Source organism: Acinonyx jubatus, chromosome D2, assembly GCF_027475565.1.
Source record: "Acinonyx jubatus isolate Ajub_Pintada_27869175 chromosome D2, VMU_Ajub_asm_v1.0, whole genome shotgun sequence".
NCBI classification, from domain to species: domain Eukaryota; kingdom Metazoa; phylum Chordata; class Mammalia; order Carnivora; family Felidae; genus Acinonyx; species Acinonyx jubatus.
This window is the reverse complement of record NC_069393.1, coordinates 17048589-17192767: the sequence shown is the minus strand read 5'-3', so window position 1 is coordinate 17192767 and position 144179 is coordinate 17048589.

Below are 144179 nucleotides of genomic sequence, written 5' to 3'. Positions count from 1 at the left end.
GAGTTCAAGCCCGCATCAGGCTCTGTGCTAGCACAGAGCCTGCTTTGGATCCTCTGTCCCCACATCTGTCTGTACCTCTCCCGTTCATGTGATCAATTGATCTCTCTCTCTCTCTCTCTCTCAAAAATAAAAATAAATATTAAAAAAAAGGTTGAGGTTATGGCAAAAAAAAGCAAATAAGCTTGAAATTAAAAATAATAAAAGATATTTATAAACCACTGTTGTAGGGGCATCTGGGTGACTTAGTCGGTTAAGTGTTCGACTTGGGCTCAGGTCATGATCTTGCGGTTCATGGCTTTGAGCCCCGCATCGGGCTCTGTGCTGACAGCTCAGAGCCTGGAGCCTGCTTCAGATTCTTTGTCTCCCTCTCTCTCTGTCCCTCGCCTGCTCATGCTCTCTGTCTCTCAGAATAAATAAACTTAAAAAAAAAAAAAAGAAACCATTGTTATAAATGAAGGCAATTTAGGAAGAAATGTGTACAATAAAATAGTTTTATTTTAAAGTATTCACAAACTCACAAAATAGTTGCATATATAGAACAAAGTTTTTTTTCTATACTATTTGTGTGTTGTTGACCAGATGCTATGACCAGAAATACTTTACTACATATTTAGTACAAAGAAGGATAATCTACTTGATCTCAATAAAGCCATCAAATGTGACAACAAACCTTGATGGACTGCTTCTGTACAACATTCGGAGTCCGTTACACTTTTCCCAATAATGCCCTTTATGGCCAAACAGCTCTGCTCAGAGGCATGTGTTGCACGGAGTTTTCAAGTCTCTTTGGTCTCCTCCATCCTGTAACAATTCTTTATCCCTTAAGTTTACGACCTTGGCATGTTCGAAGATGCCGCCGAGCTCGGTTTTGTGTGATGTTTCTTCATGATACCGCCCAGGTTCAGACACCGTGGCGGGAGCTTCCCTGAGTCGGTGCCCTGTTCTTCCAAACGTGTCTGATGAGGTGCTGCACACTTCAGATTTCTCTGTTAGTGGTGAGGGTCGCGTTGCTCACTGGAATGAGGTTTGATCACCCAGACTTGATCACCCAGAAATGTTAGGTTTTTCCTGTGAGGTGGATACACATTTTTGTAGGAGTTACTTTGAAACTCTAACAGTCTTGTCTCTCATGAAACTCCAAGTTATTTATTTATATCACTTTGGATTCATGTTTTCCTGCTTTATTTGGTGTTATAACCCATTATTTATTGTTGCTGTTGTTGTTGTCACTTTAATGGTCAAGTTTCTCCACTTAGCCAATAGGAATGTCTTTGGCTTCTGTGTGTTTTTGACATACTTGCATCTCTGAGCATTTCTGGCCATCTGGCAGAAGTTATTCACGGATCGTCGTCCCCTTTTATATGCCTTTATCCCGTATCAGGACGCTTGGTGCATTTCAGAGAAGGATGGTAGTTAGAAGCCAAAATGTGAATCTCTGTAATGTTCGTTGCCATTGGGGGCTGCTGCTCCCAGCTCTCGCAGTGAACGAGCTGTAAAATGTGTACTTGTTCACATTTCCACCTGAGTTATGCTTCGATCTGTTTCTCTGTGTCTCATCAAAAATCTTGAGTGCACATAGATACAGCCAAATCCAGTCTCACATCCCAGGGTGCATTCTTATTTTCTTTCTTTCCATATTTGTAATTGCCTTCTCTAACATTGAGGAAATGGCTCCATTTGGCTTTTATGCATTCATTTATTAGATAAAAAGTCCTCCGCGTTTTCACCTCCCCGTGTGGATGCCACCCTCACACCACTCAGGCTCCGCATGCTCGTGTGCCCTCCCCGCACTCCTGATGGTCTTCGTACCTGCTTATGTTCCCGTCAGCTTTAGATGGTCACCTCCTGTCTGCTGTTGGACTGAGTGCACATGAGATGGATGGACAGTTAAGGCAAGGAGGAGGCGGAGGAGGAGAGCAGACAAGGAGAAGGCACCATGGTGTGTCTGAATCTGTCCCTTTCTCCATCCTCCCCGGTGTTACCTATTCTAATGCTAGTTTCTAATATGATAGGCTCACTCCACCAATAGTGTCTCAGACCCCCAGGCACACTTCCCGCCTTCTCGTCTGTCTGTGCTGTGTTCTGTGTGGTTCTTCTGTTCTCCAGGGTGCCAGTTCTGTATTCTGCTGATCATAAGCTACTCCTTAATTCTGGATTGAGTTGCCAGCTTCACATACTGTGTGTGTGTGTGTGTGTGTGTGTGTGTGTGTGTGTGTGTGTGTGTATCTTTGCATTTTTAACCTCTGGAAAACTCTTTCCTTTACAAATATTCCTGGATATTTTGACAGTCTTTCTTCATGCATAACATTTCAATACCTTACTTTGTATCTTGAAATACACTGATATGTTTTCATTCTGGTTCTGGAAATTCCAGTGTATGCGGTATGATCTGCAGTTTGGTGGGTCTCCTACCTCTCACTCATGATGGATTATTTCCTCATGTATTTTTGTGAACTTTAACGGTGGGACCGTGACAGTTGCACTTTATTGGTGGGAATTTGTTGAAAGTTTAACTGCATTTCTCCAGAAAGTATAGTTGCTTCTGGCAGGTCCCTCAAGGACTTCCAAATCTAGGACAATCATTATTTTTATTTTTGCCTGTGCATTGTTAGATGGGTACACGTGTTATGAATGTAAGCTCTAATACTATGTGATACTCAGCCTGTGGTTAGGGATTGCTAGGGCAGAATCTTCTGATTTTGTCTCCCTTTAAGGAGCGTTTCTGCTTTTCATGCTTAGTTTGTCCATTGTAAGCGCTGGTTTTTAGGAGACCCAGCTTTATTGGGGGGGGATCATTGCCTCACCCTTTCACAGTGGGGTCCTTAGATTATGTCTCTGTAAGATCCATTAAAATCTAAGGTCTGGGCTAGAAGTTCCTAGAGCAAAGGTTGATTCAAGGCAACCTCTGACCTCCTTGTATTCCCAATTTCATGTTATTTATGGCATTCTAAGGTTTCCTTACCTTATTACTAACACAACTGTCATCATGCGGATACATATTTTTAATTTTATTCAGTGTTTTGGTTGATTCCTGTAAGCAAATCCCCCAAGTTTCTCTGGTCACCCTGCCTCTCATACTGTCAGAACCCCAAATAAACAATGGATTTAAATCAATTTAAATAATCTTGAGATAATGTAGTAAATAGAATTACATATGTTATGATAGAAACTGACACTATTTACAATTGATAATATTATAGCTCTTTTGTTTCACTGTCCTTTGTTTCTGATCAAAACACTCATCAAAATCAGTATTTTAAAAAATGAAAGCAAAGGTTGATTGTTTCCCTCAATAACAATTTTTAAAATAAATTTACATGGTCAGATGACACCAGAATCTTAATGAAGAAAACTTTTTCTGTTTTTGAAAGAACATATTATTATCATACTCATAAATTACATTTTGTGGTGATAATTTAGAGATTTTATATTCTTTCAAAGAAAGTTTATAGGATGTAAGGTATCTCCTTTAGGCTAAAATTCCATATGACAGAATTCTGTATCTGGAGTGAGCTCTTGGAAAATTATGTTAATTTCTGCTCATCCAGTTTTGAATTTTCAGTGGGTAAGAAAGCATCTTTTTTCCAGCGTTGAAACTTTTCAGTTTTTTTTCAAACTCTTTTCTTAACAAGACTTCTGCTTTGATGGATATGTTGACATTTTCTAAAAATGTATTGTTAATAACTGTTAAAACTATGTAGCTGAGCAGTCAAAGGTCCAAGCCTCTTTTCCACTGAGTGACTTTGGCAATAATCACTGTAAATTTGGGCTGAAGAGACAGGTGACAGGGTTTCTTGCAGAAATCGTTTCCTATATCTGTCAGCTCACTGCTAGGATGCATAGCAGTTCTGTTTTTTGGCAGTTTAGGTCTGTTACTGGTTAAATCAGCTGACAAGAAAATTGGGCTAATGAAGCCAGAAAATGAGTTTAAATTCTCAATTTGGTCAATTAACATTTTTTGACCCAAGGCCACTAATGGCCCCCCTGTAGCCAATCTGAACTTTCTCTTATTGACTAGGGGGAAAAAAAACCCCAACATTGTGAAGCATTTTACACAATTCAGAGAATGTTATTATTTATAATAATTTGCTTTATTTTTATCACAGTGCTAAAATATAATGATATACCAACTTAGAGATGAAATTAGGGGTTTTGGGCAAGCTTTTTTTTGGCTTACCTTAGAGTGCCTGACTCAAGGGGAGTAATACCTAACACAGAACTTTTTTTTTTTTAAATTACTGGCGCAGAGAGAGAGAGAGAGAGAGAGAGAGGGTGCGTGCATACACACACACACACACACACCAAATTCACATAATTTGTGAGTTGGTTGAGTGAGAATTTAAGTCCAGAGATCTTACACTGTTGACTCCAGGCCCTTGGCTCTTACTGTGAAAGCGCACTTCCTGCCATACTTCCTGAGCGTTGTCCGAGCTGCGCACTGCTATACTCACGCATACCTGTAGATACAAATGAATCTTTTATTTTCATGAAGTTTTATGGCCTTGTGAAACTCAAGAAAATTGTACTGATGTCTGAAGTCATTTTCTTCAAACACGAAGCATTAGGACATAAGAGAAGGGCCTTCATCTTCATGCCAACTTGTTCCATCTGAGAAAATTTTCCAACATGTATTTTAGCTTTTGTCTAACAGTGTATCTTTGCACAAGCCTTCAGGGTACGTTGACTTATAAGGAACATATCAGTAATCCGTGGGGAAGTGTTAGAGTCCGTTAGAACTTCTGCTGGTGGATTGTGAGCTTGGGGAATAGTGTCTACACTCCAGGGATCAATGGTCATTTGAAAACTCTTCAGAGCTTGGAGCTGAGAACTGCAGCGCCCTCTACAGTTAGCACCCAGTAACCTGCTTGCCCCCACCCTGCTGCTCTGCTCTGTGTAACGTGAAATTTGAAATTTAATTCTTCTTAGAGCTTCAGAGATAGAATCTGTTCATAACATAATCATAGGATGTTTAGGGTAAGAACATGCAAATCTTAAAGCCACATAGCATATTTCCATTATTTAATAACCTTTATTTAAAAAAATTTTTTAACGTTTATTCATTTTTGAGAGACAGAGACAGAGCATGAGCAGGGAAGAGGCACGAGGGAGACACATAGAATCTGAAACAGGCTCCAGGCTCTGAGCTGTCAGCACAGTGTCCGAAGTGGGGCTCGAACTCACAAACTGCGAGATCCTGACCTGAGCCTGTGGGATGCTCAACTGACTGAGCCACCCAGGTGCCCCTTTAATAACCTTTTAATTATAAAATACTCCAGGATTTGAGGCAAAGTTGGTGTCAATATTCCGTTGAATATCTACACTTGTACCACAACTCGGCAAACTCTGCAGAATTAGTGAAAAAAATATAAGATCTTTATGGAAGATATTAGCAATGAGAACATTAGCCTTGAATGGCCTTCCATTTTTTATTTGAAAATGCACTGATAACCTCGGCATATGATATATACATATGCAACCAAAATATACAACAATGTTTACAAGATAAAATTAATTATTTTTATGGATGACACGGATTTTCCCTCAAGCACAGCCAAGGCTAAACTCTCTTTGGAAAAGTCACAGGACAGTGACCTTAAACACCATGCTTAAATTTCTAAGTGGAGATTGTGAGTTTACAGCCTGTACCTCTGTGTAGGGGCATATCTATTTTAAGGAAATGTTAATCATAGGGACTGTTCATTTACTCAAATATCAGAGAAATAAATTCTCCTAGGAAAGCCTTTACACTAAGTCAAACTAATCCAAACACAGCTTCTATAAAATTCACACAATATATTAACCATTTTAGATACAGTTTTATATTTCTAATGTTTATTTTTGAGAAAGAAAGAGAGACAATGTGAGCGAGGGAGGAGGAGAGAGAGAGGGAGACACAGAATCCCAAGCAGGCTCCAGGCTCTGAACTGTCAGCACAGAGCCCGACGTGGGGCTTGAACTCACTAACTGCAAGATCATGATCTGAGCTGAAGTCGGACGCTTAACCGACTGAACCACCCAGGCACCCTACAGTTTTATATTTCTGATTGTCCTACAATAAATGGGTGATAAAGCATAGCTGGAAATTTGGCTATGAATATTTCAATATGTTTCCTCTGCTAATTTTCTCTTTTCTGTGTTTGGTATGAATGGTACGATAACAGTGGAGTCTGGTCGGTTAGACTCTTGTAAGACCCTTCATCTGTCTTGACGATCGTGCTTCCTTTTCCTAACCTGCTCGTCGTCGCCTACATCATCTCCTGACCCTCACCTTCAATGACAACTCTGCTGCCTGGTGCATGTGGGGTCCTGTCTTCACTGTTTGTAGCTCTGAGGGAGGAATCTTACTCTTGGTACTGCTGATGCAAACCATTACAAGTACTGGATGTCACAAATTACAAGGTAGCTCACACAGAACCAAGTGCCTTTGGATTTTCCAGCATTATTTCAGGGCTGGACATTCCTCTGCCACGGCTGCTGGTCTACACGGTGTATCAGCTGTCCTCACCATCGCCAGTGATTTCTGCCTGCACAGGGTCTGACGAGAGGGCCTCAGTAAATGCTCCAGGGGGACAGGGGGGATATACTGTTACTTACCTGTGTGTTACTACCAACCGACCAATTGCTTTTTATCACCTTTCTTCCTGCTTCTCAGTTATGTTAATTACAGTTAGCTCTTCTTTCCATACAATGATCCTTAGCCCTTCCCCAGGATGTGGCCCTGGAAATATCCAACAATATCCAGCATGGCACTGTGCACAAAATCATATGGTAAATACATATCATTGAATGAACTTACCCAGGAGAAAAGTTCAAAAATCACGTGTATGTACATGAGCAGATACATGTGCATATACAGTAGAACATGTGAATTTCAGGAGCTTTCCTGTTTCCCATTAAATTTATTCCATGCTTCTTAAAATTACTGAACCCAGCATTATATTGAAGGAAATCTCTCACTTTGCACTGTTTGCATATATATTAATAGCTTTTTAATTGTAAAATACATTTTTTATTAATTGCTAAGTCTTTTTACAAGTCTAGGAACTTAACATAAAAGTATTTCGTGTGTTAATTCATCCTTTAAGCATTGCTAGATAAAGTGACCACAGTGATACATGGCATACTGATACTGTCACCACAGTAGAGTTCCAGGAGAGTACTTGGCTAGTTTTTATTTTTTCAAATGTAAGCAAATTGCTGGTATACCATTCTTCACAGTTTACCTAGGGAATAAAATTAAGACTTCCAATTACTTCATTAGTATATTAGGTTCTAAATCTCATCCTAGACAGAAGAATTGTGAAGGGTGGTAGGCATAACTGTGGAGGGCATTTATCAAGCTAAGTAGGCAAGTGCTTCTCCATGCATGTCATTTTAATTTATACATATATTTAGATGCTTTTAGAGAAAGCTGGTTCACATGTAACGTGTGCTTGCTTCTATCCAACCGATGAAAGAGTGCAGGCTAACCTTGGCAAGGCCATTACTGCATCCAGTAGTGATTTGGTCACAGGTACACGCACATAAACATGTACCCAGGGAGAGAAAGGAAGAGAGAGAGAATAGGACATAATGGAATTTGGCGTCAAGAACACAATGAAGTGACGCATAAGTTAGGAGAAATCATTTTGCATTTGGAAAGCAAAGGGGAAAGATTGATTGCCCGGTCCAACAATTTCATTCATTACAGTTGAGAAAGATGAATCCTAAACATCTTTCAGTGTTCTACCCAAATAATGGAACAGGTGGGTCAGCCTGGAATAGATTTTGGTTCTTCTGAACCAGTTCAGTCTTCCTTTGAGTCACTGATGTGGAAAAGATGGCTAAGACAATTCCTTGCATGAATTTAAAATCTCAAATATAGGATATGCATTCATATAACATCCTAATAACAACTGTTCAGGCTATAAGTTATTATACTGATTTGTTTGGGGGAAGTCTCTGAGCCTCAAATTGAATACGTCAAGCAAATATCTTCCACCTGGTAAGAGGAAGAATTTCTAAATATTTATCAAACTACAAAGCTCCCCGTTTTTCCAAAAGTCATAGAGTAAATGAGGAGAAGGATCAAGCTTTGCTCTCAGATACTTAACTATGGATTCAACGTTCTTTCCAACTCTCCCAACAGTCAAGAGTTGAAGTAAGAGTAATGTTTTCATTTGGACAGGACTGATTTGATGGATGGGCACATCTATTTATAAAAGTAACTCCTAAGTTTTAAATACATGAAACTCATTCAGTCTGTGCCTACCTTTGCATCTGTGTGTGTGTGTGTGTGTATGCATGCACGCACGCATGCTCTATTTTAGTGGAATCAAATGCTATTTCTTTCTAAAACTTGTTTATCATCTCACAGGAAAACCTCTCTGGAGAGAATGAATGTGAGTTCTGTGTGCGGGTAAATACACCAGCTAAAATAGAAATCGATGTCTTCTACTCCCCAGACTTGTCTCTATTTCAGTTTGCATTTGTGGGCAGAATAAAGATCTCACTAAACTTTAGTGTCCATTATCTCTTACAAACTGGATTAAAACTTGAGCAGAATGAAGTAGCTAATTCCTTCTGTTTCTGAATTTATAATTGAATAATTACAAAAACAAGAGACTCTACCATGGGGTGTGACTTGTCTGATTCTGGGCAGGAGACTATTTTGATCACACAGGCAATTATGAAAACAAGGGGTGAGTCTTCTGATTCTCTTAGAAGTATTGGAAAATCACACAGCTTCATCAAGGGTATTCACACAAATAGCTTACACAAATTGAAATGAAGCAAAAAATGTACCCGGGTTTTTTTTTTTTTTAATGGACTTAATTTTTCAGAGCAGCTTTAGGTTACAGAAAGCTGAGTGGGATATACAGAGGTTTCCCAGATAGCCGTTGCCCACACACATGCACCATCCACCAGCCCAGACTTGTCCTACCACAGTGCTTGGGTTGTCACCACTGAGGGACCTAAAGGAGCACATCGTTGTCACCTCAAGTAGGTAGGTGAGCTTAGGGCTCACCCCTGCTGTTGTGCCGTCTGTGGGTTTGACACATGTATGCTGACAGGTATCCACAACTGTAGTACAATCCGAATAGTTTCAGTGCCCCCGACTTCTTCTGTGCTCTAGCTTTCCCGCACCCAATCTCTGGCAACCGCTGGTGTTTATACTGTATCTCTAATTTTGTATTTTCCAGAATGTCATATAGTCAGAATTATATGCTTTATCTCACAGCTTTATAGCTCTCTGTGTTTAGTGCTGAATAACGTTCCATTGTCCGGATGCCCCACAGTGTATGTATCCATCACCTACTAAAGAACGTCTCAGTTGAGTCCAGGTTGTTGGCAATTAGGAATACAGCTGCCATGAGCAGGTTCTGTGGAGACATAAGTTTTCAGTTCACCTGTGTAAAATGTTAGGAACACGATCGCTGGGTCTTATGGTGGATGTATGTTTAGATTTGGGAGAAACCGGCCAGCCGTCTTCCAAAGTGGAGGAACTGTTTGCTCTTCCACCAGCAACAGATGAGGGCTCCTCCTCCTTCACACCCTCACGTGCAGTGGGTGCCCTGGTGGTTTGGAATTTGGTCCTTCTAACAGGTGTGTAGGATTATCTCATTGTTGCTTTCACTTGTAATTCCCGAGTGCCCTTGGACGTGGCTCTTCTTTCCACATGCTTATTTGCTGTCAGTAGACCTTGTTTGGTGAGACGCCTGGTAAGGTCTTTTGCCCACTTTTATCTGTTAAGGTCATTTGTTCATTTTCCTCTTATTCATTCTTAAGAGCTCTTTGTATATTTTAGATACCAGTCCTTTGTCGGATAGCCTTTGCAGATATTTTCACCCAGTGTGTGATATGATTGTGTGCTGAAGGATGTGATTTAGTAGAAAATGTTTGGAGACATAGATGAGAAAAAAAAAAAGGCAAAAGATGAAATCAAATCCATGGGGCCTGGGTGGCAAATACTGGTACATCTGTGGGAGATGGAAAAGCAAAAACAAAGTGAAATGATAGGCTTTGAAAATGCAGAAGGAGTGGGAAAGAAAGATAAATAGCACTTTTAAAATGATCTATCACTTGGAAGGGCCCCTGGGTGGCTCAGTGGATGGAGTGTCTGATTCTTGATTTCAGCTCAGGTCATGATCTCACAGTTAATGGGTTCAAGCCCTGCATAGGGCTCTGTGCTGATAGCAGGGAGCCTGCTTGAGATTCTCTCTCTCCCTCTCTCTGTCCCTTCCCCACTGGTGCTCTCGCTCTCTCTCTCTCTCTCTCTCTGCCCCTCCTACTCATCCTTTCTCCCTCTCTCTCTAATTATAATAAATAAATTTAAAAAATAAAAAAGAATCCAGGGACACTTGAGTGGCTCAGTCTGTTAAGCACCCAAATTCGGCTCAGATCATGATCTCACAGCTCATGAGTTCGAGCCCTGCATCAGGCTCTGTGCTAACAGCTCAGAGCCTGGAGCCTGCTTTGGATTCTGTGTCTCCCTCTCTCTCTGCCCCTCCCCTGCTCACACTGTCTCTCTCTCTCTCTCTCAAAAATAAATAAACATTAAAAACCATTTAAAAAATCCATTACTTGAGAAATATTTTCTCTTGAATCTGAATGTCTCATAAATATATGAAAATTACAGTGTATGAATATAAGATCTAGTTAAGTTAAATATCTTGCCCAGCTACTATGTGTTAGACCTGAGTTTCAGGTCTTACTGGGGCTGTAGCATAAGTCACCATGGATGAGTCTGTGTGTCTGTGTGAACACAGGCACACGATGTGTGACCTGCGTGTACAAGCATGTACGTGCATCTCTTTGGTCAGCATTTATCTGACTTTTATCTCAGCTGTATGCTCTCACATTCTTACACATTCCTACGTAATATTGCCAAGCAGCAATTTAGAACCCATTTTCCACTATTTTGTTATGTCTAATGCTAAGAACAACCGTGGTATAGCATATGTTAAAAGTGTAATAAAGTACATTGTGTTGAAGTGTAAGGAGTGATTAGGATATGCAGAATTTATAGATGTCATAATGAAAACAGATTACTCCCAGTACCATTCTCATAGCAAACTGAATTAATCAAATTGTACATCCATTTTCATTTTCCAACACTCATTGCTTTAATAGCTAATAGGTCATTAAAAATGTGTTTACTTTCAAGCTGTAGTTATGTGCCTTTGGTTATTGAAATACATGGAAGGAGAATTCAAGGTTCTTTGGCACAATGAGAAAGCTGTTAACACAGTGTGATGCAGAACCTGCCTGAGAAAATGCAGATATAAGCAGCCGTTGGTGTAAAATTTAAAAGGGCAAACGCTGGTGATGTTCGGCTATAATAAAGTCCATAAAATGTTTTTATTAATCTCTGAGCATAGAATGTGTTAGAGCAAAGCAAATGCGTAATATATCTGCTGTATGCCAGATTACTCCTCAGCAGAATGGACCGAGCCCAACAGACTAGGTGATGACTCCTCCATAGAAAAGACTGGTCGATCGGAGTGACTTGGGCAGTGCTCTGGGACTCCTTCCCTGTCAATTACGAGATCAATCTGTCTAAAGTCTGAGGGCTAGTAAATCACACAATATCAAGGGTAGGTGTCGAACATCAAAACTTATGTATTTTTTACAAACATCTTATTGAGGGTTTGATTAGGATGCAAATGCAAATGCAAAAAAAAAAAAAAAAGGAAATGTATAAACAAGGCTTAAAAGTGACCCCAGTACACTTGCATGTCTGTGTTCTGAAACCAGGGCAGATCGAGGCTGATGTGGCCTCCAGATGAAACTAACAACACGAGCCCAGAAGCTTTGGAATATCATCCAAGTCAGTGCTGGTCTCTTCTGAGGACCCGGCAGGAGGTAAGTTGCGACAAGTTTCTGTGCAATTTTCTAAAATGCTCTGTAATGATCGTTCTGGTGTCCTGGCCCTCCTTACTCCCCTCGTTCCAGGATCATCCTTCCCTTCAGGTCATCACTCCGTGGTTTTTCCTACGTAAATTTCGTTTTTGCTCGTTTCTGCCGCTCTCTGTGTGGCCCAGCCCGGCACACTCAAGTCCTTAGGACCCAATCTGGCAGCACAGCTGGGGCAGAGCAGGGAGGATCCCTCTGTACTGATCCCACGTGATTTCTCCTGGGTCACAGTGTTGTGAACACGCTGGTTCTAGATCTCCAGACTGTGTGGCAGGGAAGGAAAAGTTCTCTGTCCTCGTGGTCTTCCAGCTGAAAAGAGTTAAATTTGCATGAGGCAGTTGAAAAGGAGAAGCAACCAGTTTTATTACGTTGGGACCCTAAAGGAGCGACCTAGGCACAGGGTTTATGCTTTTCAGACAGAGAGACGATACACTTGTGAGGGACTGTTGGGACCAAGAGAAGTCAACGTTGGGGGATTCAGTTGGTAAAGAATTCTAAGCAGAATTTGGGCCAATGTAGTAACTTAGTGAGAAATAACCTGGGTTGTTTAAGCAGCCTTCTCGGCTCTAAATTTCCTGTCTCTGGTGATGAGGACTCTCTTCACCTCCTGGGACGGGGAGGGGGCTTTCACATGGGAGACGGATTACCTGCTTTCAGGACGGTCTCAGCGTCGTAGTGTCTCTACAGTAACTTTCTTTACAATACTATTCCAAAGTGGCGCATTCAGGGGCAGGCTGTCATCGGCCCCGACAGTGTTAATCCTGTAAAAGTCTTCATTAGATATAAAAGTATATCTAAATACTATTTCATTTCTAATTCTGATACTTAAAGAGACTTTTAGAAGAATTGAGAATAACCATAAACTTTAAGGCATTTGTTATGTATATATTTCAAAACACTGAATATGAATAAATTGAACGCGTATATACAATCCTGTCAACTTATGTGAGTATAATATATAATAAATCTCATCAAAGGCTATGGAGTTATTAATGCTAAAAATGATTTTGGAAAACATTTTGTTAAAATGAAAGTCAACTTTAGCAAAGAAAACTACCAATAATATTTCATCTAAGCTATGCATGAAATCTATGATAATTTTAAGGCAAACATCGAGCTGAGAAAATATTTGGATTAATGTACTAAATAACTAAGTATAAAAGCGCTCAGACTTAGTAAGAGACACATTAACACACCAAATAAAAATATAAATTTTAGATACTAAAAATTTTTTAGCAAGGACATATAAGTGCTATAAATATTTTCAAGTCATGAATCGAAAAGTTGATGTTTTAATATATCAAATTATCAAAAGCTTTTAAATTGTTAGATTATGGAATATCCACTAGGTAGGAGTTTTATTTTTCCACTATTGCACATTCTGAACCACAGGGTTGTGGCAGTGAGAATGCCCCTTGCTGCAGGGACGGTTGGGCATGACCAGGTCAGCACTGCCCTTGTACCCCAGCAGCTGGGGCCCCACCACTCAGATCTGGTTCCAGACACCCCATACTTTGGGTTGCTTTTCTAAAGATTTGCTCAGTTCTCTGCCGATAGAACGGGGAGACCTCATGCACCAGCCCCAGTCTGGAATTCAGTCCACATTTTCCTCTCAGGGAGCTCGAATCTTGCAGCAAACCAGATGCCCTGGGGAGCTGGGAGGAGGGGAAATTATGCTTCTGTCCTCTTCCTGGTACCTCCTTGTCTAGCCTTCCTTCCACAGAGAGGTCTGGTGACCCCCTGGCCTGGGATGGAGTCACCAGAATAGTGCTGACGCCCTCATTTGGATGATTCTCATTCATGTCAGATGCAGGTTATGTTCAGGGCTCTGCCTACTGGTCTGTCACTTTCAAGAGTGAGCCACATTACGGGCGTATGTATGGACTCTTCTTCCTATTACCACCCTCAAAGATTCGGAGCATAATTCCCATTCCTTAAATGTCATCTGCACATGTACCACGTGAAAAGTGGAGGAAAAAAGATTACCTTTACATTCTACAAGGGGTTAATATCCAAATATATAGAAAACTTATACAACTGAATATCAAGAAAAGAAACAACTTGACTAAAAAATGGGCAAACGACATGAACAGAAATTTCTCCGAGGAGAACGTACAGGTATTCAATAGACCCATGAAAAGCTGCTCCATGTCAGTCATGATCAGGGAAATGCAAATCAAAACCACAATAAAGTATCACCTCACACCCATTAAACTGGCTGTTATCAACACACACACACACAAATAGCAAGTGTGGGTGTGGAGGTGGAGAAGTGGGAGCCCTCATACACTCTCAGTGGGGGTATAAATTGGTGCAGCCACTATAGAAGGTGATGTATAGGTTCCTCAATAAATTAAAAGTGAACTACCACACCATCCAGCAATTTTAGTTCTGAGTATTTAGCTGAAGACAACGAACGACAGCAATTCAGAGATACACACACCCCGGTTTATTGCAGCTTCGTTTACAGTAGCCAAGGTATGGAGTGGATAAAGAAGAGGTGGTGCATACACACAGTGGAATATTACTCAGCCACAAACAAGAATGAAATGTTGCCATTTGCCATGGCATGGATGGATCTAGAGGGTATCATGCAAAGTGAAGTGAGTCAGTTGGAGAAAGACATATATTGTATGATTGCACTCATATGTAGAATCTAAAAGGCAAAAGAAACAAAATGACACAGTAAGAGACTCAGAGAAACAGGAAACAAAGTTACCAGAGCGGAGAGGGGTTGGGGTAGCTGAAGGGGATTCAGAGGTACAAGTTTCCGGGTATAAAATAAGGCACGGGGATGCAACGTTCCGCATGGGGGCATAGTCAGTAGTGTTGTAATGACTTTGTATGGTGACAGATGACAACTAGACCTATCTTGGGGATCATTTAGTAATGTATAAAAATACCGAGTGACAGGTACACCTGAAACTAATAGGACGTTTGAGGTCAATTCTTCTTCAATTTAAAAGGAGGAAAAAACTGAAATATTGAAAACAAAATTGCCTTTCATTGGAGAGACGTGAGACAAACTACCAATGTTCACAGGCACAGCTATCATGCTAACCCCATATGCCCTTTGATGTGCCCTTGGATGAAAGCTAGACTTCCTTTCCACGGCCCCCCTCCACCCCGTCGAATAGTATCACAAACGCCAGACAAATCCAAATGGAGGGGACATCCTACAAAATACTTGCTCCGCAGTCCTGATCCCCAGGGTTATTTGAGGACTTTCAAGATCACGAAGAACCATGGGAGTCTGAGAAACTGTCACAGCCAAGAGACGCCCAGGGAGATGTGACAGTTAGGTGCAGTGTGGTGTCCTGGATGGGATCCTGGAACAGAAGAAGGATATTATGCAGAAACGAAGTAAACCTGAGAAAAGTAGGCTTCATTTAATAGTAATAACTATTGATTGATTAACTGTGACAAATGCACCATACTGAAAGTGATGGTTAATTTTCTGTGTCAGTTTGTCTGGGTCGGATGGTGCCCAGATAGCCGGTTAAACATTATTGCCGGCTGTGTCTGGGGGGTGTTTCTGGAGGAGGTAAGGATTTGAATGGGACCAGGGAAGCAGATGGATTTGCAGTAGAGTATGTATCCAGAACTGTTGATACTATCTCCATAAACTTTCTATGAACTGAAAACTATTCTAAAACAAAAGTTATTTTGGGCGCTTGGTGGCTCAGTCAGTTGAGTGTCCAACTCTAGGTTTTGGTTCTGGTCGTGATGTCACAGCTTTGTGGGTTTGCACAGTGTCTGTCTCTCTCAAAATAAATAAACTTAAAAGAAAAAATATTTTTAAGAAACATTTACAAATTTTATAAAGTGAAACACTATAAATTGAAGATAACGAAAATCACATCTGCTACTTCTTAGTTTCTTCATAAGGGAATTAAAGACCTCATCAGCTGTATGCGCACGAAGAGATTTTTGTGCAATATAGAAAGAGTGCTACATACGAAATAACAGGAAGCTGTGAGCACAGTTTATGTGTCACATGTCACACGAGGAGTCTGTGGTGGTATGGGAAGACTTCGGGGATTATAGATAAAAATTCGGATTCAAATCCCAACTCTCCTGCAGATTCTTGGCTTGATTGCTTCTCTTCCTCTGCTTCACTTTCCACCCTGTAAAATGGGGCTACTTTCATGTACCCCAGAGAGGAAATGTGCAAGGTGTTGAACACGAAACATGTGTTTAGGACATGGTAGCCTGGGTCCTTACTTTGTGGCAAGCCAGCACCACGTGTGGAGCCCACGGTAAAGTAGTTAATAGTAATGACCTACAGGGTCCCTTTATTCACGATCCAGGTCATTTTCTAAAGGTCCCAGGTACACGTGTTTGAATACAGTAGATTTTTAGTAATCCTGAGTAAATGTCGATGCCTGCGGATGCTGAAGATATGCTGAAGTCCTTTTTGGTATCCTCTGTTTTTTAAAACGAATCAGCAACTGAAGAATTTAAATACAAGCAATGCTTGGGCTATAGCGGTGTGTGTGTGGACAAATAAATACCCTAACGTTCTTCCTGAAACATGCTGTACGTAACATACATTTATCACAACCTTAATGCCACCTTGATTTTGAAGGCATGACTCTTTTGGTTTTCATAATAACACTTTCCATTAGGAATAGTTGAATAAAAATGTAAAAATACAATGTTACCAGATATAAATGGATAGTTTATAATGTCTTTGATAATCACTATAAATCCTTTCAACCTGCTATGTTTAATTTTAGGGTTATCAGGTTATTAAAATGTTTCCTTAGTAATCTCTCCCTCACCACATTCCATGTGTAATTAGAATTTCACTGGCTCAGCAATAGTGTCTGTCCATATGTAGGCACCCTCGCTGATCCCCCACCTGGCCGCACTTAAACTCCTAACAAAGTGTCCGCTTGAGCAGGATTCGCATAGCTAGTAGCTATTACTTTTTTCTGTCTACACATGTCCGTGGAGGCCACATAAGCATCACTGAGGTTCAGCACTAATACCAAGTTAAAGAGCATTTGTACCAAGGGATGGGGTGGGTGTACAACTGGCAGAGAACATGAGGTGTGTCACAGAGAACGCAGTGAGTAGAGCACCAGCTGTGAGCCTGGTTATAGGAGGGGCTTGGAGGGCTGTCCCCGTGGTGAGGTCCAGCAGTGGGGACTCTCTGGTGGGGACCAGCAGTGGGGACTCTCTGGTGGGGACCAGCAGTGGGGACTCTCTGGTGGGGACCAGCAGTGGGGACCGGCAGCACCTGGCCTGGTAGAGGAAGGGAAAGGACCTGTTTGGTTAGGTGTCATTAGGGACCACACAAGGGAGTCTTTTAAAATTAATCCTGCACAGGGGCGCCTGGGTGTCTCAGTTAAGTGTCTAACTTCAGCTCAGGTCATGATCTCACGGGTCGTGGGTTTGAGCCCCGCGTCAGGCTGTGTCCACCTCGGAGCCTGGAGCCTGCTTCTGATTCTGTGTCTCCTTCTCTCTCTGCGCCTCCCCTGCTTGCACTCTCTCCCTCTTTGTAAAATAAATAAACATTAAATGATGTTTTAAATTAATTCTGTGCAGTATTTCTATATGCTGCACAACCCACAAGAACTATAAAGTTTCTGAGTATCTGAGACTCAGGTAGTGATGAGGAGTTAGCAGCATGATGGCGGGATCAACTCTGGGACTTTTGAAATCCAAGCAGAGTCCTTGTTTTTCGGCTTGTGTTCTGGGCGCCCCACCAGGGGGGTGCCTGCCCCTTGTAGACCTTGGGACACGGCGTGTGTGGGGTCGGGTGCAGGAGCCATGAACAGGTAGGGGGCTGTGGGTGCCTACACTACCTGGACCAGTGCTCGGGGTAAAACTCACAGCCTTTGAGAACGTTGGTCCCTGAAGCTGCTCTTGAGCAGAAGCCAGTAACGTGTATGCCCAAAGGGATCAGGATTTGGTAAGGTTGACTCCCAGCCCAAAAGCCTAAGTGCAGAAGGGGGACTGCGGTGGCTAGAGGCAGGAGAAAACTACACAATGAGGGAGAGTCTGTGTACCATGAACCTAAGAGTAGGTTTTGGATGTGTAAGTGTCTTTTCTGTTGGAATTACCCTTTATTCACTCCATACTGTTTTTCTGTAGCTGCTAATGGTAAGGAAACTATTAGAAGCACTGCCTAATTTCAGGAGCAGTGTGAGGACTCCGAACTGGTAACCCTCCACGGAGGTGTCTGGGTGTATGTAAGCCAACAGAGGAAAAGTGGTCACAGCACCGTTGGGGGAGCCAGGTGCTGGGACTCTGTGCTGAATGGAAAGGGTAGAAGTGGAGCCCAGGAGCCGGGTTGCGTGGAAAGCTCAGGGCCGCCTCTGGCCCTTGTGGGGGTTTTTTAGGACTAGGACACACTCCCGGTGTTGGCGTTGGAGTCGTGTCACCCAAAATCCGCGGGAGTCTCAGGCATGGCGGGGTAGGAACCTCAGAGGCCAGGCTGTCACATTCCGGAGCGCTTTGCCTGTGCCGTCTGTGATTTACAGCATCCACACCGAACACGCATGTTACCCTGACAACGCACGACCACAGGCAACCTCGTTCCTGACCCCGTGTTCTTAGTTCTCGATGTTTGCTTTGACCTACATGTGATCAGCTGTTCCTTTTCCCACGCAGCTTTTCAGCTCTGATTTACTCGTAGTGTTGTGAATATACTCTAGGCTGATGGAATGTGGATTTATAAAAGCTGGGTCATGAGGTATACACAGTATTTAGAATTCATGTAATATATGACCTACATGTAACATAGATTATAACAAGTGATATATATCATTTATAGTGTAATCTATGTGTTTTGTGTATACAGTGCATTATATACTCCATATAATTTTATTAGTAGCCAAAAATTGAAAATGCTTTCAAATTCTAGCTTTGTTTTATGCAGGGAAGTTTACACTCTTTTTAAAAAAATATATTTATTTATTAATTAATCTCTATACCCAACATGGGGCTTGAACTCATGACCCCAAGGTCAAGAGTCGCGGGCTCTTCTGACTGAGCACGCCAGGTGTCCCAGACAAGTTTACATTCTTAAAAATTTCTGTTTTTATTTGATTGGAAGAGAGTGCACATGAAAATAATAAATTCCCCTTTCAACTTACATTTGCATTGACACCAAATGCATTGTACTTAGTATAAGAGATGAGCCTCTCTTCTCTGTGTTCCTTTCTGCTTGAAACTCGATTCCATCACCGTCTAATGATTAATTTATTCATATTCAATCTTGTTGCTGGTATACAATGACATCTCAGTTATTAATATCAAAATCAGAACTTCTTCAGCATTAGATATGTGGTTTATCATGACTTTTGTAATGCATGTGACTAGTTTGCTTTTTATCCAGAGGAAATCTATCTTGCTTTAGCATTTTCTTTGATTTTGTCTTCCAAATTTTTTGACTCCTCTGAAGTTTATATATGTATACACACACACAGATGCATGCGCGTACACACACACACACACACACACACACACACACACACCTCTAGTATATTACTACTTTGGTGCAATTGAACTTTTTCTTCTCATTCTGTTAAAGAAATGTATCCATTCCCGCTATTCGCCTGCTCTGTGGACTCTGCCCAATCCGTCTCCCCCAGCACGCATCTCTTGTGCTTAATTTGCTCTTGTCAACGTGGCATCAGTACCGTCCAGGATAGGTCCTTCTGCATCATGAAGACAAGCCATGCTCTGCTTTTCCCGAAACCCATTTCCTCATGTTTCTGGACTTGATTATGTCAGCGATAGCCCTTTTTTAGACCCAGAAAACTAATGCAAAGGAGAAATTATTACTGCAACATTTATCCTAGGTGTTCCCAGGCAGACACGTGTGCAGATGGGAGATATGTGTTTTCTTGTTCAGTCACTGCTTATTTTAGTCTTTGCTATACATTTCAATATCTTGTTTTCTCACAAGTTGCAAAATGACTCTATACAAAGTTCCCATCATTTATTTTGTTTCATGTGCCATTTTTCTCTGATTTAATATGGAAAATATTTTCTGATCTCATGTAGTAAGAAACTTGACTTTCCCATTTTCCCTTCCTTTGAGATCTTCTACCTGTGCTATTCATTAAGTAAGACGTGTTTTAGGGGCTTCTGGGTGGCTCAGTCAGTGAAGTGTCCGACCTCAGCTCAGGTCTTGATCTCGCAGTTTGTGGGTTTGAACCCTGAGTCAGGCTCTGTGTTGACAGCTCAGAGCCTGCTTGGGATTCTCTCTCTCCCACTCTCTCTCTGCCCATCCCCTATGCCCCCCCCCCCAAAATAAATCAACAAAAAAATTTAATAAATAAATAAATGTGTAAAAAATTAGCTCTTAGGGTGCCTGGGTGGCTCAGTTGGTTAGGTGTCCAACTTCAGCTCAGGTCATGATCCCACAGTCTGTGGGTTACCAACCTTGCATTGGGCTCTGTGCTGACAGCTCAGAGCCTGGAGCTGCTTCGGATTCTATGTCTCCCTCTCTCTCTGCCCCTCCCCTGCCCATTCTCTCTCTAAATAAATAAATAAACAAACAACCTTTTTCTTAAAAAAAATAGACATGTTCTACCAGCATTTCCTGAGTGTCTTTGTATTGCCACAGATATGGATGGATGGATAGATAGATAGATAGATAGATAGATAGATAGATAGATGAATCAGATTAAAAGTGATTCTATCCTCAAATATATGACAGGTGAAGAAGGAGAGATATAATGAGTGGTAGTCCAGACAGGGGTAGGGGCGGGGGCAGGTGGAAATGAAGGGTGCCTGTGGGTGGGAGTGATCCGTGGGGGACAGGAGCTTTTTATCATCTCATTGTGTACGATTCCTGGTGCATGGTAATAATAAAAACCAGAATGAAATTTAGTCCGGTTGATTGCATTTTAAAATTATCTACAGCCGCTGCACTTGTCTTATCATCTGCATCTTGTGGATAGCTCCTTCGCTATGTTATCACGACACTGGATAGAATATATAAATGTACTTGTAAGTCTTAATGTGTCACGATAGTGGCGTGAACCAACAATAGAAATAGAGTAGCAAAGGAAAAGGACATCCTGCTGCTAGAGGCAAAGAGAACCTCATAGAGGAGCTGATGTTTCGTGAGTGGCACCTAGGAGGTAACAGATGCTCAGTCACCCTTTCTCAGGAAGGAAGCACGGTTAGATCTCATCGTTCCAAAATGGAAGGGCTCCCGCTTCGCTGTTCTAGGAGATCCACAGTTGAGTTTACTCAGCCAGTCCTCTACGTATCCCTGCTCTCTCTGCAGCGATAACGCACAGCTTGCTCGTATCTGGTACTGCTGTTATCTGGGGTCGTGTTCCCGTATGGTGTTGAGGTCGCCCTGGAGGCTTTCTCCCTACAGAAAGAAGCTGCTTCTGCAAGTTAATTTCCTAGATGTGGAGCTATCTCCGAGGGAAACCAGAGTAATTTTCCATTTAATTTGGCATTTTCTGGAAGAGTGACTCCAAAATTCAAGGCTTTTCTGATTAAATTCAGTTGCATTTATGGGGTTGGTTTTCTGCCTCAGGGCTGAGCTGTGAAGCTGCCTGGACCGAATGAGGGACCCGAGCCCGCAGGCGCGCCATGCACCTGCAGCCTCCCAGCTGCAGAGAGCCTCCCGGCTGCAGCAGGGAGCCCGGTGTCGCACCTAGAAAACATACTCTGACGAGACTCTCAGTGTAGACAGAGCCGTTTGTCACAGAGTTTCATCCGTTCTGGGCCATAGAAAATGGGCTGGTCACACAGGAGATAAGCAGTATCTACGATATCTCTTGACAATATTAAAAAAGCTGTTCACTTTTGTGAGGATTTTATTCAATTTTATTTTTTATCATAATTCTCTTGTGCCTTGAAAACCCACACATGGAATTCTTTAATCAATTCAAAAATTATACTTAGTGGAAGGGTTGCCAGCCTCCCAGTGAGCACACCTGCTCACTGTGCTTTTCTGCTTCCGTGTTAAAGGGTAAATTGTAGACAAGGGGAGAAGAATGTGTGGTTCTTCCCCCAAATAATCAATAATAACTGTGCAAAGAAACAATTCCGTGATGCGTTTTCATTCCCCTTTTTGTTTGTTTGTACTTACTATGCCGTGAGAAGGACAAGATTTTAAGAAATTACTAAAAAAAAAAGAAAATGAGTCTTTAAATTAATCAAAGTAGAAGCGCCTGGTGGCTTAGTTGGTTAAGCGTCTGTTGATTTCAGCTCAGGTCATGATGCCCGGGGTCGTGGGATCAAGCCCCGCATCGGGCTCTGTGCTGACAGCATGGAGCCTGCTTGGGATTCTCTCTCTCTCTCTGTCTCTCTCTTTCTTTCTCTCTCTCTTTCTCTCTCTCTCTCTCTCTCTCCCCCTCCTCCTCTTATGTGCATGTACACTCTCTCAAAGAAGTAAACACACTTAAAAATTAATTAATCAAAGTGACTAAACATGTAGAAAATATGATATGTAATGTAAAATTGAGAATAATTTTTATGTGTGAAGTTGACAAGTGATGTGAATATTAAATCAAAAAAGTGGAAAACGTTCAGTACCCATAAAGTTTGTGAATCATGCTTTTGTAAGGTGCTGGTATAAATATAAATTGGTACGATCTTCTAAACAACTTCTTTTCTGTAGTATTTTGTAAGCTTTCTAAGTTAATTGCCTCCTGTATCCTGTAATTAATTGTCCTTTTGGGAAATCATACTAATTAGAGATATACAAAAAGATGTACTTTACAATAATTAACACCAAAGCATTATTTATGATAAATATGAAAGTAATCTATGTACAATTAAGGGGAGCAATTTGCATTTAAGCAAAAGAGTAGCATACAATCGTCAAGAATAATCTTTGAAAACTATTAACGTATTTAATGTGGAAGGTGTTTGTGGTATTCTGTTAACTCAAAGTAAAGGTCCCAAATGCATATATGATATACGCATTTACATGTATTCTATACGTATAGGGGAAAAAACCCAGAAGACAAGTTACCGAAAAATTAACAATGCTTTTCCTGAGTAGGAGGGCTGCTGATGGTACCTGTTTGAGTTATTTGTGCTCTGCTTAGTTTTGTGTAGGCCTGTAGGCAGGTGATACCTGTGGGACCCAGAAGTGGTGACGTTTACACCTGTGAACAAAATAACACCCATTAATCAATCAAATGGCAAAGCCAGCATTTTATTTTCGGAAGGGAGACTAAAGGAAAGAAGGAGACGCCCTCATCCGGGCCTTGCACACAGTATGCTTTTGGTCAGTGTCTCTCCAAGCGTATGGCCTCTTCTTGAAAGCAGATACTCTTTCTTCCATGTCTTGGGAAAGCACCAGTGACCGAGCTCCTCAAAGGTGGTGAATGTAATTCTTAGGTGAAAACAGATAGGAATGTAATGAGACATCAACTGTTAAGGTGCAATTCACTAGTGTGTGGGCTTCCCCAAGTGATTTCCCTGGAAACTAAATCCCATAATGGGCCATATGATCTTTACTTTCTTAGTTCTTATTGTTAAGAATGGTCTAAAAAAACAATGGCCAAAAAGTTACAAATAAACAAGGATTTAAATATCCTGCCCCTGCATTGTTCTCCAGACCCTCTTTGTCTGTGTTGTCCATCGTGGGGCGGGACGGGCTGCACACTGTCCAGATCTTGGTCTGCAGGTTGATGCAGAGTGACATCAGGCAAAACGCAGACACATGGTTTGCTTATTAGTAAAACAAATAGTGTGGGCTCCACTACCATAACCAGGTGATTATGAAGTATCAGTAAAGTAATTGATATAAAAAGCATAAATATATGCATACTATGTACTGTTTCCCTCACTATTTACTTAATATTGTCATCTTTGCCTTACTTGTCTGCTCTCATTAGGGCAAAACAAGTACCACAAGAAAGAAAGTAAAGTACCACAAGAAAGAAAGTAAAATAAATTAAAAGTAACAACAGGGGCACCTGGATGGCTCAGTCGCTTAAGAAGAGTCTGGTTTTGTCTTTGGCTCAGGTCATGATGTCAGGGATCATGGGTCGAGCCCTGTGTCGGGCTCTGTGCTGACAGAGTGCAACCTGCTTGGGATTCTCTCCCCATCTCTCTCTGCCCATCCCCCCTCTCAAAAATAATAACTAACTAACTAACTAACTAACAGGAAGTACTGTGCCACAGGACCTACCCAGACCATCTCAGTTTCAGAAGAAAATAATGGGTTCTTGTAGAATGTGAGGATGTTATAAAATCTGAGTAAGATTATTCTCCAGGCGCCCGGGAGGCTCAGTTGGTTAAGTGTCCAACTCTTGGTTTCAGCTCAGGTCATTATCTCACAGTTCATGAGACAGAACCTTGCATCAGGCTCTGCACTGACACTGAGGAGTGTGCTTGGGATTCTCTCTCTCCTTCTCTCTGCCCCTCCCTTGTTCTCACATGCTCTCGATCTCAAAATAAATAAGTAAACAAACAACAAAAATATAATGATATATCAATTCCTCCTTCTCCAAAAAGATGAGGCAGAAAACCCATCACTTTTGGATTTCTTTTTTTTAAACCAAATCTTCTAATTTTATGCACCTTACTAGTAAAAGTTCCAGAATGAAGCTAGAAAACCACTCAGAATATGGTTCAAAATGCATCTGAGCCTGTGTGGGTATGTGTGTTTATGTATCTGTGTGTGTGTGTGTGTATGCATGTGTGTACGTGTGTGCATGTGTGTGTGTGTGTGTGTGTGTGCATTTTGGAGTTGGGGGTAGGGTGTTATATGTGTGTAAATCCAAGTTTGATTAGAAAAAAAAAATTCTCATACAAGTCATGGAGAACTCAAACAAGTGTAATTTCCTATGAAACGTTACATAGCCAGCACATAGGTTTTACTCACAGGCTTGAGGTTGAAATGCTACTTTTCTTACTACTTTTTCTAGCAAAAACACCCTGCTTCACTCTAAGACTGAATTGTTTGTAAATCTTCTGAAACTGTGTAACAGTTCTATTTTTCTTAGGTTACTCTGCAGTAGCACTGTGTAATAAAAATGTAAACTGAGCCATATACATAACTTTAAAATGTATAGTGTTCACATAAAAAAGAAGGGAAATATATGTGCAAAATAGTATCTCAACATTTAATCCAGTTCAGACTTATGACTGAGGTATTTCACATTAATTTTTTATTCTCACTATTCAAATTCTGGCACGGATGGTCACAGCACATCTCAATTTGAATCCTGTATTTTCAGTGGTTTTGATGAAGTGTAGTCCTACCAAGACAATAAAAAGGTACTTAACAGAAAAATACTTTACCCTGCTTCAGTTTTTAAATTTTTTTTTAAATTTTTTTAACGTTTATTTATTTTTGAGACAGAGACAGAGCATGAACGGGGGAGGGGCAGAGAGAGAGGGAGACATAGAATCGGAAGCAGGCTCCAGGTTCTGAGTCGTCAGCCCAGAGCCCGACGCGGGGCTCGAACTCATGGACCGTGAGGTCGTGACCTGAGCTGAAGTCGGGCGCTTAACCGACTGAACCACCCAGGTGACCCTAAATTTATTTTTATTAAAGTATTGTAAATTAAAAATTCAACCTAGCCCCATACCAAGTGCTCAGCGGCTGCCTGTGACAGCTGTAGTTAACAGTCCTGGTATGAAAACCAGGGCAGCATTAAACTCATAAAGCCAGAACAATGTAAATATGGCCACCGGCTTTCAGCTTTTTTGAGGAAGTACTTGAAATATCCCACTGAGCCTTTATTAAAAAATCATTATTCAGCATAAAACAGAGGAGTAACACTTGCTTACAAATTTGATATCCATATTGCATTTTCTTTTCTGTTTTCCTCATTGTATGTTTTAAGTGAAATGTGTCTTGACAGACACTTTTCTTCTTTTATTGTGATAATGTTTATATTAAAAAGTTGAAGCTGAAGTCGCTATTCTAATCAAGAAGCCTCAAGCCAATTAACTAAGTGCTCTACTTAAGAAAATTCAGCTTGGCTCCCAGAGCTGAACTCACAAGGGAAAATAATGTTATGAGAAAAGGAAGCATAAAGGGTTACATTATATGGTCGTATGTAAACTACATCATTTTTCCAGTGATTTCTAATGGGAATCCTGGAGGAATATACCTGATTAGACTAACTAGTGATAGTACCTAGTGTGTTAGAGGTGCACTCCTGGAAGTATTACCTAAACTTGCTTTAATGCTAAGATTTCAGTTTTATGTCAAAATTGTATTAAATGTCCAGGATGTGAAAGGAAACACTGTGATTCTGGCATTTATTACAAACGGCATGTTGACATGTTGTAAGGTGTGAGTGTAACGTGACTATGAAGGTCAAGGCAAATATCAAGCATAAATGTCTGCCTCATTATCAAGAGTGGCTGTCTACATCACTCATTTACCAGATAACTATTCCATTCTCACTTCTCTTCTCTATAAGAACACATCCTTATGTCTTCTCTTCCTTCCATGATGGGAGAATCCTAATGTCATCTGTCACCATATTTTAAATCACACCTACAGTATTTTTAACCAATGGTATTGTTAGGGGCTGAATTGTATCCCCCTCGAAAACACACATTGAAGCCCTGGCTCTCATTCTTCAGAATGGGACCTAATTTTGGAATAGGGTCATTGTGGATGTAATTGGTGAAGTTAAAGTGAGGTCATACAGAAGCTGTATTGGCCCTTAGTCCAATCTGACTGGTGTCCTCCTGAGAAGAGACGCAGACCCAGGGACAAGAAGGAAATACAACCACGTGGAGACAGAAGGGATTGGAGGTATGCAGCCCAAAGCAAAGGACACCTGGAATCTCTAGAAGCTGAAGACCTGGGGGTGGGGGGTGGGATCCACTCCTAGAGGCTCTCGCGGGAGCATGACCCCTTCCAGCCTCCAGAGCCATGAGGGGACACTTTTCCGTTGTGTTTAGCCGCTCAGTTTGTGGTACCTGGTTATATAGTCCTAGGAACTAATGTGGGCAGTGAAATTAAGAAATTATGTCTTGTCCTATTGAAAAAGTAATTCACTGTATTGTTGTTACAGTGGTCTTTGTATTAATTTGATAGTCTTTAGTGACCACCAACTATGTCAGAATCAGAACAGGCAATGATCATCAATTCATGTTCCCTACCCTTCATCTAGTAAGTTGCTGAGTAAACAGCTTCCATAAATAAAAGGTGCCAAAATTGCGCTCATGCTTTTCAAGGAAGCTATTTTAGCAATATAGATGTCAAGACCTAGAGTAACTGCTCTTTGTTCTTTTAATACAGAATTCATGAAAATTAAATGAAGACTATGATGCACAAGTAAAGGATGAGAATTACTTTACATGGCTTTTCTGTGGTTGGGGTTGATGGACTGCTTGATAAGACTTGAAAATCTTAAGGGTACCTGGGAGGTCAGTCCGCTAAGCATCCGACTTCGGTTCAGGTCATGGTCTCATGGTTTGTGAGTTCAAGCCTCACGTTGGGCTCTGTGCTGACAGCTTGGGGCCGGGAGCCTGCTTCAGATTCTCCCTGTCTCTCTGCCCCTCCCCTACTCCTGTGCGTGCACTTTGTCTTTCTGTCTGTCTGTCTCTCTCAAAAACAAATAAACATTAAAAAAAGACTTGAAACTCTTAAAATTACAAGATTTGGAAAGATCTTAGAATTCCAGGAAGTGGGGACACACACACAAGTGTTGTTTACCTGCTGAAAGATAATTACTGGGTTGACCTGGAACCTCCAAATCTGCCTCTCCCCAGCTCTGTCCAGAAGACAGCAGCTCTCTGCTGCCAGATCTCATAATCCAGCGCACCTTGAGTTTCAGGAGATCTGGAGAAGTTGAAATCTGGTACGGGTTACGTTGATGTGCAAACACATCGTTATGTCGTTCTTTAAAAATGAAGAAAAAACCGAATTATCAATAATGAATGGTTAAGGCCTCAAGTTTCTCAAAAGTTTTATTTTGGCTCCATTTTGCTCACCTTTTAAAGCCCTGTTGAAAGAGACCATTAAAACCACGGCAACATCGATGTCATAAGGCCTCTTCACTCCTGAACCCTTACTGCCACAATTGCTCCGATTGCTTATCTACGTGAAGAAAGCATTTTGAACTTGTTTCCTATCATTTCTTTCATGAAACTATAAGGTGAGGACTGTAAAAAGCCATCCCAAAATCCGGTCGGATGTGATGGTTTCGTGAAGTGAGGACCGAATTTAAATTCCAAGAAGAGACTTTATCAAACTTCATCACAAAGGAAGTGTGAGTCTCCCATACGACACAGTCACTGAAGAAAAACACTCCTTTTGTTTTTTGTTGGAAGGTCTTTTGTTGGAAGATCTACCCACTTGCACTGTCTGTGCCGAAATCTTCCTCTTGCACCGTGCTCTGAATTCCCCTCAGTAGAACATGGCTGATGTCAACAAAAGCGCGCGTAATACTTACTATTAACCGTCGGCACAGACATTTACGATGCACTTGGGACCGCTGTCTGTGTGTGTTGTGTGAAGCGGCGTTCTTTGGACATCTACCCTTCGGCAGCTCGCGGGCCGACTCTGTCATAGAAAGTCCACCATGACATTTCCTCGCAGCAGTCACGCCCCTTGCCTTCCCAGACGAATCGGTGTGATTTGTCAACTATGCTGGCTGCCAGACATCGTCGTCCAGTCAGAGCCGTGAGAATTTTTGAAAATAATTTATAAAATTGCTAGGTAGAGATTAAAAAAAAATGGGAGACATCACTTTGCAGTCCCCTAATTAAGTCTCATCAAGCACTTTCTCTTCTTCCCGTAAGATTCCAGTCGAACAATTGGGGCCGCTTCTGAAGTTGCACTGTTCCAGCAGAGAGAACCAGACTCAGACGCCCTGAAACACGGGATCCTTAGAAGTCAAGTTCAGCCTTCAAAAGATGATGGCGTAGGCTTTTTCTGCATGGCTTCTGGTAACCTTGTCTTTCAAATCATCCACGTAGCTAACTTTCTCTGATAAGCAATGCTACTCCACTGAATCTTTAACAAAATGCTGTGGATTTGTGCTAGTTCAGGTAAAGAAACAGAGTACCCCCTCCATGTGGTCAGGTCTTCTGTAAGCCTTCAAAATGTATGGATTCCTTGTGTTCATGACAGTGCTGTCATGACTCCCAAGAAATTCTTCCAAAAGGAGCACCGAAGCTTCCATTCTGGGTGTTTCACGTGGCAGCTTTGAATTCAAGGGACGAGTATTTAGTTCAGGAGATGGCACTCTGTGATTTTGCACACTGTGACACTTCTATCTCCCCCGGACAGCCGCCATGAGAAGGCATCACAGCTGTGGAAGTTTCCATGGGAATAGGGATGTGCATTTGATGTTCCCTCAAAACATTTTTGCACTTCTGTAGAATCCAAGGCATAATTCTTTACAATAAAGCCAAGACAAATTTTTATAAACTTCAAGGAAGCTATGAAAGTAAGGCTATGGAGTGTTTGAGTTCCTGGATGAACTATTTGTAGGGAATAAATATCGGCAATAAGCAAAGTACCTATTATGTATTTCTTTCATGATGAAAGTAAATGTTCTTAAAGCTTTTAAACGTGTAGCCTGGGAAGAAAGTACATTACAGAAGTGTTAATGGCTTTTAAAAAAATAGTTGAGTAAACAACATAGGTAATTATTCTGTAGGGAAATGCTGCTTAATTAAAACACAGAGCCATTCTATTAGCATACACACCTGCTGTTCATATGGCTCATTTCTTCCTAAAATGACTTAATTCCCGAATAGGGTTCTGTCTCCACTTCCTTGGGAAGAGTCCACTTTGAATTCCTGCTTCCTTTTGTCTGTTGCCTCCAAATCCTTCGTGTGTGTGAGAGCATGTGCACGTGTCTATGTGGGCTCCACGTATATATCTCAGGGAAGACAGGGATGTATAATGACAATGGGGCCTATGGGCTCTACGGTCCTGTATTTTCTCAAAGTGTTCAGCATCCAGTCATGATAGACTGCAGGTCACGGTACATCTTTGTGCGGAAGTCACAGGCAAAGCTACCGTCTCTCCTGAAACAAGACAGTTGGTACCCACGCAGGCGTCTATCTGGCACGATCTTGCTTCAGACTTTCCTTCAAAGACATTGGAAAGGCCAGCTCATCTTTGAAATCTTCTCCGAGGAGAGACAAGGTTTATTTTCTGTAAATATATCCAGTGCTCTGCCCTGCCCACCCCTTCTTCCCAAAGCAGTATAAACACCGTACTGTGTCTTTTGATAGCAACAACCACGAAGGTACCCACTAAATAGCACGATGTTCCCAGCACCGCACAGAATCACCATAGTTCATTCATTATCCAGCTTCGTGTTTGGTTAGGTCGTGTGTGTATCTCTCTCTGTGCTTTATGTGCATATCGCCTTAGGTTATGTCCCAGCGTGTCAACATTTCTTACCCACTTTCGACTACTTCTCGCAAAGTCCTCTCACTATGCTTAACGCTTTCATCCTTTCATTATTTGAAAAATGGGTTATTTATTCTCTTATTTGTAGAATAAAGTGAACTGTGGATAAGAAAATACAATTTTCCTCCCAGGTAACATTTTGTAAATCAAATAATAATAATAGTAAAAATAGTACATACACACATGTGAGTGTGGAAGCGAGTGTGTTTATCCACATTGCACTTAATGTGACACAATGAAAAGTGGGGATGTCTCTTCCTAATTTCTTAATCTCGAGGAATCGTTAAATGTTTTTGTACCTGTGGAGGAAACAATAAGCGTGCGTGTGCACAGGCGCTAACATTTTTATAATTTGGGGTAACCGATGAAATATTTTCTGTTCATAAACGATACCTTACTAATTTCTGACTTGTCTATTTTTTTTTCATAAATCTGGCTTTCATGAGCAGTTCTGTCTTGAGCAGTTGCTTTCACACTATGTCCTTTGTTGTGTATGTACGTGTATTCACATTGACAATTCTCAGTAGCAATAGCCCACACTTACCCAGTGCTTATGAATGCAGTCAGGTTTGTTGTCATCGCTTTCAGTATATTAACTAATGTAATCCTCATAGCACATCTTTAAAATAGGAAGCATTAGCATTGCCATTTTACAGAGGTGAAACCATGGCATGGAAACAGTGCATTGCCCTAGGTCTGGAGCCAGCAGACCAATTAAGCTGGCTCTGGAGCCCATGTCTTGGCCGCTGCCTTGGATGCTACTATCTAGTAGGCGAGAGTGGACTTGACTTGGTGTTCTTAATGTCCAGCATTGAAGATGAGCCCAGAGGGTTTTTATAAATCCCAAGGTTATTTCTAAGAACAGCATGCACTTATTAATCAGATAAATATCACAAGCCTTGTGGTGACCTAAAAAGATTGGAGAGAAAATATGTAACATTTGTGAAGTCTAGAATTGGAAACACATATGCTTATGGAAAATATTTTTTTAAAGGGGAAGTGGTATGGATTGGCTACTTTGAATAATTTGGTGAGTCCGGGGCACAGGGGCCGGCCCCTGGGGTGATTAGGGTGGGTCCCAGGGAGCCTGGGACATGAGGACATGATGATGGGGGTGGTCCATGTGTGAACTGAATCAGATGCTCAACAGGGGACCCAGAGTTGGCTCTAGAGAACACAGCACAAATACTTACTGTTGAAAGTCATACTGATTCACAGTTTCCACAAACATTTGCTTAGTGCCTTTAGGTACACACTCAGTTAGGTATTTGGGAGATAGAAATGAATAAGCCCTGTATGTTCTCAGCTTTTGTATATTGTAGACACTTGATAATCTCATGAATACATTGCAATTGAGAGTGATTACTCAGGCAGCAGAATGAAACTTGGATAAAGACCTTCAAACTTAGAGACATAAATAAAATAATGTTAATTTTCCCTCACAGTACAACCTAGAGTTAATTTGCCCAGAACTGTCATGGGGTCTGCTTTCCATGTGGTCACCTGAGATCCCATTTCCTTCTATTTTGCTTTGCCATGGAGTTCTGGCTTCTCCATCGGGGTGGAGCTGGTTGACCAGGAACACATCCTCACTTCAGGAGGAAATCTCAGAGGAACTCAAACTGAGAACCATTTTACAAAATAACTGACCTGGAACTCATCAAAATAGGAAACCAAAGAAACACCGATGATGTGTTCTAGATTAAGGAAGACTGTAGTGTGTGACAAATAAATTCAGCATGTGATTCAGAGCAGTATCCTAAAGCCAAAAAAGCAATGGCAATAAATGATGTATTGGGACAAGTGATACAATTTGATCAAAACTGGAAATTAGGTAATAGTCATGTATTAGTGTTCAGTTTCCATATTTCTATAATCGATGGTTACACAGAGATTATCTTTGTTCTCAGGAAATACATTCAGAAGTAATTAGGATAGGGGCACCTGGGTGCTCAGTCGGTTAAGTGTCCGACTTCCCCTCAGGTCATGATCTCGAGGTTTGTGGGTTTGAGCCCCGCGTCGAGCTCTGTGCTGACAGCTGGGAGCCTGGAGCCTGCTTTGGATTCTGTGTCTCCCTCTCTATCTGCCCCTCCCCCCCAGCACTCTGTCCCTCTCTGTCTTAAAAATAAACATGAAAAAAAAGTAATTAGTATAAAAGGACAGCTCAAACACTGAGAAAAAGCATATACATACACACATATATGCTATATGTGGATGTAATATATGTGATGTGACTTCATATATAAATATGTGTACATATGTACATATGTGCGTCTCTCTATATAAATATGGGGGGAATTAAAATGGAGCAAAATTGTTGAGGAGTACCTGAGAGTCGCTTGAATTGGTCTGGCAACTTTTCTGTAAATTTGAGGTTGTGCAAATGATTTAGAGAAATTTCTATAAGGCATAAAATGAGACCAACTGACTGTGGGAAAAGGGGGGGCCACGGGGAGAAGAATCCAGCGGCGGCGGTGACTTGGAGACTGTGGAAGGCTTCTCAAACGGAAGCCCCTGCAGGTGCAGAGCGGCCGGGCAGGTGCAGGAGGAGAGGGGCAGTTCCAACAGGCATGCCCCATCCAATGCCACATTCTCCATCTGCTAAGGCGACAGCCCAGCCGCAATCCCCAGGCCAGCAGGTCAGCCTCACTTGGAGCCGCCTTCCGTGAAAGAGCCTCTTCTTTATTTCCTTCTTGAAAAAAAAAAAAATGAGAAGGAACTTGCATGTGTAGGTCAAGTACGAACAGAAAGAAGAAGAAAATCTCATTAAATGAGATGCAAACGAAATTGAATTTAGGCAGCATCTTGGAATTGGGACCAGAAGTAAAACCCCAAGAACTTGCAGATGTTAATTCAAGGTGTTGACTTCCTGTGCCACTGTGGAAAGCTTACTCTTGGTCATTTTATTTAATTGTCCAGGAGCAGCAGAGCCTCTCCTGATGTCTGAATTCTGCAAATATTTAAGAAGTGGACCACAAAAAGTAATCTAAAATGGAGGCTGGCGGGGGGGGGGGGGGTCACAGTCCAAAAATAGAAACCCAAGGAAGACGGAGCCAGAAAAGCCGAGGGAGGCGCATAGTTTTCCAAGTGAGCAAAGAGTGGAGATGAGACCCGAGAAGAGAGGTCGCTCTGCTGACCCGTGCAGCGACCTTGTGAAGAGCCATTTCCCGGGTGGAATGGCAAGAATGCTGGGTTCCAGCACAAGTTGAATTTGTGAGTCCGGGAAACGCTGGGTGAATTTTCCAGGCCCTGGTGCTGCAGGGGTTGCTCTGTGCGCCTCATGGAGCTGGCGGGCGGGCCCGGGTCCTCTCCTGCCCGCACAGTGCGCCCCGCGGAGGTCCAGCGCCTCCCCCCCACTCCACATCAGCTCCGAGATCCTACAGGTGGCAGGAGCCCCCCCGCCATCCCCCCCCCCCCCCCCCGCACCAGGCGGCTACTGGGCTGCGCGTTTCTGCCTCCAAATCCTTGAGCACCTGGGGCATGTTTGTGGCCCACTGTATAGATCTTGAGCTGTTCTGGTCGGAACCGCTGTGAAAATCCACCTTCGGAAGGAGGGGAGTATGTCCTGTCTCCAGCAGAAATGAAGGCACGAGCGCGCGTGGCCAGGACTGAGGGCAGACCCGCCGTGTGCACCTTGACCTGGAAGAAGAGACACCTGCCCGTGTCTGCGGCTGCGCGCTCCACACTTTCCCACGGAGATCCGGGAAGTGGATGCTTCCCAGGCTCGCCTGCGCCACCAGCTCAGGTAGGAACTCCACACGCCTGGGAAACTAAACCTTACCGGTGACTGTCTCCGGGACTCTGCCCAAGTGTGCAGATTGTCACCTGTTCCAAGGCCCCGATCTGAAGGCCAGTGCTTTGTGTTTTAATACACCAAATTTATGAAAATGTTCTAAGAATTCTAGAATTTCCCACACGGGCGATTTCCATGTTGACAGGGCAAGAATCGGATTCCCCGCCCCTCCCGTCTGTGTTTGCAACCCCCCCACCGGGACCCGCCTGTGCCCAGGTGTGCCCGCAGCCGTGCAGCAGCCTTTCACCGGACCCTCGGGTGCCCCGTCAATGCTCCACGGGGGAGGAAACTGGGCTTTAGGGACTTTTGACGCGTTATTTTAGGGCTTCAGAGCAGAAAGGGAAATGAGTCCAGCCCAGGCAATGAGATATCTGGCCTATATTTAAACCCTGTGTCTTTTCAGGTGGATAAAGAACTTAAATATTCTACTACTCTTGACTGACTGGGCCAAATTATGGTAGCATGATATTAGATTGCAATGCTTGACCCATTCCCTTCTAGAAAAGAAATAGCAATGACCTAGATGAAGCAGAGGGGAGATTTCCATGTGATATAGTCCAATGGTTCTCAAAGTGCTGTTCCCACACCAACAGCCTCTGTGTCTTATGCAAACCTGTTGGAAATGCAGATCCGTTTGTCTCACCCTGGAACCAATAGTGAATCAGGAACTCTAGAGAAGAGCCTATCTGTGTTTGTACAAACCCTCTGGCGAATCCTTTAATTATTGAAATGTTAGAACCACTGCTATAGGCAGGGGTGAGCTTATAACCCCACACAGCCCGGTTCTGCCCCCACTTACTGGCTTGCTTTTAAATTTTATTGTGGGAAAAAATATGTATCGATAATATAAAATGTCATTCTAAACATTTTCAAATGTACAATTCAGTGGCATAACCTTATTCAAAACATGTAACTATTACAACCATCTATTTCCAAAATTCTTCCATTACCCCAAGCGACATTTCCAGACTCATTAAGCAATAACATCTCTTTACTCCTCCCCGTAGCCCTTGGGAACCTCTAACATATTTTGGCATAATGTTCTGGAGGGTTATCTTGTGGTAGCATGTATCAGAATTTCTTTTGTTTTTATGGCTGAATAATAGTTCTCTCTGTTGACGTACCGCGTTTGTTTCCTCCAGACATCTGTCAGGGTCACTGGGTTTGTCCCCCCTTGAACTCTCGTGAATAATGCCACCGTGAACGTTGGTGTACAACCATCTGTTTGATTCGCTGTCCCCCCTTCTTTTAAGTAGATGCCAGGGAGTGGAGTCACTGGAATTTGAGTATAAATTCTCTGTTTAGCTTTTTGAGAAGAGGCAGACAGTTTCCACAGTGGCTGCTCCATTGAACATTCCCACCAGCAATGTGAGAGTGCTCCCACCTGTCCACATCTTAGCCAACACTTAGGCGGTTCCTTTTTCTTCTTTTCTAGCCTTCGTAAGAGATGTGGAGCGGCATCTCATTGGGGTTTTGATTTGTGTTTCCTGAGTTGCTAATGATGTTAGATATTAACCATTTTTTTAAATGCACTTCTTGGTCATCTGTATATCTTCTCTGATATGTTTGTATACCTTGCGCATCTATATATATCTTGTCTATGCTGGTCTTTTGTCCACTTTTAAATTGGGTTGTTTGTCTTTTTGCTGAGTGGTAGGTGTTCTTTATATACATTGGATATTAAATCCTTATCAGATATATGACTCACAAGACATTTCTTTCATCCTGTAGGTTGTCTTTCACTGTCTTGATGACATCCTGTGTTGAACAAAAAGTTTTATATTGGGATGAAATCTCACTTAACCTGTTTTTTCGTTTGTCGCCCACTCGGTCAATGTCCTATCTAAGATTCAGTTACCACCTCCCAGGTAATGAAGTTCAACCAGTATGTTTTCTTCTAAGATGTGCATAGTTTTAGCTCTCAAATGTTTGGGTCATTGAGTCATTTTTTGAGTCATTTTTTTTAACACAATGGGAAGTAGGGTTTCAAATTCATTCTTTTGCATGTAGAAATCCAGATGTCCCAGCATAATTTGTAGAAAACTGTTCTTTCTCCATTGAATGGATTTGGTCATGTTGGAAAACAATTGGCCATAAGTGGATAGGTTTATCTCTGGACCCGGTTCTGTTTAGTTGATAAATACATCTATTCTTAATACCACAGTTTTATGACTGTCACTTTTTAGTAGCTTGGAAATAGTGAAGTGTGTGGACTCCAACATTGTTCTTTTTCTTCAAGAATGTTCTGGCTATTTGAAGCCCTTTGTGATTCTTTACGAGTTGGAGGATTTGCATTTCCATTCCTGCAAATGATTGTTGGGATTTTGATAGAGAATGTGTTGAATCTTTTGTTAGCTTTGGGTGTTGCTTCCTTATTACAACATTAAGTTTTCTGATTCATAATCGCAGGATGTCTTGTCATTTATTTAAGTTTCTTCAGTTTCTTTCAGCAGTACTTATTGTTTCTAGCGTGTCAGTTTTCACATCCTTCATTAAATTTATTCCTAGTTTTTTTGTTCTTTTAGATACTACTGTAAATGGAATTATTTTCTTAATTTCCTTTTTGGATTGTTCATTGCTGGTGTGTAGAAACAGGACTGACTTTTGTCTGATGACCTTGTAACATGCAGTTATGCAGAATTTGTCCATTAGCTCAAGTAGCTTTCTGATGAATTCTTTCACATTTTTTCCTCCATGGTGGATCTTGTTATCTGCCAAGAGAGATAGTTTTACTTCTTCCTTTCCACTCTGAATGCCTCTTGTTTGTTTTCCTTATCTAACTGTTCTGTAAGAACTTCCAGTGCAATGTTGACTAGCAGTGATGAAACCAAGTACTCTTTTCTTTTCCTGGTAGGGGACAGCTTTCAGCCTTGTATCATTGCATGTGATGGTAGCTGTGGATATTGTATAAATGCCCTACATAGTGTGGAAGAAATCCCCTTTTATATCTAGTTCCCTGAGTGTTTTTATCGTGAAAAGGTGTTGCATTTTGTCAAATGTCTTTTCTGTGTCAAAAGTTGATCGTCTGCTTCTGTTTCTCCTCTTTCTCCTTCTGCTTCTTCGATTAATGTGCTGTATTACGCTGACTGGTTTTCTTATGTTGAATTGTCTTCGCATTCCAGCGATAAATCCCTGTTGGTCAGGATGCAAAATCCTTTTACGGGATTTGGTTTGATAGTATTTTGGTGAATATGTTTGCATCTACGTTCACTGAGGATATTTGTTCATAACTTTATTTTTTTGTGATATCTTTATTTTTTGTGCTCTCTTTATCTACATTTGTAATAAATGTAATGCTGGCCTCATAGAATGAGTTAAGAAGTATTCTCTTCATTTCTCTTTTTGGAAGAGTTTGAAAAGAATTAGTATTAATTATTCTTTAAATGTTTGGTAGAATTCACCAGTGAAACCATCTGGTTTTGGACTTTCTCTTCTTTGGAAGATTTTTTACTATAGCTTTAATCTCCTTACTTGTTATTCCTACATTGAAATTTTTAAAATTTCATCTTGAATCCGTTTAGGTAATTTGTGTGTTTCTAGGAAGTTTGTCAATTTCATCTAGTGGTCAATTTTTGTCATACCTTTGTTCATATTATTCTTTAATAATCATTTTAATTTCTGTAAGGTTAGTAGTAATTACCCCAATTTTGTTTTCCTATTGTAGTTTTTTGCTTATTTTCTCTCTTTTTTTTTTTTTCTGTGTTAGTCTGGCTAAAGTTTTGTCTATTTTGTTGATCTTTTCATAGACACAGCTTTTGCTTTCATTATTTCTGCTTTTTTCTATTTTCTATATCATTTATCCCCTTCTAATCTTTATTACTTAATTTTGCTAATTTTGAGATTAGTTTCTTTGTCTTTAATTGTTCATAAAGTCCTAAAGTTGTTATTGACTGGAGATATTCCTCTTTTTCCCTTTACAGCTATAAATTTGTCTCTGACCACTGCTTTTGCTTCATCTTACAAATTGTGTATATTGTTTTGTAGTTGTTGTTTTTATTTGTCTCAAGGTATTTCCTTATTTCCCTTCTTTGACCCACTGGCTAAGAATGTGTTGTTTAGTCTTCACTTATTTGTGTATTTTTCAGCTTTTTTTTTTTTTTTCTGTTGTTGATTTCAAACTTAGTTCCTTTGCGGTGGAAGAAGATACTTTGGATGATTTTAATTTTTTAAAATTTGCCATGACTAGTTTTGTGGTTTAATATATGGCCTGCAGAATACGCATTCTACTGTTGCTCGGTGGAATGTTCCATACAGGTCTGATGGATATAGTTACTTTATAGGGTTTTTTAATTCCACTGTTTCCTTATCAGTCTTTATCCAGATGCTCTATCCACTGTAAAATGTGGCACAGCTCAGGCTCTAACTCTTATTGTAGAGCTGTCTGATTGTCCCCTCAATTCTGTCACTGTGTGCTCTGTTGTTTGGTGCATATATGTTTGTAATTGTTATATATTCTGGATGAACTGATCCTTTTATCAGTATACAATGCACTTCTTTGTCTCTTGTAATAGTTTTGACAAGGTCAGTTTATCTGATACTAGTAGAGCCACCCCTGTTCTCTTTTGGTGACTATTTCATTACTATTTTAGATTTTGTTTCCATCTCTCAATTTATTTGTGACTTAGACCTACAGTGAGTCTTTTGTGAACAGTATAGTTGGATTTTTAAAAATCCATTACACCAATTTCTGCTTTTTTATTGGAAAGTTTAATCCATTTTCATTTACATAGATTACTGATAAGGAAGACTGACCTGTGCCATTTTGCTATTTGTTTTGTGTGTGTATCATATATTTTGTCTGTCATTTGTTTCCTTACTGCCTTCTTTTTTGTATTCAGTTCATATTTTTTGTAGCAACATGTTTTAGTTTTTTTTCTTCTCTTTGTGTGTGTATTTTAAAAATATTATCTTTATGTTGCCATGGGGATTATATCTCAAATACACCTTTAAAACCACCGCTTTTAATGAATGTCAACATAACTTCAATAGCATCAAACATTGTTTTATACAGTTTTGCTCTCCTGTTTGTGTTGTTTCACAAAATACATCCATATACATCCTATGTCAAATCATATAGATTCCTAATTATTTTAAAGCATTTTTCTTTTAAATCCTGTAGGAAATACAGGTGTAGTTATACACCAAAAAGATAATAATAGTGAATTTTATAATTGCCTTTGTAGTTACCCTTTCTGGAATTGTTTATTTCTTCATTTGCCATCACGTTGCTGTCAAATGTCTTGTTTCACCCTGCTGGACTTCTGCAGGCATTTCTCACAGGGAGAGGGTACTAGTTATGACCCCTTCGGGTTTTGTGTGTCTGAAAATGTATTAACTTCTCCCTCATTTGTGAAAGAGAGTTTTGCCAGATATAGAATTCTTGGTGGACAGGTGTTTTTTCTTTATTTCAGTACTCAATATATCATTCTTCTGCCTCCACCTCTGTGGTTTATGATGAGAAGTTCGTCCTTAATCTTACTTAGGAGGCTTGTACTTGATGAGTTGGTTTCCCGTTCTGCTTTCACGATTGTCTAAGAATCTGACAATAATGTCTCAGTGTGGGTCTGACTTTATCCTGTCTGGATTTGTTGAGTTTCTTGAGTTTGTATATTCATATATTTCATCAAATTCGTGGAGTTTACAGCCATTATTTTTTCACACATTCTTTCTACCCCTTGTTCCCTCCTTTCATCCTGGGACTCCCATGATGTGTATGTGGATCTGCTTGATGGTGTGTCACAAGTTCCTTGTGATTGGTTCCCATTTCTGTGTTCATTTTCTCTTTCTGCTCCCCACGCTGAATAATTTCTGTTGTCCTATATTCAGTTTGCTGTTTCTGTCTTCAGGTTGCTCAAATTTTCTGTGAACTCCTCACTTGAATATTTTTGTCAGTTTTTGTACATTACAGGTTCAGAATTTTTGTTGTTCCTTTATAATCTTTATCCTTTCTTGATATTTCATTTTATTTATACCTTATTTTCCTGATTTCCTTTAGTTGTTGGTCCATATTTTTCTTTAGCCATTTAAGTAAATTTCAGATCATTTTTAAAGTCTTTCTAGGAAATCCTGTGTCTGGCCTTCCTCATGGATGGTATTTGTCAGTTTATTTTGTTCTATTAAATGGGCCTTAATTTCTTTTTCTTTGTATGCCTTATGATTTGTTGTTGTTGGTACTGGAAATATATCATAGTGTTGCTACTGTGGAAATTAGATTTTTTTAAAATTTCCCTTTCCTAGGATTTGTTGTTTTTTGTTTTTTGTTTTTCGTTTTAATTTTTGAAAGATGTTTGTCTAGTGACTTTTCCCAACTATTTTCATGGAGAATGTATTCAATATCATGTGTTTCAGCAAAGTCTCTGCTACTTAGCTTTTGTTCAGCTACTGTTTTTACAGAGTTTTCATTGAATACAAGGAGCTAAAACAACAACCACACACCTCTTCCTGTCTCCGCTGTTCCACTCTTGCCGAGTCTCTCTGCAAACACACACGCTTGTAGCCAGGCCAGCGCCCGAGTTAGAGATCAGCCTCCGGTGAGAGTGTAAAGTGTTCTCAGGTCTTTTCTGGATGTGCACCTTGCCCTTGGCAGGTGTGAGACTTTTTGAATCGTTCCTAATTCACAGTGATTTTGATTACCCAGATTTGCCAAACAAAACCACCGCCTGATATCACCACCTGTGTCTATGGCTCTTCTCCCCAGGCCTGGGGATCTGTGAGCTGTCACCTGGCCTCAGGCATCTGCAGGTCAGTGTGCCAGTTCTCCACTGTTCTGGAACGGTTCCCACCACTTTTTAGTCCTGGAACGTGTGGAAGAACCCCCACAGTGCTCCTGAGTAGGGCTGGCTGTGCTCCCCTGGGAGGCAGACCAGGGCCCCACACGGGGAATACAGGAGCTGTCTTCAAAACTGCTCCCCAGCTCGGGAGACACAGGACAAGGGCAAGTGAAAGTTTTCTTGTTACTTTTAGTTGGTTTTTTTCTTGATTGACATTGGTTTTGTGCTATAAACCTTCGACTGTTTTCCAGATTTCTGGCAATGTTTTTTTTTCTGAGAGTTCCTGCTTGCTTTTAATGTTTCTTTGGAGGGTGAGAAGCATGGAGCTGCCTGATCCAACATTTTACTGACATCACTAATCCCCACCTGCACTAAAAAGTAAAGTTTTATAGGAATACCACCATTCCCATTTTTTTACATATCGTCTCTGGCTGCTTTTATGCTACAGTTAATTGAATTGTTGCAACAAAGACCAGAGATTCTAGAAAGCTAGAATATTTACTGTCTGGCACGTTGCAGAAAAGTTTGCCGACCTCAGCTATGGGCTGTCGAAGGCCAGAATTAGTAAACCCCAAATAGTGAACCGCCTGGGCGGCCTCCTTTTTTCTTTATTTGCACCTTCAAATTTACTGAGTCGACATTTGTTGAGTAATTAGCATGCACCAAATATTTTTCATCTCTTTCTGGAAATTTTACTTCAGTTTTATGGTTAAAAACGCTGAAATTCAGAATATTCCAGAACTGCTCCAGCCCAGCAAGCCAGTGAATCTTAGAGATGCCCCCAGGTGTGCTGGCCTCAGGGCCAAAGCTGTCCTCAGCTCACCCAGATAGTTGCATAGAAACATCCCTCTCTCTAACAAAGGGACTGGGTTTACACCTGACTTGTAAATCTGTATAGGATATTAGGTGTATGACTATGCCGATTTGTGTCAGACAAGCTTGCGTGCTCACACATCATCCTGAGTGTCAGTCAGAACCTGACTGAGCCTGTGATGTCATTACTCCCGGTAATGTCATGCCCCCCGGCTGAGCACACCAAGCTCTCCAGTGGCCAATTTATTTTCCTGCTCTTTATTAACCCGGGCAGCCCAAGCCTGCAGTTAGATTTAATCATATTAATGAGCCTCCTTTTTATAGTAGCATCGATGGAGGTTAAGGTGTGTGTTTGTGAAATCGCCGATGATATATGCAGAATGAGTGTATTATTTTAGATTGTATTACATCATGTCAAGGTACAGAATTGAGCAAAGTGAATGCAATACTCCGTGCTAGTTGGACCGCATTCAGAAATACTATTATTTCCTTTATCCCTGTCAAAGGTAGAACGAGTTGTCAAAGAATCCCCAAAGTAGCTCTCACTGCAGTGGATGGCACTCCTAAGATCATCAGTGACTTTCATAAAGATTTTTATGACATTATTCTTTGATAGTAAGCTGTGAATTTGATTAGTTTTCTGTTTTGTGTCTTTATTAATTACAGATATCTCCTAGCAATTTTGAGAAAAAAAATACAAAAAGGAAAAATGAGTGAGAAGAATTAACATTACACATGTTCCATTTCTGCTAACCTCCACTGTCTCTAAAAAGAAATTTCAGTAGAAGCAGCATAACTGGTGAGAGGATCATTGAATCCATGGCGGCGTCCAGTCCTACTCACAGCCTGGTGATCGTGAACTTGCTATGTAGTGAACAGTGTGCTCTGCGTTCTTCAATGACAGAATCTCTGCATTAGGCGTTGTCTCTTCCTCATTACAGTGCGGGCCATATGTGACTGCTCGGGGTGTGGGAATCCCCTCTGAGTTTAAGGAGGCCCCTAATTCCTGTGTGCCCCCTGCAGGTCCGTTCTGTACCTAACCCTGTTACCTGACCTCCAAACCTACAGTGTAACTGTCCACTCGTCTGAGGTCCCTCGTTAGAAACTTTTCCTCAAGGCGTGAGTAGTTTTTGAATACCGTTTTTCTCAATTGCCTTTGCTTAATATCTGGCATATCGCAGGCCATTTTCAAATACCTGTTCAGGAAAGAATGTAGTCTCTAGTGCTCATTCCACTCTGAAACACATGCACGCACACACGCGTGCGCGCACACAGACACACACACACACACACACACACACAGATAGGTGATAGATAGTTAAGTAGATAGATAAGATAGGTAACACAGGTTCATGGCTTCTGGTTGTATCAAAGTGTTTATCGCTGTTGTTGACTTTGTTTGGAGTTAACAGGCACGATTGATCTCATTGACACTAGCATCTGTATATCTGATGTCATTATCCCTGACACGTGTCAGCTAGTTTTTATGATTGCCTCCCATCACCACTTCCCACCTCAGTGATCCTTAGTGTTCTATTTACTCACCAAAATCAAAAGTAATTTCCCCAATGCAAGTCTATTATGAATTTGTAAAAGATGGTTTCTCCCAGAAGATAACTTGTATTTTAAATAGTCATTGAGCCTATTTAAAGACAGCTTTGTATCACAAGCAAGTCTTGTTGTACAGCCAGTGGACCTAACAAAGCAAAGCATCAGGCTTCCAGTATTATCGTAACCCTAGGTTCCCTCCCTGAGTAAGGTATCGGTGCGCACACAAGAGATACATTGCACGTGCTGGGCTGTCGGTCACTTTCTGCTTCACATCTCTTCTCCTTTCTACCTTTGCTCAGGTGGGCGGTCCTGAGGGTGGTAGAGTGGCCGTGGGCCTGGTTCCATCCCCTTCCCTGGGCACGAGTTGCACCCGGACGGTTCAGAGCCTGCCTCCCAATATCCTCTCTTTTTCCTCTAAGGTGGAGCAGACGTGCTCCCTCTGCCTACTCTTATGCATTTAGGAAACGGCACAAATTTCCCTGCCAAGTGGGAGAGGCCAGGTGAGGGTGATGAAGTTCACATATAGATTTTTCTAGTCATGAACTAGTGATATTTATTTTCTTCTAAATCTCAAATCATGGTTGCTGGAGCACTTCTGAAGCCTACTTCTTAAGACAAACAAGCACCCGTGAATCAAAGTGTGTAGGTGGTTTTAGGTAAAAAAGTGAATATACTGGCTTTGACATCTGTGCTCTGTGGGTTCCAGTCTCCAAATTGTCTAGCTTGTGGTGTTTATGAGGTAGTGTATGTGAAGAGTTCACACCTAATTTATGTGAGTTCAGTCATCTGTCATAGAATGTGCTGGTGAACCATAGGATGCACAGTCTATAGTCATACACACATAGAAAGATGACAGAGGGATGACAGAGACTACAGAAAGCAATTTCTGTATCTCTTCCATCTCTGTTCTCATTTAGCTATACGACTCCCGTGGGAAGAGACAAAGGTATTCTAAATGTGATTTTCTACCGCCGTGTGTACACAGATGAATCCCAGAGAAATGCTTTTTCTCAGAAATAGTACTTGTAAACAAAATCTTAAAATTAGACAAACAGCAGTACACTGTGGAACAATTTTGGTTTTTTGTTTTATCTTTTTTTCGTAATCAGTGAGCAAAGATGATTCATTCAATCAGTGAGTCTTTTCAAAGAGTATTAATATCAAAATTATTAAAGAGTTTGATTTGTTCAAATTCAGTTCCTACAAAAATTAATGCTAAAGTCGTGACGATTCTGAATATCAGAAATTTACAACCAAATATATATGCTATTCCTCTGTTTCCACAACAGAGCTGATTTGGGGGAAAATGAAATGTAAAATTTTATAAATCAGATGTGGTTCATAATCATTTCTGTAAGAGAAAGATCCTCTCGTGACTTCTAGAAATAAATATCACAAACATAAAATAACTAAATAACTGCCAGACCAGAAAAATTTGTATTCTCTTTCCCTTTTTTTTTTTTACAACTAAGGAAGGAAATAGTTAGAACTAGCCTAATTGGATGGCAAAATATCCATTGAAATAATGTTTCATAAAGTGAATGATTTAAAATGAAGCAAATGGATGCAGTTTTTAGATGTGTAAGTGTAAAAGATGGCCACTGTGGATGCCTCATGGCTTCCTTGATAAAGCCACAGCTGGTCACCCTGACAAGTGGAATATATGTAATTCTTTTTTTTTTTTCTTTTTCAAGTTTGTATTAAATTTCAGTTAGCGTTCAGGGTAATATAGTTTTAGGTGTGGAATTTAGTGATTCGGCACTTCCATACATCACCCAGGGCTCTCATAGCACGTGCTCTCCTTAACACCCCATCACCTGTTTCCCCCCACCCCCCATCCTCCCCATCAACCCTCAGCTTCCCCTCTGTAGTTGAGTCTGTTTTCTGGTTTGTACTGGAATATGTGTAATTCTAAACTGAGGGTGGTCAGAACTCCTTCCTGAGCTTACATTATGGATGGGTTCATTTCCCATTTGGAAACATCTTTTTGTTTGGGGAACTGAAGTGTCTCTTTTCTGAGCTTACATCACATTGTGTGAAGGACCGCATGTAAGTAATGTCAACATTGACCGGGGTATCATTCTGTCTGTGGCTGACATGGCGGGAAATATCTGGGACTTGTCAGGCACATTCGCAAACCTGCTAAGCGGGCTGGTCTCCAGTAGTCAAGTGAGTATGGCTGAATTTGTTTTAGTCCTGAAAAATGAAGCTTCCGTTTGAGTTACCCAATCCAAAGACAGTCAACTCTCTACTCTGAGTACTTGAAGCAATTTACATCAATTAATATATGATAAAGTTAGGCTTTTTATTATTCCCACTTTATAAATGAGGAAACTCAAGTCTACTCTGTTTAATCCAAGTCACAGTCAGTGGCAGAATCCAAGATGAAAAATTCTGTCTGTTCCCAAGAATTGTGTTCTTTAGATACTGACATTTTGTATAATTATCAATTTAAGTACATGGGGTCTGCGGTACGTTCTTTGCTGACCTCAGAAGACTTCATGCTGACAAGAGTTTGTCTGAAGTTTCATTTTCTATCAGTCTACGTTAGTATAAATCAAACCAGCGAGGTGACCCTGCTAAATAAAGATACTATAAAAAGAGTGAATAGATAAATAAATGGTTGGATGGATGGAGAGACAGAGATACATAGGTACATAGATAGATACGGAGATAAAAATAAAATCAATCAAATTAGCAAAAGTGTAATTTGGCATGTAGAGAAACTCTTTTTAACTTAGGAATCCTACAACGCAAACATAATTACCTAAGACAAAAAGACTCCATCTGCTTCTTAAGATAGATTTCTACTTCAGGCTGCTTACATGTCCAACTTGGATCGACATCTAGGAACGATGGGAAATATCATTAACGGAGACGTTTGTAAGCAGCAGTAAGTCCAGTACAGAAGTCTTCATGTCCGTGTAAACACAGTGTAGACGCTGACTCACAGGACAACGGTGCTTACGGATGTGTTCTGCTAATGGAGCAAAGCATCATCTCCGACTTTAATGGTGACACTTTAAATCCTTCCCCGCTCGAAAGGTAATTTCTTTCGCTTAATTACTTTTGCAGGACTGTAAAGCACTTGGGCTTTCTCCTCTAAATACAATTCTTTGCATTAATTCTCCACGTTTCTGTCAAGATTAGTTAAGTGTCTTTGCTCTGGTTCTTTATGTGATGTAGATAATGACACTATTTTATTTTCTATTTGAAAGTTCCCTAAAAACTGAATATCAATCCCCAGCACACAAAGACACACATACACATACAAACACACACTGGCCTTTTTATTCAATTGGTTAATTTGTTCATTAAAATTGACTCACAACTACACACACACACACACACACACACACACACACACACACATGCCTGGCTTTTGTAAAACTCTATTTTTCATTTGTACTTGATTTTTATGGCTTATCGTTTCCCACGTTTGACACTTTTATTTTAAGAAGGAAAAGAAAGTTGGTAACTTGGACCAAAGATAAGATTTGTATCACTCTGAAAGATTTTCCCATTCAGAATACCTACCATTTCACTTCTTTCTAGGGAGCGTTCAGATCTCTAGGGAAAAGCAGGCACCACATACTCTCTTTCTAATTTCTGACTGAGTTCACCTGAGTCAGAACTCTAAGTCTGGTGACCAGGTTAACAGTAGAGACACCAAGCAGGGCTCATAGTGGGGTACCCACTGACGGGGCTGCTGGGTCCCCACCCCTCCCCTACTTTCAGGTCACCACTATTGTCGCTGTTATTCACATTCTCAGCCCATCCTCCCACATCGCCACCTCCGCTTCTACCACAACACACACGTGCGCATACACACGGACATGTACAGACGCATATGCATACAAACACACATGTGCACAGGTGCAGACACAAACACGTGTGCTCGTGAACACACACACACACAAACATGCCTGTATACACATGTGCACACACAAACACAAATGAGCACAGTTTTTCTGTGCGTACCCACACATGGACAAATACACATCGAGCACACGCAAACTCACACATAGTATGTGCACAGGAATATGCAAACACAAACACATGCATACGCACAAATACACGCCTGTGGGCATAATAGGGGTAATCCCACTGCTTCGACTCATGAAATCATTGAGAATAATTGAGAAAAATGGTTGTATAGGAATAATATTATTGGCAATTAACTCATATGTTTGGAAAGGGTGTGCGTACATCTTACTAATCTTTGATTTTAGAAAGTTTATTTAGAAGATTTAGAATTTAGAAAGTTAATCCACCAAAAGTACACTATTCATAGGGCGCCCATGAGCATCAGTGTTGTAATAAATCTAAAAATCCTAGAGCAGGGGCGCCTGGGTGGCTCAGTCTGTTGGGTGTCCGACTTCGGCTCAGGTCATGATCTCGCGTCTGTGAGTTCGAGTCCCATGTCAGGCTCTGTGCTGACGGCTCAGAGCCTGGAGCCTGCTTTGGATTCTGTGTCTTCCTCTCTCTCTGACCCTCCCCCGTTCATGCTCTGTCTCTCTCTGTCTCAAAAAGAAATAAACGTAAGAAAAAATAAAAATCCTAGAGCAATAATCAGGGTGTCGTAAGGGCTTGATTCATACTGAATCTTTCCTCCTTGTTCCCTTTACAAAAAGTAAGTGGTATACTCTGATAGAGCTGTTTTTAATTTATACTTTATAAACACTCATGACACTTACTACCAAAAGAGATGTATGGTTTAGTCCGTCTTATTTTACAGTTCAAAGTTTTACTTAGATTTACGGGGCACCTTCCTCCCATAGAAGATCTAACACCTGCCATCAAAACACTTTGTTACTTGAAATTGAAAAGTGGAATCATTTGATTACACTTCTGTCAACTTAAAATCGTCAGGAGGCAGTGAGTAGGCAGAAGCCTTTCCATGGGATCAAAGAATTGCAATTCAGGGAAGGCAGATTTGGGCGGCACCCAGGTTGTACCCCACTAGGGAGCAAAAGTCAAGGAGGGTTAAGGACAAAAGGGGTGCTGGTGTGAGATACTTACAAAGAGTTTTGATGGTGTTGGTGGCAGAAAAGTGTCTTGACTGAGCACGACTGGCCCCTGAGGCTTTGCTACGCCAGACCTTTACTGCCATGAGTTGTGGGGGTTCCTGTGGTGCTGCCATCCGTTTGAAACCCCCCTGACATAAGTGACTCCATTTATTTCTCCTTTCCCATATCAAAGCTGCACGAGGTCTGTCACATACATAATATTTGACGCTTTAGCAGTTTACTTAAATCATTAACATAGATTAATCAGATTAATTAATTACACTTCTTACTAGCACTAGACCCATGAGTCAAGAGTCAAGGATTTTGTTTTCAAATCTGTCACTCAGCCCTGGGTTTTGGGACAAAACTCATATTCGCTTCATTCTTCCTTAATAATGTAGCATTGTTTTCCTAGATGTGATAGAAATTAAATGCACTGTTTGAGCTTCATGAGTTCTAGTCTCAAATCAGAGAGAAAGAGTTAAAAAACAGAGAAAGAGAGGAAGGGAAGGGGGGAATGAGGGAGGAAGGGAAGGAAAGAAAGGAAGGAGGGAGGGAGGAAGGGAGGGAAAGACGGAAGGAAGGAAGGAAGGAGGGAAGGAAGGAAGGAAAGGTGAAGAAAGCTGAGTCAAAAAGGATGTTTTGTTGTGTGTGTGTGGACGCGCGTGTGTGTGACACATGACAATAAATGATAAATGTCACATCACGATCATGGACGCTATCAAATGCTGGGCATTGAAGATAGTTGGAGACAATGTCCCATCTAACCACAGCAGCAGCTACTAAAATTCATGGCTGTCTAGGAAGGATATGAGTAGATATTCTGATTTTTCAAGGATATCAGAAAATAAGATGGTGTGTGAAATACTCCAGTTTTAAATTTTGGTAACTAATTCGATTATTTAAAAACGCAGTGATGACTTTGTAGCAAGCAAATATCTTGTCAGCCTAGAGAGTAGCAGTTGGTCATCTGTGCAAATTCAGCTTTCTGTTTGATACTTGAATTCTCTTTATAACACCACAAAGAGGTGATTGCTGATGCTGGAAAAAAAATATGGATGGAATTATTCTTTCTTTGGCAGATGCTTCCACATTCTCTAAAAACAGAATTATTGTGCCTACCAAAATTATGAATCTTTGTTCCATCTCTTTTTTTTTTAAATTTTTTAATGTTTATTTATTTTGAGAGAGAGAGCATGAGCAGGGGAGGGGCAGAGAGAGAGGGAGACACAGAATCCAAAGCAGGCTCCAGGCTCTGAGCTGTCAGCACAGCCCAATGCGGGGCTCGAACCCATGAACTGTGAGATCATGACCTGAGCCGAAGTCAGAAGCTTAACTGACTGAGCCACCCAGGTGCCCCGGTTCCGTCTCTTAAAGTAGTCTCAAATCAGAGAGAAAGAGTTAAAAAACAGAGAAAGAGGGGAAGGGAAGGGGGGAATGAGGGAGGAAGGGAAGGAAAGAAAGGAAGGAGGGAGGGAGGAAGGGAGGGAAAGACGGAAGGAAGGAGGGAAGGAAGGAAGGAAAGGTGAAGAAAGCTGAGTCAAAAAGGATGTTTTGTTGTGTGTGTGTGGACGCGCGTGTGTGGAGGAAACTTTGTTAGTTTTGGAGCCATCGCATTCCTGTCCCCCCAGAGCTCCCGAGTTTCCTCCGCTTACGTCATGAGTATTTCACACATGTGGGAGGACTTCCTTCACCGTCCTGGGCCATCTTGCCTGTGCTCGGAGCTGTGCGGCCAGAATACAGTGCAGAACACTACTCGTGGGCCTCCTACCCCAGCCAGCCGTGTCTGCAAGTAATCTTTATGTATCTGGAAATATCTGAGGATTCTGATTAGGTCCTGCATCCGTCATGTTAAGTTTTTCTTTTAACTTTCTGGAAAACTGTATTTGCTAAGAAGTGACTGAAACAGCACAATCGCTAGAGATACCCTGAGCGTTCTCAACAGCACTCTGCGTTTCTGTCCTCACTGACTTTATTTCACCAACTTCTTCTGAGCTCCACTTCCCCTCTATTCTCCTGAGTGGAATAAACATATTTTAAGCAGTTTCTTCCGTCTAGCATGCCAGCCATCCTCAGCAGTTTGGTCCACAACTGTGGGAAAGCACCGGGCGTCCCTCCTGTGAGCTCCCTGCACTCCTGCAAGGCCACTGGAGCGGTATGTGATCTCTGGGATACCACCTTCCAGCACCTTCCCTATCGTCCCTTCTACACCTGTGCGCGACCGGAGCCCGTGATCTCAGATGGGATGCTCTTGCCTGTTGCTCGGCTTCCACTTTTCTGCCCAGGCTATTCAGACGGTTATCTTCTGTTGCAGTATCTGCTTTGGTATTTAGCAGATGGGAGGTGCAAAGGGCTGAAGGCGGGAGGCGAGATACCGGGTGAGGGATTCCCTTTTTTCCTAGGGTCTTCTCGTCTAGTCCAGTGCAGTGCTGGCAGCTTTTGTCCTCAGGGCACAGCTCACTGTGTTCACAGCCCGCCTTTATTTGAACAAGGTATTTAACCCCCGTTGAGTCAGCCTTCCTGTTTGCAAAGTGGTGATGGCCCAGCAGTCCACCGTACAAAATTGCTACAGAGATTTCGAGTATGTGGTGCCTGGGATGCTTCGTGCAGTGTCTGACGTATAATAAGTATTCCCTGCATTCTGGTCCTTGCTCTCACTGTTATTTTCAGGCTCGGCTTTCTACATCACCTCTGGGGCCGGGCTCGGCTCCTGGGAACGGAGTTACACCGCCTCCGTCCTAAAACTAGTGCCTAGAATATTTACCCTGACCCGGCTCTTGGAGCCCAGCTCCCACAGATGCAGGAGGGGACCATGATGCAAATATTCGAATGTCTGGAAGCGAACCGCCATTCTGTTTCACTTGTGGTTTAAGGCTTGATAGAATCTGGCATTCTGTTCCCTTAAAATACCGAACCTGCGTACCCTCAAAGTTCATCATGTAAATATTTTTGACAGGAAAGTCAAATGTTCTATCCCGTGTTCTAATCGAACTGAAAATTGTTATTCACACAAAGGGGATCTTCCTAGATATCACTTCTCCAGCTAGAAGAAAAAAAATCCTAGCGAATGGAACAAATGGACCGAAAGTGAGAAATTTCTGGCAAGAGAAACCCTTTATGTTTCTGGCAGGATGCTAAATGATAGGGAACACAAGAGCAAAACATTGTTTCGCTAGTCATTCTCCCGACCTTTTGCCGTCCGCTGCCTCTTCGTCTCCCTCGACTGTGTTCGTTCAGTAGCACAGGCATGAGACAGCGGGGGCCGCGATCTTCCCTTCTGCTCCTAGAGTTATATAAGTGAAAATCATCAATAAAAGCCTGCTGAAAACCATCTTTTCCATCATTCTTTACATCAGGGCAGCTGTCAGCCACAGCTGAGCGCTCGACAGGCCACCTTTTGGGCTCTCCGATGTACTGTATTGATGACTTATTATTTTCCCTTGTAACAACTGTTATTACCATGCTGCAGACAGTAAGTGTTGGGTCTAGAGAGGCCGACAGTGGCCACATCATCGTTAGCTGGAAATTCCCAAAGCGAAGACAGGTATCGGCCATGCGGTATTTTATTTCACACCCTCAGTAGCTCACACATTTCATGATTGGTGATAGAAGTCACATGCTGCGCTTAAGCGAATGGATTTTTTTTTTCAAACGGTACAGCTGTGTTTTTCCTGTGTATTAAGTACTGAGCAGGTGGTGTTTTCCAAGCATTTATATTCAGTTTTTTCTTCCATCATGAAGGACAGGGCTCAGAGATGTGCACAGTGACATTTGCAGTTAAATGACAATGAATAAAAGATTGTTGTGGATGCTTTGCTTCGGAAAGCGCTTAATTTGGGACCATGGCAGCAGAAGGCGGTGAGGTGGGGCAGAGCCCAGCCCTCGGTCGTTCAGGAGCCGTTCCACATCCTCCAGCAGAGATGCGTCTTGTTCTTGTGGCGTGCAATTGGAGAAGCGTTCACGACACGGTCTGCCCTTAATCGACTCGAGTGGCAACTGGTGAACATTTGGGGGGACAGGGCCCTGAGGGTCGTGCAAGGAGTGACTGTGTCATCCGCAACACAAGCCACCGGCCATCCGCCTGCGGTCAAGGGCTCACGCATAGTCACCCAGCGGAATCAGTTACCGGCATCTCTCGTGCCTCCTCTACTCCGTTCTCATTATAAAAAACAAAACAACTAAAAAAGGTGCCAGGCTCCATAAGGATTCTGTGTGCCAGCTCACCAGCTCATATCGCCAGTTTTTGCTTTCAATCTCCTTTCCTTTCCTTTCCTTTTTAAATTCTCGAGTGTAAACACATAGGTCATTTTGAATTTGCCTCCTGCGTGCGAATGTCAGCCTACAGGGAGGAGAGGAAAGTGATGGTAAGCGGGCCTAAGAACGAGCTGACGCGTTGAAGAGAAGTGACACGATTGTCCGTTGGATCTTCTCTACTGTTTCTCACAGCCTCCCACGCCAAATGGGCCACTTACGGTTTTTTTTGGTTGGAGTCTCGGCTCAGAGGACCTCCAGCAGGTGGGAGGAGCCAGAAGTCTGTCCAAAGCAAACAGACTTTGCAGGCCGCAGACTCAATGGGAGAGTCCAGTACGTGGCCCAGAAAAGAGGAACGCTGATGCTGGCCTTAGGGATTAGATAAAACAAAGTTAGGGAGATGACGACGTATGAGGCAAAACACAATGCAGAACAGGGACAGGTGACAGCAAATGGCGTACAAGGAGCGAGGTCAAGCACTTTGGGATGAAAGCCATTGAGAACTGTAGTAAGCCAGGCAGTTTTACTGCCTGCGTGTTTTGAGAATGAGGAACATATTAAAAGATAGGGGCACGATTTGACAATATTGGAAAAATACAAGAGTAGAATCTCTGATTTTCAGGTATTCAGGGATTTATGTATTATTCAAAACGCTATTTATGTGTGTTGATGGCTCAGAATTCTAAAACCACATGGGGTTAATTATAACTGCACAGAATCCTGATATTACAATGGAATCAGAATGTATTCTGCTCAAGGAAGTTTTTAAAATCAAAATCTACTTTTTTCCTGTCCTTATCAGGAACCCATTTAAAGTCCTACATTTTCACCAAAGGTTAATAGACTTATTTACATAATTACCCTTCTCAGTTTCCTAGCTAAATATGTTTATATTGGTGAAATACCTTCTTTCACACTCTATATTTGCCTTATCTCAAGTAGAAAAGATTTTTACCTTTTTCTCATAGGACTATTAACGGCCCTTCTGGGGGGAAGGTAGAAAGTAATAAATGTAAGAATTTCCTGTCTGTTATATGACTTTTGGCCAATATAGAGCTTTGGAATGAAGGCCACGCAACCAGCTGTTTAAGGTCTTGAGCTCAAGCCAGTGTAAGACTTTCATTTCTTTTCTTTTCTTTTTTAATTTTTTTTTAATGTTTCTTTATTTTGGAGAGAGACAAAGACAGAGTGCGAGGGGGTTAGGGGCAGAGAGAGAGGGAGACACAGAATCTGAAGCAGCTCCAGGCTCCAAGGTGCCATCACAGAGCCTGACGCGGGGCTCGAACTCAGGAGCTGTGAGATCATGACCTGAGCTGAAGTCAGACGCTCGGCCAACTGAGCCACCCGGGTGCCCCAAGACTTACGTTTCAACATTGTCCCAGCTGCTTGTGGGGACACCCCCATAATGCCCAGGACCTTGCTTATCTCGAATACTGGCCTTGCAATCCTGTGCTTCATTTGCCTGTTGTAATGACCAACCGTCCGCCAGAGCTCATGGCACAATATCTGGACCATAGTTGGTGAGTGCCTTATTGGAATGTGAGGTCCTCATTCCTCTGCTGGCATGATGCTAGTCAGTGGAAGGGAATTCAAATAATTATCACTAACATTAGTAACTAGGAAATAGTTTGAAGAGTCAGGAATTTTGTTTCCTAAATTGTGTTTTTATTCATACTGATTCATACTGGTAATGTAATTTTTGATCGAAGAGAGTATTTGTTTATTCCCAAATTTATACATATGCAACCGTACTGATATATTTTGTACATAAAAATATACAAACATAGATACTTGTAAATGAGATAAGAGATATAGAAATGACAGTCCGCCCTACTGGATCATCTTGCAGGGAAATAGGAGTGCACAAACCTGCAGCTAGATAGTAACTAAAATTCCTCAAAGGCCCACCATCCTGTATCCCTATATTCCTGCCTCTTTTATAAATGATTTCAGTTTTTCACTATGTGTTCAGGTGACAGTAGGAGGGTTTTAACACACTTACTTACAATGTCTCACAGTCACTGCTGGGGCGCCTGGGTGGCGCAGTCGGTTAAGCGTCCGACTTCAGCCAGGTCACGATCTCGCGGTCCGTGAGTTCGAGCCCCGCGTCAGGCTCTGGGCTGATGGCTCAGAACCTGGAGTCTGTTTCTGATTCTGTGTCTCCCTCTCTCTCTGCCCCTCCCCCGTTCATGCTCTGTCTCTCTCTGTCCCAAAAATAAATAAACGTTGAAAAAAAATTAAAAAAAAATAGTCACTGCTGCATCAGAAACATTTAATGATGGAAAGGTAAAGTGATTTGTTTTTTTATGTAGAGATTATTTAATTATAAATTATAAGTGATGTACCAACCAAAAGTCACCAGCCCTTCCTTTTAGACTTACATATTTAAAATAGAGTTGTGTTAAATGGTCTTGATATTGATTACCTTGCTCTGTATAAAGCATGAGATGAATCAGGAAGAGTATATTCTAAAGATTTGAGAGTTTTGAAAATGTTTCATTAATATATGAACACGTAAAATATCTGTACTTGTATTCATATATATTCTCCTGAGACATACAAATTTCTCGACTACTTATTATCAAGAGCAATGAATGATCTGAGATTTTTCCCTACTTTTAACAATGGAAATGAATTATGAGAATTACCTATCAGTTGGGAAACATAAACAAAGAACCAAAAACAGTAGTTTATATAACAGTGCCTGAGATAAAATCTTATTGTCAGCAACCTACAGAAGGTATTGAATACTATGTAAGTCACTGAGGCCATATTTTATTTGTTGTTATTTCTCACAATTGCAATTAATGCCAAGTCATTTGCAAAGAGTGAACTTTCAGGTAATAAAAAATGAGACTAAGATCTAGAAAAGCAAAATCCCCCCCTGTTAATTCTGAGATCAACTCTGATTGCTATGATAGATGAGAAATAGTCTCTTCATGGCTACTCACCTCCCCTAAAAGCAGAATAATCCTGTGAACTTCTCAAAGTTCAATGGCCTGTTTCTTCAGTTAGCTATTGGAAAGCATTTAGGATTGTTAATCAATAATGAAATATTTTCTAAAGGCAATTGCAGTCACTAAGGAGAACAAAACCTCTGTGGATGCCATTTACTTATAAAGATGCTAAGCTATTTCTACTAGAAATCACTTAGTCACCAGTATTGAGTATTCTCTATGTAGTTAAAATGTTAATAGAGTCTTCAGTTGATAGAAGAAAATGAAATTAAAAAATACGTTTCTTTAAAGATCTAACTCTGATACTGATAAATTGGGAATGACTTTCTTGAGGAAAGAATGCTTTGAAGAAAATAGTAAGAGTATACAGGTTGCAGCAGAGAAAGGAAATTGACATAAAGTCAAGAGCATTTTCAAAGGTAGAGAGAAAATAATAAAGCAATACCACTTGGAGCTCTAAGGATGACATAGGTTGGCAGGAGCCCAGTGACTATTTCAAGAAATTATTACGTTGAATAAAATGAATGAACTATAGCTTTGCTCAGGATGGATGGACAAAATTGTGTATGACCTGCTGAGGGGGCACTGTAGACTCATGGGAAGGTTAATGAAATGAAAGAGTACATGTACATGCATACCTCAGAGATATTGTGGGATTCATTCCAGACCATCACAATAAAGCAAATAGCACAGTAAAGTAAGTCAAATGAATTTTTTGGTTTCCCATTGAATATAAAAATTATGCTTGCACTGTAACATAATCTATTAAGTGTTTTATGCCTAAAAGTAATGTACATATTTTAATTTAAAAATACTTTATTGCTAAACAATGCTAAACATCATCTGAGCTTTCAGCTATCTGCTGGTGGATGGTCCTGCCTCAGTGTTGGTGGTTGCTGATTGCTGGGGTGGCGTGCCTGTGGCAAGTTCTTAAAATGAGAAAACAGTGAAGTTTGCTGCATCTATTGACTTTTCTTTCTCTGTAGCACGTGATGCTGTTTGACAGAAATTTACCCACAGTGGGACTTCTGTAAAAATTGGAGTCCATCCTCTGAAACTCTGCTGCTGCTTTATCAACTGAGTTCATGTGATATTCCCAATCCCGTGTTGTCATTTCAACAGTCTTCCTGGCATCTTCACTAGTAGATTCCATCTCAAGAAACCATTTCTTTGCTCATCCGTAGGAAGCAACTCCTCACTCCGTTAAAGTTTTATCACCAGATGTGGCTATTCAGTCCCGTCTTCAGGCTCCACTTCTGAGTCCAGTTCTCTTGCTGGTCCACCACCTCTGTGGTTACTTCCTCACCCATGTCCTGATACCCTCACAGTCCTGCACGAGGGCTGGAAACAACTTCTTCCAGATCCCTGTCAGTGTTGACGTGTTGGCCTCTTCCCATGAATCATGGGTGTTCTTAATGGCATCTGGAATGGTGACTCCTTTCCAGAAGGTTTTGCATTTTCTTTACCCAGATCCCCCGAGGAATCACTATCAAAGGTGGCCGTAGCTTTATGAAATGTACTTCTGAAATAATAGGACTTGAACATTGAAATGACCCCTTGATCTATGGGCTGCAGAAGGGACACTTTGTTAGCAGGCTTGAAAAAAAAATTCATTGTACATTCTCATCAGAGCTTGTAGGTGATCAGGTGCATTGTCAGTGAGCAGCTGTATTTGAACTGAGCATCAGGTCTCAACAGAGGGCTCTGAACACTCAGTCAACCATGTTGTGAACAGATGTGCTGTCATCCAGGCTTTGCTGCTCCGTCTACAGAGCCCAGGCAGAGGGGATTTAGCAGGATCCTTAGGGGCTCTAGGATTTCTGGACTGGTACATGAGCACTGGCTTCAACTTCACATCGCCAGCTGCATCGGCCCCTAACGAGAGCATCAGCCTGTCCCTTGAAGCCTTGAAGCCAGGCACAGACTTCTCCTCTCCAGCTATGACAGTCCTGGATGGCATCTTCTCCCAACAGGAGGCTGTTTCATCCACACTGAAAGTCTTGTTCGGTGTGGCCACCTTCACTCACTCTCTCAGCTGGATCTTCTGGATGACTTCCTACAGCTTCTACGTCAGCACCCATGGCTTTGCCTGGGGCCTGTATGTCATGGAGGCGGCTTCCCTCCTTAAAGGTCACGATCCAACCTCTGCTCACTTCAGACTTCTCTTCTGCAGTCTCCTCACCTCTCAGCCTGCACAGAAGTGAAGAGGCAGGGCCTTGCTCCGGGTTAGGCTTTGCCTGAAGGCACGTCGGGGCCGGTTCGATCATAAGTCCAGACCACACAACCTTTCTCCATATCAGCAGTAGGCTGTGTGGCTTCCTTATCATCCTTGTGCTCACTGGGGAAGCACCTGTCCTTTGCTTCAGGAGCTTGTCCTTTGGGCCCTCCACTTGGCTGATGTTTGGTGCATCCCTTGGCCTCGCTCTCAGCCTGTCTCAGCTTTGGACACACCTTCCTCTCTGAGCTGACTCCTTCCTAGTTTGTGATTCGTGACAGACCCATGACTCTTCCTGTCACTTGAACACCGAGCGGCCATTACTGTAGGAGCGTTAACTGTCCTGATTTCAGTATTGTTGTGTCTCAGGGAATCGAGAGGCCTGAGGAGAGGGAGGCGGGGGAACGGCTGGTTAGTGGGGAAGTCAGAACCCACACACACTTATCAAGTAAGTTCCCCATCCTACGTGGGCACTATTCGTGGCAGTTACAATAGTAACATCAAAGAGCATAGATCATAGATCACTATAGCAAATATAATAATAATTTAAAAGTTTGAAATAATGGGAGAATAACTAAAATGTTGACAGAGTCACAAAGTGAGCAAATGCTGTTGGAAAATGGCACCAACAGACTTACTTGTACAGACATTCAGTTTGTAAAAAATGCAGTTTATCTGAAAAACACGATACAGCGAAGCACAATGAAATGAGCTTTGCTTGTAGTGATTAAGAATCTTTTTTAAAGGAATCTTCAGGACCACATGGCTTCATTGGTAAATTATTTCAAATATAAAATTGAAGTATGGTACCAATCCTTCATGAATTTTGAAATAGAGAAACTTCCCAACTTATTTATGAGGCCTGTATTATCCTGATACAAAAGCCAAACAATGAAATCTCAAAAAAAAAAGTAAAAAGAAAAGTAAGATACTCTGTGGACAATATATTTCAGGAATATAGACACAAAATTCTCAATAGAATGTTAGCACACTAAATTCTACAACATGTGACAATGATGATACACATGGGGAAGTGGAAATTTTCCCAGGGATACAATATTATTTTAGTATTCAAAAAATAATCAATGTAATATATACCATATTGTAGGTAAAGAACTAAAACCACACGGTCACCTCAATAGTTGCAGAAAAAGCGTTCTAAAATCCATTCGTTATTAAAAAAAAGAAAACTCAAAAAACAAGAAATAGAGTAGAGCTTAAACTGATAAGGGTCATTAACAAAAACTCTACATCTGATGATACATCTAGTGGTAAAAGACTGAATATCCACCTTCCCCCCATAGGTAACAAGCCAAGGATGTACCCTGTTTTTGTTGATTATATTCAGTATTGTCCTGGTGGTTCCAGTCAGTTCAATGAGAAAGAACAATCATAGAAGCATAAAGACTGAGAAGCAAGAAGTAAAACTGTCTTTATTCATAGATGATATTGTTATCTATGTAGAAAACCCAAAGGAATCCACAAAAAATATTAGTAAATTTTCAAAATGTGAGCTTAATATACAAAAGCCAGTTGTATTTATATGTGCTAGGGAAAAATCCAAAAATGAAGTTAAGAAAATAATTCTATTCACAAAGCTATAAAGCGAAAATATTTAAAAACAAATGTAGCAAAGGGGCGCCTGGGTGGCTCAGTCGGTTAAGCGTCCGACTTCGGCTCAGGTCATGATCTCGCGGTCTGTGGGTTCGAGCCCCGTGTCGGGCTCTGTGCTGACAGCTCAGAACCTGGAGCCTGTTTCAGATTCTGTGTCTCCCTCTTTCTCTGATCCTCCCCTGTTCATGCTCTCTGTCTCTCTCGGTCTCAAAAATAAATAAATGTTAAAAAAAATGTAGCAAAATAAGTGTAAGATGTGTATGCTGGAAACTAAGGCACATCACTAAGAGAAATTAAGATCTACATCGATGGAAAGTCATTCCATGTTCATGGATTGGAAGCTTCGGTTTGTTATGCCGGTATTTCTCCGCAAATAGATCTATACGGTTAATAGCATTGCTGTTACATGTTAGCTTTCATCATATTAGCATATATCTTTCCCTGATGAGCCTCAGATATAAATACTCGTTAATATTTGTTAGTTACATATACAATTATTTTAATATGGGATCTTTTAAAAATACATTAAGGGGCGCCTGGGTGGCGCAGTCGGTTAAGCGGCTGACTTCAGCCAGGTCACGATCTCGCGGTCCGTGAGTTCGAGCCCCGCGTCAGGCTCTGGGCTGATGGCTCAGAGCCTGGAGCCTGTTTCCGATTCTGTGTCTCCCTCTCTCTCTGCCCCTCCCCTGTTCATGCTCTGTCTCTCTCTGTCCCAAAAATAAATAAACGTTAAAAAAAAATTTTAGAAAAATACATTAAACAGGGGTTCTCTGAAGACTTACATTGTACATAAGTATCTATTCTAAGATTTGAATAATGAGGATGCTAGCGCTGCATAAAATTTGGAAGGAGAAAAGTATTGTACATTGACCAGCTTGTCTCTGTGCAACCGCTTATTTGATGCACAGGGATGTGGTATGATTTTAGAAAACTCAATAAAGCCATTGTAAGTAAATAAACAGAGGAAAAATCTCCTTGGCATTGCCTTGGCTTCCAAGTTCATTTGGAACCATTAAATGATGGTCATAAGCAAGATGCCATCTTCCTACCCATCATCTTTCTGCTGGGGACACAGAGGCCACTCCAGGGCACTGAGTGGGGAGGGGGAGTTGGAACACATCTCCAGTCTCTCTCTACTTCAGATGAAGAGAGCAGCCAGTTTAATTGATCAAATCTTGACATTTATTCAGTCATATATATATATATTTTTTTTAGTGCATTTGTCAGATTCTCCTCTGATGTCTTACAGCATGAAAGGACTTTCCCACAGGATGGAAGTAAGTACCTCAGCGATAAATGTTTTATTTTTCTCGTGTCTGACCCTATGCTATAAATTGTGGAGTTTACAAAACAGCTGAGACATAATCCTTACTCTGAGGCTTAAAATCTCACTTGACAGGGGAGGCAGATATGGAACAATAAAAACAAAGACGTAATGGACACAGGTGGGGTCAGGTGAGCAGATGCCACAGGGTCCCTTACAGAAGCTGGCTAATGTCTGGGTATGGGGAGAACCAAGCAGATGATGGAGACACTCCAGGAGGCTCGTACAATGCTAAAACAGCCTCCTTCAGAAAACACTTCATAGACTTCTGCATTTAAAATACGGCCTATTACAAAGAGATATGTAAACACCACTTGCTTTCGCGCCTAACGTTATTTGGGGAAAGTATCTAGGACAGTGCTAAAATTTCTACTTCTCAGTCTGCATGCATCTACTTTCTCTAATTAAATAACAGGAAACTGTGTTTTCAATCATCAAATACTTAGCAATTAGGGTTGTTGTGGGTTTTTTTTTCCAAGAAATGCAATGTAGTAAAATGTGGCCTTGAAGAACATTTACTCCACTGTGAGTTTTCTAAGAAAATAAAGTAGGAAAAAATTAATAGCCTATAATTTTCCCCAAGTGTAAAGCAGGTACAGTATAATAATACAATGTCTGTTGGAGTCACTAGAGTCGTGAGTAAGGAGGAAATCGTGCCGTTTGCAACTACATCCAAGACATGATTCTGAGTGAGATGAGCCAGTCACAGAGGGACAACTACTACCCAAATCCACTTGCTTGAGGAATCTAAAATAGCAGGCTTACAGAGACCGCGGCAGAACAGTGGTCGCCAGGGGCTGGGGGAGGGATCTGGGGGCCGCCAGTTGGGCAGGTGTGCAAGTCAGGCAGGCTGTCAGCATGAGAGGCTTGTGCACCTACAACTTCTGTTAAGGAGGCTGATCTCAAGTGTTGCCACCACAATAAAACCAGAGCGAATAGGCATGTCAGAGTGAGAAAACACATTTCCCATGATGTCTATCTAACAAAATGATTTCATCCAGAATAAAGAAATCCTACACCCCTGTATGGAAAAGATAACCAGCAGATTAAAGTTTCAGTTAAAGATCTGTACTTTCCATTCACGAAAGAAGAGAGCCAGGTGGGTAATGAGAGTAAGAAAATGTACTGAACCCAGGGGATCATCAGGAAAACAAGGAGAGAAGCTTCGACAAGCTGCCGCTGCCTGCTAAGGAGGACACCCAAGGAAGTCCCAGCATTTGCGATGGGAGTGCAACACTGCACAACTATATTTTAAGGAAGTTTCACAACTTCTTATAACGTTGGACTGCACACATGTCCAATGACACAGCGATTACATTTTCGGGCATATACCGAAAATAAATGAGTATGCATAATCACCCTGGAAAGATGAGGGTAGTAACATCTGTAGCTGTTTTCATATTAGACAAACCTGGACAAATCTGTCCAGAAGAGAAAGTATTTTAAAGTTATGATATTGACCTATAAGGTAATAAGACGCAGCAATAGAAAATGGGGTGCTCGTATGCACAACAGCATGGATGAATCCCGAAAACATGACGCTGAATAAAATAAACCAGATGCAAAAGACTAAATACTGTGTGACTCCAAACGAATGAAGTTCAGCACAAAGGTGGGAAGAAACCACGGAGAGGGTCGCTAGCGCAGTCGTGGCCCTCGGCGGGCTGGGACAGAGCCAGGGAACTCTCGGAGCGTGTTCCCGTGTAGGATGCATCAGGGTGCTCGCTTGCAATCCGTGCATTTTACTACATGTAAACTTAGTCGGAGTGATTGCTCCCAAAGTCTCTCGTTAAGGCTGTAAATTATTTCCTACTTCTGTTCATATTTTTCAAAATATGAGTGATGTTATCTTACATTTGCATATTTTTCTAAACGATGACCTTGTGGTTTCAGATTCAGTTTTCCATCTAACATGTATCATACATTTATAATTGAGTAAGTGATTTATAATTGAGTAATAACATCACAGGTAAATCTTGGTCACGATCTGTAATTTAGGTGGTATCGCCTGCACTTTAAATTAAAGCTGTACAGCGATTTTACAAGGTTGCCTGAAGCCACAAAGGTGGTGTCCTAGGGACTCCAATCCGGGTCTGCGCCTTCTTCCACTTGATAACTTTAAAATAGCCTTTGAATTAAAAATAGAACTAACCTACCACGCAGCCATAGCACTGCTAGGAATTTACCCAAGGGATCCAGGAGTGCTGATGCATAGGGGCACTTGCACCCCAATGTTTATAGCAGCACTTTCAACCATAGACAAATTATGGAAAGAGCCTAAATGTCCGTCAACTGACAAATGGATAAAGAAGATGTGGTTTGTATATACAATGGAATACTACTTGGCAATGAGAAAGAATGAAATCCCGCCATTTGCAGCAATGTGGATGGAACCAGAAGGTATTAAGCTGAGTGAAATAAATCAGTCAGAGAAAGACAGATACCATGTGTTTTCCATCTTATGTGGATCCTGAGAAACTTAACAGAAGACCATGGGGGAGGGGAAGGGGGAAAAATAGTTACAAACAGAGAGGGAGGGAGGCAAACCATGAGACTTTGGATAAAGAGAACAAACTGAGGGTTGATTGGGGCGGGGGAGAGGGGAAAATAGGTGATGGGCATTGAGGAGGGCACTGTTGGGATGAGCACTGGCCGTTGTATGGAAGCCAATTTGACAATAAAGTATATTTAAAAAATAAAATAGTCTTTGAAATAGTTATTTAATGAATTAGTTCATACACTGTCTGCACACTGAGAAACTGATGTGCTCGTGTGCACTGGAGGGTGAATGTAGTTCCGCCCTCTGATGCCCCTGTGGACGCGGTGGCCCAGCTCCCTGTTGGCAGAAGGGGACGCTGGCGTGTCCTGTCCTCACACCCCCAGTCCCTGGAGGCCTGACGGTCTCCCTGCTCTGATGCCGTCCCGACAGACCCACGTTATCTCCCTCCCCAGCCCCGAACTGCCTCCAGAGGTGGTCCTCCAGGACCTTCTGGTTTCCAGCCCGCAGCCTCCTGCCCTCTTCTATCCTTGTCAGCTGCCCCCTCTTACCGCACAGCCCACTGCTCCCTCTTGTCCCCACAGCCCGCTGACCAGCGTGCTGACTTCCTGGGATGGCTTGTGGTTCTGCCACGGTCATACCACGTGTTCCCACAGTTCCCTGTCTGCCCAGACGGTGGGCCGGCTCCCGTTCAGTGCCCGGCCACCTTGCTCCCTCACCCCGTGTGTCCCCATCTCAGCCCGGACCCTGTCAGCACTCCTCAGTACGAACACCCATGAGCTAACTGATGAGCCTCCTACTGGTTTACTCCAGATGTCCCACATTAGCTCTAAGCCTGTGAGCTTCTAGCCAGTTTCCCATGTGCCCCCCCGCCCCCATTTCTTGGGAGCACTGCTCTCCAACATCTGCACAGACCTCACTACTGGTCACGTCCACCCAAGGCAGCCCCACCACCTGCCTCATCTGAGCCTCCCCAACCTGCGCCCTGGCCTCCCCAACCCAGGACGCCATCAGGTCATGTCCTGTGCTCATCACCATCTATAACTACCCCCCCCCCAACCTGTGCCCTGGCCTCCTGTCCCCACCCCCAGGACACCATCAGACCCTGTATGCTCATCACGGTGGGCAGCTACTCTCTGTGTCCCAGCCACTTTTCTACCCACACCTTCTCCCCCACACCTCCCTGGATTTCCTTGTAAACAGTGAATCCTGCCCCTGACATACTCCCTTGGCTTCTCCTGCTTCACCATCTCCAGGGCACTTATCACTACTGAACAGACCACGTATTTTGGTATTTGGCCACACGTCACCTGCCGCAAGAATGTAAGCTGGCGGAGGGCCAGGGTTCTTGTCTGTTTGTTCTCCGCTGTGTCTGAAGGCCTGAAACAGAACGTGCTACCCGCGAGGCATTCAGTACGAAGGGACGACTGTGGCTTTGTGCCTCTTTAAGTTTACCTCATTGTTTTATGCATTTTCCATCCGCAATCTTTTGGGATATACTCCCTGGAAGTAGCAGCGTTTGGGAAAGTAAGTCCAACCTTTGGTTTTGGCTTACAATCTCAAGACTGGTTTTGTTCAGCTGCAAAATCAGCCGTGTCCTTGCTTCTGTCAGTTCGGGTGCGTGGAGATGGTTTCAGAGACCCGAAATCTTTCTAGAGAAAAGTCTTTTTAGTGTTCCAGGAATAGACTTCTGCATTCTCACTTAGCATTTCTTTTTAGCTTTTTTTTCTCCTCTCCTCTCCTCTTTTGTCTTTGTTTTTATTTTTATTTTCCTCTCTCTTTCTTTTTGTCGCTATTTAGAAAAGACTGTATAAAAACAGGGTCAGAGCTGGTCCGTCTTAGTGTCAGTATGGTACATACTTGTTGTATACAGCTGGTACATATCCTCCTTCGTACAGACTTACAAGGTACATAACCGTTTCTCTGTTGCTGGACAAGTAGTTTTTTTTTTTCTTTTCAATTTTTTTTATAAGAGCAAGTGATCCTTCAGTTACTAGTAGTACATATGTTTAAGTATATATAGATTTTCTCCCATTTGTTGTAGGTTAAGAGCATCTTTAGTTTTTTAAGTTTATTTATTTTGAGAGGGAGAGAGAGAGAGAAACCCAAGCAGACTCCTCACTGTCAGCACAGAGCCCAACGTGGGGCTCAAACTCATGAACCAGGAGATCATGCCCTGAACTGAAGTGGGAGGCTTGACTGACTGGTTGGTGCCTTAGAGCCTCTTTATTTTTATTCCCACCAACAACATCATAAAGTCCCTAGAAAAAAGTCTGTATGGCACATTTCATAAGATTAATTACCTTCTCATGACGGTCAAACCTATTTTGAAATATGAATTCTTCATTAGTTTATATTCTATGAGAAGATTTTTGCCCTTGACTTTTCTGAAATCATCACACACATATATTTTACATCAAACCAAAAGCCAACTGATGACCTCCTTGTTGTAGTCTTAATACTGTGCTAAATATGAGATACAAAGTTTTTATCTCTAGGAAAGTTTTTCATGGTATACCAAATAATATAACACCTAATATCCAAAGGTTGTTGTCTCTTTTAGGACAGCATTTTAGGAAGTGAGCCCAGCACCCAAGTTAAACCATTATCTAAAAATGAATTTTAAAAGGTCAGAATAGACAATTCTGGGTCGGTCCCTCCTTCAGAACAGCCATTAAGCGAGCTGAGTGACTCAGTATGTTGAGCATCTGATTCTTGATTTTGGCTCAGGTCGCAATCCCAGGGTCATGAGACAGAGCCATGAGTTGGGCTCCACACTGAGTATGGAGCCTACTTGAGATATTCTCTCTCTCTCTCTCTCTCTCTCTCTCTCTCTCTCTCTCTCTCTCTCCCTCCCTCCCTCTCAGCTCCTCTCCCACTCTCCTGCTCTCTCTCTAAAAATAAAGTATATATATACATATATTATATATACATATATTAATAAAACAGCCATTAAGCTGGGGAAAAATTGTGAGTTAAATATGTTGGCCCTCTTGGTCCTGATAGACGCCTGTAACAGTCAGAGGACTGCTTGATGCACAGGGCTGCTTATCTTTGATAAGAAGGTGGCTGTGAGCCCAAGCCTGACACCAACACCCAATTCTTAGTCACAGCAGCCAAAAAGGGGAAACACCCAAGTATCCTTCAAAAGGTGAATAAACAAAATATAGAAAGGGTATGGATTTCTGATACTTGCGACAACATGGATAAATAGGAAAGCATCATGCTAAGGGAAATGAGTCAAAGACAAAAGGATAAACGGTACATGATTCAGCTTATATGGAATATCCCAAAGAGTCAAACCCATCGAAGGAAAATGTAGATTGCAATTTACCAGGGGCTGAGGATGGGGAGAGGGGAATAGACAGTTCTTTCTTAATGCGTACCGTGTGTCTGTTTGGGGTTTTGAAGATTTATGGAAATAGTTGTGATGGTTATACAACATAATGAATGTATTCCGTGTTACTGAATCATACAATTAAAAATGATTAAGTGGTAAATTTTATGTATATTTTACCACAATAAAGAAAGTAAATTAAAGTATTTTATCTGAAACAAATGCACCTAGCTTGAAGAATTAGAACACTGTGAGCTTTCATTAAGAGGACCTTCAGCTTGGTGTGACTTAAATGGTTAAGAAAGAAGTGGGTTATTACACCTGGAAAGAGGAGCTGGAAATCTCAGAATTGATTGGGCCAGAAATTCAAGGACTCCATCAGTGACCTCGGGTTTGGTCCGCCTCTCTGCGGTGTTTGACTCAGCATTGCTTTCAGCCTAAAGTCGGTTTCCCTCGTGGAGTAACTGGTTGATAGCATTACGTGGGTACTTAGGTAACACCCTTGTTCAGTGAGTGGAAGAGGAGACTCACACCCTTCCCCAGAAGCAGGAAAGGTCACTCTAGACTTTTCTTCCATGAACTACCAGTGGTGCAGAAGAAGGTACTGTTGTCAATGGCTCCCTGCGTGCCAGTGGAATCAGTTTGAGGAAATGCTTTCTCTATCATGCTCTCCGTCCTTCAAAACCGATACAATGTGGCTGCACAGGTGAATATTTTTGATCAAAGTTTAAAATTGCGAGCGGTGGCCATTACAGACATGATATCATAAAGTTCATGGATAGGAGATCAAGAGAATAAAAGTCATTATCTTTAAAGACTGGATAAAATTGAGCAGGAAGGAGCTCACTCTGTAGAAGTTTCACTGTCGTTTGACTGATTACCGATTCAATTCTCAAGACTGAGATCTTTTACAAGATGGAACTCCCAGCCTTGACAACCCTACGTCCCTGGGATTTCTACGGCTGGCTCTGAGCTCTGTGACACTGCACAGGGAAGAAGATTCATCAATTTCAGACTCTCCTGCAACACAATACAGGATGAAAATTAACCCGGCAAACATAATTAACATTCATGGATTATTAATTGTTTCTGTAAGGAGAGTGTGCTCATTCCAAAAGACTTAATTAAAACACAAATTTCCTTAATTTGATCGTGTAAATGGAGTGGGTGGTAATATTTAAACGACTTTGCATGAGATTCTTGGAACTTGAAACGGTTTCCCAGAACTTCATTTTACACCAGTCTCCCCGCTTTGTTCAAACTTGTACTAGTCAGCTCTGGCCGCTGTAACAAAGTAATATAGACCGGGTGGCTGCAGCAAGAAATGTCTACTGCTCACGGTTCTGGAGCCTGGAAAGTTGACGAGGAGGTTTCCTGTAGATTCAGACCCTGGTGACAGCCATCTTGTGTCTTCATAGGACAGAGAGTGTACTCACCTGTTCTGTACCTCTTTTTATGCGGACAGTCACATTTTTTAGTCTCTTGTTATTAGGATAGTCACATCATGGGAGCCCACCTTCATGACCTCATGGGACCCGATACCTCCCATAGACCCACCTCCAAATAGAATCACATTTTGGGTTAGCATTTTAGCATATGAATTTTCTGGAGCCGCAAATATTCAGTCAGGCCTAGAGTCAAGGGACTGGTACTCACAGGTGGCATATCCAAACAAGACTTGTACAGAGTAAAACCTACAAATCAACATAATAATATGCATTTTAAATGTTTAATTTTGAGAGAGACAGAGAGTGAGCACACGCCGGGGAGGGGCAGAGAGAGAGGGAGAGAGAGAATCCCAAGCAGGCTCTATACTGTCAGCACAGAGCCCAATGTGGGGCTCGAACTCACGAACTGTGAGATCATGACCTGAGCCAAAAGCAAGAGTCCAACAATTAACCGACTGAGCCACCTAGGTGCTCCACAATTTTTTTTAATGTTCATTTTAGAGAGAGAGAGAGAGAGAGAGAGAGAGAGGGAGAGACAGAGTGTGAGTGGGCGAGGGGCAGAGACAGAGGGAGACACAGAATCTGAAGCAGGTTGTCCGCACAGAGCCCAGTGCAGGGCTTGAACCCACGAAACATGAGACTATGACCCTCATGAGCCAAAGTTGGACACTTAACCGACTGAGCCACTAAGGTGCCCTACAATTTTTATTTTTAATGTACTCTTTTCTTTTGCAACTTATATTTTGCTGAACAATAATTTTATCCAAGGAGACAACCAAAAACAAATCCCTCCTTCTGAATTTTTAACCCACTTAAATTATAATTAAGGACTACTGCTCAAGATGTTGGTGTGTACAATATGGCCAATGGCAGTTGCACTTGACTAACTGTAGGGTAGACGTGTAACTGAACCACCGTGAGTTGTCTCCTCAGTGAGTCAGTAACTACATCAGGGGGATTGTCAATCAAAGGAAACTTTATTTACAACAAACAAGGAGATCACAGGGAATGACTTCCAAAGCCGAGACTCCTCCAGCAAGGGTGGGTGGGTTCCTTTCATTTAGGCTTAGGATGACTGTTTAGATAGGGGAGCCTCGTCATCATCTGTAGAGAAGGCATGAGGTCACACAGGCGCCTTAAGGAAACCTGCCTATAAGTACATTGTATGTTGCATAATGAGGCTTGTGCCCCTCCTTGGGTGGATATTTTAGTGTTATAATGAGGAGAGATAATTGTGGGTCACTCCATGGTCCATCTATGCAGTCATGGATCAGAGTTGAGCTCAAAGTGGTCTGGGTGGTCTGGGGGCCAGAGCTATTGCCTGAGGGGGAGTTGCGGTTCCCATCACATTATGCTGTGCTTGTGGGGTCTGTTGTCTGAGTTAAGAGATGATCTGGAAAGATGAGCTTAAGGAAAATGTGGGGCAAAGTTCAGTGAGTAAATGCAGGTGGTCAGTAAAGGTTCAGTCTTAGGGTCTAGCTGATGACAAAAGCTGAAAAAATTTATAAAAGCAGCTTAAGACAAATGATACTCATTTCCTGTTAAATGGTCCTTTCAAAATTGGTACTTCTAGGTCCTTGTGCTAGTACTGGATTTAGGTTTTGACAAAGCATTATGTTTGACCTTTTGATTTCCTTTCCCATCCCTGAGAATCAAATTCTACCATAAAAGGACTTTTGCAGCAAGTATTTTTGGTGGGGAGGTATGGAGGGCAAATCAGTAGGATTTCCTACCGCTAAGGCAATTTCACATGATCTGTAACTCATGTTTAATAGAGGATTTAAAAGATCTAAAAGGGTCCTAATTTTATCTGTAAAGCAAAGGTATGTTTTTGAGTCACTAAACAGCAAGCACTAAACAGGAAAATGTTCAGATAGGTTGAAAAGTCATGTGGAATTACTATTCTGTTAGGAAGGCCAAGGGAACCTATTAAATCTCTGTGCTAATGTTAGTTTGATTCTTGTAGAGAAAGTGAGTTCCACAGCCGGATACAAATCAGCCCCTAGACTTTGTCACTCTTTCATAATGCCTCCCACTGACCACAAGGAGGCACAAAGTAATATCAGTCAGTAAGCCTACACCTGAGTCTTGTAGGGGCCAAGGGCAGGGCGCCCCAAGATGGGCCACTTCAGCATAAACATTATTTTGTGTTAAAATCAATAAAATCCAGAAGATTCAGAGGAAGTCTCTTTACCTCCCTGTCAGCTGCCACTTATACCAGGAAGAGAGATTCTTCTTTATGTAAGAAGCTTGCCTATGTGGTAGGTACCTTTGCTGGGCACCTTCTCCTCCCACCTTCCTGCTAGTGGTCTATCTCCCCTCCCAGACCTTATCCCTCTCGTTAGCTCATATAAGCATCATGTTGCCTCACTGTCTTTGGAATTTCCGTGTCTGTGTGGATTCCCCATGCCTACGCTATTAAATTTTATTTTCTCTTGTTACTTTGTCTCACCTCAATTTGATTCTTACTCCAGTCAGAAGGACCTTGAAAGGGATAGAAAATTCTTCCTTCCCAACAGCGTGCAGACAGTGTTTAGCAGAAAACTATGTTTAGCAAAACATTTGGAGACATTCTTTTGAATCTGTTGGAGATTGCCTTGATGGCCAGGACAAATACTATATAACTTTAGCTTTTTTATTAATTTTGCTATTCTTATGTGTTTTCTCCCAGGGAATTCTAAGTAATACATTGACATACAGGTAATACTTAATACTTATTAAGAACATGTGTTCTGAGAACTAAAAGATCTGTGTTCACATTCCTGTTGACTGTTGTAACATATAGACAACGATTTCATTATCTCTTATTTTAGAACCTTCTGCCAATACTTTAGTTTCTTCATAATTTTCTAAATCAATTAATCTGTCTAAAAGAACCTTACCCCAAAGAGATAATACCTGTCAAATAAGTAATAATTATCAACAGAAGAAAAGTTAAAACACTTTTGCAACTTTATGAAGGAAAATGAAATAAAGAAATGATACATTATGATGTCATTTGTGCTACATTAAGATAATATGAACTGGCACTATTTCCCATGAAAACATCTCATTCCAGGTACTTTACTTAAGCTTTGATTTAAAATGTTATCTTGCAGTTGTAACTATCAATCTTAGTAAAACTATAACAATTAATAAGTCTATACTCCTGTGATATTGTGATTTATAATAAGAAATATGTATTTGATCTTCCTCCCCTTTTCTGGCGCAGAGCTCCTAAAATTCTTGGAATTTACTAAGAGAAGAAAATGATGAAGGTGTCTTTTGTTGTGTTCATTAAGTGGCTTTTGGAAAGCCCCTAGGTACCCTAAAGATGGGGGCTACATCCAGCCACTCTCAGTCCTACCCCCTCCAGGGAGGGGCGAGGCGGTGGAGGCAGAATCAGTCACCGGTGGCCAATGATGTAATCAAGCAAACCTGTGTAATGAAGCCTCTGTGAAAACCCAGAAGGATGGGGTTTGGAGAGCTCCAGGGTGAGGGAACACTTCAAAGTTCTGTGTCCCTTCCCTACGCCTCATCCTGTGGATCACCTCCATCTGGCTATATTCCTAAGTTATATCCTTTTATAATAAACCAGTGATCTAGGAAGTAAAATGTTTCTCTGAGTTCTCTGGGCCACTCTAGCAAATTAATTAAGGCTGGGAGAGGGTCCTGGGGAGCCTCTGGTTTATGGCCAGCTGGCTAGAAGCACAGGACCTGGGGTGAGTGTGGAGGGCAGTCTTGTGTTTGAGGTAAGTTGTAGGACACCCAGCTGGTGTCAGAGTATTGTCAGTTGTGGGGGGTGAGCCCCTCATGCATGTTGAAATTGGTGATTAAACCCTAAAATAATCCCGCATATATATGTGAGCAAGAAGAATTATGTTTTTGTTTCACTTCCTCGTCTACCCTGATTACTCAGAAGGTAGATTCATTATTGAAACCTGGGTTATAAATATTCTCCATTCTTAGCTTTTGCCATCAGCAGAGAAGTGATTCATAATATGAAGTCTGAACACCAAAATGTCCTGCGTTGTTCCAACTTAATTAAAGTTGATTTCCTGCTTTAAGACAGACCCACATTTTGGATTTTATACTCCCCCTGATTAAAAAGGGAACCTAGATATTTGTTCTTCCGAGAAAAAACATTTTTGTTTTCTTAATTTCGTGGCCCTTGCTCACTGCCTGACCTTGGGCAAAATCCTTAACCTCTCTGTGTCTTATTTTCAATAACTATGAACTGAGGATGATAATTATAGTATATTCCTCATGGGGCTATTATGTGAATTAAATAAAATAATCCTCAAAAGAAAATGCTTCGCACAGTTTGTGGAATATAATAGGCTGTAAATAATAGTAACTATTAATATTTTCATTCAACACGTTACATGATGTACTTTTTTAATGAACTTCAGAATTTCTACTGTCCTTAGAACCATGTATAGACATTTATCTCCAGAGAGCTGCGTCTTTTTTTATCTTACAGCCTGTGGGTTACCTAAGGGACCAGCTCCACTGCTCATTAGGGTCTATTTGAGGATCTTCTCATAAACATATTTGTATTATTCAAGATACACTAGGTTATTTAGCAATCACGAACGACCCTAAATTTCCGGTTGTGGAACACAGAGAAACGTTTATTGTTGCTGCCACAGAGTCTGTTCTGTGGGTCATAGAACCCTCTGATGTGACTACATATTGAGCCCATTGTTCTAGGTCGCTTTTGCTCTGTGACACCATTAATTACCAGGTGTTCCCTGGTCATTCTGGCAAGATAAGAGAGAAGATGGAGAATCACGAGCCATCTTGGAAATTCTCCCAACTGTGACGAAAGCGCTTTTGTGTATTTGTGTCACTGGGGCCACTGCCAGCCTCTGGGTTTCATGTTCCCCCTTCCCTGGTGGACCCGGGCTGTCTGGCTCATGGCAGCAGAGAACCGGCTCTTTGGTAAATGATGGTGTCTACACAGTGCTGAAAATTTCGTGTTTCTTTATATTCTGTCTCCACACATTCTTCTTTCTTAACCATCGGCTTAATTAGTAGCATCTTTCTCTGTGTATGATTTATAAGTCATCCTAAATCTTTTCAGGATGAGGTGGTATAAAGTGAAAATGTCTTGAGAACACTTTTATCTTTTCACCGCTGCACTTGTACAGTGCCTCTCAAATAATACATTTGTTAAATCTATTAATGGATAAATATTAAATGAACCACATATCCATGTATGTAACTATAATTCTGACATAATCAGGGAGTAAGATTTGAACTGGATTTACTATTTATCATATATTTTGCTGTTTTCTTCATATTATTGTTTCCTTGTGACCAACATCGTATTTTATACGAATGGCAATGTTTAAAGGGTTTTGTTCATTGTCAGGGATTTATTTTAAGTCAATCCTTTGACCTACACAAGGATTAGGCCACCTTAATATACTGAGTAAATTAACCTTTAAATTAGAAAAAGGAAGAAATACATCATAGTGTTAAGAAATGACGAATAATGATTGAATTCCTGATATATAAAATGTTCTAGCTTTTTATTAATTGTATTACTTTGAGCAAGAGAAAACTGAAGCATAAATAGAAATCACTAATAGCGAATCATAAAGGTTTGGTTTGTGAGCCTATCTGACCGATGGATTGATAAATTGATTGAACAAATCAGTAAAACAAAAATTAAAATATTTTTGCTATGTCAGTTGGGGGCACTCTGAACTCTGATGAAATTTTATTTCTATGTTTGGGCGACACCCAGGAGAGTAGGCATCATCTATGAGGACTAAACATTTTTGGTGTCTAAAGAGATTAAAGCAGACAATGGTTAGATTTTGTTGTAAATACAAATGTTTGGACAGTTATAAAAAAGATTTAATTGTAAATACATAGAGAATGCAAGTGTATCTTAGGATATAACATTTGCTTATTTAGTTACCCCTTTACCATCCTGCGGATGAAATGCTTGTCAAGGAGGAGATCTAAGCTGATTGCAAGGAAATATTAAACGCAACCGTGCTAGCCATGTCAAGCCCCATAGCACAACATCTGTATCATAAATCACACTCTGTCAGGCAGCTACAGGAGGGGCAGGGAGTTAAGCCAAAGTGATGGATTTAATCTTTTCTGCCTTTGATTTATTAATAACTGGTTGGACTATGGGAAAGCTTGAAAGACTCACATCAAGGGTGGCAACTCATTTGCAAAAAGCTTTGTTTTCTTTTTTATATTAATGTCAATAATATTTGACACTCCAGTCTGAAATAGGCTTGAACTACTTTTTGATTTCCCATGCCAGCTATTAATAATCCTCCTTTTATCTGGGGAAAAAATCACTTTTGATCTTTCTGCAAATTGACGTTGTCAATGTTACTTTATTTCTGCTAATTCCTAAGATTGCCTTTTATTTCTAACAAAGCATTCACAGATTGCTGTGATAGATTTTTCTTCATTCAAATCTTATAAACCCCAGTTGAATTATTGAAAGGCTCTTGTAAGTCATTCTGTTAGGTTTTTAAAAACAACAGTAGCATTAGCATGCATATGAAGTTGATTTTCACATGTTTTTTTTTTTAACGGCATTTTAACTATATTTAACAGGATTTTGAGAGAGTCTTAGTTCTTAGAACATCTGTTGTTTTACTTAGATTTATTAGTTCATTACACGAACCTGTACTGAGAGTGTCCTATGTGCCAGGCTGTGTGTTAGACTCGGGTGGACAGTGGTGGGACCCAGTGGCAACATGTCAGGTTCTGCCTGTTCTCCTGGACGTTGTAGTCTGGCTGTGAGCTGGGAAGGAAAGGCGATGGAGCAGGTGGTTCTGCATAAACTATCCCGGGGGACACTCCTTCAGGAGGTGGAACTTGGGCTTCCGTCGGAACACCAGGAGGACGTAGGGGTGCCATAGCGGATGAGGTGCCTTCCTGGCTGGGAGACAGGCTGGAAAGGGCACAGTGAGCGGGCTCTGGAAACTGCAGGTGTTTGAGAGTGGCCGGGTGCAGAGCGCCAGGAGACGCTTCGTCATCTCCAGGAACTCTCAGTCTCTCCCAAGAAAAGGTGCAAACAAAACACTACAGGACATTGAAGAGGTTTAGGAGAGACGGTGACGGTGTGAGATTTACGTTCTGAAAAGCTTGTGGTTTCTGCAGTGTTTGATCTCACCGGAGGGAAGGATGTGGGGAAACTTCTTGGAGGTTCCACTGCGGTGATTCGGCTGAGGCAGCAGCAGTTTGTACCCTATTCACACCGATCCTGTCCCCAAATGAAAGGCTAATAGTTGACTCAAATGGACTTACTGCGGTCATTTTAATCTTGACAGTAACGCTAAAAATTTCCCCCGGTTACTTCTTGTGCCCATGGCAAGTGACCCTCACACTGTCCACGCCCTGGCCCTCTGTGCTTTTCAGACCAGGAACACGCTCTGCGGCCTCCATGGCTGGCGGTGTTCCTTCTGCCGGCACATTCTGTGATTCTTGTGAAATTCCAGGCCCCATGTGCATTTTGCAGTCCACACTCTATACAGAGCAACTGTGTGTCTCTACTCTCATTTAAGCAGAGGATTACAAGTAAGGGAGAGTCCGTTTTCCCAACAAATATACAGCTTCATTTCTTACTTTCTTGTGGCCAAAAATCATACTGAAATTTGTAAAATTATTTCTGACTATGTAAAACCCTTGTTCCCCCCAATATTACTTTTTATGGCATAGCATTATTGTTAAGGAAGTAGCCAGTTAGTACCAATCAGTTCATGCATGGATCCACTGCAGTGGAGTTTATAATCTGAGCTCATTTTCCTCCAGTAATAATTTGTATAATAAAATATGCAGTGAGAAAAATGGATTTTCCAAATATATTTCTCCACAATATATCCAGTGGATGAAATACAATAAAAGTGTGTATTTGAACAGGAAATGCATCATTTTCCCCGCTTGCCAAACAGGTTCTGATGATGGCATCTCAGTCAAGTTCATACTCAAAGACCTCCTTAGACACACATCCCCAGTCCTATGCCCTTCTTTCGGCCTTCTGTTTTCATTTTGGATCTCTGTGGTGTTCAGTCTCTTGAGTTTCTCTGCTTATTTTGAAACCAGCCATTGTTCTTCACCCTGTGTTTTTCATAATAGCAACTCCCTTTCCTGTGGGAAATTACCTTTTCCTAACATTGGTAGTTCTGGCCGGACCACAAGCTATAGCATTTCTCTGCAACACGAGGGTGGTTGTGTGATCCCAGGCAGGTCAGTGATCCGACCAGACATGTGAGGAGGGAGGTCGGCACTCCCGCCCTCACAACGTGAGAAAGCTCTGTGAACTCTCACCAACTCGTCTTGGATCCATAAGAGAACAGAAGTCACCGAGCAAACTGCTGTCTCCAGAGTATGAGAGATGGGGGCGTGTGAAGAGCCAGAGTCCACTGGAGCCCATACCCCGCATCAGCGCCAGGGCAGAGCTCCTGAGCTGGAATCGATGAGTCGCGGGGGGCACGAGGTAGACGAGCTTCAGATTCAGCTTACAGCAAGACACATCACGGTGATCCAGTTAAAAGAAAGTTTATATAAATATATTAATTTCATAAAGATCCAGTTTCGCAGCACAGAAAATTATCAGGTACGAGAAGGATTATATAATAATAAAGGGTTTATTCTTCAAGAAGACTTAACAACCCTTAACGTATATCCGTCTAACAACAGATCATCCCAATTCATGAGGTTAAAAGTGATAGAAGCACATGAATCCACTACTACAGCTGAAGACCCCACACTCCTCAATCAGAAATGGACAGACCCAGCAGGCAGGAACTCAGAAAGGACACAGCTGGACCGAACAGAAACCAGTCCCGTTCTCTCTTCCTGGAAATTGATTCTGGAGCATAGACATTGGGACTAGAGTGGGAAAACATACATCAGCGTCTGGGGATGGGATCCAGGCATTCATACTCGTAAAGATGCCCAGATAATCCCGTTACGAACCTGAGATGCGCCAAGTGATTTTCTTTGAGTTCACTCTGCATAAGAGACCCAGGGCCATGCTAATTTTTGGCCTCACTTTTCCAACACTTCCTTCAGTTTGCGAGTTTCCTTTCAATAAATATCCTTTATTCTTTTTAAGTCACATTATTTTATGTTGATTATAATTTTTAAAGTCTTGATAAATGTTGCTGTCTTAAAGTATTTGAAGGACCCGGACATTGTTGAGATAGAACATTTTGTACCATGTACTTTTGTCAAACACAGACCACTGGCTACTGTCATTCCATTTCACCTGTGAACACATTGGATGGATCTGTTTGGGAATCCTTGGAAAACTGTATGAGGAAACTGTCTAGGCCCTGGCTCTGACAGGTGCAATCTAATGTCTTTGAGACAAGGACAAGAGTGGAGGAGGCATCAGGGTCACATGGCCAGCATCTCACAATAAGTGACACTGCCCTCAGGCTCCGGCCACAGATCTGTGGAGCGCCTCAGGAAGTGACAAAATTGGATTGGATAAGAGAGAGGGGTGGGTCCATGGGAAAGAGAGAGAGAGAGAGAAAAAGGATTCAAAGACAGAGTAAAACAGAAAAAATAGAATTGTGACAACATGAATAATAAATTTCATTGGATATATATTTTTTTCAGTTTTAAAGCCAGAATCGTCCTTGGTGTAACATAAGATGTCCTGAATATGATGAAAGAAGCTGAGTTCATATGGTCGTGCACAACACAGCGAAGAGGGTGTAGATAACTCTTCATGCTGAAATGAAGACAGGGGCAAAATTGTGCATGTTCATGGCTCTTGAATGTAGGGGTCAGTTCATGCAGGTTGGGATACTACTCCAAAATTTCCTGATATGATGACGTGTCAGTAGCAGAAGTTATTTCAAAAGAAACCAAGCAGTCATTTTCTCTGATGCATTGTAAGTGTTCAGATCTTCTCATTAACTTTTACTATAACAATTGGAATATGCAAAATTACAGCTTCTCTGGTTGACTTTGAAAATCACTTCTTTCCGGATGCTCCGGAAAGGCAGACATTTCTCCACTGAGTACATAATGGGATTTGATAAAGTTATCAATATCTGAGGGATGTTACTAAAACCTGAGCTTAAATTTTCTCAATATTACCTATAATGTGAAAACGTCTTGGATGCATAACATCATGGGTGAATCTTGAATGCAGGAATATTCCTCTGTTTCCCCATGCTCTCCCCTGCAACTATTCTCTGGTACTTGTTTAAATGCACCTGATAGTGTTAATGTTTACTCACCTTTTACCTTCAGTAAACCACCACTTTGCTGGAAATTGCAGGGTAGAATAGGGTTCCTGCATTCCATCCTTCAATACTGTCATTTCTTTTTGGTAGTCCTGGTAGGCAGGGACCATCCGGAGTTACTATTTCTAATTCTCACTAGGTGCTTTGCACACCATCAACTGTGTGTTACTGGAGAGTCTTCACTGAAGGTTATTTGCAGGTTGTGTATCAATTGAAGAGCACACTTACTTGGAAAGCTAATGACGGCACCTCTGTAAAAGGGTTTGTGCAACTGCTTGATGAGGAAAGGGGCGCCATCCAGCAAGCAGATTTTCCCCATGCACAGTTCCCCGGGACTGGTGATCTCTATTCGTACAGGTTGCAGGGCTTGAATTTGGCTGCTTGGGGTCACGCCTTAGACTCTTTTGAGAAGTTTATCTGGTAGCCTTAGAAAAAGATGAAAGAAAAGCACCTTTTAAAAATCTGTTTTGTTTTCTAATACCTTTCTAGTCATGTACTCATTCCAGATCCAACGTAACAGCTCTTGATCTTAAGACAAGCTCATGTAGCACTGGTAACAGCTACGCGATTTGTTTCACAAAGTGCTGCCCAATTCCACGCGAGACATTACAAGGTCCTCCTTTTCCTGTGAAGAAGTAGACATTCACTCTTTTTTGCCCAGTGGCATCTGTGTAGGGAGCCGCCGCTTGATGCAAAATCCTTGGGAAGGGCACAGCTGACTCCGGACAGGCCTGGCCCTGCGTGGCTCCCTACCAGGAGGGGAATGAGTGAGCCACCCTGTTCATTTGCAAGTGCACCTCTCTCATGCAGAGGAAAGCCACAAATAATTCTGATAAATTAGAAAGAGAAATGAAAGGTGATCTGGTGCATATAACAAAGGAAGCTAACTTGATTTGGAGGGGGTAGAATCATGAAAGATACCCCTAGGGAAGCAATGTTTATAAACAGAAATATACATAGGTTAAAAAAGAACAGTGATGAAATATTTAAAGGTACAGAAGACAAAGGGATATGGCTGGAGACAGAGATAACTAGGCTAAGAAGAGGCTAGAGAGGAAGCCAAGTTTTGTGGATTTCTATTAAATTTGGAATTAGGATCAGTAGAACGTAATGGAGAAGCTTCAAAAGCAAAGGGTCATGACACAGCCATAATTATGTTTGCAGATCATGGCACTGACATTAGTGTGAAGTATGGATTGCTGGGGGCAAAGGTAAAATGGAGCGGCCAGCTGGGAGATCATTTCAGCAGTGTGAGCAGTGAGCGTGGCCTGTGGAGCGGAGGTAAGTGACGAAATGTCGCAAACGGAAGTAAAGGAGGCCAAAGCACCTCCATTTTGATGGCTTTGCTTCATTTGTCAAATGTTTATTTGGTACCTGCTGGATACTCAGTGGTCAAAGGGAACAGGGTTGTGTAGAAACTAAGTCCTGGTCTGCGTGGAGCATACACTTTAATGAAAGGAAGACAGTAACCAAATGAACACACACACATAGATGTAGAATGTAATGACAGATTACCGGGGGGAAGAGTGTTCCAGGCAGAGAGCAAGGCAAACCCAAAGGTCCGCTATGGAAAGATGCTCTGTGTGTCCAAGGAGCAGCTGGGGTGTGTGTGTGTGTGTGTGTGTGTGTGTGTGTGTGTGTGTGTGTGTGTCTGTGTGTGTGGTTACTGCTCGATGGATGACTTGAAAGATGGTAAGAGGTGAGGATGAAGAGGCAGCCATGGGCAGGTTATGTGGGACCCTTCGGCCATGGCGAGAAGTCTGAGTGTGACCCCAAGTGATAAGGAAATCCACTGTAGAGATTTGAGAAGGAACGTGATGGTATCCCTCACAGAATCACTCAGAGATATTACTGTAATGTCTGAGCTTTTTGTTGAACAGCTGAGAAAACAGTATTGCCATTTACTCAGGCACAACTGTAGAAGAAGAACAAAGTTTTGTTTGTGGAGTGTGGAAGCTGGGGACTGTATGGCGTGATTGGAGACAGCTTACAAGTTAATTTTCTATAGTTTGAGAAGTGCCTGGATAGTATATAAAAGGGAAGGACATGTGTTCATATATTTTGCTCATATTCATTGGCCTACTCACTTTTGCTGAGTAATATATTGTGATGAGGATTAAAAATCTAGGAAAATGTTGCAAAATTATCCAAGGAATTACATTTTGTACGTGCTATATTTAAGGCAATTTCCTATGATGACCTTCACAGAAAAGAAAAGACATTGAGACCAATAAGCATGGCACTCTGTGGCTCCAAGATCATTCAGTCAGGAGAATAGAGTATGTTAGAAATGTCCCTAGGAAGTACGAAGAATGATTCATCTTGCTAAGTAAGGCAGTGGTGCCTTAAGTTCCATTTTGTTTCTGACTAGTGTGCTTTTTTTGCATGTTCTCAAGGAATGTCTTACTGCAATTTCTTTTAAATGTCATTGTCAAGATATTCTCAAATATTCATTCCATTCTGAGTTTTGCTATTTATGAGGTAATTACTAAACTTGGTGTGTAGTTAAATTATCTGTTCATTCTATTAAGAAGCATAATATTAACTACTTATCATGATTGATAGACGATAGATAGATAGATAGATAGATAGATAGATAGATAGATAGATAGTAAACAATAAATAGTAGACAGATAGATAGGAAGAAAGAAAGAAGACAGATGGATAGATGGATAGACAGGTAGTCATAGTTAAGATCTTTTTGAGAAGCTCGCTTTGAGGTGGAATAGGTCATGAAGGACATTTACTATGGCATCATTTTCTTGTTGACCATCAAAAATAAGCAAAAGTATAACCATGAGGTACCTAAATGGAGGAGACTGAGTGCCACAGATATTCCTCCCCACTTGCTCATGGTCAGGGTCTTGGTGGGGGAGACTGCAGTGCCCTCGCAGCTACCAAAGCCTGTGGTTTGTTGGAACTTTCATTGTGTCTTGAAGGGAAGCCTTGACCCCATTTGGAAGTTTGAGTCTGTAAGCCCACAGAGCCTGGAGATGGGAGGAGGCGAGCATGAGCTCCGAAAGTCAGTCATGGGACTTTGATAAGCAGCCCTAATCATGTTTCCATTTTATGGTTTCCAGACTGGTGGCATATTCTTCCTACTTGGGAACATCATCTGAATGTATATGCTTTAAAATGCAAGAAAATCATCACACCCAGTTTGCCATTCGGGAGGCCATTCCACTTATAGAGTCAGGTACACATTTCCACACTCTTTTGCTGCACAATGGATACTTTGGTCTAAAATGGTATTATGGGAGGGGCGCTTGGGCAGTTCATGAGGTTAAACATCCAGTTCTTGATGTCAGCTCAGGTCATGATCTCATGGTTCATGGGTTCCAGCCCCACATGGGGCTCTGCACTGACAGCACAGAGCCTGCTTGGGTTATTCTCTCTCTTTCTCCCTCCCCTGAATTCTTCTTTATGGGCCATGTAGTACATCAGTCTGCTTATAAATATACCCCATACATCCTTACTTCCCGTCTTGCAAGCTCTCTCCTTTAACCCCACAACAAGCCAGTAAAGCTCTCTGCCACTCAGCACATGGGTGGATCTCCTCCTCATCTTCTTGATTGAATGGTTTTGGTGCCATTGAGGCTCACACTTGCTTGGTTAGATTTCACCAGGGTCTTCTGGAACCACTTTTGGAAGGGGCTCTAGTGTAGCTGCTGTATATTTTCAGCTTGCAAGCACATTCTGAGTCTGGTTACTTGTGAAATGTGGTCAGCAGAATAATGCTGTGTTGACTACTTCCTCATCCCCGTGCCTGGTGAGGATGTTACCTTACATGGGAATGTGGAATTAGGGTTGCTACTGGCTGGCCTCAAAACAGGAAGATAATATTGCATGTGCAGTTTCCCGAATATAATTGCAAACATCCTTAGAAATGGGAGAGGGAGGCAGAGGGGGAGCACCAGAGAGATGGCAGTGAGAGGACGTGGACCCCGCTGATGGTTTGGAAGATGAGGGGGAGGAAGCGATGAGCTGAGAAAGTGGCCAGACTCCAGACACTAGGAAAAGAAAGGAGATGGGTTCAACCCTAGGGCCCCTGGAAGCGAACATCGCCCTGCTGACATCTTGACTTTATCCCACTGAGACCGATTTCAGGCTTCTGACCTCCAGAAATGAAAGTCTCTAAGTTTGGTTTAATTTGCTATGGCGGCAACATGAGACTCATACATGAGCCACGGTCGGCTTCCCCATTTTAGTTCAGCCTGCTGCACGGGGTGCCGCGTGGGATTCTAGGTGGCAGGCGAGGGGAGGCGTTAGTGCAATGGTGGTGTATGATGCGTGCTCTTGGCCGCCTCCCTGGCCGGCGTGGGTGAGTGCTCTGCAGGTGTCCACCTGATGATGCTCTGTGACCCGTGCCCCTCTGGCCAGTGTGAACAAACGTGCATCCCTTTTCTTGTATGTGGATCTGTGGGGATGAAGTCCCCCAACCTTTATTTCACTTTATTTCACCTTCAGTTTTGAAGTATATTTCCACTGAGTATAGAATTCTATTCTGATAGTGTTTTTCTTTAGCACTTTGAAGATGTTCTATTGCCTTCTTGCCTCCAGAAAAGTGATCCGTATGTATCATTATTTCTTTGTATTTGTGGTTTGGGGAGTCAGAGAAAATCCGGCTCCTAATGGGCAGTTCTGGTCCTGAGGTGACTTTGTGTCTGAGGGTCACTTGGTGCTCCACGTGCTTCATCTCGACTATGGCTCATTAGCATGACAGAAACTATTTTCAAAAAAAAATGCAGAATTTCCCCTTCAAGATGAATTGTCTTGGTTCCAGACCCCTGGGGGTCTGCGTTGTGATTCATCTATTGGGACTTACCACGAGCTCCACGTGGTGTCATTTTCCAACACTGATACCACTAGTAATCTCGAATATCAGAGGATCTAATGTGTCATATGACCTTCGTGGTGGGGCTGTTTGTATTGTACCCTGAATGAGGTCCTATAAACTGTCCAATTCTGAGCCTCACTAGGAACTGACAGCTTCTCATGCTTCACAATATGTGGGTCAGAGCAGTATTCTCAAGAGAGAAATATTCATCTTCCAGAATCCGAGGAGGCCAACCAAGCCTTGTTTGCACTCCCTTTTTGGAGCCTGGAGATGAAAAAGTCAGTCATTTAATACTTTGGAACATTAGATTCCTCGAACTGAACTGACGCTGTGGTCCCTAAATCCTCATAGTGATTATCTCTCACCTTCGAGAACACATGTGTCCCTCCAAGGTCTCCAATGTCGTAGACATTAGATCTGGTTAGCACAATGGCATCAATACTGTGAATCAACGATACATCTTTCAAGATGTCCAGCTGGTCCAGATTCTTCAGACTTTTGTTATGTCATCAGAGCAGGAGAGGTGATACTTCTCTGGGCCAAGCTTGTGAATTTTTATCATTGTTCCTTCTAAGAGAAAGCAAATTCTTTCTGATTTTCCATTCTAAGGGTGAAAAGAAGTCATTTATGAGGTTAATTGCCAGACACCACACACCTGTGGCCACCGTCCTCTGCTCTTGCAAATATAGTGGATCAGGCAAAGTGACTGCAATCAGAACTTCTACCTCTTCAAGCTCACGCTCAGGTTCCAGATTCTACCTAGTAGTTGCAGGTTCCAAGGAGATAAAAAGGGGGTAACTGGAGATTCTGTGGGGAACTACCACTCCTACATGTGATAGATCTTTCCATGTGATGCTGATTCCTGCTGTTACCCCTGGGTGTACTGGTCCTTATGTTTGCTGGTCTGGTGCAGGTGAGTGGAAGGTTCCTGCCCACCCTTCTCCACTGTGACAACTCTTAGTAGGCTGAGTGGCTAATGAGGGTCATGGCAACTGCCAAGTGTGTCTGTTACAATCACACGTTCAGGGATATGGGCTCATTGGACCCACAGGGACCAGATCTGAGTCAGGGCTCCATTTGTTATCTGCCACCATAAGTCTTTGGGTTCTAGTGTCATTGTCACCTCAGAGCATTAGTCCAACAGTTTTGAAAATGTGTGTGTGTGTCCTTTCTCTATTAACTATTCATCTGAGTAAATGAACAGCCTGTTTGATGAAGGACTAGGGAGCCATTCTCATGTATGCTTCACAGTGTTCCTTAAAAACGAACTCAGTTCTGGAAACTGGCTCAAGTCTGGAAACTGGGAAAGAGCGTGATTGCTTTCTTTTTACATTGGGGAAATTCCTCTGTCCCTCCTGAGTATCCATGCCCAACTGACTTTGATTTTGGAGATCAAGCTGTAATCTTGCTGATTGCCTATCTATTTGGTCACTAGAGTTGCCAACTCCTCTCAGTGGTTTCTGTGAGTCTCTTCCAGTCAGGGTCCTTTGGACACTGCTCTAACTTTGCCATACATTATGATAATTGTACCCACCCAGCTCCTGAAGTTTAAGTCCTGTTACATGGCCTCAGTTGTGTGAGGATTTTATCATCCCCGTGGGTACCGATGAGTCTAGTTCTTGCACAGCATCTCCAACCTGTGAGACCCAATTCACAGATAAGATGTAGCGCATGAGTGAAGAGTGTGTGCCCCAGCATATCCCTCATTGCACTGTAAACAGTGCCTCCTTTGGCCACTCCAGAACTTATTCATCTGATGGGCTTTCCTGGAATTACATCCCTCTCCAATGTGCCCTTTTTTACCATCTTCTGAGGCCAAGGAGACCCTTCAATCTCAATTGATGGCTAATGAAAGCTATCACCTTTTCTCTGTTCTAGGAGCCATGCTAATGCGTTGGTACTGGATCAATAGTGAAATTGAGAGTGCCTCAGTTCCTACAAACTCTTATCCAAATCTATGTCCTAGTATTCCTCAGCACCCTCAGATTACACACCTATGCGTACTGTGTCGGACCCTCTAGTTCTTTGTGGTATAGTTGTTTCCTCCCTTATCAGGTCATAAGGGCATCAACATTACTTCTCTGAAATCAGATATGTCATTTGGATAAAATCTTATTACTGCTGGTTGTCTAACATATCTCTCTCTCCCTCTCTCTCTCTCTCTCTCTATATATATATATATATATATACACACACACACAAACACACTCACATACATATACATATATATATATATATACACACACATATACATACATACATATCATTTTATTTTATTAGTGAACAAATTTTGTTTTACACATATGAGTATAAAAATACATATATATTAAATACATGTATTTTATACATATATACATACATATATATACATACATATACATACACACACATAAATACATACATATATATATACTTATATATACAATAGGCTTACAGTTTACTCATAAAAAGAAAAGATTACCTCAGTAAATAATTGAAATAAATGGATAGTCCTAATATACCAAGTGTAGGTGTCCCAATATTGCCACGAGTTAGTCGAACATCTTAAAAATACATAAATTATGTATACAGAAATTTAAATTCAGAAAAACAATATCTTTAGTATATGTCTTGTATTCAAATATATTTTCACAAAGCCTTCTATGCTTAATACTTAAATAGTGCTACGGCTATTAAAAGGATGTTACTCTTAAAAATGCATTTGGAATAAAAATGTCACATAATAATGATTCTGTAGATCAAAAAAAAATAATTTTCTAGGATTCCTTGGATATTTTTAAAAGTAACTTCCAAAGGTGATTTGTTAATTTTTAATGCTTAGTTTCTAACTTATAATAATGTAATTGTAATGTTTAATGTATAGAATGTGAACCATTCTATTTCATCTTATTTTTCAACTATTTCTGTCACCAATTGTTTATTATCAAGGAAATATTACCCTAAATATTAATTTACAGTTCTTATAATAAAAAATCATACTTTGTTGAACAAAGTATCTGATTTATGACTCTATAAATGTTTTAGCATTAAATTATTTTTATGGCCGTGTTATTTATTTTCACGGCCATAATTAGATTTATACAGTAATTTCATTCCACTTTTCTTTACATATCTAGAAAGTTCACAATTAATTCCAAGTTGGGTCATACAGCTGTCGCTGAATTGATCACGAACCCCACCTGACAGTGCAGGAGGAGGAATGTTCATTCCATTCCACATTCCCTTCCATCCATTTTCTGGGGCGTGACCCTCTGAGATGAGAACAAGTTGAACTCCTGGGGCACACATATAAGTTGCCCGGAAGGAAACTTTGAGATGCTTTAACTCATGCGTTGAAGAATATTGAGCTTAACACAGAAAAGAGGAGAGCTTGGGTAATTTTAGAATCACACGTGAAGTTTGTTTCCTCTTCAAGGGGAAAACTTCAAAAACAAACTTTCAAATTGAATACTTGTCAAAGAGGAATCACTTAACTGCACGACATGGAATATTTGGGGCATGGTGAACTGTAGCGGAATAAATCGTTAGAAATTTTCAGTCGGTTTAGAAATCTGGCCACTTAATTTTCAAAGCTGCAGAGCTTTTATTTTTTTTTTAATTTTTTTTAACATTTATTTATTTTTGAGACAGAGAGAGACAGAGCATGAATGGGGGAGGGGCAGAGAGAGAGGGAGACACAGAATGGGAAGCAGGCTCCAGGCTCTGAGCCATCAGCCCAGAGCCCGACGCAGGGCTCAAACCCACGGACCGCGAGATCGTGACCTGAGCCGAAGTCGGACGCCCAACCGACTGAGCCACCCAGGCGCCCCAAAGCTGCAGAGCTTTTAGTAAAAGTTTTTATCTCATTTAATATGTACCTCATAACCTACTCTGAAAAGCTCTTAGTGGGTTTCACTTTATTTCGCCCCAAATATTTAATAAATGACATACCAATAGCACTTTTGCTTTTGCTTTAGTCAGAGTTCTTTGGTTAATAAACTTCACTACAGTTAACTATGTAAATGTCTTGTGTGTAGCTTGGAAATGGATGGTGTAGAACCCAGGACCGCAAGGGAAAGCTGGATACAGAACTGGGGAGCTGTCCAGCGTCAAGGCAGTGGCTTTTACCAATCTCTGTCATTCCAGGGCAGTGTTTCTTTCCTCTCTTCCTTGATTCTTTGTATCTCCAGTTTTCCAGCCGGCACCCACTGCTCACAGGTGACCCAATAACATTTGGTTCATATCCCTTCATATCCCTGAAGCTATATTGGTTTGCTGCGTCCAGTCTGTGTTACTATTATATTCCCATCCCAATTAGGGTTCTCCAGTGAAGAAGGCTTACTGATTTCTGACCATTAGATGGATAGCTTTCACTAAAATCCGTTGTCCATCCATGGACAATCCATGGGGCTGTGTGAGCTTGAATGACACATACACACAGACCCCCAAATAGGGTGTGTGGCTTAGAGCTCAGAGAAGAGGTCTTTGCATGGACAGGTTACCTTAAAAACCATAACTCTCTAGTAAAGTAGTGGTGTTCAAACAGCTCCATGGATCTGAAAGAGAATCATGGCAGTAAATCGGGGTGGCATGATCATGGGTGCTGTGGACGGGCGAGCTCCAGAACTCTCATTTCATGTTAGCTGAATTTCCATGTTAATTTCCATGTTCACTTGTTTTGTATATTGAGCTTTATTTATTTCACGAAAGAGTTAGGTTTGGAAGAATAAGTTTAAAATTTCTTCTGTAAGGTGTTGGTGATTTTTGTAAAACTGTAGCTTAGCTTGAATCCCCTCCGTGAAATGTCTAAATCCTTTTGATAGATTAACAAACACTTGGAAAATGATTTAACTTATTGAGTAGAATTCTCTAACGTGAAGGTTAGAAGTAAAGCCTTAATTACTCAGGGTTACTGAATTCAATATACCTGGCACTCAAGTTTGCCCAGGGAGACACATACATTTCCTATTACAGATGGCCAACACAGCACTGCCTTATTCTATTTTTATTATAAATAAAGCACTTTCTAATATGTTTTTAGGTGAATGCAACAGTGTATGTACTCAACTACCTCCCATTAGAGAAAAGAAAAAAGGTGCTTTTTTGTTTTTAGGTGTAAAACATACTTAAAGTGAAATAAGACTTTTTTGAAGGTAATAAATAAGATGCTATAGAATTTTAATGAAAGACAATATAAAGACTAAGTATAGATACCATTGGGAAAAATAGAGACAAAGAATAGAGAAATGTAGATAAGGATATAAACCCAGCTAAAACAGCTAAGCTAGAGAACATTGCTACATCCCTCCCCCATTTCCCAGGATTGTAAAAGATGTTGACACATTTGAACACTACAGAAATAACCTAGGGACAAATACAATATGTGTATCCCAGATGTAGTATGATATGCTTATTATATTTACAATAAAACTCAGCATAAAGCTATACAACATAAAAGTCACCAAAAAGGAGAGGTTAAAAAAAGGAATAGAGGCGCCCAGCTGGCTCAGTTGGAAGACCATGTGACTCTTGATCTCGGAGTCGTGAGTTCAAGCCCATGTTGGGCATAGAGTTTCCTTTAAAAAAAATTAAAAAAAAAGAATATATGAATTATTAATTAATATGGAGCAAGCATGGGCTACTTTTAAAAACTAAATACTATTATTGTTCAGTACATTTTAACTTATAATTTAGTGAGTATTAGTGTGATCTTCATCTTATGATTTTGCTTTACGTGGTGCAGTAGGTATATGCGTGTGTGTTAACACTTTCAAATAAGTGCTTCATGCAATGAAAATGTTTTAATAAGAAAAATGAGTCAATATAAAGCAACTTCACTTATATATTATGTCATTATACATTGTGGAACTTCCATATTATACTAGAAATGATCCAATTTTAAGTATAGTTTTATATGCAGTTTTCAAAGTTAATGCCTAGAATAAAAATAGAATAAGATTGAAAATTTAATGCAAACTATACTTTGCATATAAATAAGAATATTACAATACTATGTTTATATAGCTCTACACCATGCCCAAAAGCATATATGGCAGACATAGAAAAATATATTCTCTCCTTATAAATATAAAAGCAAGATAATTTATTTAAATTTTTTTTCGGGGTGCCTGGGTGGCGCAGTCGGTTAAGTGTCCGACTTCAGCCAGGTCACGATCTCGCGGTCCGTGAGTTCGAGCCCCGCGTCAGGCTCTGGGCTGATGGCTCGGAGCCTGGAGCCTGTTTCCGATTCTGTGTCTCCCTCTCTCTCTGCCCCTCCCCCGTTCATGCTCTGTCTCTCTCTGTCCCCCGAAAAATAAATAAACGTTGAAAAAAAAATTTTAAATTTTTTTTTCTATGGAAATTGACATAGTTGGTGTAAAGTGAATTGCCAATGTTTATTACTTCAAAAGTTTTGACATACTGGCACCTGAGAAAATGCCGTCATAATCAAGGGAATGGAAATATCCATCTCCCACAAAAGTTTCTGTGTGCCCTTTATGATCCATGTCTCTCCTCCTCTACCAATCTCCATGCAGCTACTCTGTATTTCTGATACCATAGAACAGTTTGCATGCGGTAGAATTTCATGTAAATAGAGTCACACGAAGTGTGGTCATTCTTGTCTTTTTCACTTAATATTACTACTTTGAGATCCACACATGATGATACACGGAACAATAGTTCATTAGTGTTTTTTTTTCTTTTTTAAATTAATAGACTTTGGAACAGTTTCAGGTTTACAGAAAAAATCAAGCCATTAGGGAGAGTTCCCACGTACCCCCTCTTTTCCTTCCCCACATTTTCCCCTATTATGAACATCTTGCTACAGTGTAGTACATTTGTTGTGATTGACAGATCATTGTACATAGTGTCAGTACATTATCAACAATATTATTGATATACATTGATAATATTGATATTGTAATCTTAATGACCATAATATTGGTACATGATTATTAACTGTCATACATAGTTTACATTAGGGTCCACTCTTGGTGTCGTACATTCTGTGGGTCTAGACAAGTGCACCATGTTGTGTAGCCTCCATTACAGTTTCACACAGAATGGCCTCACATCGCTGAAGTATTTCATTTATTCATCCCACCCCCAGCCCCTCACATTGGATTGGGCGACTGTAGGGTTTGTTCTGAGAAACCAAATGCCTGAGTACAAATTGCATTAATGTGAAGTGAGAGAAGGAGGAATATAGGAGATTTTCTTTATTATATATGGATTGTAAGATTTGGCTCCTTAAAGCAAATTAAAACTTCTTAATACTTACTAATTACCCTTCAATCCAAATGTCGTATCATAGAGAACGATCTAGTCAAATTAGATCAGTGTCCTAAACGTAAACTTAAACTATAAACCTTACAGATATAACAAAAATTGTTTGTGGCTTTCGACTTAAGATTATTTAGATATGCTCCAAAAGAACATCCCAGACAACAACAAAAGACTGAAAAATTAGACGCCATAAAATAAATTCAGCATTCCTACCCTATAGGCCACACTGGGAGAAAACAATTGCAAACCATATGTCTGATACAAGATATGTACCCAGAATTTATAAATTCAATAATAAGGAAAAATACAACCTAATAAAAAAAAACAATCAAAAAAAGAGGTTTGGGAACACTCACTTCTACCAGAGAACATACAGAAATGTCAGATAAGTACACAAAAGAGGTACTATACCACTTCATGTCTGTTAGAACAATACAATTAAAAAGATCAGTAATCCCATATGTGGCAATAGGTAGAAAAATGGAAACCCCCTTATACTGGTAGTGGGAACATAAAATCGTATGGCCACTTTGGGAAAATTGAGCAGTTTCCAAATTTAGATATACACCGCCATTGCACCCACCTGCTCCACACCTAGATATTCACCCAGTAGAAATTACAGTGTATCTCCTTACAAAAACTGAAACACAAGTGGTCATGGCGGCCTTATTTGTAAATGCCCCAGACTAGAAACATCCCAAAGGTTTATCAACAGATGAATGGATAAACCAAATATTACATAACTATAAAGTGACCTTGTAACTCAGCACTAAAAAGGAATGTCTTGGGGCACCTGGGTGGCTCAGTCGCGCCTTCAACTCTTGGTTTCGGTATAGGTCGTGATCTTATGTTCGTGAGTTTGAGCCCCACATTGGGCTCCACTAGGACACTGTGGAGCCTGCTTGGGATTCTCTCTCTCCCTCTCTCTCTCTCTCTACCTCTCCCCTGCTCACTCTCTCAAAATTTGGAAGATGAGCTAGGAGAAAATCTAGGTGACACTGTGTGATATATTCGTGCTGCGTTCAAAACCAGGCAAAATGAACTGGTGATGTGGGAAGTCAAGGAGCTGTAACTGGGAGGAGGGACTTAGGCAATGGTGCAGGGTGTGCCCAGGTCTTCCTCTGTCAAGGGGTCCCTACTTGGAATTAGCACAGATCTGGAACCCAGGTGAGAAGCTGTGTCTGCACAGCAGCAGCATGAATCAGGTTTTTGGCTCCCTGACATGGTGGTTTTCTTGTAACATAAATTAAACACTTACGTAGGTTAAACACTACTAATAGGCTCTCCATCTAGTTTGCTCTTAGGGAAGCCATAAGCAATTAGCCCCTACCAAGGCACTTTTTGTGTGTGAAGTATAATTGACTTATAACCAAGGCATTCTGATTGCCTGTCAAACCTGCCACCTGGGGCCATGGTATGCCCACATTCTCTCTGGTGGTTCAGGGCTGCATCTGGGCAGCTGATCCACCGGGATCACATCATCCTTCTTGAAATCTATGAACATATCTCAATGGTGACATCCTCTGTTGTCGCAGGTGGAAGCAAGCACAGAATGTTTCACTGATGTGGGGCTCCCCTCACTGATACGTTGATCAGAGCCTCACAGAAGGAGGTGCCTTCTAGATCTCAACATGGAATGGAACTGAGGACTGAGTATGCAGGTGGCACATGAACGTCCATTCCGTTGTTAGATTGTTGAGTGTGTGGGGATCTTACAAGTGATTGACCCAGAAGCACTGCTGAGTAACTCAGACCTTACTGGCCTGTTGAGTAAATTCTGGAAAGCTACCACCAAGCCATAGCTGCAGAAGCTATGCTATTTCCATCTGACATGGCCAGGGAAGGTCCAGGAGTGGTTGAGGTTCTACAAATGTTACTCTGAACGTGTCCACCCGTAGAGAGAGATATCTTCTCCCTAGAAGCAGACAGGCAATTAATAACACAGAAAATCTCTGTCCTTTCCAGGCGCTTAGTGTTTTCAAGCATTTCTGCTGACAGTTTCAATGATTTGCAAAACACGCCTGGTGAGATTTGGTCTGATTTGTCAACCGTAGAACGGCTCGGCAGCACGTGTGTCTGGCAAACTGTCCTTTACACTTTTCTCAGGTTTATAGTGGTCACACGTTATCATTACATGTTTCAAATATTCATCAGGATAATTCTTGCCTGTGAGCTGAAACACCTGATCCTTTTAGTCCCTACATTTTGTGGCAAGAGGATGGATTCCAGTCCCCACACAGGAATTTCACTTGTTGCTCATGACCAGCAGGAAGCTGGGGCAGAGCTGTCGGATAAGCAGAGGACATCCTCTGGCATAGTCCCAGAAAACTAGGCTGAAGGTGTGCACGGAATGAAATTTGTTCCATAACCGATATCTTAATAGCTTAGTCCTGGGCAGGTGAATGTCAAGTGCCTGGGAGAGACGCGTACAGTTAGGACCGTGGACCGGCTCCCAATGATGTATTATGACCGCCGTGAATTCTAAGTGAAGAATTAGAAACTGGGAGTCAACACTACTTTCAAGAAGCTTGGCTCTGAAGGAGAGCACTTCAAACAGAGTTGCTAGAGGCAAAATCACGGAGGCTTGTTTGTTCCTTTGAAGACGGGCTTGTACCTCAGCATGATACCGTCTTGTACTTAGTATTTACACTGATAAAATGATATGCACTATTCCTACTTCCTGTTAACATGTACATTTTATGTAGTGTCAACACACATTTTCAGGAGCAAAATGGAAAGTTTTAAGGTTAAAATTATAAAGACAAAATAGTAAACATGGTATTTACTTAGTGAGTACGTAGCTTTGTTTGACATTCACCTTACATCCCCCGCCCCCAGAAGTTTGTTTAGGCGTGCCGATCAGCCCAGTTAAAATAAAAGGGGTCTGAGCTCAGCTCAAGGTGTCTTGTAATGTGTTATTCACAGCCACCCAACTATTGTAACAGTTTCTGTCAGTATAATGGTCCACAGTGGAGGTTCATTGATTTTTTAAAAAAAAAATTTAAGTTTATTTATTCTGAGAGAGAGAGAGAGAGCAGGGGAGGGACAGAGAGAGAGGGAGAGAGAGAATCCCAAGCAGGATCTGCACTGTCAGTGCAGATCCTGACACAGGGCTTAAACTCATGAACATTGAGATGAGGACCTGAGCGAAAACCAAGAGTCAGAAGCTTAACTGACCGAACCACCCAGGCATCCTGAAGGCTCATTAATTTTTAATAAATAAGAGAGAGAGGGTAAAAGAGGCGACAGAAATCAGATATTTGACTTCTTTTTTAAAAAAATTTTTAACGTTTTATTTTTGACAGAAAGAGACACAGATCATGAGCAGGAGGGGGGGGCAGAGAGAGAGGGAGACACAGAATCCGAAACAGGTTCCAGGTTCTGAGCTGTCAGCACAGAGCCTGACGTGGGGTTCGAACTCACAGGCCATGAGATCATGACCTGAGCCGAAGTCAGACGCTCAACCTACTGAGCCACCCAGGCGCCCCACAGATATTTGACTTCTTTAGAACTTAAAATATTTTTCTTATGCCAGGCTTTTGATATGATTAGATTTTCTTTGTAGATTTTTCTTCAAAGTCTGTATTACTTGCAGTTAGAGTTTCTTGTAATATTGGCTAATAGGCAGGCTAAATCTCTCACGTTAAGCTTCAGTTAATACACACAAGACATTCCCTCACCGTGAGACCAATGGTTGATCAACTAGAATCTGGGTTCACAGTAGGATAAACAGCCTCATGAAAGAGGCTGGATTATGGCAGTTCAGCATTAGTCATTAAATATTGTGACAGGCACATATTGCCATTTCCCCTGAGAGAGGGCGATGAGAGGTGGTCAGTTTTATGCTCCTGCATGTTATTTTATGTTCTTCTATCCTCTGTAATTCAGAAATGTGTGATAACAGCTTTCAGCTTCAGTCTTATAGCTTGTTGTATAATTTAATTGAAAACAACTGGGTCATCTCATTTAAACTCTTACTATGTTGATTCTCCATATGTTTTGTAAATTTATGGAGTCCTTTGAGATTATCTCACTTTTCCAAAAGATTATCAGACATAGTTTGAATCCATTATAACAGGATGAAAACCAATATTTTTAAGATTATCTTCAATAAACAGTTAAGTGGTCTAGTGGTTCATAAAACCACTAACGCTGAAAACTCAGTTACACGTTTTTTCCCTTTCTTTTCCAGTTTCTAACATGGACATTATACACTGTTTTTGAGCCTAAGGAATAATTATATATGTAAATCCAAAATTAAGTATATCAAATGAGGATAGAAGCCTCCATATATTAAAATGACAAATAAGCGGTCAAATATCAATTTAGAGAAAGACTTGTTATTTGATATCTATCTGTGCCCTAGGAGTGCCCATGCTACCTATTCTTCTTCTTCTTATTGTTATTGTTATTATTATTATTATTCCTGAGAAATCAGTGGACAGAATTTTGAGAAAGGCTTGCATAATTAGAAATAGAACATAATGCTCTGACTCTTTCTGCTAAAATGCTGCCCCTGATGCCACCATGGCTTCTGTGCATCATTGCCATTGGCTAATTGGGAGACTCTGTATCACAAGCCATTTGATATGTGCATTTTCCCCCACAAAGTTAAAAAGGGAACTGTTTTCAAAGTGAGGGCAAAACTAAAGTTTATAGCTAAAATGGAACATATCCTGCTAAACGCATTGAAGTGCCTCTTAATGACTCTCCTACATCAAGGGACTCCTTGAAGCTCATTGTGCAGCACATCTACCATATTGTACGATCCCATTTTTCAGTCCCCGGCCTCAGACGTATAACATCATGATTCAGATGTGTGTCCTTCTTCACTCTGTGTTTTTACATTTCTGCTAGTTTCGCTTCCTGATATTATTGTAGCACAGATCTTTGAATTACTTCTTCTGGATTGTCTCTAGAGCCCTTCATAGTTATCCTTTGGTCTCTTGACTTAATTTGTTGTTGTTGTTGTTTGTTGTTGTTGTTTATTTATTTATTTTGAGAGAGAGCAAGTGGGCAGGGGAGGAACATAGAGAGACGGAGACAGAGAATCCCAAGCAGGTTCCATGCTGTCAGTGCAGAGCCCAGTGTGGGGCTTGACCCCATGACCCTGGAATCATGACCTGAGCCGAAATCAAGAGTCAGATTCTCAACCGACTGAGCCATCCAGGCGCCCCTTGACTTAAATTTCTAACACCATTTCTATCATGATTTTCATTCTAACCCTGTAACTAGGCTGGTTGCTATCAGAAGGTGCCATTGGCCAAGTTCCACCCCACTACATGTTTACCATGTCTCTGATTGTGTTCCCAGTTGAACATTGTGATTATTCTGGCCAACAACTCTCTTTGTTAATAATTATCAGCTCTGTTGGTGACTTGATCTTCCCCCTGGAACAATTTTTTATTCTAATTTGAATGCAAATGGAGGGGAATAGTGCCATATTTTCTTAAGCTCTTTATTTATTTTACTCAGAGTCTATTATAGATGCTCACAATGAATTTAATTGAATTGACCAGATTTGTAACATATTAAACATAAAACATTTTCTTGGGCAGCCTAGAGCTTCCACTACATTCTGGAACAGAAGTGTATCTCTAGCTCAGTGTTTATGTTTCATCCTTTGAAGTAGACGCATCCTCTCTCGTAGACATAATTATGCCCTAAATAAAGAGCTAGGCTGACTCTCCGGACTAGCCTTACAGACAGTCCAAACATGTTTAAATCAATGAGTGAAAAAAATTCTCCAACAGTTTGATGATAATGAAATATTTTATCACGTTTTAGGAGGTTAGCATAATTTCATAACATGATTAAACAAATAGAAGAGAGACATACTGTAGGTCAGTTTTACTAATACCTCACTGAATAAATAGCGTTGGGCTGTGATGGTTAATTTTATGTGTCACCTTGACTGGCCACGGGTGCCCAGGTTAAACATTGTTTCTGGGTGTGTCCATGAGGGTGTTTCCAGAAGAGATCAGCATTTGAACTGGCGGGCTCAGGAAGTTAGACCGGCCTCTCCTGGGACACGCAGGCAATATCAACTCTGAGGAAGACTGTGTGGCTTCTCAGTCTCTGTAATCATGTGAGCCTGTCCCTCTAGTAAATCTCCATAGTTGATGTAGATGCAGATGTAGGTGTAGATGCAGATGTAGGTGTAGATGTAGATACAGATGTAGATGTAGATGTACGTGTAGATGTAGGTGTAGATGTAGGTGTAGGTGTAGATGTAGGTATAGATACAGATGTAGGTGTAGATCCTACCAGGTTCTGTTTCTCTAGAACAGAATGTACTTCTAATAAACCACTAACCAAAACCTGGAGTATTATTAGTAAAATTATAACATGACAATGGTTAGTTTATTTCAGGAATGTAAAGAGGCCTATACATTATCAAATCTATTATTGAAATGCCCCACATTAATTGACTAACGAAAACACATAAAACCAAGGTAAGAGAGTTTTTAAAAGGTGATGTCCAAAGTTCAATACTTAGTTTTGATAAAACACATAGAACACTAAAATATTAAGGTAACATCCTTAACCTGTAACCACTAATGGGTCATGTTTAATGGTAGGGAAAAGACAGGGGACCCCACTATCAATATGCTGTGTGATAGATTCCTAAAACTGCGGCCAACATAAGGAGAAAAGAAGAAACTCCCCCCAAAAAAGTGGCTTACTGTGTGGAAGAAAGACATAATGGTGTTGTTTTATGGGTGTGTGACTTTAATTTACATAAAAATCTGAGATAATTAAAAGGCCAATAAGATAAGGCGCTGATAAGAAAACTGAGCAAAGTAGTTAAATACAAAATTAACATATTCAAATCTCTTTGTTTCTACCATCAACAAATAATAACAAAAATAATTTTTAAAAGCATTCTTCGGGGCGCCTGGGTGGCTCAGTCGGTTAAGCATCCGACTTCGGCTCAGGTCATGATCTTGTGGTCCATGAGTTCAAGCCCCGCGTCGGGCTCTGTGCTGACCGCTCAGAGCCTGGAGCCTGTTTCCGATTCTGTGTCTCCCTCTCTCTCTGACCCTCCCCCGTTCATGCTCTGTCTCTCTCTGTCTCAAAAATAAATAAACATTAAAAAATTTTTTTTTTAAAAAATAAAAAAAGCATTCTCTATGGCAATGAAATATGAAATACATATAATTCAACTTACCTGTAAGTGGAAATATATTTACAAATAATTTTTCAATAATGTGTAATGTGTGAAAGGTCATCTGACTAAACGGGAAGATATTTACACATGTTTTGGGGTCTTACCATTGTAAAGATATCAACTCTTCTCCAGTAAATCTATAATCAACGTGATTAATTATCAGTAGTAGTTTTCAGGGAAAAGGTAACCTTATAATGTGCGTGTTAGAATACATATTCACGTGGACCAAAGCGGTTTTGGAAAGGAAAAGGGGACTGCGATATACTTCAGCAGATATTAGGACATATTGGAAAGTCTCAGTGATTAAAACCCTTGGCATGAGCACAGGAGAACTATGGGCTAAGGATCCATACATGTCCATGATGGTGGAGTACGATTGACATGGTATCACATTTCATAAGGGAAAGCTTAGTCTATTTAACAAATGGTTTTAGGAAAGTTGACTACACAAATTAGTGAAATTAAATGAGATCCTCTAATAGACACCATTTAAAAATAAGTTTATTCTGGTTTCATGACCTAAATGAAAGGGATAATGTTTTCATAAGAATATGCAGGACTATTATAACATTTAGCGTAGGAAATTTTCTTAAATAAGCGCCCCTAAATAAAAGGCAAAAGGAAAACACCATGTCAGTTTAATTTTATAAAAATAAAAGATTTTTCAAATGAGAAAAATAAAAATAAAGTAAAAACTATGAGAAAATGATTTCAGTTTATATAACCATATAATAAGAAAGAGGTCGCTTCATTAAGAGGATAAAACACTTTGTTTCATGCACCCGACACTGAAACACCCAAATATATGAAGCGAATATGAACAGATCTGAAGAAAGGAATAGACAGCAATGCAATGTGGTAGGACACCACAGCACCCCACTCTCCAGAATGGAGAGCTTACCCCAGTGAGTAATCGTTGAGGACACATTGGGCCTGAACCACCCATTAGAGCAGGTGGACCTCACAGGCATGCGTAGAACATTCTGTCCAACAGCACACGTGTAACATTTCCCAGGACAGGTCTCAGGTTAGTCACAAAACAAGCTCTAATGAATTTAAGAAGATTGAAGTCATATCAAGCATCTTTTCCAACCACAATGGTATGAAACCAGGAAGCAATCACAAGAGGAAACATTGGAAATTCACAAATATGTGGAGATTAAACAACATACTCCTAAAAAACCTGTGGGCAAAAGAAAAATCATGAAATATTTTCACAAAAATTACAATGGAAACACAGCACACCAAAACTTATAGGACACAGTGAAAACAGTTTTAAGAGGGATGTTCATAGAAAAGAATGCATATGTTAAAAAAAAAGAAAAGATCTCAAGTAAGCAATATAACTTCACCTCAAGGGACTAGAAAAAGGAGAAAAAACTAAGCCAAAAGTTAGTAGAAGGAAGGAAATAACAAAGATCAGAGAGGAAATAGAGACCAGAAAGATAGTAGACAATCAGAGCAAGTAAGAGCGGTTATTTTTGGAAAAGATATACAGATTGACCAGCTTTTAGCTAGACTAGTGGGGGTGGTGGGGGGAAGAAGACTTGGATTTAGAAATGAGAGAGAGAGGAGACTAACACCACAAGTGATACCACAGAAATACTAAGGAGCCTAAGAAAGTACTATGAACATTTATACAGCAACACATTGGATAATGTAGAAGAAATGGGTAAAGAGTAGAATACATACTGAAATGCTGAAAATGATCAAGAGAAAGATGGAACAATTCAATGGATCACGTGGGGAAATAAGGATGGAAACTATAACTACTAGTCTAGGGGCACCTCGGTGGCTCAGTGAAGCAGCTGACTTTGACTCGCAGTGCGTGAGTTCGAGCCCCACATTGGGCTCCATGCTGTCAGTGTAGAGCCCACTTCAGATCCTGTCTTCCTCTCTCTCTGCTCCCCCCCTGCGCTCTCTCTCTCTCTCTCTAAATTAAATAAACATTAAAAAATTAATAGTCTGCAAAAAAACTCACAATAACAAAAATCAACTCATATCCCCTGGGTTAGAAGAAACTTTAACATCAAGTAGGATTGACAGAGGCAAGAATTGGAGGATAAAAGGACTAAAAATACTTGCTTCCATAACCGCGCACAGATACGGATACATACTTCAGTGGTGACCATACTTCAGCCCCAGGTGATGAAGAAGGGTTGTAACAGTTCAGTTTCAGTCATACCTGTTCAATTTTGTAACTGAAGGAAAAAGGAAAAGCTGCTTTGAGGCCATGAGTTAGTGGGAACCACACAAATTAGTTGGAAAACTTAGAGATGTAAAATGTCCATTCGGAGCAACAACGTAATAATTCTCCGTGACGATGTTGTCACGTAAAGCAGAGGCAGGTGGCTGATGGGAACCAAGTGTGGGGCACGAGTGTGGAGGTGGGGGAAGGTGTGAGGGGTGCAGAAGCAGATGGCATCGGGGGGTCCGCAGCCCCTGAGCGGTACATGGGAGGAGAGGGGGCTGTCTGGATGCTGGGGACGCTGACATTGTAGTAATGCTGCAGGGAGGCCCTGGTGACACCCCGGTGAGGCCCCATTGATGCCCCGGTGATGCCTTAGGCCCCGGTGAGGCCCCAGTGAGGCCCCAGTGACATTGCGTGTCTCTCCAAGTGCGGGGATGCACCACCACCTGCCCCACCAGCAGAGTACAGAGAGCTGGCCATCCTGATTCCCTCTAGGAGGTGCCAGGTTGCGAACATGTGCACTGCCCACTGCCTGGGCTGGGGAGGGAGGACCGTGGTCCTTGAGCCCACGCTTTCTCTAAGCCCGGGCAGGTGCTCCTGGGCATTCGCAGACAGGGGTGGGCTCTGGTCCCCGTGCGCTGAGCAGACGAGCGAGGCGCGGGCACACAGGATGCTCGTGGGGTCCTGTCCTGTCCTGCCCCCTCCACCACATCCTGTCCTGTCCTGCCCTCTCCACCCCATCCTGTCCTGTCCTGTCCTATCCCCTCCACCCGTCCAGTCCTCTCCTGCCTGCCCGGCTTTGCACCTGCTGTGTGCAGAGGGGAGTGCGTGCAGGCTGCAGTCACCACGTGGGTGCACCCTCTCCTGACTCCGCTGAACACTCTGCTTCTCAGCTGTTCCACACACGAATCCCACTTCCCTCTTCCTGAAGCCAGCTCCTGCTCTCTCCTCTCCTGCAGAGTATTTCTGGGGTTTTCCCTGTCCTTCATCACCGATCGCACCCCACCCTGCTCCCTGGAGACCCCTGTCCCAGCCACCTGCCCCGTCCTGTGCCTTCCCTTGCAGGTGGTGCCTTCATAGAACCATCTGTCGTCCCTTTCCAGGGGCCTTTCCTCTCTTCCTCTAAACCACGGTGATTAGACGTTTATTTCCATGACTGCAGCACCTGCTTCTGTTAAGGTCTCCACATCTTCCCGGTTGTTGAGGGCGTGAATCCATTCTTGGTCCCGATAAGCCCTAACCCATTGGGGCATCTGACCTCCTGCACCTGGACCCAGGTTCTCCCCCACCTGCAGCTGGGCTCGGGCTTGGAGGGTGGTCACCTGGGGCCCGTGGCAGGGTGACATGCTTCTTGGAAACCTTTTCCAGCAGAGGGCACTGGTGCCATGAGGAAAGGATGTGGGTCTGGTTTGCTCTGAATTGCCTTCCGTGCTTCCCGGAGCTGGTTGCCACGCCCCTTTGGTTTTCCTTCTGCTTTCTGGGTCCTTCCTTCTCATTCTCCTTTGGCGGCTCATTGCTCCCCACAACGAGCTTGTGCTTGGATCTTCCACATGTATGGGTTTGGCCTTCTCTTCTGATCCCACGTTCTGACGACCTCGTTCATCCCCATGGCTCTAAACACCTGTGGGCTAGTGGCTCACACATGCTTATCTCTTTCTCAGGCCACTTCCCCCAATTCCTATTTGCATTCCCACTTGAATACTCAATGTACGTTTCAAAATTACATGCGCCGACACCCGAGCTTTGGACATCCAGAGCACCTGCTGAAACCTGTGAAGCCCCGTTTGACCTGACTCCCCTCCATTCCTCTGCCCTGCCCACGGCAGCTCGCTCTATCACACACCCGTAGGCGGGCTCTTCCTCCAGATCTCTGCGCTGGTCTTGCTTCTGCCTGGAAAGTTCTTTCCCAGCTGTGTACATGGTGCACACCCATTACAGGGGCTGTTGGAGTGGAACAAGTGCTCTGGACTTGCTTTCCAACCTTTCTTGCTGGTGTGGCAAGACTTGTGACCCAGGCTCTTCAGCCTGATACATCCAAACTCAATTTTCCATCAGGGACAGGTAACTAGCTTCATTCATCATTCATTCATTGATGCATTTTCAGTAACTTCCTTACTAGTTAAAATTCTGTGAAGTGAGTTGGGGCACGCTTTTCCTGGATGCTTACCCTCCCAATGAGGTTATCTGCTATCCTCTAATTAATTATGTTTTTGCTTAATTCAGATTGACCCACCTTGTGTTGCTTGTAACTAAGAATTCCAAAGACCAAAACAACCGTAGTAAGCAAAGCACTCCTACAAATGTATGACAAAGAACCAAATGGCACAGTAGAGAAAAAACGTCTGGGGAGATTTATTAATATTTAAAATGTATGTCTTATTTGGTCCCTGATAACTTTTTTTCTGAGAAGGCACTTGAGGCGGAGGTCAGTTTATGAACAGGTAACAGGAGGGTGGTTACGTCATCAGCGCTTGTAGTGACAAAATGAGAGAAACTGAATCATCCACAAGAAGGAGCCCTTAACGCCTGTACCCTGGCTGCACCACAAAGCGTTATGCACCTGTTACAGAAGAATTTTAATTCATAAGTCCTTCCCCAGAGGAAAGTGAGAAAAGAAATTGCATAGAAATATGAATACTGTGATAGCATGTTAGTAAAAGTGTCTGTCTGTTTGTATGTTTTAAAAGGCCGATGTATAATTTTTATCTATACATTGATAATGCACATTAGTAAAGAATAGTTATCATTTTGTGGGCGTCCGGAATTTAAGGAGCAGATAGCTAACACATGACTTAAAACCGTCAATGGGCAAAACGAGCATTATCACTGGAGACTCCTGGTCAAGAAAAATGATCAGTGAGTCACGGTAGCAGCAGCAGGAGAAAGTGCCGTTGGCCCCTGTCAGACTTTGTAAAATTTCCCTTCCCATTTGCAGCCTCCCTTGTCAAGGGAACAACTACTGAACAAAGACGTAGGCAGATGTCACACAAGCCGGGTCTTGGAAACATCCTGCCCTTCTCTAAGGTGCTTTCCTTTGAGGCTTCTGATGGTTTGGGGGCGTCTTGAGGGCTCATCTCATATTGCTTACAAACTGTGTGCATGCGTGTCTGTGAGTGTATGTGGCGTGTGCATTTGTGTGCGTGCGTGCATGTGTGTGAGCACATGCATTTGTGTGCATGATGTGTGGGAGTGCGTGTGTGTGTGCATTCGTGTGCGTGCATGCATGTGTGTGTGTTCCTGTGTGTGCAGGCATGTCTGCATATGTGTTTGTGTGTGTGCACGTGTTTCTGCACGTGTTTATGTGTGTGTGCATGTCTGCATGTGTGTAATGCATGCATGTTTGTTCGTGTGTGTGTGTGCACGTGTGCATGTGTGTGTACCTCAGCCCTGTGCCATCTCCCCGAGCGGCCAGCTGCTGGAGTCCTGCAGGTGTCCTCTTGAGTCATCTTTGCAAGCTGCTGCCCAGGCCTGCAGCTTACCCAGCCCCACTCGCCCATGGCGCTGCCCGGCCCCACGCTGACGCCCTGTCCCCAGATGACCGTGCCCCCACCTCTCGCTGCGGCGCTAAGATGCCGCTCCTGGAGTCTGGGTCCCGGGCAGTCTCTCAAGAGATCCACTCCTTCTCTTCCCCTCAGCTCAAGAAACAGCCCGAGGAGTGTAGTTGGTACTTTAGTTTCCCTATAACCATCAGTTTTCAAGTAAAAATAGATAAAAGTGTTAAAAAAAAACCACAGCAATAAAAAGCCTTCTTCCTGTCTTGGCATAAATTGTAAGAACAGTATCTATTTGTCACAAAAAACATTAGGCATCCAGCTTTGAATGTTTCCTTGCGCTCTGTCAGAACAGCCTATTGTCCAAATAGGAAAGAGAAACAATAAATTCCTAAGGGACTAATTTACATATATGATATTTGACTATTTTGAATTAAGTGTTTTTCCAGTCATCAATACAAGCACAAATATGTGATTTTCCTGAAGTTTATGTAAATGCTATCAAGTTTCATTGCATCGCGATATGTGAGAGCTGTTAGGGAGAATTTATTTTGTGCCGGATACCTCTTGAACTTTTTTGTTTTAATCTACATGAATATATATATATATAGATAGTCATTAAGGTAAACTCTGTGTGGAAGGCAGTATTATTATTGTCCCCACTCCATAAATAAGTGTTGTGAAACTTGGAGCGATGCCCAAGGGGGAACCAGGCTGTGCACACATTCAGTTCTTAAATGACACGCCAGCATCCCTGGCCTGGCCAGACCCCCCTAAACATAAGAACAGGTAACCTGTTTCTATTCTCCTCTGGGGAAGATGAGCCCTTCCCGCACATAACGCGACAATGCTTATAAGAAACGCATGAAATGCAATCATATTTTTAATCATGTATGCAAAAAAAGAAAAAGCCTTAAATCCTATTCAAAACTGGAACTACATTTTATATCACCTTTGGGGATCCTTTCCACAAACCCAAAGGTGTAGAGATTGAGCTAAAACTGTGTTAAGGGTTTAATCTCAAAATATTAAGATTAATAATGTCTTAATATTATTAATATTAATAGTCGTCACCTTGGGTACGTTATTTAATATGACTATGGTTACTGACAGTTAAGCATTATTATTCTTATTATTAAAAGAGTATTGTCTGGTCCAAGGTCAAGCAGAAGTCAGAAATAAAGCACGGAAGATATTCTGGATGATTCCATTCCTTTCTTGTGACTATGTATCCCTACAGAGCATAAGTTAGCTGAAAAGCAACGGGTACCTGATTAAGACAAACTTTTCAGCATAAGTGGGATAAAACGTGTCCAGTTGAGTAGATTAAACTACAACTAGATTAAGGGCGCAGAAATGCCCTTAGAGTTTTCAGTGTCATTATGTAGATGCCCCATAGAGGAGAAAGCTTAAAAGTTAGGCTTAATTTTTTTAGGTTCTATATCGGCATGGAAACTATAAAGACTGTCACTTTGTCACAGTCACAAAGACTTATTAATGGCATCCTGGCCTCCCCGGATCTCTTGAAGGCTGTAGGTGAAGTTCCCCAGATTAAGGGGAAACTTTCCATTGAACCCCAGAGCCCAGAGACAGAAGCAACACTGTGAGTATGAGTTCTGTGCCGCAAGCCAGGAGGGTTTTCACCCACACAGAACTTGTCTTTCTGGTACACGACTGCTTGTGTCACTGAGATGCTCTGGAGGAGCAGGAAGTCTGGTGACTGCGACTGCCAGGCCTTCTTTCAGATGCACGTTACAGAGAGCGTTTAGTCTCCTGGATGGAGCGAGCTCATTGGGTAATTTTTCTGGGAAGAGGGAGCCTGCTTTGGTTTCCTCCGATGGGTGATGTGACGTCTGATTCCACTCGTTTTGTTGTGTTTTCTGCTGCAGTTGCCGTCAGTAGGTGAAAGGTTCGAATCAATGTGATCTGTGCTTTTAACAGACCTATGCAGCTCAGTTGATTTCCCTCTGACACCGCCACGTGTCTGGGCCGGGATCTGGTTGGAGGACATATGTGTACATGAACACGGTTTTACTGCTGATAAAGGATGTCTTGATGAACAATCGACATGGAATTTAGGAATTGCGCAAATGCGCTGAGTTCTTGGCACTTCTTCCATGGACCAAAACGCAGGTTGCGTGCATTCAGGCAAAGACAGAAATCTTTATTTTTTAACGTAAAGTAAGCCCCAGATTTCATGTGAAAAAGTCAGTTTGACATACTGATTTTGTTTTTCTAATTGGTTCAACGGGAAGGCAGGCTGTTGCTTTACTCCTGGTCCCCATACGAGGTCAGCTCAATTGTTGGTTATTTATATTGGGGATTATTTATGGTGAGACCTTGATGGCTGTAAAGGCCTGCTTGCAATTTATCACCACTTGCTTTCTACTACCTTAGCTGTCACTGGCCTCACTTAAGGATCCCAGAGGGATACAAGTATTGATTTTTTTAAGCTTTAGGAAACAACACTTATGAGCTTAGTCTCATCTGACATTGATCTGTAAAAGTAATATTTCTCAACTAAGAATTGTCAAAAACACAGGGTGTTCTGGTTATAAGCCAGCTTTCAACTTCGTAAGCTATTTTATTCTGAGAACACTAACGTTCGAGGTGAAAAATGGTCCAAATAGAACAAAAGACAGGCAAAAGTTGCCACTTGATGAATTAAACATACATAATTTATCTCACCCCTGACTTAGTAAGTATACGCTTGAATAATTTCCAGAACTATTAGAATGAGAACAAAATCCGCACCACGTCTCTTTGGCAAGGTTGATAGTGGGGACAGGGACACTGAGGAGGAGACAGGGAAGACACAGAGAGAGGAGTCCCCACAGAAGACGAGAGAAAGGGCAGTGTCTAATATCCGGGCCTCTACTTCCTGACGCAAAGTCGTACCAAAGATGCCCTTGGGTTCCTCTCGCCCCAGTGTTGAGGTGAATGACTGCTATGTTAGCTTCTGGGGATTTGTTGTTGTTGGTGGTGAAATTTTAGTTATACTCTCTGGTTCCTCAAGTTGAGGCTATTTGTTTATAGAGTAAATATACTGGAAGGTGGGATTTTCAAGTAGTTAGTTTCATCTGACTAGTCAATCCATTCAGTATCAGAAATTGCCTCCGCTGATCTATTGGCCTAAACGCTGTGATTGATTCTACCAGTCCTCCTCTTCACATCCTTCCCTCAGTCATCGCCTTTCTTGTTCCTACCAGAGAAAAATGTAAGGCTGAGCTACACTTTGGACCATTACTTTAGTCGGATTGATGGCCAAAGGGCGGAACTGTGTTACCAGATTAATTTCTTTTTCTTTCTCTTGTGTATTTTCACATAGACTTTTTGGGATATGGTTTGTTTCTCTCACACAAATTTGATAATTGCTTAACATAAATTGAGTCTAAGAATAAATTTACTTCCTCATGGATGTCTTTCCTGCTGCCCTAATACATCTCTCTTACTAATATCCTGTCACGCAGGCTACAATTTTTCTTTATAACATGTACCATGCTGAGAAGCCATTGCATGCGTATGTATTAAGCAGAGCCCTTTAGTTATTAAAAGCCAGAAACACAGCTTAAAACAGTTAAACAGAGGGACTTCGGTGATTCCTATCACTGTTAACTTCATAGATAATACTAGTTTGAATGCTAATATTCAGGTGTTCAAATGCTAAAATAACACACACACACTCACACACGCACGTGCGCACACACCGCATTTCCCAAACTCTTCATTTCTCCATCTCTTATTTCCCTAAACATTTAAGCTAATTCTCTCCCCACTGAAGATAAGGTTTTTCTAAAAGTTAGGATCTCCCTCACTTCCTTCCAGAATCTTCCTCAGGTACAGAGATAAAGGCACTGTCTCTAAGTTCCTGCAAATTGGTGATTGAACTCCGAACACTTTCATCCTTGTTGACATGCTTCAGGATCGACACTTCCAGACAAATAGGCACGCTTGTGCTTGTGCCCGTTGGTAACACGTGGGCTTTGAAAGAGGCAGCTTCCCCGCGGAAGGAGAGGAAGGAAGGGACAACCAGGAGCAGAGAGCAAAGGCGTGGGGCTTATGAGGGGAAAGCCCCAGATGTTCGTTACAGAGGGGGTATCGAGGGGGCAAGGTCAGTTCTGCATCTGATTGGACAAGAGGTAGGTGCTGGTAAACACCTGTGGCTGATAACTGGTACGTCATAGACGTGCGTTAGCAACAGCATGGCTGGTGAGTCACAGACGTATCTCAGCACCACTAAGACTGGATGCTAGTTGATCTTCTCTTGTTCCTTCTGCAACTTTTACTAACTTTGACCTCTGGGATATTTCCCGTCTGCAACTCACAACCAAAAACACACAATGTTTCTTCCATCACAGCAAAATATCAGGCGGTGCTGTTTTCCACCACTGTGTTTGCCAAGTAAGGAACAATGACAGAAATCTGAAATGAACTATAAATATTTAATGCATTGAGAAGATGGTTGTAATGTATTCTGATGTATTCACATGTGGTCCACATTCCCGCAGACTATCTTTTCTAACGCCCACGCCCAGAGACCCTGCCCATACTCTGTCCCTTCTCTCTGTCTCACTCATCTTTGGAGACATCCCTCCCTCCACCCCCAGAAAATGCATCAAACCTGTGGAGCAGTCTGGAATCCCACACAACCATCTCCCCTTCTGTTTCATTTCCAGCATGATTCCTTGTACTTTGTTGTACATAATTGCATCTAACATGTCTACATTTCTATATTATCTTGAAGGGTGATATCCTTCTTTCTATTTAATGTAGGCGTTGTGCTTGGCAGAGGGAGCGCAAAGATGAACGGTCATGATCTCCAATCAGGGGAGACCAGACGCCGCAAAGGAAGGGCACCAAGGTGTTTTCTTGTGGTTGGCTAACCATTTGGGGAGTGACACTTAAAACCCCAAAATTATTAGGGATCCCTAATTATAATATGTATTACTGTTTACCTATTTAGAATTTATTCCGTGAACATCTCCTTTCAGTGAAGTTTTTGGACTCCCGGATGTAGCCATCTAAGATAACACAGGAAATTAATAGATCTGTTCAACCCTCATTTGAGAAGATGTGCATATCCGCACACTCTTACCATCACAAGCCAGGGCTGATATTACCAGTTCTTACCAGCGTCTCTGGCTTCAGATTTTCCTTTCCAAACTGCTCTATGCAGTGACTGTCAGATTAATATTAGCACTCAGCTGCTGGAACACCACTCTTCTGTTCAGAAAACTTGCATAAAATTGCTTGCACCTTCTGGAATGCTGTCTCTCTGTTCCTTTGTATAAAGGCTCTTTCTCACATGACCTCCTTGCACCTGCCCCTCCTCTATATTTCTGTGGTCTGAGTCTGTCCCTAAAAGAAATCTTTTCCACTTTGCATATATTCTCACCTGCTTTGTTTACCCATATACATCACATTTCCTTAACTTAGATTGAACTCATGATGAGGGCAAAAATCGTGATTGTTTTTTCTCTATGTTCCAACAATCTAGTATGTTGCCTCTCACAAATAATGCATTCAAAAAAAGTTTGCACAAGCATGAACAATAGAGCAATGTATTTAGGAATTATTTAGGCAAAGGCATTAAAACACTCTGCAATCCCAGTATGTTTTATTAAAATTCATATATGTATATTGTCTTGACTTTCAAGATGATAGGGCATAAAACATGTGGGTTCTTTTGCTTTGTGTGAAATGCCACCATGTGAATTTAATCAATGACATACAGTTAAATTGTTCAACTGTATTTCAACTAGCAGTACAAAGAATGACAGTATAAAAGGGAGTGAATTGTAACTAGAGATATGAGTTTCGTCTAAAACTATCTAACTGAACATGTTATATTAAAAAGGAAAAACTACGAGTTATTCTTATTTTTACTTTATAGTATATATCATCAGAGAAATGACTCATGGGAGAGTATATTATGTATATTAAATTATACTTGTTACTATGTTTTCCAGTGAAGTGCAAAAATACAGTGAATTGAGTGTCTCATAAATATAATTATAAACTGACAAGTTCTGCTCATATTGAGACTCCTCTTGGGGAAAAGTTACAACAATAATTGAGAGATTTGAACTTTGACAATTCTGAGTTTTAAATTCCAGTTCTCCACTCTATAAAATAAGTGTAACATTTTCAAAAGTCCATTTGACCTCTCTGATCTTCTAATCCTCAGTTTCTTCATATGTCATGTTGGCATAATGATCTCTTATCTGATAAAGTTATAACGGAAGAAACAAATTAGTATAACACGAAGTATAGATCAAAGTACTTCATAGATTTTAAGCAATCAAGAATGGTATTTTTATTTTAGATATTTTGAAATTGCAAATATTCTCCAAATTGCTTGTGTCTAGTAGAGAGGAACAGTGGCATTCATCGTAATGATAACTATATTAGAAGATCCTATGAGCTGAGTCTAAAAGGGGTTCCAATGACAGAGAATTTTAGAATTTACTGGCAGAAGTGATAATCACAGCCGCTTGACAGTTTTCATGACTAAAAGTAGACTAGTAAAACCAGTGTTAGTCAGAACTTTGGTTATTCAACAATTTAATTATTTGAAATAATTGAATAATAGTTCTTCACTAATCAATATTATTGATAAACTCCCATTAATATTTTAGTATTGGCATTGCATAATTATTTATAATATATAGTACTTTATTCATATTATTGAGTTGCATGTTAATTATAATATCAGTGATAACTCATATTTAATCATAAGACACTTTCTAATATTTAAGAGTTAACATTCCCTGTAGAAAATTATGTTTCAATGCATGTGCTTAATTTTCTGACAAGAGGTATGATAGGCTGATCAATAAAATATTTCCAAGCAAATAAGTAGATCACATAATGATACAATTCTGTAGGGGAGGTGAAAAGAATATGTGAATACAGCAAGAAGGAGAAAGCACAAAATTTCTGGATACTGAAAATAAAGCAAATTCAAATTTTTTAAATTGATAATGGCAGGTATTCAACCATTACAGCTTTTAGATTCCATAAATCCTTATGAAAAATGCAGCATTTTTTCTTTAAATTGCAGTATTTAATATTTCAATTATATTATACTAATATTAGTTATATTAATTGAAATATTTTTGCAAATAACTAAAATATATATTTAAATAAAACTTGATTTAAAATCAGGCAAGGAACTACATACTTATGCAAAATAATTTTGTGTGGCTTAGAGCAAAAAAAGAATTTGAAGCCACACTTTGACAACTGTCAGTGCAACAAAATAGTGAAGTAGGAGGTCTGAAATTTGCTAATATATTGACCAAGTAAGACACAGTCAATTGATAGAACCAAATGCCATTAAATAATTAATTAGGGACTATATTTTAATGGTTGAGAACTAAATATATGGGAGTTGAGCACGTACGGACTCCAAATTTAGAATACTTGTTTTATACATAAAACATTAGAGTGCATGGATGAGTATGTTCTTTCTTTAAAAAGACATGACCTAATTTAAATAGACTTTAATTGCTTTAATTGGTTAAAAAATATCAACATCAAAGAGACATGTCTGAGGTCTCTTTACTTGGTAAAATAATGGAATCCATGAAATTCTGAAAATTGGTCAGACTTCCATGAAGTTGATGAATTGATGTTTTTGTTTTAAAATTTAATGATACACACTTAGCATGATGTAAGTGAACTAGGTTTATATTCTGCTTGAAAAGCCAATGCTGGCTGGAAGAATGTGGATCTCTTCCTAAAATTTTTTTTTCTGAGTGGAATGAGATGGGGTAAGGGAGTATTGATCTTCCATTGCACATCAGTAAAATATAAAGTTTAGTAAAATTTAGTATTTGCAAAATTTCCAAATGTATACCTTTTTTGTGAATAGTATCAGTAGTAGAATTCTTAGAAGGCTTGTTAGTATCTTTCACTACTCCCTAGTTCATAGACTCTTAGAATAGTAGAGGACTTCATAATTCACATAGTTTAAGATTTGGAAACAAAAGTCAGTTCAGAATAAAAGGTTATTTAAGAGACAACAGTATCGGGGCACCTGGGTGGTTAAGTGTCCAACTTCAGCTCAGGTCATGATCTCATGGTTCGTGGGTTTGAGCCCTGATTCAGGCTCTGTGCTGACAGCTCAGAGCCTGGTGCCCGCTTTGGATTCTGTGTCTCCTTCTCTCTCCGCCCCTCCCCTGCTTATGCTCTCTCTCTGTCTCTCAAAAAAAAAAAAAAAAAAAAAAAAATTAAAACCTGTAAAGAAAGAAAGAAGAAAAGAAAGCATATGGACCCGGTCCTGGGCTCCTCCTGGAAGCTCACCCCACACTCTCGTATCCCAAGAAGCAGGTCTGTCCATCTGTCTGTAATTTTTATTGAAGTGTAATATATAACTATAAAGTGCAGGAACAGCGTTGCTCTTCAATGGACAACAGAAGCACATTACACGTGTGAAGACACTCCTGAGCCCACAGTGCAGATTGCTGTAAATAGAGGACACCTCCTTGTATTGCGTTTAGCTTCGTTGTATTTCTCCGATTTGCATTTTTTACAGACTGGACGTTTGTGTCAACCCTGTGTCAGGCAGGTCTCTTAGCGCCGTATTTCCCAACAGTATTTGCTCACTTTGAGTCTGTGTGTCACCTTTGATATTTCTTACCATATTCACACTTTTTCATGGCTATCATATTTGGTATGGTTATCCCTGGCCAGTGATCTTTGGTGTCCCTGTTGTAATTGTTCTGGGGTGCCATGGACAGTGCCCATGGGAGACAGCAAGCTTAACTGATAAACGTGTGGGCTCTGACTGCCCCAGCACCTGGACATTCCCCTGTTTGTCTCCATTTTGTCAGGGCTCCCCATTCATTGAGACACAACAATATGGAAATTAGGCCAATCAATACACGTACAATGGCCTCTAAGTGTTTGGGCGAAAGAAAGAGTCACGGGTCTGTCACGAATCACAAACTAGGAAGGAGTCAGCTCAGAGAGGAAGGTGTGTCCAAAGCTGAGACAGGCTGAGAGTGAGGCCAAGTGATGCACCAAACGTCAGCCAAGTGGAGGACCCAGAGGACAAGCTCCTGAAGGAAAGGACAGGTGCTTCTCCAGTGAGCACATGGATGGCAAGAAAGCCACACAGCCTACTGCTGATATGGAGAAAGGTTGTGTGGTCTGGACTTATGATCGAACCGGCCCCAACGTTCCTTCAGGCAAAGCCTAACCTGGAGCAAGGCCCTGCCTCTTCACTTCTGTGCAGGCTGAGAGGTGAGGAGACTGCAGAGAAGTCTGAAGCGAGCAGAGGTTGTTTCGTGACCTTTAAGGAGGGAAGCCGCCTCCTTGACATAAAGGCCCCAGGTGGAGCCACGGTGTATGTACATACACATCCAGCCACCCTCACACTGTCCTCAACCCTCATCGCTGTTCAGCTTCCCTCGAATGCTTCCAATTTCCTAAACACGGGCTTTCCATTTGCTTGTAGACATTTGAATCATCTTAACAGTATTCTAGTGCTTTTTATAATGCTTTTCAAATATTGTACGTACATTGTTTTTTTTTTTAAGACATAATACTTTTGCAGACTTAATAGAGTACCACAGTGTGTAAACATGACTTTCGTATGCACTGGGAACATCTCCTTTCTTTTACTTGATGGTGGTATTCACTGCCCCAGATGGTTTAGGACTGAACTGCGTGTCTCTCAAGCATGCCTGTCCTCCTATGGCCATTTATATACATCTTTTATACCTTCTTCTAAGCTGTCCTTTTTTTTTAACTTTTTAAAAATGTTTATTTATTTTTGATAGGCAGAGAGAGAGAGAGCGTGAGCAGGGGAGGGGCAGAGAGAGAGGGAGACACAGAATCCAAAGCAGGCTCCAGGCTCTGAGCTGTCAGCACAGAGCCCAACTCAGGGCTCGAACCCATAAATCATGAGAGCATGAACCTGAGCCAAAGTCAGATGTCTAACCGACTGAGCCTACAGGTGCCCTTAAGCTGTCTTTTGATTAACTCGGTATAGTCATTTAATAATTTCCAGTTTATTGTTATTTTTGATGGATCGTGCTTTTTGTGTCCTGATTAAGAAGTTTTGACTACCATAATAAGGTCATGAAGATATTCTTCTATGTATTCTTATAAAAACACTACTATTTCTTCTTTCATATTTAGGTAATGACCTTAAACAATTTTTCTGTAATAGGGGTAATTGTTACATTTTTTTAATGGCTTCGTTGTTGTTGTTTTCTTAACGATACATACACACATTTATGTACACTTGAAAAGCAGGCACAACTGCTCTCTGGGCTCAGAGTCAAACTCATGTCTGCCCTTTGGCAGAGGGATCGTGGTTGGCTGGGTTCAGACCCATCAAACTGTATGATTTTAATTGTTGTACTTCTCCTTAATTTATTTTTTGATGTAAACTTGCATAAATCATAAAAGAATAACTCCTAAGAGAATATCAACAAAATGCGACGTGTGGAACTAGTATGCTGATTCACATAAAAGTACCAGCAAAATAAAATTTGTGGGACGATTAGGGAAATTTAAACACTGACTTGTTTAATAAATAATAATAGGAATTATTGTTATTTATGCCATGATAATGCCTTTGTGGTTATTTTTTTCATCTTTTATGTTTTATGTTATTTTTTAATTTTTATTCTTTATTTTAACTCTGGTATAGTTAACACACAGTGTAATGTTAGTTTCAGGTTCACAGTGTAATGATTTAACACTTCCATACATCACCAGGTATTCATCACAACAAGTGCCCTCCTTAATTCCCATCACCTATTTCACCCTCCCTCTGGTGACCATCAGTTTGTTCTCTGTATTTAAGAGTCTGTTTTTTGATTTGCCTCCCTCCCTCTCTCTTTTTTTCCCATTTGGTCATTGGGTTTGTTTCTTAAATTCACATATGAGTGAAATCTTATGGTATTTGTCTTTCTCTGACTGACTTATTTTGCTTAGCATTGTTGCTTTCTAGTTACATCCACAGTGTTGCAGATGGCAAGCTTTTTAATCACAGAGTAATATTCCATTGTGTGTGTGTGTGTGTGTGTGTGTGTGTGTGTGTGTACACACACATCACATCTTCTTTATCCATTCTTCAGCCGATGGGCACTTGGGTTATTTCCATAGTTTGCCTATGGGTAAACAATCCTTCTATAAACATAGGGGTGAATGTATCCTTTTTAATTAGTGTTTTTGTATTTTTTGGATAAATACATAGTAGTTCAGTTACTGGATCCTACGGTACTCTATCTTTAATTTTTTGAGGAACCTCCATACTGATTTTCAGAGTAGCTACACCATTGTGCATTCCCACCAACAGTGCATGAGGGTTTCTTTCTCTCCACATCCTTAGTGACACCTGTTGTTTCTTGTGTTGTTGATTTTAGCCATTCTGACAGGTGTGAGGCGATATCTCATTGTGGTTTTGATTTCCATTTCCTTGATCTTGAATGATATTGAGCACATTTGGATGTTGAGCATCTTGGCCATCTGGATGTCTTCTTTTGGAGAAATGTCTGCTCATGTCTTCTGCCCATTTTTAAATTGGATTATTTGTTTTTTGGATGTGGAGTTGTATAAGTTCTTTATATGTCTTGGATACTAATCCTTTATTGGAAATGTCATTTACAAATATCTTCTCCCATTCCATTGGTTGCCTTTTAGTTTTGTTTATTGTTTCCTTTGCTGTGCAGAAGCTTTTTATCTTGATGTAGTCCAATTGTCTACATTTGCTTTTATTTCCCTTGTCTCAGCAGACATACTTAGAAAAATTTTACTACAGTTGATGTCAGGTAAATTACTGCCTGTGCTCTCCTATAGGATTTTTGTTGTTTCAAGTCTCACATTTAGGTCTTTCATTCATTTTGAGTTTATTTTTGTGTATGCGGTAAGAAAGTGGTCCAGTTTCATTCTGTTGCATGTTGCTGTCCAGTTTTCCCAAAACCATTTGTTGAAGAGACTGTCTTGTTCCCATTGCATATTCTTTCCTCCTTTGTTAAAGATTAGTTGACCATGTAGTTGTGGTTTACTTCTGGATTTTCTATTCTGTTCTACTGATCTCTGTTTTGATCACTACACTTTGTAGTATAACTTGAAGTCCAGAATTGGGATGCTTCCAGGTTTGTTTTTCCTTTTCAAACTTACTTTGGCTATTTGGGGTCTTTGGTGGTTCCTTACAAATTTTAAGATTGTTTGTTGTAGGCCTGTGAAAATTGAATTGGTATTTTGATAGAGATTGCATTTAATGTCTAGATTGCTTTGGGTACTGTAGCTTTTGGTACTGTAGGTATTTTAACAATGTTTATTCTTCCAATCCATGCACATGGAATGTCTTTCCCATTTGTTTGTGTCATCTTCAACTTCTTTCATCAGTGTTTGATGGTTTTTATACAGGTCTTTCACTTCTTTGGATAGGTTTATTCCTATAGTTTATTATTTTTGGTGCAATTATAAATAGAATTTTTTTCTTAATTTCTATTTCTTTTTTATGTTTATTTATTTTTGAGAGAGAGATGGAGCATCAGCGAGGGAGGGATAGAGAGAGAGGGAGACACAGAATCCAAAGCAGGCTCCAGACTCTGAGCTGTCAGCATGGAGCCCAAAGCGAGGCTCGAACTCACAAACTGTGAGATCATGACCTGAGCCAACATCAGATGCCCAACCAATTGAGCCCCTTAATTTCTATTTCTGCTGCTTCATTATTAGTGTATATAAATGAAACAAATTTCTGCACATTGATTTTTTTATCCTTTGATTTTACTGAATTCATTTATGGGTTCTAGTAGTTTTTTGGTGGAGTCTTTTGGGTTTTCTATATATAGTATCATGTCATCTGCAAATAGTGACAGTTTTCCTTCTTCCTTACCAATTTGGATGCCTTTTATTTCTTTTTGTTGCCTAATTTCTGTGTCTAGGACTTCTAGCACTATGTTGAGTAAAAATGATGAGAGTGGACATCCCTCTCTTGTTCCCGACCTTAGGGAAATACTCTCAGTTTTTCCCCATTGAGTCTGATGCTTGCTGTGGGTTTTTCATACATGACCTTTATCAGATTGAGATATGTTTCCTCTAAACCTGCTTTGTTGAGGCTTTTATCATGAATGGATGTTGTACTTTATCGAATGCTTTATGATATGGTTCTTACCCTTCCTCTTTTTGATATGATGTATCACATTGATTGATTTGCAAATATTGAACCACTCCTGCATACCAAGAATAATCCCAATTGATCATGGTGAAATTTTTTTTTTTCTTGATGTATTGTTGGATTCAGTTTGCTAGTTTTGTTGCAAATTTTTGCATCTATGTTCATCAGAGATAGAGGCCTGTAGTTCTCTTTTTTAGTGTTGTCTTTATCTGGTTTGGGTATCAGGGTAAGGCTGACCTCATAGAATGAATTTGAAAGTTTTCCTTCCTTTTCTATTTTTTGGAATAGTTTGAGAAGAATAGGTATTAACACTTCTACAAATGGTTGGTAGAACTTGCCTGTGAAGTTGTCTGGTTTTGGACTTTGTTGGGATTTTTTTTTTTCCATTACTGATTCAATCTCTTTACTGAGAATCGAAATGTTCAAATTTTCTATTTCTTCCTGCTTCACTTTGATAGGTTATATGCTTCTAGGAATTTATCCACTTCTTCTAGGTTATCCAATTTGTTAGCATATAGTTTTTCATAATACTCTCTTACATATATTTGTATTTCTTTATTGTTGGTTGTTATTTTTCCTCTTTCATTTGTGATTTTGTTTATTTGAATCCCTTCTCTCTCTCTCTGTCTCACTCACTCTGACTCTCTCTCTCTCTTGGTAAGTCTCTGTAGAAGTGTATCATTTTGTTCATCTTTTCCAAGAATCAGCTCCTGGTTTCATTGATCTGTTCTATTGTTTTTTAGTTTCTATATCATTTATTTCTGCTCAGATCTTTATTATTTCCTTCCTTCTTCTAGTTTTGGGTTTTGTTTGTTGTCCTTTTTCTAGCTCCATTGTGTGTAAGGTTAAGTTGTTAATTTGAGATTTTTCTTGCTTCTTCAGGTAGGCCTCTATGTCTATAAATGGCCCTCTGAGAATTGCTTTTGCTGCAGTGCAAAGGTTTTGGACCATTGTGTTTTCATTTTTATTTGTTTCCATGTATGTTTTTTTAATTTCTTCTCTGACTTCTAGGTTCCCCAACTCATTGTTTAGTAGCATGTTGTTTAACCTCCATGTATTTGTGGTCTTTCCAGATTTTTTGTTGTGGTTGATTTCTAGTTTCATAGTGCTGTGGTCAGAAAACGTACATGGTATGACTTCAGTCTCCTTGAATTTGTCTTGTGGCCTAATATGTGACCTGTTCTGGAGGATGTTCCATGTGCACTTGAAAAGAATGCATTTTCTGTTTTAGGATGGAATGTTCTGAATATATCTGTTAAGTCCATATAGTGTGCCATTCAAAGCCACTGTTTCCTTGTCGATTTTCTGTTTGGATGATTGGGTCCATCAATATAAGTGGGATGTTAGGGTCCCATACTATTGTTATGTTATTATCAGTTGGTTCCTACATGTTTGTTATTAACCGTTTCATGTATTTGGGTGCTTCTGTATTGGGTGCATAAATATTTACAATTGTTTTATCTTCTTGTTAGATTGTCTCCTTTATTATATAGTGTCCTTCTTTGTCTCTTGTTACAGTCTTTGTTTTACAGTCTATTTTGTCTGATAAAAGTATTGCTACTTCAGCTTTCTTTTGACATCCATTCTCATGACAAATCTTTCTCCCCTCACTTTCAATCTTCAGGTTTCTTTAGGTATATAATGAGTTTCTTGTGGGCAGCAGATAGATGGGTCTTGTTTTTTTTTTTTTTTTTTTTTTAAATCTCTGTCCACCTGTGTCTTTTGTTTGGTGTGTATAGTCCATTTATATTCAAAGTAATTGTTGATAGATATGTATTTATTACCACTTTCTTAATTGTTTTCTGGTTGTTTTATAGCTATTCTCTGATCCTTTCCTCTCTGGCTCTCTTTCATGGTTTCCCAGTTTTCTTTAGTGACATATTTGGGTTCCTTTCTCCTTATTCTTTGCATATCTCTTAGCGGTTTTTGATTTGTGTTTGCCATTAGTTTTGTATATGACACCTTCTGAATATAGCAGAATGGGTTCATGGCCTCCTAAGTTCGAATCCATTTGTTACTCCTCTCCCCATCATGTTTTAGGTATGTGGTGTCATACTTACCATCTTTTTATTTTGTGAATTCCTTGACTGACTTTTTACAGAAACACTCGTTTTTACTGCTTTTGTGTTTACTGCTTTTCATACCCTGACTTAAAGTCTTACCTTTCCACTCAAACAATCCCCTTTAATATTTCTTGCAGGGCTGGTTTAGTGGTCATGAACCCCTTTATTTTTTGTTGATCTGGGAAACTCCTTATCTCTCTTTGTGTTCTGAATGATAGCCTTTCTGGATAGAGTATTCTTGGCTGCAGATTTATTCCTTTCATCACTTTGAATATTTCCTGCCGCTCCCTTTTGGCCTGCAAAATTTCTGCCGGAAAATCAGCTGATATCCTTATGGGATTTCCTTTGTGTGCAACTCTCTTCACTTGCTGCTTATAAAATGTTCTCTTTATCACTACATTTTGCCATTTTGCTATCTATACGTCTTGGTGTGGATGGACCTCCTCTGGTTGACTTTGTTGGGGAATCTGTGCCTCCTGGATCTTGATATCTGTTTCCTTCCCCAGATTAGGGAATTTTGTATCTATTATTTCTTCAAAAATGTCTTGCTCTTTTTCTGAGATCCCTGTAATATGAATGTTATTACGCTTGACGGAGCCACTGTGTTCTCCTAAGTCTATTCTCATTTTCCAGAATTCTTTTTTCTCTCATTTGTTCAGCTTGTTTACATTCCATTACTCTGTCTTCCAGGTCACTAATTCATTCCTCTGCTTATTCCAGCCTGCCATTTAGTCCATCAAGTGTATTTTTAATTTCATTTATTGTGTTCTTCATCTCTAATTGCTTCTTTTTTATCTTTAAGGGTCTCACTGATGTCTTCCACTCTTTTGTCAAGTCCAGTGAGTATATTTATGATCATTATTTTAAATTCTCTATCAAACACGTTACTTATATCCATTTCACTTAGGTCTCTTGCTGTGGTTTTTCCTGTTTATTCATTTGGGACAAATTACTCTCTGTTTTCATTTTGTCTAACTCGCTGTATCTGTTTCTGTGTGTTAGGAAATTAGGCTATGTCTCTTGCTTTTGGAAGTAGTGAGAGGGACATGTGCTTTTAATTAGGCCCCTTCCACATGGGGTGCCCAGCTGGGGAAGGGTGCATAGTGGCAGGTTGGCACCTTTCTCTGACTCCACAGGGGATGCACAGCCACTGAGGAGATGCGGGCCAGCTGAGGTGCTCAGTAAAGTCCTCCCTTGGGTGCCCAGTGCTACAAGCTGCGTGCACAGCCACCATGGAGGCAGGCCCCCAGCCGGTGCTGCTCTGCTATACACCCATGAGGGTGCAGTTTTCGCAAGGTGCACTGATCCCCTGCAGAAGGCCAGGAGAGGCAGTGGTGGAAAGGTTTGAAGAAGTCTTTCTGTCGAGGGGCCTACAGCCCTGACGTGGGGGTGGGTGGGGGGATCCCACAGCCCTGGGACTTGAGGCAAGCCTGGGTGCAGGGCTGGGGCCTGGTGTAAACATGTTAGGTAGTGAAGGCCTGCATTGTGCTGGTTTTCACGGATGGCTTCACACAGGGTGTGTTTATGCTGGAGGGCGTGGGGTGGCCGTGGTGCCCCCTGGCTCTCTGTTCCTGCAGGACTCCCTCAAGAATTCTGAGGTCAGTGACTACTTGTCCCTTCCTGAGGCCCCAGGTGCCTTTCACACTGCTGTTCCCAAGCTGTATCTCCAAGGGCTGTTTGCTATGCTAGTGGGGACTCAGCTTCCTGCCACCCTCGGGTCTCTCCGAGAACCAAGCCTGCTGATTTTTAAAGTTCTAGGCTTTAATTCTTGCTGCTTGTATGCACTCACAAAATCTGGCTCCTCTCATTTTTTAATGTTTATTTATTTATTTTGAGAGAAAGAGAGAGAGAGAGAGAGGGGCAGAGAGAGAGAGAGAGAGAGAGAGAGAGGACCTCAAGCAGACTCCATGCTCAGTGCAGAGCCCAATTAGGGGCTCAACTCACAGTCGTGACATCATGACCTGAGCCAAAATCAAAAGTCAGGTGCTTAACTGACTGAGGCACCCAGGCTCACTGGCTCTTCTCAGTTTTAAAGCCAAGTGCCGTGGGAATTTCTCCACCTCTCATGGGCTTGATGTGCTAGTGTGTTTCTTGCCCCTCTTGGTGCCCATCCCTCCTTCCCTCCAGTGTTCAGACCCAAGTTCCTGCAGAGTCCTCACCCTTCCTACCGTCTTCCATGTAGCCACTTCCCTACATCGAGTTGTGGAGTTTGTTGGGTCCTTTTCTGGTTGTTTGCTGCGGTGCACGTGTTAACTAGTTCATCTGTGGGATGAGGCGAGTTTAGGGTCCTCCTGCTTGGCCAATGTCTGCAATACCTATGTTCCGTTGTGGTTATTAAGGCTCCTATTAAGTCTCTGATTTGTACACAGCAAGGTATTTTTGGATGACACTATTTAAAATGTTTTGGATTTTCTTTAAAATAATCCAATAAGTGACAGTGTGTGTGAGGTTAGGTAGAAATGAAATAAAATGGGTCATGTCAACATTTCAATGCTGATAATATTTTTAAATAGATGAAAAACACATGCTACTTTATTAGTCTATTTTCTCCTGTATTTTATTGTACTTTTTTCATCTATGTCCTGGATGTTTAAACTTTTAATAATAAGTTGTACATGTATTCTTGCCATGTCACATCTCCAGATGAGGACACACCCAGGCTGACAGCGTGATTGCAGCCTTGGGAGACCTAAGCAGGGGATCCCGTTATGCCAAACCTGAAGTCCTGACCCCCAGTAATTCTGAGATAAATGGGACTGTAGCGGGATGCTAAGTTTGCAGTAATCTCTTGGGCAGTGATATAGAACTCATACAGTTACCATTAAATTGCTGACTACAAACCAGTGATTCTACTCAGCTATGTTTGTCACAACCATCAAACAAATTCAGATAATTTTTTATGCTATAGAGTAAAAATTTGAGTAGTTTTTCAAAGTTCAGACCAATCAACAGGCTATCCAGCTAAATGCATATTTGGTTCCTCCAAATTACAAAAGCCCAGGACAGTTCTTATGCACCGCCCACACTCCAGGTAGAGACAGACCAGAGAAGCGCCCCGATGACATCAGGGAGCGTATGCCAATTGCTAAATCCAGGGGCTGGTTATGGTGGACGATGAGAGGATGGCCTACGAGATCCCTGGAGGGTTTTGAGTAGCCTGTGGTCAACACATCTACCCTCAGTGTAATTTCCCGGTCTGGACTTCGTTCTCTCCACTCCTGGCGATGAAGTTGCTTTTGTGGAAATAGAGCAATGCGTAGGTAGAGTGAGAAACCATTTGCATTTCTGGAAAAAATTCATGAATAGAAGCTGTCTTGAAAAATACAGCTAGCTATAAATAAATCAATTATTCTTTTAGCATGCGCTTCTTCTGAGCTATATTTCAATATTTCAGTCAAAAATATTTATGAATTCTCTTTGAAGGGCATTGACTCCTGCTACCTAATAAGTAAGAAAGGCTTGGGTTTTAGATGAGCAGTCTAGACTCATTAAATAGCATAAAGCTGATGGCCAAAATGGGATACATTTCTGATGCTTTATGAAGGTTAATAAGCCTTATTATTCTGACCTGATAATCAAAACATAAAGCACATCTTGCAAAATGATTCAATGATTACAAAAGTGCAAAGCGGAATACAGTCTTTTAATCAACAAATAAGATGTACATAAGAAGCTCATATTACTAGTCAAATTAAGTTCTGAATCTAATTATAAGTTCAAAGAATTATTGGTAGAAAGCTATGTGGTACTCTTAGTAAGAAAACATGGTTTCTCTTAGTGATGACAGAAAATTTCTATTTTAGTTATAAAAAAATTTTAATGTCATTTATTTTTGAGAGACCGAGAGAGACAGTGTATGAGAGGGGGAGGGGCAGAGAGAGGGAGAGACAGAATCCGACGCAGGCTCCAGGCTCTGAGCTGTCAGCACAGAACCCGACACAGAGCTCAAACCCACGAAACCGAGTTCATGACCTGAGCCGAAGTTGGATGCTTAACCAACTGAGCCACCCAGGCACCCCTAATTTCATTTCAGGTGGAATACCTGAAGTGATAAAATTCTAGTAATTCGTTCAACTTTGAATGGCTTTCAGGAGACACTTCATTCAATTTTGAATGACTATCAGGAGACACTGAAGGTAAAGTAGGTTAATAGGAATATGGGTTAACGTGAGGGAAAAGTCCTTGGAGTAGAGGAAAGTCATAGCTTTTGAAATACTTAATTTTGTGTATACCTAGACGAAGCTGCAGGTTTGACCATTGTTGCAGGGGAGGGATTCCTGGGGACGTGGCACATCACTTCTAATTATTTTAAATACAGTAAAACCTTGGTTTGTGAGCATGATTCACTCTGGAAACATGATTGTAATCCGAAGAACTTTTATAGTGGGGAGCCTGGGTGGCTCAGTCAGTTAAGTGTCCAACTTTGGCTCAGGTCATGATCTCGTGATTTGTGGGTTCAAGCCTCACGTCGGGGTCTGTGCTGACAACCTGGAGCCTGGAGCCTGCTTCAGATTCTGTCTCTCTCTCTCTCTCTCTCTCTCTCTCTCTCAAAAATAAACATTAAACAAAAACAACAAAGTACATGTATATCAAAGTGAATCTCCCCACAAGAAATAATAGAACCCCAGATGATGATTCCACAACCCAAAAATATTAATATAAAAATGATTACAATACTATAATATAATACTAAATAATAAAGAAAATACAAAATGTAAAGAAAACAAACAAGTTAACCTGTATTTCCCTTTGAAAACCTTTGTGGCTGGTGTGGGGGAGACAGGAGAGAGGAGGTTACTGTGTAGGACAACTTTCACTATCACTAACAGAACCACTGCTGTCTGTTGGCTCAATGGAATCTTTTTCTGCATAGGGGCCATTGTATATGCTCGCATGGGTGCTGACTACAGTGCAGTTAATAAACTCTTGTCATGTACTGTATTTCATGTAACTGGCAATAGGGCAACAGAGGAACAGGTCTCTATCTGCAGGCAGCCTGACCGAGAATGAAGCAAAGCCTTCCTAACCTTACTCTTGTCTGGAAAAGCAAAGGACTGTCCATAGGTGCTTTGAAGGGACAGAAAATACACCAGTGCCAGTTGTGGGCACTTTCCAACATCCTGAAAAATCACTGATTTCTGCCAAACACCACAGCCTGAGACTGAGCATCTGAGAATGGGAGAAGATCACCCCCAATCCCGCAGCCAAAGAGAGAGAGACAGAGATGGAGACAGAGACAGACAGAAGACCCATTGGCTCAGTGTGATCATGCAACCTTCCATGTGCTACTCGTATTGCAAGACATCGCTCGTTTATCAAGTTAAAATTTGTTAGAAAGGTTTGCTCGTCTTGTGGGACACTCGCGGACAGTTGCTCGCAATCCAAGGTTTTACCATATTACCAAAGAAGTAGGACAGTACAGCTTCCTTTCAACTGTGAATGTCTTGGGACACATCCCCCAGAACTGACTCGCTCTGGCCCTGCCCCTTCTAGATTCAGACCCCGGGTGTGAGCAGCAGGGTCCCAGCATAGAGGAAGTGAGTAACTGGCAGTAAAGCATCATAAATCAGGGCCCCAGAGAAAATATTAGAGCTGCACCTGCAGGCACATCTTCTAAGAAGTGGGAACCAGCAGAACCGAAAGCCCGCCAACTCTGGCTGGATGCCCAGCCATGGTTTTCCAGAGCAAAATCTGAGGAAAACCGTGGGAATCTGCCCCTGGTGTGGCGGGAAGCCAGGGGATGTGAGTCAGGCTTAGCAGAGAGTTTAGATTTAGCAGAAGGCTCATGAAAGGCCTTTTTCAGTTTGTGTTTATCTTCTGTATCTTTCCAATGTTATGTGTTATTCACCCACTGTCCACAACAAAGTCTTCAGAAATACATTTTAGAGGCAGACTCTTATCTCTGTGAATAGGGAGGAAGAGTGTCGGGAAACCCCATCTCTGAGGGCGGACCGGGGAGCAGGCTAGTGCTGCACGTGCCGCTGCCCCACCCCTGACCCCCCAACCCCTGACCCCAGCCCGGCCACAGGCCCACAGCTCTGGAGCTGTACTGGTATTTCTCAGCCTGAGGCTCCATGGGCACTGGGGTCACCTACTTCTTACGCTTCAGGCCAGAAGCAACAGGGAGCTGCCAGGGATCTAAGCCCCCAGCGCACAGCCTGGGCCCCTGTGACTGCTGTGTGAGCTCCACAGCTCTGCCACCCACAGGACGACGGAGTGACTCAGGTGCACCGGCTTCTGGGCTTTCCCCATGGGGTCAAGTTGTACACATGCTCAGAAGTCGCTCTCTGGGCTCCTCCCCCCCGGGCTCAGTTACAAAACACACTACCTGTGCTCTAATTCTTGTGTCAGGGTCTGTGTGCTGAGGGAGCCCGAATGACACAGGTGCCTCCAGACAGTCCTAATGGAGCCCTGGCATTGATCCCACTGTTGGTGGCTTGGGGAAAGGCACTGACCCTTCCAGGTGTGGCACCACATTTGAATTACGCTGACCTGTGACCCAGGTGGACAAGGGTGCATTGGGTGACCGAGTGTCCCTGTAACTGCAGGGACGTGGAGGCAGTGATCATTCAAAGGACTGGGATATGTTTGTGGGTTCCCGTCTGTGAAGTGTCAGCCGACTTAGCCGACTGTTAACTCCAAAACTAGGATAAAAGCAGAGTTAAGTGACCTTTGGTCTCTGGCAGCTTGCTTCCACCCCTCGTCACTGCTAGGCTCAAATGTCAGCGTGTTACCATCAGAAGCTACCATAACAGACTTGAGACAGGAAGACGTAGCTGTTTTCTACCAAACGAGTCACAAGGCTCGAGAATGCGCTTGGACTTTGATCTTGAGGATGCTGGAATCGGGGTTAAGTGATGTGAGACTAGGAGGACCTCGGGGGGCTTCTTGTCTGTGCCTTCAGGCTGGATGTCCTTCTCGTGGGACACGGGAGCTGGGCCAAGTCGCCTGCTGAGGTGGCTCCTTGGAGCTTGGATAAAATCACCATCACCCTAAACTGGGTGGAAATGGTAGAACTACTTCATTGGGGTGTTCGAGAGATTGCCAGAAAGCTCAGAACGATGAACATGTTATTAATATACCTGGGAACACACCCCCTTACACAGTTCTCCAGGAAGGGTCAAAGGGCACACACTCTTCACCAAAGCAGTAAACGGTGTGCTAAGTGGGGGGGGAGGGGGCAACGTTGTTTGTATGGATGGTGGCCATCTCCCCTGTGGATCTGGCCTCTCTCAGGGACGCCCCCGTTGTCAGAGGCCACGACAGCGTTCCAGAACAGCGTAAGGTGTTATCTATACTCAGTTCACAGAGGCAAAGTGACATAATGACATTAATGAGCAGCAAGGCCAGAAGATCGAACCCACAGGGTGTGGGGTATCGTCTGATAACCCTGTAGCGCCCTGTGGGTGATAGCGCCCTGTGGGTGAAACAGATGAGAGTGAAGGAGGGCATTGCCCAAGTTAGAAATACGTGAAAGTCCTTAAGAGTAGGTGAACGGTAGGCCCATGACAGCCATCATTCCAGAAGATCAAAACGTACCACCTTTCCAGACTTGAGCCGGATCTGAGACAGAGCGTATCTGCGGAAGGAAAGCCCCAGCGATGAGGCAGCGAGGATATATACAGCATGTCTGCTCCTCCCGTTATAGAAGGGGCTTCGATCGCTTGCCAGAGTACCGCTCGCTGGAGGAAAGGGGATACTGGGCTTCTGCAGGGCCCATCGCGTGTGCGTTCTGACGCCCGTGCCGTCACAGCTCCGCGAGAGTGGGCCGGCACAGAGACGAATCCATGCCCTGTCCTCTCCCTGGTCCCCGAGTGCAAAATCAGCAGCAGTGTAATTAGCAGCTGGCAGAATCCTCGTGCTGATCTGTGAACAGGGACACTACAAGGAACAACCACGCGGAAGCCACTGAGCAGTCCCCTCTGTGGCCAAGGCTGGGAAGCAGGATTCACACGTCACCCCGGATGGGGTGAGAGGGGTTCTTGTCACACATGAAGACCAGGGGCGCCGCATGAGTGCACGTACGTATCTCCGCTTCACTCAGCCTCTGTCTCCCCAAACTACAGATGGATACCAGCACGTGGCAGTGAACCATAGTGACCCTCGCCGGGAGTCACAGAAATCTGCTGGGTGCGCTGTTAATGGTGCAAAGATTCAACAGAGCTTCTGGACGTTGTGTTAAAGTATCTAGATCATATGTTGCTTTTAATCCCCATCAGGTGGGATGATGAGAATCGATTAATGTTCATTGGAAAATCCAGTGAAAAGGATCCCTGATGAGACACATGTGCCAGAATCTGGGTGACACCCTACAGATATTCAGGGCAAGCCTCATTACCGAAGGTTTTGTGGACCCTGTGGTCTGAAATGTGTAAGGACATCCCTTCCAAAGAATGGACAGTTGACTGTATTCTGTGTATCCAGTCTGCTGAGCACAAAGCCCGAGGCACCACCTTTTAGGTTGTAAATGTATGTCACATTTGGGAATGGTCATGCCACTGGCACATATAGAGGAATGTCAGTTTGGCATAGGGACCAGAGAAAGTGAAGCCACTGCGGAATGTTGAGGCTATGAGGTGAGCGGCCTTGTCCAGTGGTCCACGGAATCTGATGGATTCCTACTGGGATAGTATGTGCGGTAGATGAAGTCGTCGTATGAGATCTGAGTCATGTCATGAACTGCGAGGAGTCTAGGTCACAGTCCCGGCACGTATGTGGCCTCAGAAGGGACAGTGCTGCCATGAGACTTAGCACAGGTGTGTCTAGAACTGCCCGTGGGGGTCAGCATGGTCATCACATAGGGCGCGCACAGTAGTAGGAAGTGACATGTTTAGCCCTGAGTTTGAACAGGTCTGGAGGATACAAGAAAGTTACCGAAAGCAACTGGAGGCAGGACCCTGGACAGGGGCAAAGGGCCTGACCTATCAATTGGAGTCTTGAAGAATCACATTTAGAAAAGCTGGATACAAAGAACTCTGAGGATGTTCTCACGGGGGAGGGGAAAAGGTGTGGATTTGTGTCTTGAGTCAACATTTACACAGACCCCAGCACAGAGAGGGAGATAAACCAGCAGGATTGCACAGCACTGGCTCAGTGGGGCTTAGGAAAAGGGGACATGGGGGTGGAGTAGGGGTGAGTGTGGGTCTAGAGACGCATCTCCCTCACAGTGACTCACATGGTGAAGACTTCTGGGGTGAGCTGGCCGGGTCTTCCTCTACATAATGCCTCTTTCTAGAACATTCTTCTTTTAGCTGGTTCTCTTTGAAAAGAGAGTCCCAGGGGTTCCAAAAAGAGTAAGTAAGACTGAAAACCGCTGCTGGAAAGGAAACATTCAGAGGACCTATGACAGGTCTGGGTCTCCAGGAGTTTACAATGTACTTCAGAAAGTAAATCTAGGGTATTTACTTCTATGCAGAAATATAAATGGACGGTGTTGTCCAAATTATTCAGACACAAGAGGGATTTCCTCCAACCAGGAGAGGAATTTTCAGCAAGAAGTGGAAGCTGAGTGGAACTTTTGGAGTCAAAATCTGACTAAAAGGGGTCAGGTGAGGGAGGATGAGGGAGAGCAGATTTCAGGCAAAGACCGTCGTGGGCGAAAGTTTGCACACGTGTATTAGTTTTCTATTGCTGCTGTGACATTTTCCATCGACTTGGGGTCCTAAAACATGCCCAGTGTTTTCCCGTAGTCCTGTGGGTGGGAAGTCCCGCATGGTTGTCACGGGGCTAAAAGTCACGATTAGGGCAGGTGTCCTCCTTCCTGGAGGCTCTGGGGAAGAGTGCATCTCCTTGCTCTTTGGGATTATTGGCAGAGTTCGGCTCTCCTGGTTGTGAGAGTGAGTCCCCGTTTCCTCACTGGCTGGGAGCCCTCCCCAGCTACAGAGGTGACATTCCCCAGCCAAGGTGGCGAGTCCCTTCTCTCTGGCTCACCCTTCTGTCTTTTCTTCTTCACTGTTGAGGACTCATAAATTTAGATTGAACCAACAAGCTAGCTCAGGGTAATCCTCTTATCTTAAAATTAGTTCACTAGCAACCCTGATTCCACTGCAGTCCTGATTTCTTTTTGCCATATAAGGTGACACATTCACAAATGCCAGGGATTAATACGTGGGTGTCTTTGAGGATGGGAAGGAGAGCTTCAGTTTTCATTTTGAACAGTGGACTACATGTGTGTTGTGAGGGGTAGATGAGAAGGAGGGGTGCATGAGGCAGACTTGCCTGGAACCCACGCCTGTATTTTAGTAAAGATGAGTGAGCCTGAGACAAAGGCAGAGGCAGGCCAAGTGCAGAGCACCGGTTGGGTTTGTAGGCCAGAAGGATGGGGATCTGCACAAGGTTCTTGCCATTGTACCTGGTACAGGGGCAGGCAGGATTGGACACCACAGGTAGGAACACCCCCACCCGGCAGGCTCCCGTGGGTTGCAGGTGCAAATAAAGGTGAACGTGTGTTTGGGCAGAACAGAGAGAATGGGACACAGGGGCTGGGATGTGAGGCATTTCTAACCTGTCAGGATTTGACGGTGTATTTGTCTGTGTAATACTTGCATCGGTATTATAAGACCAAATCATTGAATCAGACTCTTGAGGACAAGAGTTAAGAAATGTGCATTCCAGTGGGTTCTAGAGAAGCATCAGAGAGCCAGACAGAGCTGAGCCACAGAGGAGACTTCGGCACATAGCCCTACATGGCCTATGATGATGAGAAATAGTGAATACACAGTTCACTGAAATACACGTTCAAAAGGAAATATTTCATCCAGTACAGAAATTAACCCCTCATAGCTGGACCTTTAAAATTTAATATTTGTACATATGAAACCCATTTCCCCTGCATTTGGATAATACTTATATTCAAAGTAATGAAAAACATTTGCTCAAAGTTGTATGACCTTTCTTTACTGGAAGTTTCCACTCAGAACATCTGGGTTTGTCCCCCTGGGGTGCATTCCCCTGGCCATACGGAGTAACCAGAATTCTATTCACATAGGATGTTGTTTCGCACGAATTTGAGTGCGTGGAGCAGAATGAGAAACACAAGGACAGTTGAAAGGGTTTTTCGTGCCTGTGACATTGACTTGGAAGGAGTGCTGAACCCGTGGGTTTGGGACGTACCCTACCAGCAGGAGCACCGCCTCCTTGGGGGCCTGCTGTGGGAGGAGAAACCAAAAGGAGAATTGACCTTTTCTTCCCTTGGGGTTTTAAGGAGGACCAGGGGCCCTCTGAGGACATTTCTACAGGCAGTCAGCTTTCTGACATGTAAATCTGGTTGGATTTCCTCATAAAGGTCCTCAAAGTCTCCTTTGCCGTGCAGGATAAAGTGTTAAGAACTTAACAAGTTAGTCGACTGGGTACCAGACTAGCCTCGTCATCAGTCGCTGGTCAGACTGGGGAAGAACAGACGAGCTGTGTCACCAGTTACTGGGCAGACTGGGGAAGAGCCGTCTGTAGGTGCGCCTTCTGGACGCAGACACCCCCCACCCCAGACACAGCTCTGCTGGCCAGCTGCCCCCGCGTGCTAGGGGGTCACGTCAGCCTGTGCCCTGCCCTCCTTCAGCTCGGCATCAGCATCTCCCGGGGTCCTATTTGTTGACAACGAATTATTGCTTAAAATGCATGAAAATAACCTGCAATGAGTTTGTGCTCCTGCCCCTAACTGGGTCTCATCAAACATTCACCGAGAAGACGGTTGTCCTGCGGTGTGCTGAAATCGGAAAGACGGCTAAGAGCTCGGCCCCCCGCCCCTCAGCTGCCACATGCGGCCTCACCACCTCCTTTCTTGCGATCATCATCGTGCAGGGCGAGCGCAGAAGGACAAGCCGGGACGAACCGCATGCCCTGGAGCCTGATGGACGGTCACTACCTGCCTGGCGATACTCTCATGAGTTCTGCCTCCAATGCCTCCTACCTTCCTGGGCCACAGGGAGGTTGGGTAAAGGGAAACTGGGAAGTGGTACGTTAGGTGAACATGAAACATGCTGAGAGCATTGCTGGACACTGGTGCTATGAAGCTTCTAGAAAGTACTGTGAGCATTCCTGCTAGTTTAGTTTTAAGGAAGACATATTCTGCAACCAACTCCTTTAGAAATAAAGTTTAAAATGAGATTTTAGGTCTCATTACAGTACAGTATTTACATTTTAATACTAAAGGGGCAGAGATTAAAATAGAACTTTCAAAAAATAAAATTTTCACACTATTTATTGACATTAAATACCTCCCCTGGGACTAGCGTGATAATAGTGGTATCACAGAAAACAGGAAAATAAGAAGACATAACCCTGTGGACGAAGCATTTGCATCCACTCCAAAAGTCAATAATAACTTAGAAGATGACACTTGAGAACAAGAGAAGCAGATTCAGCTGCAAAATTTAGATTTACCCATCATTCTGAGAAGCCTGACTTCATTAAAAAAAAAGACAGTTCTTGTGCACAAATACAAGTGGAATGATAGCTTTCAACGTGCTAGCACCAGTGGCAGAACTGCCTAACAATTTAAATTATGCTGGGTTTATACCAGTGTCAATAGGTGTTTTGAATATGTTGCCTTCAGTCAAGGTTCTATTGTGTAATACAAACCAAAGTGGCGTTTAGAAGTGGATTCCAAGAAAGGCAAAACACCGGGCATAATTATGGGTGCTCTTGTAAGCTCATTTACAAGTTCAGTATATGGGGGTAAATAGTTTTGTGACAAATTCAGTTCGGGGTAGAATGCAACGGTGTGGTTAAAAATGTTCATAGGGCATTAAGGCATGTAGGATCTCAAATGTGCTTGGAATTCACCGTGGAGGCACAGAATGGTATCAAGCTATGATGTAAACCAAATAGAAGTTACAGTGTGAGTTACAAACGTCTTCAATATACAGACGTTCATTTTACTACACCGTCTGATAATAACCCTGCAGTAGTGCGGCACAAGGATTGTGGAGGCGTGCAAATGCCAGCTCCGCTGGTCGTCCTTGCCCGCCCACCTCACCTCACCTCACCTCACCTCACCTCACCTCACCTCACCTCACCTCACCATCCTTTTGACCTCTGAAGAGCTGCTTTGCAAATTCAACATAACTGCGCATGATGATGGTCAACTTTTTTTGTAAACAAATATTGTATTTCTAATTATGTTTCTTTTTTTAAAATATATGTAACTTATTATCAAGTTAACTAACATACAGTGTATACAGTGTGCTCTTGGTTTTGGGGGTAGATTCCCATGAATAGTCGCTTACATACAACACCCAGTGCTCATCCCAACAAGTGCCCTCCTCAATGCCCATCACCCATTTCCCCCTCTCCCCTGCCCCCCATCAACCCTCAGGTTGTTCTCTGTATTTAACAGTCTCTTATGGTTTGCCTCCTTCCCTTTCTGTTTATAACGATTTTTTCTCCTTCCCTTCCCCCATGTTCTTCTGTTAAGTTTCTCAAGATCCACATATGAGTGAAAACATGATATCTGCCCTTCTCTGACTAACTTATTTCACTTAGCATAATACTCTCCAGTTCCATCTATGTTGTTGCTAATGGCAGGATATCATTCTTTCGCGTTGTCAAGTAGTATTCCATTGTATATTTAAACCACATCTTCTTTATCCATTCATCTCTTGATGGACATTTGGGCTCTTTCCAAGATTTGGCTATTGTTGAAAGTGCTGCTATAAACATTGGGGTACGTGTGCCCCTATGAGTTAGCACTCCTGTATCCTTTGGATAAATTCCTAATAGTGCTATTGCTGGGTCATAGGGTAGTTCTATTTTTAATATTTTGTGGTACGTGCACACTGTTTTCCAGAGTGGCTGCACCAGTTTGCATTCCCACCAACAGTGCAAGAGGGTTCCCATTTCTCCACATCCTCTCCAGCATCTATAGTCTTCTGATTTGTTCACTTTAGCCACTCTGACCGGTGTGAGGTGGTATTTCAATGTGGTTTTGATTTGTACTTCCATGATGGTGAGTGATGTTGAGCATCTTTTCATGTGTCGGTTGGCCATCTGGATATCTACTTTGGAGAAGTGTCTATTCATGTCTTCTGCCCATTTCTTCACTGGATTGTTTTCAGGTGTTGAGTTTGGTAAGTTCTTCATAGATTTTGGATGCTCACCCTTCATCAGACATGTCATTTGAAAATATCTGTTCCCATTCTGTCAGTTGCATTTTAGTTTTATTGATTGTTTCCTTTGCAATGGAGAAGCTTTTTTATCTTGATGAGGTCCCAACAGTTCATTTTTGCTTTTATTTTCCTTGTTTTTGGAGATGTGTCAAGCAAGAAATTTCTGAGATTGAGGTCAAAGAGGTTGTTGCCTGTTTTCTCCTCCAGGGTTTTGATGGTTTCCTGTCTCACATTTAGGTCTTTCATCCATTTTGAGTTTATTTTTGTGAGTGGTGTAAGAAAGTGGTCTAGTTTCATTCTTCTGCATATTGTTGCCTAATTCTCCCAGCATCATTTGCTAAAGAGACTATCTTTTTTCCATTGGGTACTCTTTCCTGCTCTGTCAAAGATGAGTTGGCCATACATTTGTGGGTCCAATTCTGGGTTCTGTGTTCTATTCCATTGGTCTATGTGTCTGTTTGTATGCCAGTACCATACAGTATTTATGATTAGAGCCTTGTAGTACAGGCTAAAATCCGGGATTGTGATGCCTCCTGCTTTGGTTTTCTTTTTCAACATAACTTTGGCTATTCAGGGTCTTTTGTGGTTCCATACAAATTTTAGGATTGTTTGTTCTAGCTTGGAGAAGAATGCCAGTGCGATTTTGATTGGGATTGCATTGGATGTGTAGATTGCTTTGGGTAGTATTGACATTTTAACGATATTTGTTCTTTTAATCCAGGAGCATGGAATGTTTATCCATTTCTTTGTGTCTTCTTCAATTTCCCAGTTATATTTCTATTATATTTCTAATTATATTTCCATGTTCAAAAAGTTGGCTGAAGGTTTTAAATCAAATATTCAGTGAATACAGGGCTCAACACTTAAACTTTTAAAGTTTACTAACAAATTATACTTTTCTTAAAACAACGCAACTTGATGCTATGACTGTTTTTTTCAGATAAAAGCTAAGATGGAATTACATACATTAAATGAAACTCCAAACGGTATACAAAATGTCATATCAAAATGCCTTGACTTGTGGAGTAGTATTTTTGCTAGAAATGTAATTTTTTATACTAGTTTTCTTGGGTGCTTATTACATACTGTATACTTCGCTCATTAAAAGTGTACAGTTCAGTGATTCTTAGTATATTCATGGAATTGTGAAACTTTCACTGCAGTCAACCTTAAAATGTCTCTGTCATCCCCAGAATAAACTCTGTGCCTTTTAGCTATAACCCCCAGCCCCAGTCACCTTATCATTTGCAGCCCTGGCCAATCACTTCTGTGTCCACAGATCTGTCTTTTATATAAATAGAATCATACAATAGGTGGTCTTTAGTGTCTCATTTATTTCATTTAGCGTGTTTTAAGGCTCATCCATGTTGTGATGTGGTTAACTAATACTCTCTTCTATGAATATATCACATTTTATTTATCCATCCATCTGTTGATGGACATTTGGGTTGCTTCCACTTTAACTATCATGAATAATACTGTAAAGAACATTCATATACATGCTTTTGTGTGTGGATATATGCTTTCATTTCTCATGGACATGTACCGAGTAGTGGGATATCTGGGTCAAATAGTAACACTGTGTTTGAAATTGTGAAGAGCTACCAAGCCATTTTCCAGAGTGGGAGCACCATTTTGAATTCCAACTTCCGCACTGGCCACGGGCACCCTACCCGCTTCGGTGCCACCCATAGCTCTACCCATATGGAGCCATTCTTCCCTTTCTGCAAGGGTAGCCCAGGTTTGCCAGCAAAAGTTCTGTCAGTCCGTTTTCTACCTATCAGGTGTGGCAAGTCCAAATGCATTCCTCATCTCAACCCTTAGTCTCCACTCCCTTAGTCCAAGATGGCGGGGTCTTAGCTGACACAGCATTTCCAAATACTTTGAGTCTCCTGTTTAGGTCATGGGGACACACCATGAGACGAGACGGTCTTCCACAGATATTTCCTCAAAATATCCTAACCTGGATCATATGTTACTTCTATTGTTAACTTTTTTAGGAACTTCCATTAGTACTATTCTGCCTAATGGCTGTGCCAGTTCACATTCCTACCAACCATGTACAACCGTTTCCTTTCTCCACATCGCCAACAGTATTTGCTGTCTTTTTCATAACAGCCATTTCCACGTGTGAGGTATCTCGTTGTGGCTTTGGTTTGCATGTCTCTGATGAATCGTGATGTCGAACATTTTTTCCTGTACTGGTTAACTTCATATGCTTCTTCTGAGAAATATCTATTCAGGTCCTTTTCTTGTTTTTAAATCAGGTTGTTTTCTTACTACTGAGCTTTTTGAGTTCCTGGCATACTTTGGATATTTCCTCCTTATGAGATGTGTTTGCAAGTATTCTATCCCATTACACGGGTTGTCTCTTCATTCTGTTGATTATTTCCTTTGCCGTATCTGATGCAACCCCACTGTGTGTTCTTGCATTCATTGCCTATACTACCATGTGATCCAGCAAACCTCACGCATAGATTTCCTTCTGGGTGTACATCCAGAAGAAATGGAACCAATATCTTGAAGGGGTGACGGTACCCCTATGTTTGTTGCAATATCATTCACAGTATTCAAGGTAAGAATCCCCCTGAGTGTCTGTGGATGGATATTATTTAGCCTTAAAAAAGGAAGGAAGTCCTGTCATTTCTTCAGCATACGTGAATGTGGATGACATTATTCCATGTAAAATAATGAGTCAGGCACAGAAAAAAACAAATATTTCGTCATCTCACTGTACAGAGAATCTAAATGAGTTGAAGTCATAGAAACAGAGAGTAGAATGTTGGTCGCTAGGGGTCGGCAGGTGGAGGAAACAGGAAGATGTTGGTATCACCGTGTAACATTTCAGTTATGCAGGATGAATAATCTCTGGAGATCTAATGTGCCACGTGGTGACTATAGTTAATAATGCTGTACTGAGTGCTCTACATTTGCTGAGATAGTAAGTCATTAACGTTCTCACTACACACACACACACACACACACACACACACACACAACTATGTGAAATGATGGATGTGTTCATTAGCTTGATTCTTGTAACAACTTCACAGTGTGTATGTATATCAAAATAACATGTTGTACACCATAAATATATAGGATTTTTGTTTGTCAATTATACCCCAGTCAAGATGGAGGAAATACACTACTCGTGGCTGTAGCAAAGTGTCTGGCTAAGCTGTTGGCCCACTCTCCAGAGTGAATTTTCTAATTTTAGTGTCCTTTGCAATCCGGATGGAGCAAGAACATTCCAGATCACCGGGTTCTTGTTCCTTTTTCTTTCTTTCTTTTTTTTTTTTTCAACGTTTATTTATTTTTGGGACAGAGAGAGACAGAGCATGAACGGGGGAGGGGCAGAGAGAGAGGGAGACACAGAATCGGAAACAGGCTCCAGGCTCTGAGCCATCAGCCCAGAGCCTGACGTGGGGCTCGAACCCACGGACCGCGAGATTGTGACCTGGCTGAAGTTGGACGCCTAACCGACTACGCCACCCAGGCGCCCCTCTTGTTCCTTTTTCTTAACGATTCCTCATTCGGTTCATCTCCTTGCTCTCTTGTGTTATTTCAAGCAGCCAGGAGACACCTGCACCTTCACTGCTTTGCTTGGGACTCCTCGACTAAATATGCAAGTTCATTATCTACACATTCTGCATTCCTCATAACTGTGGGGGCACGGCCTCACCGAGTTTCCTCCACTATAGACTCACCTGCCTCCCATTTCTGTTAGCGTGGTCTTCACTTCCTTCTGAGGCCTCACCAGAAGCGACTTCAACCTTTATCTCTGCCAACATGCTGTCCGTGACAATTCGTGTGTTCTCCAAGATGACCGAAGTCTTCTCTGTCATGCTCCTGACTACACTCGGGGCTCTTGCAAGTCTCTAGGCCTGGTTTATGTGGCATTTCAGATTCTCCCAGCCTCCACCCATTACCCAAATCCAAAAGCCACTTCCATGTTTTGAATTATTTTTACTGCAGCACCAGATTCCAGGTATGAAGATCTGTATTTGTTTACCTGAGCTTCCACAAAAAGTGCCTCAAACTTGATGACTTCACATGATAGAAATGTATTCTCTTGCCAAAGCATAAGAGACTCTTAAAAACTGAGAACAAACTGAGGGTTGATGGGGGGTGGGAGGGAGGGGAGGGTGGGTGATGGGCATTGAGGAGGGCACCTTTTGGGATGAGCACTGGGTGTTGTATGGAAACCAATTTGACAATAAATTTCATATATTGAAGAAAAAAAAAAAAAAGAAATGTATTCTCTTACGGCTCTGGGGGTCAGAAGTCAAAGCCCATGTGTGTGTAGGGCTGCTTTCCCGAGGCCCAGGGGTTCCCCATCCCTTGTCCTTCCCGCGTCTGGTGGCAGCCACTTTCCTTGCCCGTGGCTGCTCACTGCCCCTCCCCATCCGTCCTCCATCCTCAGTGTCCCCTCCCTCCCATGGAGCCCTCTTCCGAGGTTCTCATGTCAGGACACTTGTCAACACTTAGGTCCCCCCCCCCCCACATCTGCTGCTGTCATCTCATCCCCAGGTCTTTAACTTAATTACATCTGGAGAGCTCTTTTTACAAATAAGGCACTTTCACAGATTCCAGAGAGTGGGACTTGAACACTTGTCTCTGGGGGCCACCATTCAGCTCACTGCAGAGTGTACTGACATCTTGTTGACTGAAGTCTCCAGATCCGCAAACACGTGCCGTATTTCCACTTCTTCACACTTTAAATCTTCCAACAACCTTTGTAGTTTTTAGAGTATAAGGTTTGCACTTCTTTTGTTCAATTTATCCCTTAGGTTTTCATTCTTTTTTATGCTTCTTTACATGGAACCGTGTTCTTAATATCATTTCAGATAGTTCATTGCAGGTATATAACAATGAATTTGTGATTTTGTATCTTGCTGAACATATTTGTCAGATCTAATTTTTTACTGGATTCCTTGGGGCTTTCTGTATACAAGGTCATATCACGTGCAAATGGAGGTGACCTTCCCGACTTCCCTGTCCAGGCTGCTGGCCTCTATTTTGTCCCTTCCTGGCTGGAGCCTCCATATGGCGGGAGTGGAGGCATGGGCATCCATGCCTTCTTCTTGTTCCTCTTCATTTTGTTGATCTTTTAAGAGTACCAAGTTTTCCACTGTGTATTCTCTGTTTTGTTAATTTTCACACGCATCTCTCTTTATTCCATTTCTTCTGCTTGGTTCAGGTTCTGTTTGCTCTTCCTAATTTAGTGTCTTGTGTCTTGTGGTGGGAGGGTAGGTTACTGATTTGATATCCTCCTGTCAAAAAATTCATGCACAGGCAACTAAAAATCCCCTGTAAGCCCTGCTTTAGCTAGATCCAAGAGGTCTTGGTATATTTTGTCTTCATATTCGTTCACTTGAAGGTGTTTCCTAATTTTCTGGTGATTTCGCCTTTGGCTATTTAGAAACGTGTTGTTTACTCTCCCATATTTTTTCCTTGCCTAATCCTGTCTCCTTCAAGTCAAGTCCACTACTGAGCCCCTCCACTGAATTTTTCATAAATGTTCTTGTACTTTTCAGTCCCGTCATTTTTATTTGGTCCTTTTTTAAAATATGATTTCTCTGTGCTTCTTGGTATTGTATGTTTGAAGACGTATGTAATCATACCTTCCTTTACTTCCTTTAGGATGATGTCCTATAATCCTTTCAACATATTTATACTAGCTGCTTTGAAGTTTTTTAAAATCTGAAATCTGGTCCCTCTTAAAGACAGTTTCTGTGGCCTGGCTAATTGTGTTTTGTTTCTGTGTGTAGGTCACATCTTCCTGTCTCTGTGTACCTCCTAGTTTTTCTGTTTTCGTGTTGAAATTTGGATGTTTTTGATAATGTAGCAACTCTGCATATACTTTCCTACCCTCCCCTGGGACTCATTATGGTCGTTCACGTGCGTATCGGTGGCTGGCTGGACCATTTCGGTGAAGCCTAGCTTCTGAGCACCGCGAAGGCTGGGTTGTTCCTAGAGGGCACGGCGGCGTGCGCACTGTCACCGGGGGACGCCGCTGGCTTTCGCAGGGCTCCGTGTCTCCTTCCTGACCACCCCAGCCTCTCAGCCCCGCTAAGCTGACAGGTCCTGCTCTGCCGTCTCCCACAACAGCCGGTAGCAGACATCATTTCAGGAACTGATCCAGTTACATTTGGCTCCAGCAGAGGGGTTGTTTCTGAAGCCCCAGTCTGAAGTCTGTTCTGTTGCCACAAGGACGTCCTGGGTCACCTCTTCCCTGTTTCTGTCTGGAAAACTTCCTGCCCTGTGGCTTAGCCCAGATCTCTAGGAAAGCTGTGGGTCCCCTCTTCATTCCTTCTCACCAAAACCATTCTTTTGGAGAGTATCCTTAGGATGGAAGTTTCTCACACTCTGTTTCAAGCTGGGGAGTGCTTCTGCAGCCTGTCCCTCCCCCGGGCTGTTGATCTGAAGCCGGTACTGGGGAGGGTGGCCCATTTTGGGGTGACACTGCTGCCTTGGAAGCAGGGCTCTGGGGAAGGGTGGCAGTCTCTGGTCTTCAGGTTTCCCTGCCTCTGTACGCAGAGGAGAAGGGAGCCTCTGCTCTGAGAGGGAGCCGGAGCACTGGTGGGGGAAGTGAGAAATGTGGATGTCCCCCCCCCCCAGCAGATGCTGTGCCCTTCCCCTGGAAGGAGGAGAGGGAGTCCAGCGTTGGGCTCCACCCATCTACGTGAATCCCCATCGTCCTGGTCCTGGGCTCCGGGGTGCGGGGCGGGAGAGAGGTGGGAGTTCATGGTTCGAATGCCACAGACTCATCCTCTTACTCAGTACTAGTAGGTTTTCCTAAATAAATGTTTCCCCATTTGCAGTGTATTTTTAAGACCATTTCATGAAATGTGTGTTCGTTCTTCTTTTTTTTCCACCAGTTGCTACGGTCTGAATGTTCGTATCCCCTAAAAATTCACATGTTGCAATCTCCATGCCCTATGTAAAGGTATCAGGGGTGGGGCTTCTGGGAGGTGATTAGGCTGTGAAGGGGGAACCCTCATTAATGGGATTAGTGTCCTTATACAAGAGACCCCGCAGGGCCCCCTCACCCCTCCACGTAAGGGCGCGTGAGAAGGACAGGGTTATGAGCCCAGAAGACCTCACCGGAATGTAACCACGCTGGTGTCTTCATTTTGGAAGTCCAGTCTTCATCAGGAAGCAGATTTCTGTGGTTCGTAAGCTACCCGATTTATGGTATTTTGTTAGGAGCAGCTTGAACAGACAAGGGCACTAGTCGTACGTCTTCCATGGAAAGCATGTCTGCACCGGTCCTCTGCTTTGCCATCCTGAAGAGAGGCTGAGAGATCTTAATTTTAATTGGATAAATTCTATTTGGTTTTGTAACAGAAAAAAAAAAGGCCAATGATTTTACACCATCACAATTAGGCTAAACACTTAAAATAATGAGAAAGATGATTAATTTGATAATTTTTGTCTTTCAAAGTATTTGTCAAAGGAAAATACTCTTAATTCATATAAGTTGCAGTAATCATTTTGAAAAGAATGTGCTTTTTAGGGGCACCTGGGTGGCTCAGTCGGTTAAGCGGCTGACTTCGGCTCAGGTCATGATCTCGCGGTTCGTGGGTTTGAGCCCCACGTCGGGCTCTGTGATGATAGCTCGGAGCCTGGAGCCTCCTTCGGATTCTGTGTCTCCCCATCGCTCTCTCTCAAAAACAAATATTGAAATTTTTTTTAAAAAAAGAAAATACGTGCTTTTTAAAAGTCTTGAACAGTTATTTTGTGGAGCTGCACACAATTTGGAATTTACTCATGTCAGCCTCCCATTTACAGATTAACTGTGCATATTGTGTCTGTTGCCGGAGGGGTTGAGTGGCTTTTCCCAAGCTATTTAGTAGCAGAAAGAAGTGGAATCCAAATATTTGAACTAGTCGTTCAGGGCAAACGGTCGGTTAAGGGCAGACTCGCACAGCGGCTTTGTCACACACATCGTGGGTCAGCTCGGCCGTAGGGAGGACCCCTGTCCCCCACTTGGAGTGTGCTCTTCCTCCGTGGCCTAGGGAAGCGTGTGAGCATGGAGCTTTTGTACCCGCTACTTTATTAAAGGCAAATAAGCAAACAGCAGCACAGTAGAGCTTGGGTACCCCGCAGGTGGGTTTGGGATTTGGCTCCGGTCTCTGGGCGGGGGCAGAGCCGGGAGGGGAATGTCTAGGAAGTGTCAATGGTGATCTCTTGAGACCATCTTAGCTGGGTTGTAGACTCAGCCCATGATCTTAATTGCGTGTGTGTGTGTGTGTGTGTGCACGTGCACGCACGCGCAACATGACAAACTGATTTAAAATATGGTGGAGCTGTTTTGTTAAGGGCGTGGTCCTTTATCTTATACAACTGAGTATTAGAGCTCAGTTTCGTAGATCAGTTTTCCAGGTGGACCCAAGCACCAAACGGAGCTAATGCTGCATCACTGGTGATTGGCCAGACTGGTGGGTCCTGTACACGTGGAGGGAGGGGGCCGGACGGTCAGAGGCAGGGATGCAAGGAGCCGGGTTCACAGGACGTGTCAGCACCGCAAACCTTTGAGGCCTGGAGTCCCAGAGGGAGGTGGCCGGACAGAGGCGGGGTGGGGGGTGGCTGCGGGGACAGGTCTCACTCAAACGTTTCTCTTAAGGCCCCAGCTGTGAAGACACAACCCAGAGAGGGCTTCCTGAACTGAGGGCATTCATTAGAAATGAAACACAGGATGACCTCGAATCTCCTGTGGTTTCATAGTGCTGAAATAAGTGTTGTTATTTTGGTCCCCCCTTTACCTTGTCTTCCTGAAAGCAAATCTTTAAGTACTATGTGGAGTAGGGGCTGCTGGGTAGCTCCTTCGGTTAAGCATCATCCGACTTTGGCCCAGGTCACCATCTCCCGGTTTCCTGAGTTCCAGCCCCATGTCGGGCTCTGTGTAGACAGCCTAGAGCCTGGAGCCTGCTTTGGATTCTGTGTCTCCCTCTCTCTCTCTGCCCCTCCCCCATTCATGCTCGCTCGCTCTCTCTCTCTCTCTCTCTCTCTCTCTCTCTGTCTCGCTCTCGCTCTCTCTCCCTCTCAAAAATAAATAAACATTTAAAATGAGATAAAATAAATAATATCTAGAATAATGAAAGTGTAAGTCTTCATCATCCCTTTCAGTCAAGCAGAAAATTTTATTTCTGCTCGGCTTTTATTTTCTGTCTGCTTAGCGACTTATTTAGCATCGAAAATCATGCAAATGTATGCAGACACAACGTCAACGAGCCCACCGTCTCGAAATGTCAGACTGACCTCAGTGATGGAAATCGGAAGGCTGGTTCCGTGGTGCCCTTTCTGAGCGATTTGTGATTGCCACTCACGAAGGCCCCGGTGCACAGGGTCGCGCTGGAGAAGCGGGGCTCCCGCCACGCTGCCCCCTGCCACCAGGTCACTGCACGGTGAGGGGAGCCGTACCCGCGGGGCCCACGCACCCTGGGACACGTGCCTAAGGACAGAACTTCGGGGACGGGGACGGCGCCAAATGACTCAGTTCAAAGTGTGTTATACAGAACCGTGTGGTGCTCTTTTGGCCCGGATAGAGGCTCGTCACGGCGCCTGCACTCACCTTATTCCTGCTCTGTGGGAGGGCAGCGGGGCACATGCTCTTCCTTGACCTTGTGTGTCATGGGTCACGGAAGGGAGAGCCTCAGGCGGCTTGGCAACTGTGACCATTAAGTAACTGAAGTTTGAAATCCTGACTCTCTTTCTCCACCTTGGCCAACAGCTTTGTGGGGCCCACGCGCCCAGCCCTTTCCAGCACCCAAACGTCTCGTATGAGAGACAGGAGTTCGCTTGGGAAAGCACCGAAAATGGCTCAACGAAATAGTATTTAATCCCTCACGGTACTCCTGGCTCACGGTCTTTAAAATGCTTTCACGCATTGTACCCACGTGAACCGTAGAACAGCTCCACACGGCAGAGGGTGTGGGTGTAACTGTCTGCGGCGGGAGAACCCTGCGAGTGTAGCCTGCTCTCCCCTGGAAGTGTCAGCATGTCCAGATGCGTGTGGTGCTGGGACATGCTCATTAGGAGTGTACCTACCTGAAGGTCACAGAACCTCTGGGGAGAGATGTCTTTAGAGGGAAAAAGATGAAAGTTGCCAAGTTTACTTTCAAGGACGATGGATCAGGATCGGCAGGGTAGCATATTTACAAGCATAGAATCGTATTTATATCCGAGGTGTTCCTGGGACTCAGGACCCATAAAGGCGCACATCCAAGTCGTAGGGCAAGAGCATCGCGACCAGAGTTTCTCTGTATCAGAAGTCCCCCCGAGATGTTGACTTTGCAGGACACGGGCAGCGTCCGCTGTGCAGGCAGCAGCGACCCCGTGTCCGTGAAGCCCATGGGGGCAGGTGCTGGGAACTGGTCTGTGCAGGGCACACGCTCGCCGATGGTAGGCAGGGGCATCTCCATTGGTTTGTCAGCCTGTGCTCCCCTCTGCACCCGCCCGCAGCGGGGCCTCTTCCCTCCTGGAGGACAGTCATGGGCAGACGGCCCACGCCACAGTGAAGCTGTCTGCTTGCTTCTGTTGCGCGCTCTGGGGTATCGCCGGTCCGCATCATTTTTAAATTTCTAAGTTTATGTATTCTTGAACCACAAGCATCGTTTAAACATTGAAGCCCAGGACCACTCTAAATGTAGGCCTTCATTTTGAGTCTCCTGGGCTTTTGTTCTCCTTTCATTTAACCTGCGATCTCCAGAACGGAAAGTTTGACATCTTTCTGGGGTAACAGGTGGATTTTTCTAACGTCTTCCTACATTGATGGTATTGGCTGTCATGGGGTCAGCTCGTACATGATATGCCGCGATGTCCACATAACACGCCATTGTGTCCACAAATTACGCCATTGTGTCCACATAATATGCCGCGACATCCACATAATACATTGTGGTGTCCACATAATAAGCTGTGATGTTCACATAATAGGCCGTGATGTGCTCCTGTCATTACCTGGCGCGTCCATTCGTGCACGAGTCCTTAGCTCTGACAGCTCCCACCGTCTCCACTCCGGACCCCCGGAGCACATTCCGCGTCTCTCCTGGAGTACGTTTTCAGTCCTCTTCTTTACCTCAGCCCCAGTGCTTCCCCCGCCTTGGCAAAAGCAGGTGTGCACTGCCCTCTTGTCACTGGGGTAGACACAAGTCACACGAGGTGTGTTAGCTCATTCTCTTTGTGAGCCCGGCCATCCTCCACTTTGCGGAAACGGCGATGTGTACGTCACTGTGGGGCCGGGGGCTCTTCCTGGGTATCACACCCTGAACTGCGTCAGTGCTTCTCGTGACATCTTTGAGCAAGTACTGGATTCCTACCATGAACCACAAAGCCTGGCCATGCTTTGTCCATCACCAGCCTCTCTGGATTCCTACCATGAACCACAAAGCCTGGCCATGCTTTGTCCATCACCAGCCTCTCTGGACAGATAGCGCAGGTGCCGTCGCTGTCTTCACTCTCTGTGCGGGTCGGGGGGTCCTGCAGGGTCCGGCCACCCAAACCCCTGCCGTCACATCCTGCCCGCCCGGCCTACCTGCGCCTCAGAGTCTCTCAGATGCTGGAAAACCTATCACTTCTCAAAGGGCACTGTCCCGCCTCCCCACGTCCACACCCTGTGTCATCCTCTGCCTCATCGTGGCTAGAATGCTGGAGAAGGGCGGTGTGTGGCTTCCAGGTTTCGGTTACAAAAGGCTACGTCTTCTGCCTCTGTGTCTGTCCCTCCCCACCTGCTCTGGAGAAAGCACTCGGGTGAGGGGTCCCGTGGACAGACACCCTGGCGGGGCACTGATGTCTCTCACTGAGGCCCTGACACGGCCTGTGGCTGGAGCCCCACGAGTTCCTCCCCTGTAACTCAGCCTGGAGATGACTTCCATC